The 111402-nt window shown below is 37.0% G+C and overlaps 4 protein-coding genes and 1 long non-coding RNA gene across 6 annotated transcripts; 3 read left to right on the plus strand and 2 right to left on the minus strand.

Moving 5' to 3' along the window:
* Positions 1-410: 410 nt before the first annotated feature.
* On the plus strand, positions 411-26750 carry LOC129260702 (guanylate cyclase soluble subunit beta-1-like). Its single transcript, XM_054898655.2, has 8 exons — positions 411-419; positions 5164-5237; positions 15796-15896; positions 19551-20526; positions 20986-21211; positions 21968-22108; positions 22828-22982; positions 23981-26750. The coding sequence occupies exons 1-8, from the start codon at positions 411-413 to the stop codon at positions 24117-24119; spliced, it is 1821 nt and encodes a 606-aa protein (XP_054754630.1). The 3' UTR covers positions 24120-26750.
* A 10870-nt stretch (positions 26751-37620) lies between these two features.
* On the minus strand, positions 37621-59248 carry LOC129260944 (L-aminoadipate-semialdehyde dehydrogenase-phosphopantetheinyl transferase-like). Of its 2 annotated transcripts, none has more exons than XM_064114122.1 (7): positions 58975-59248; positions 51609-51756; positions 44623-44772; positions 42997-43231; positions 40985-41103; positions 39448-39654; positions 37621-37877 (listed from the first exon to the last, which is right to left on the minus strand). In XM_064114122.1, the coding sequence occupies exons 2-7, from the start codon at positions 51702-51704 to the stop codon at positions 37704-37706; spliced, it is 981 nt and encodes a 326-aa protein (XP_063970192.1). In that variant the 5' UTR covers positions 51705-51756; positions 58975-59248; the 3' UTR covers positions 37621-37703. The 2 variants fall into 2 exon arrangements, with proteins under 2 accessions (XP_063970192.1, XP_063970193.1); XM_064114123.1 differs by having other exon boundaries at positions 59082-59102.
* Positions 59249-60594: 1346 nt separating this feature from the next.
* On the plus strand, positions 60595-74629 carry LOC129260701 (protein slit-like). The gene is made up of 3 exons (XM_064114124.1): positions 60595-61102; positions 61339-61491; positions 69985-74629. Exon 3 carries the CDS (start codon positions 70067-70069, stop codon positions 71216-71218), a length of 1152 nt encoding a protein of 383 aa, XP_063970194.1. The 5' UTR covers positions 60595-61102; positions 61339-61491; positions 69985-70066; the 3' UTR covers positions 71219-74629.
* A 2327-nt stretch (positions 74630-76956) lies between these two features.
* Positions 76957-85703, minus strand: LOC135157683 (uncharacterized). Its single transcript, XR_010296640.1, has 3 exons — positions 85553-85703; positions 80875-80994; positions 76957-80516 (listed from the first exon to the last, which is right to left on the minus strand). It is a non-coding gene; the product is annotated as an uncharacterized LOC135157683 (long non-coding RNA).
* Positions 85704-91773: 6070 nt separating this feature from the next.
* On the plus strand, positions 91774-97577 carry LOC129259991 (slit homolog 3 protein-like). The gene is made up of 2 exons (XM_054898095.2): positions 91774-91905; positions 93386-97577. The coding sequence occupies exon 2, from the start codon at positions 93477-93479 to the stop codon at positions 95028-95030; it is 1554 nt and encodes a 517-aa protein (XP_054754070.2). The 5' UTR covers positions 91774-91905; positions 93386-93476; the 3' UTR covers positions 95031-97577.
* Positions 97578-111402: the final 13825 nt, after the last annotated feature.

Below are 111402 nucleotides of genomic sequence, written 5' to 3' on the forward strand. Positions count from 1 at the left end.
AAACAAAGAGAAATTATGCATCTAGGTCGACTTGCAAAGCTACCCTGAGGAATATCTGTGATGTTTTTGGACGTAATGTTTTGGTCTGATAGACAGCTTTTATCGCCATAAGGAAGCTTAAGGGATCGCGTAAAGGTTTTGGTTTATCATTGCAGATTTTGCCATATCTATCATGTCTATAATATACACAAATTCTTTCGCGATTTGAAGGTATAGAGAAATATATATATACCGAGGCCTAGCTTTCGTACTTTGTTAGTTGATGATTTACATATGTGGTTAAAGAAAAATCCGTAGCTAAAAGCATTTTTTTTTGCCGTATCCAACTTGAAAAGCAAACAAGTGACTGCTCACACACATAATGGAAATTATAAACTGGTAATATGAAAATTCATTCTAACCATACGATCATGTCTTGGGTGAGGTAAAGTAAATATTGCCCCGATTACGTGCGTTATACCATCATGGACCTTTAGGTCCATGGTTCGGCGGTGAAGGATAGCAACAATGTACACGTGGAAATATTAGGGTAAGTGATACAGCCTGTCGAACCTTAATCACCCTATGGAATTCTTGTTATATTTTCTTTACGTGCGTACCTGTATTAGATGCGATGCAAATAATTCAGCCATTAGAGACAAGATTTTTTTTCCAACTAGATAAAATACCTCGAAGGTTATACGTACATCCGGTGATCCTCCGACATTTTTTGACTTTGTAACAGCGGTATGTCTGACTTCATGTCTTAATCGCGCGGGCTGGTTCAGCGTTGCGATTTGCGAATTTCCATACCCAAATTTTGAATATTTTGGGATTCTTAGAAATCTTTGGGGATGAAAAAAATATTTGGAGATTTATATAAAATTTCGTTTTTTTTTCTATTTTAGGGGATTTATTATGGTTTCGGTAGAAAGCAGCAATATTCACCCTTTTTAGTAACCTCTATTAATGTGATCTACTAAAGATAGCATCAGCGTATGACCGACGCAGTTTTTCATTTCAATCCAAGTCAATTCAATAATGGTTTAAGTACAAACATGAAATTATTTAAATTGAATACAATTACTAATACTTATTATCATAATACAAGGAAATAGATTGTCGAAAAAAAAATCATACATTGTATTGAACATTATAAATATTAAATACATGTATTTTAGCAGACCAAGAAATGATGTGTGTGCGTTGGCGCCCATGATGACGACTTTCTGTCATGCTTGAATATCTAATAGAAACCCAACCCTGAACTTATTTTAATAAGTGAATCTTATACCGGATAAAATTTGATCAGTGAAGGTAATTACGATATCGATTCGCAAATCCTCCAATTTCTATGGACACCGCTTTAAAGTGTGATGTAGGGATGTCCATGACAATGGAATTATCTCTCCTCTTTCGCAAGCCGATTTTCTACCGAGGATTCCATAATTTTTATTTTGCCGTAAGGGTTCGATTGGAAGGAAAAAAATGAGAGCGAGAAGGAAATGATGGAAACACCTCGCTCTAAACGTGTGTTTTCATGTCCTAATTTAGAGATTTCCTAGTTCATGCATCACGCAGATTTTATATCAACCCCTCTCTTAGTCAGCATGTTCACACTGACAGTCGTTTCATCGTCGCTATCGAGTGCAAGGGATTTCTGTCGCCTGACACCCCGCGATGTTAACAGATCGCCTTTCCACTTAAACTCCTACTTCTCAATACTGCTACACGCTCTCTGCACAGGAATCTAAGTATACAAGTGGGAATGGTCCCCCCTGTGTCCTTGCACTATGTAAAGAACAGTGTAAAGATGGAGTGATATTAAACTGCCTCCGGGCGCCATTTTACCGGTCCGCGCTTTCGTAAATACGCCACGAAGTAATGATACCAGAGTCTTGGGGTTATTTGGAGTGATAAGATGGGTAGCTCGCGATATGCACTCTCACTGTATCGACAAAACGGTCCGCGCTGTGGAGCTGGTTGGCCGAACAAACGCCATGACAAACAAAGCCCAGAGTTGTATTTCCATTTTGCTTTCTACATTCAGATTGTTATCGTTCTCTCCTGGGCATACCATCCGCTTCTGCATTATAATCATGATTTGTGTATAGGCATCCGCTGGCGAGAATTTTGAAAAAAAAACAGATTAAATAAACTTGAGGGTAACGTGGTTGTGGTAATGGCTTTGAAGAAGAATGGTTCACAGCAAAAACGTTATTTTAAAAATTTGATACAACGCTGTTTACTGTGTGAACTATAAGGTTGTTGTTTAAAACAGTTTTTAAAAACATGCTTAATTTGTTGAAGATTAAATATAAAAAATTAAAAATTGATGAGTCAAAAAGTTTGAGGGGCACGATATGGCGTAACGGTACACTTTTCTACGACCGTCGGAGCAAATAAAAAAATCTAATTTTGTGATACGTTTGACATATTCTAACACATCCAGATAATCATTTATTATTCTATCTCTTTCATTTGATGCATTTTCTTTGTCTCTTCTTTTGCTCTTAATTTTCATCTGATCATGGAATTTTTCGGGGCGGCAGTACCTCAAAGCTTCCGCCCTCATCTGAACGCAAATGTCCTGAATATCATCTGTTTAAAGTGTTCGTTAAGGCCTTCATTTCTTCACATTATAATATACATTTCATATAAAATGTAATAATATCAGTATGAAGTCAAAATTATGTCTCCTCCACGCACCCATACATTTATTAGTAATCATGTTAAACGGAGGTGAATATCAACTTAAATACCGGTACATTACATGAAGTATGATCATTTCCTGATTGCCAAGAGACTATGATGATGATGATGATGCACAGCATTTGTATAGCGCCATATATCTGTCAAAGACATTCAAAGGCGCATTTTTGGAGGAGCCAGCCAACCTGGGTCGCCGAGAAGGGTGCGCACACAGAACTGTGACCCGAACTGTGACCCGCACTGAGGTCTCTCCTCCCGATATAATTGATTGGACAACTACAACTGGGTTTCCCCCTACTCTTATGCGAATAATGCAGTGGGTTCTTGACGTGCGAGGGTGTGGACTCTCTTCGACACGGGTCTCAATTTAACGTCCTATCCGAGGGACGAATGTTTTTCATTGTAACATAGCCTGCATCTATGAAACAGGGGAGAGACGTTTACACACAACGCACTGGCTTCAGTTATCCGCCTGGGGTGGACTCGAACCCACGATCTTTGGTTCGACAGGCAGACACTTTACCGACTGAGCCAACTTCGCTCTCACTATGACCCTTAAACTAATTTACACAAAAAAGTTCTTTGTTTATTCGGATGGTGATGTATATGGGAGAGCAGCTTTAGATAGTTGGGTGCCTTTTCCGGGTAAATATGATGTTATCACAATTAGAATTATTATGATTATAAGTATAGAGTCATAAATACCTGCTTTATTATAAATGATTAATAGTAAAAAAAAAAAAAAAGTATGCGTAATCGATATCAGTACCTTATAGTATCCGTTATTTTTTTTCGTTTTGGTTTGATTGTCATCTATTAAAAAGAATTACTTTTACAAAATGGTATCCATGCTTTCAATTTTGAAACCCTTGTTTTATTTGTTCAAGCGCTTCAAAAAATAATTAAAATATTACCATCCACCCAACGGCACTTAGCAGCAATTTCCAGCTTTCAAATGCGATTTAAGCCAGTAATCAAAGCCTTCGATAGTTGAGATTTCCATCAAATGGCTCAATCAAATCTTCATCCTCTTTGAATTAGAAAATAAATAGCTGCTTCGATTTGTGAGCTGCACGATGTATATGACTTACTGTACTATTTCGTTGTTGAGACACACATGTTCTATGGCAATAATTTTTTTATTGTGTGGATGTTTTTTTTTTGGGGGGGGTCGCTGCATTCCCTCGCATCAATATAGTCTTATATACTTAAAATATATATGTTTAAATGCATGTTTGGAATGATGTCACTTACAAACTTCGAATCTTAAATATACAGTACTATCAATTATGAATAATGTACTCATATTTAAATCTATTCTCTTATGTAATGTTGAATTTTGTATGATTTCGATATCTATATAATAAATAAATTTATAAGTATGAAAACGTAGAAACCTATAATAATGAAAATACATACTTATTAATTTTTCCTTGTTTTCCTGTCAATTTCCAATCCTGGTTCCTTTCTCAAGAACTCAAATCATTTTTCTCTCTTCGTATTACAGTGTAACAATGTTGACTTTTAATGTGTTGTATAATATGTGTTCTTTTGATTGTTTTATGTATATATGTATTGTGCAGGGCCATGGTTGACAACAGTGTCTAAACCACTGATCAGGCTACCCTGGGTAAAGAAGACAAATAAAATAAATAAAAATAAAAAAATATCTAGGTCTTGTAGAAGTTTTTGTGAAATATTATTGAATACACGGATATTCATTCAATCCAAAGCATCGACAAATGATTTTTTTTAGTTTAAGCGAAGAAATTAATTTAAAAGACGAGCAGTATTTATTTAGTATTTTGGGGTGTCAGCTAATTGGCAAATTAAAAAAGAAAATGTACATGAAGTTGAATAAAAAACATTATTGAATAATAATTATAGTCAAAGAAGAGTCGTCTCCACAAAGAATGTTCCAACCGTGCACGTTGATTGAACACATTTTCATCCAAAATATGCCATCTGGTATGTCAGAATGACTTCAGGCAAAGCTATTAGCGAACAATCATCACTCGGGCAGTTCACATATTGCACATATTATTTCTCTTTTTACGAAATCTACCTGACTTTTAATCTCTCATCCAGCCATGTTCATATCGATTTGTACTTCCTCGGTCACCGTGCTGAGGCATTGCATATTATTTTCAGAAAATGCGATGACGTCATTATCGCCCGGGAATGTGTGAATGTTCGGTGATAATAATGCATTCTGCGTAGAGAAGAAGAATAGGGAATGTCGTCCCGCCGTAAACTTTCTCGAATGCACTTTTTGAGATGGAGAGGCAGGCGCAGATGCGCTTTGGTGAAGATCGTCTCCGATCGTAGAGGAATGTTGATTGTACCAGGTGATTATTTGATGGGAATGCCCGAGCCAGTACATTAACTGTATTCTCTCTTTTTAAAAGAATCATTGTCCAGTTTGTTTTCCAGTCCTTATCATCCTTTGTATTTTCTGTTTTTATTTTGCAGTATGGGTTCGTCAACCACGCTTTGGAGCTACTGGTTCTTCGAGAACATGGCCAAGATAAATGGGAAGAAATCAAGTAAGTTTATGCTTTTTAGATTCTCCTTCGCCCTCACTTTTGGTCAACACACTTCTCCTTCTTACATTCCCGCTGTATTCAATTCAATTCAATTCAAATTCAATTCAAATAAAACATTTATTTTCTTCCATTTCATCACATATTTTTCTTGTAAACATAAGTTCATACATAAATCAATTTGTTATGAAAAATATAAATATGTACATGTATGTATCTGGAGATGTCTCCCAATGTCACACCTTTATATTAAAAAAAATCATGTGTAAGCGCACTGTCATACATAAGGAGACGTAGAGGACTTTTCATTGCCCCTCCCCCTAAAAAGAAGGTTCCACGACCGAGTAAAAAAAAGAGGAGAAACATGAAGTATATAAAGGGAAATAAAAGCAAATTTAAATTTTTAACATGGAAATGTAACTTATTTGGTTATGCCATGCTGTACCCCCCACCAAATAAATGTAATATTAATAATAATTAATCATTGCACATAATAAAATGACGAGCCATTCAGTTCATATTTCAATTTATTCTTTTCAGTCTGTGAAAGTAGTAAAAAATAGTACGTCTTCTATGTTGAAGTTAGAAAATCTATTTAAAGGATTCGCCAGGGGCGGCAGCTGGTAACTTGATAGCATATTTTGGATGGTTTTATCCACTTTTTTAACCACGTGATTAAATATCATACAGTACGTGTTAGACAAAGATCAAACCTGTGATGCAAGTGACGATCATACGCGAAAATTATAAATGGCTATTTTCCATGTTATGATGTCCAGCCCATTAGAGGAACATTAAAGATAAATACCAGATGTGCCAACGATCTCAAAATGAGTTCGAACAGAATCCAATGAAATTACCTCCAAATTTGTGTATGTATAAATGAAAAAATATGTGCCATATAGCTCTGTGGAAGAAAATGCGTAATTACTGAGAAATGAGCAAATTATGCGCGGAATTTCATTAAATGTCGGGTATTTTTCGAAGCAATATTTGATTTGATTTGATTTATTTATTTCCACATTCCAATAACAAAATTATATACAAGTTTAATCATTTTTTTCTTAGCATAACATAACAATAAGCAAATGACGTAATGAATAACATATGCATATATACATTCTAATAATCTAATTGAAATATATTTATACCTGATAAATTTCTTTTTTTTAATTATTAAAACAAATAGCAGAAAAAATATGATATATATACATATATCGACATAATACATTTTGATATGTGGGAGACCTTCATTAATACACTGTCCCGCATATGCTGTTCTGTGTTAGTGATCATCAGAATTATCGATTTTACAAAGATAAGTTTACATTAATTAACTAGATGTAAGATAGTATTTTGACTATCAACCTTGATTAAGACTTTCTCATGAAATCTTTTTTGATGCAACTACTGTCTTTTACCTTTAAGACTTTAAACAGAATTGGAAGGAATCTTCTTCTTCCATTATTGATCCATCCTGTTAATAAACATGATTAAAAAACAGTATATTTTATAATTGTACTGTCACTTTTTGGCAGTTTGGGGAAGGAGGATTATTCAGCAATATTTCCTCGTTGAAAAGGCGGAAAACGACATAAGTCAAGTGTATCGACCTTTTTGTGGCATTTACAAGTGAATCAAATAAATTAAATGCAATTATTGACTCTTGTTGCCGAAAAAGCCTCCAGGCATTCACAGATCAATTTTTCATAAATTCCATGACCTTGACCAAAGTCGAGCAGGATTCAACTTCCCTTTATCTAATTATTTCATTTTTTCACTCTTATTTGAGATTCGGGGATTATTAAAATAAAATATTGGTGTGCACGGGCGTTTATATGCACACACACACACACACACACAAGTGCGCGCTCCACAAAACGCACACTCAGTCGTTTTGGGGTTACCTATGAACAAATACATTTTTAAATTCTGAGGGCCGTTAATACGGGAATTTTTAAACAGGGGGTGAGGCGAGGGAGTGAAGAATCCAGACAAATAGAAGGACATGACAGATGGTAGTCCCTTTTAACCGTAAGACAATTTTGTTTAATATTCGTGCATGAAATGTGTTGGTGGCTTTTTGCACACTAAAGCGCAAATTTGGTTAGAAATACCAGAATAGCAACGTGGATAGAGGTCTGTGATAGCTAAAAATTGTGTGGGAGAGTGTCGCGATGTAGCAACAACATAAAATATTTATATATATTTTTCTAGTGAAATTATGAATTTTGAACCAAAATGAACTAGAGTTAAAATATAGGGCACTGCGATTGAAAGGCCGTTCGTATGTTTTTACCAGTGAAGCACAAAATAATTAAGTATATTACCTTCTTCTTTTCATCTTTTCTGTTTTCTTAATAATCACCAGTATGTTGTTGCTCTTTCTATTTCTGCTCGCCAATTGACGAGAGCATAGAGGATGCCGGGGTTATTTACCCTATACCTTTATAATTACTCAATGTAATTGTAATAATAATAATAATAATAATAATAATGATAGTAATAATAATAATAATAGTAATAATAATGATGATGATGATGATGAAAATAATAATAAATGTGATTTGTAATGCGCCAAATCCACTCTGCAGAGTGCTCAAGGCGCAGTGAAAGAAAGAAAATAGAGAGAAGGGTACACATACAATGATATATTAATGATAATAATAATAGTAATGATAATATTTTAATATGAAGGATAGAGTAAAACAAAGAGGGAATAATATCCACAATAAAAAAATTCAATCATTGCACTTATATAGATCAACATCTTGAGTAAAAGCAAAATACATATCGCATTTTAAAAGCAAAACTTATACTGTATATGTAATCTACTGCTGATGACGTTACTCGCACGCCAAGCTGAGTGCAAAAAAAATCCACTATGGAGCTACAGTCCTCACAGAACTATACATGTATGTGATAGTGATATTATCTGATTATTGCTTGTCCCATGGTATATCCCCAGGGATATAGTTCTGTTTGCCGATGATAAGAAGAATTATCATTCGAGTCACTTCAACCGTAAAACAGCGAGCTTTATATATTACCGGGGAATATCATGTCGTTCCACCACCTCTAAAAAATGAGAGATTCTCAACATTTTAGCCACTTTCAGCATGTGAAAATCCTTCTGCGTTGTGTCTTTCGTTAGGTATGACTATGCAAAGCGATTCCATTTTTATCATGCTAATTTCCCATGAGTAGGTTTACAAAAAAGAACTGAACAAATATGCAATTTTTGTAAGGAGAGGTGATACAGTTCTTATGCTCCAATCAGGTTAAACTACGATGGTAACATTAAAGGGAAAGTCAGCCCAGACGTAAGTTGTTGATAAAAGAAAATGAGAGAATCATATCAACATGATCAATAACAGTTTGTCGAAAATCTAGCAAAGAATTGTGACATTTTAGAGCTAGAATTGTGTGACCTAACAGGTGAGCATCTCCCTCAACATGTCGTGTGATGCAAACTAAATGAAGTGTAATTTTCTGTATAAAAAATAACTTCGCCGTAATAAGAAATATTCGCATTTATTTGATTTTAACATTATTAAATTATAAACCATTAAAGTGGGAATGTATACAACATGAAATAATGAGGAGCTATTTGTGTTCGGTGTTATAAAAATGTTAATATATCAAAACTGTGTCATCGTATGGATAGACATCCAATTTTACGCAGTTGATGTCTTGAAATTAAAAACATAATTCTCGATTATTATTATTATTTTTTGCATTCAATTCATGAAACATTGCCTCTTCTTCAACACTGCCGGCAACAGTGATATGCAAGGATATCACCTCAAGCTCTTTACGATGAAAGCAATACACTAGTATTATTTTACAACAATACTACAGATTAGGAAGAGAAATTAATTTAGCGTGAAAAGCATTCTATTGCTTTCATTGTCAATTCCATATTTCGCTGCTCCATTTCCCGTATATCACACACTCTCTCTCTCTCTCTCTCTTTCTCTCTCTATTCCTTCCTTATAAACCCTCACCTAACTCTCTCCCTCTCTCTGCATGCCCCCCCTCTCTCTCTCCCCCTCTCTGTCTCTCTCTCATTAACACTTTTCCTATCTTTTTTTCTCTCCGTATGATATGTATCCTATATTTTCCGTGTATACTTTATTAATATTTAGTCATTGGCAATATCATCACCAATTTTGTACATAACACAGGGCCCTGGGAACGATTTTTACAGGGTTGCTGATTTAAATTTGACAAGCAAAAAAAGGGGGGCTCCCTACAAAAGAAGGTGATTTGATTCCAGAAAAAAATGACAGGCAAGCAAAATAAGGGGGCATGCAGAAAAAGATTGTTTTTTCGCTCTTATTAACTTGGCCACTTGCAATGTGATGATTGAAAATCAATAATTAAAACCAATGATAACGCAAAGGATGAACATATTCAACAGAGGATAGAAATATTCGTATGTGTTTCAATGGTACATACTGTGTGGCAAATTAAATGTTTCGGACGCGATGGCGCACTTTCACAGTCACCATCCGTCACCAGTCGTTCGGTGTAGAACCAACCACAGCAGATCTAGTCACCTCTATTCCCAACTCAGGTTTAATTTCAAAACTCCGGTCTTGGGAATAACTTTTGATAGCAAATTGTGACGCTAATCTCTAACAGGGCAGGTTCAAGTCTGTTAGCACATTAAACACGTATGTCATTCATAACCATTCGGGAATGATAACTAAAATAACTTTCTCCAACTATTGTATAGTATGAGGGAGATATGACACTCAAGAATCATTCAGTATAAAAACGGTTTTGGTTTTTTCGGCTTCCTATAATTTCTATAGCAAAATAAGAACATGACCTACGTTAAACTTTACTACAGAATGCGAGCGAGTTTATGTATACTGAAACTTTCAGAGATCATAATTATTTCGCTCATCCGTTTCACAATATCGAGCCAGTGGCATGGGCTTATTATGCTCCTCGATTGGTTTATTTTGGTCCAAGTTGAAGTGTAGGTGGTGGAAATTTGATCTAGTTTGTTTATTTTGACAAGCGAAATTTCTAGGACTTAAAAAAAGGACGAATAAAATAAAATCATTCCCCCCCCCCCCCGAAAAACAAAGGTTTTCTCGAAAATTAAATATGACAAGCTAAAAAAACAAAAGGAGTGTTGTGATAGTATTTTCTCATCTAAAGTCATCACCTTTGCGGATGGCCACGGGGGCGCCCCTCCCCCATCCTCCTCTGCCCCAAAAAACCCCAATTCTGATCAGTCATCCCCTTTTAAGGATATACTCTACATTCTTAACCATTTTGATGAATGATATTTTTCATTTCATTTCATTTATTGGTTTCTGCAACACTTTTTCATAAACACATTAATAAAGAAAATACAATAATAATATACACATAACTGACAAGCAAAACATTGAACAAAATTGCATTTTCTATTAAAACATTTTTAGAAGGTTGAAGGGGTTGCCACTATAAGCTAAGCTTGACTGCGTGGCAACCCCAGAAAACAATGATAATTATTATTCATCCTACATATCTTAACGTAAGGGTGCAGGAGCATAACGGCGGGGGATGCTTGGTCCTCATAATGTATGTTTTATTTTTATTCTTGGTTGTTGTTTTTTCTGTTTTTGAAATGTGTTTCATAAGATATAGAGAAGAACAATTTTCCATTTAACTTTGTGAATATTTAATAATAATAATATAGGGTATTTATATTGCGCACATATCCACCTTGTTAGGTGCTCAAGGCGCTCCTATATTACCCGGCTAAGCTAGGCGTTCATAGTGCACACAGCTTTTTAAGGAATTACTTCCTACCGGTACCCATTTACCTCACCTGGGTTGAGTGCAGCACATTATTTATTCAATAATAATGATTTAATACCCTTTTTAAAAGGAGAAATGAATCTTAACTGTTTCAGTGAATTTGGCAATGTATTCCATGTGACAGGCCCATAATGTCTAAGTGTTTTATGTGCTAATAGTGTTCTAGGATTGTCTAAGTGAATATTCTGACAAGTCTGTGTTGGATATGAATGTAAGTTGTTATTATATGAAAAGAAATCGGTAAATACAGGAGGAAGCAGTTTGTAATGATATTTATACATAACAATAGCTATTTGTATAGTATTTATATCATATATCTTATACGTTTTTAGACGGTAAAAAAGAGGATCAGGGTGTGAAAGATATGTTGATTTTGTGCAGATCCTAACAGCTTTCTTTTGTAATAAAAGTAAATATTCAAGTTTAGTTTTACTACAGTTTCCCCAAATAAGGTTACAATAATTAATATACGGTAGTACCAATGCATTGTATATTATTAGAAGGGAATGCTCTGGCCAAAAATACTTTAATTTGTATAATATTCCTTTAGCCATTGATGAGGATATATTGCTTACGTGTTGGTTCCATGATAAATGTTAGTCTATTGTAATACCAAGAAATCTCACATATTCTTTTTTATCTATTGGCTCATTGTCAATTACAATGTCTTGGGGAAAATCGTCATTCCTATGAGTAGTTTTAAAATGAACGAAATGAGTTTTACTTATGTTTAAGGATAACTTGTTACATTTAAACCACGACGAAACATTTTGTAATTCCAAATTCATTGTATTAATCAATTCATCTAAATTTCTGTGAGATAATAAAATGTTGGTGTCGTCAGCATATAAAATAAACGAAAGAATTTGGGAAGAATTTACTATATCATTGATATATATTAAAAACAGAAGTGGTCCCAAAATCGAAGCTTGTGGCACTCCACAATTAAGAAAGTACAACGGAGATTCAATATCATTAACAGAGACGAATTGTTGTCGATTTGAAAGATAACTTTTAATCCGTGACCAGGCAACTCCACGTATTCCGTAATTATATAATTCATGTAATAAAATGTTATGGTCAATGGTGTCAAAGGCTTTACTTAGGTCCATAAATAAAGTGATTATATGACTTCTTTTTGAATGAGAGTTAAAAACATTATCAAGTAATTTAGTTATTGCAAAATCGGTTGAGAATTTTTTTCTAATGCCGAATTGGGCTGGAGTAAGAATTTTTTTTAATGACAAAAAATTGTTCCAATATTTTTGACAACATGGTAAAAGTGATATAGGACGATAATTCGTAACTTTAGTCGTGTCATCTTTTTTGTTAACTGGGACTACTTTCGCTATTTTTAATAAATTGGGACAACAGCCAGTAGAGAGAGAGAGATTAAAGATATGTTCTAATGGAAAGACAATGCTATATATTACATGATTTAAAAGTATTGTGCTGATTCCGTCATATCCTTTAGATTTGTTAAATGCTAAGGTTTCAACTATCTTAAGTATTTCATGTTGATCTGTTGGAATAAAACACATTGTATTTGAGATGGGCTCGGAGAGACACTCAGTAAAATTCTTACCCTCACTTTGTATTTTTGAAGCCAGGTCAGGACCAATGCCCGTGAAAAAAGATTAAACGCTTGAGCAATTTCAAAAGGTTCAGTAAAGAATTAATTTTCAACTTCAAGTTTTTAAATGTTATCATGGGGTTTACTTTTGTTTATTAATTTGTTTATGACATTCCAAGTTGCATTCAAATTCCCTTCTGCGTTTTTTATTTCTTTTGTATAATATTTTTTTTTCGAAGATCAAATTACGCTGGTGAGTGTATTGCGATACTTTTTATACTTGATAAAATTATGTTCAGATCTATTAGAAATGAATGATTTATAAAGTTTATTACGTTTTTTGATAGACTGTAAAATTCCTCGAGTAATCCATGGATTTCAGATTTCATTTTTACGCTTCTTGCTTTGAACAAGTGGTTTATTTTTATCATAGTAATGAGTGAATTTATCTATAAACAATTTATAAGCAACATTTGCATCATTTTCTTTCAAAACGTCATTCCAATTCTCATTGGTTAAATCTTCAATCAAAGCTAAAATAGTATATTTTCTTTCCTGTATGTTTTCCTAATCTTTTCTTTATTTACACTAACTTCATATTCTGAAGAAATCAAAAATATTGGCAAATGATCCGTAATATCATAAGTAAAAACTCCACTATCGTTATCATTACTAAAAGAATTTGTAAATATATTATCAATCAATGTTGCTGACGTGGACGTCATTCTAGTAGGTATGTTGATGCAAGGATGAAAAGCATATGAGGAAAGTATATTGAGAAATATGTTTGCATTATTATTGCTATTATGATTCCTTACTTTATTAAAGTATTGTATTTTATTAGAGTATTGTATTTTATTAGAGTATTGTACTCTATTAGAGTATTGTACGCGGATCCGAAGCAGACGATGTTTGACCACAACATCATGTATGAACGAGGTCACGTGATGGAAGATGGACGTCGAGAAACTGACAGACCCTCGGTCGTACAGGTCGTAAAGAAATTGTTTTTTTCCCAAGCAGAAAGTCGAAACTTCCGCCGCCTTCCTGTACCGTTCTCCTCCGAGCGTGCTGCCAGCAAGTATAAACCAATTAAGTATATCCAAGTGGAAGAGTTGTAGGCAGATAATAAGAGGCATTTTGCTAGTCGGACAAGGGAGAACGAAATGGGGCTCAAAATCAAGAAAAAATAATGCAATACCGCCATGACAAAATGGAATGTAAGCGGGAAATTGAGAAGTGGTACACAGAAAGTCTTTTTTGTGTGTGTCTGTTTTATATGGGTTTGTGTGCAGGGGGGTAGGTATGTTTGTGTGTGTAAGTGTGTGATGCGAATGTATACGAGGACGTGTCAGAAAATGTATTTGTATATCTATCTCTATCATTCTCTATTTATTTTTATCTTGATAGACTTACATTTAAAAATAATTTCCTGGGCAGAAAAAAAATCAACCGTATCGTTTGGCTATCATCACATTTGAATATGCGATATATATCCGAGTCAGGGTATGGTCGTCTATGTACATACTTTGTTCACTAATGGAAATTTCATGAAAATCAGCCCTAGGCCTACATACCATCTGTAAAGTAGCTTAAGACATGAAGCAATAACTTTTAAAGGTTAACCTGTCGATATATTACCATGGAAACGTTCGAAGTATTGCAAACGCTCCCTAGCCTCGTTTAAAAGATTCATTAAAAAAAAAATATAGAGAAATAACAAGTTGTACATCATATAATGGCAAACTTTGTGTGCGTGTGTGTGTAAGGCTGTGTGTGGGTGGATGTGTTTGGGTGGGGGTGGGGTGTGCGTGTATGTGCGTGTTAGGTGCGGTTTGATTATTACCAGGTAAATTATCACTGAAGGTGTCCATATGAAACGATGGCATGGTCGACATGGCAATAATGACATTTCTGAATGAAGTATATCAGTGGGGAGTAGTTCGTGAATAGCATGCCGCTACACCAACCTTGAGTCAGAAAAAAAATAAACTAAAAAATGAATGAAGCTTAACTTTTTTAATGATAGGGCTTTATCCTATATTAAAGGTGATACAGTTTGACAGTCGTGTATTCATGCCTTGAGATCGCATTGGCGAAGAGCTGAAATAAGTGGCACATGTAGGAGCTAAGAGCGACCACGCTTATTTCTTAAGATGTTTGGATACATGCCTGCCATGTGGCAGAACGTCAAATTGAAAATGTAAAGGTATAGGACTGGACGAGGACGTACACACATACACACTGTGATGATCTCACCAGCACGCACTTCCCACACGCGCATATACACACACACACATTCGCATCCGCACAGACACGCACACCAGTGGAAACACACCCGCACACACCCTCACACTCCTCACCCAGCCAACACACACACACTCATACGGGGGAGAGAGGTGATAAGGAGAAACACATAAGCCCCCTTGGCATGGTTTTATCGTTTTGAAGAGGGATGAAAAGAGGGCCAGATACCAATTAGAGTATACCAAGATAGAAGAATCGCGACGTCTTATGGCAAGCACGTACGAGACAAGCAAACACACCGATGACAAGGGTACACTTTGCTATACGACCTGTCAGTAACTTGATATTCAATAACCTAATTCCTACCTTATTTCAATTTACCCTACTATTTATAATTCCTTCAAGAAAATCGTCACAGCAAAATAAGCAATGGATTCCATCTCATAAACTGATCTTCTCAGAATTGATTTAATTTTCGTTATCAATTGTTTTTTTCTTTAATCTATGGGGGTTATACATATGTTGTATTACTAAAACCTTAATGGATTACATACATAATGAATGCGATATTGTGAAATATAATGTTTTCTTTCTTTTGTCATGCTCTTTATTCCTCTCCGGAAACATGATTGCTTTGCTTGCTATTAGTGCTTGCTTGACACAATCGCAGCATTAACGCGTAATGATGATTTTCATTTGCTCCTTATATTAATCTTATCAATACAAATCTAAATTCTATTTTAGCGGGAGTGAACAGCTGTGAGAATATGATAATGTCATGCCACGCTACGTATACCTCTACGGAAATATAATTTGCTAAATACGTATTACAAGTGACTGCGATGAATTGACACAATCAGAGAATTATTTGTATATCCTTCATGAACTAATCAATACCAAACTTCTTTCTTTTACCAGACGTGAAGCTGCTGTCGAAATCGACGGGAGTTTCTTGGTCCGTATCGTGTATGATGACGTCCTGTCCTACGATCTTGTGGGAGCTGCCGTGAAAGTACTTGGTAAGAAACTCATTACGGAGTTCAGTCGCACCGCGACGCAGAACGCATTCAATACCACAATAAAACTATTGAAAATGACGGTCAATTGACAAAGGACAGCTGGGAGGTCTTTGTTAAAAACAAGGCGAACCGAAATAGAAGTTTTGGAGCTGACGAAAAATTGCAAATATGTCGTTTGTCCAGATTCCGGGATAAAATTGATAATTTCATTTACCAATTTTCGACAAAGACTACTTGGTTGTTCTTTGTCACGGAGGGAAATTGACAGTATATATTTTCTATGTTTTTGAAATCGTTCTGTGTCGCGCCGCAAAAACTTCCTATTCATGTAGATTAGAAACTGTCATTAGCTTTTGCTGAAAACAAAACAAGAGGGCCTGCGTGAAGGAAAATGTTTCCAGGAAATAAGCACATGCAGTGCACACTATGCGATCCGATGCGACGTGATTTTTTAAAGAAATCACATTTTGCATTAAGTGTGAAAGTTTCAAAAAGTAAAATTATTTCATTTGAATGATTTCATTTGAAGTTCGGTATAATTTTAGGAATAACAAAATCATAATTTTGCTTTGCGGCAAGCCCTGCGGTCGGAGTAAAGTCCAAATCGGCTATAAGTCGCGGCCGATGATGCCGTCATTACGATTTGGATTTGAATTTGCTTTGCTCAAACTACACTGAATTTCGATTTCCGTAGTCCTACCACTATTCTGGTGTCTGATCGCCAATATCAATTAGTTGGAATGTTCATATCAAATGCTATTACAATTTCTTTGAAATTCGGATCGCAACAAGTCGCATAGTGTGCGCCGGGCATTATGGAGGCTTTTCAAAGGCTCTTCCAGTGCTGATGTCAGCTATCGTTCTCCACGAGACTTAATTTTGATTCAAACATTACTATACTAAAGATAGATATGGTCATGGAAATATGTAAACTTTTAGAGAATAAATATGTTATTTAAAATATCACTATAACAGCATGGTACCGTTAGATATTTCTGTTTAGAAAACTGCAGATTTTCGGAAAGGGTTTACCCTTGAGTTATAATAACACAGCAGCAAGTCAAATTAAAGAAATTAAAACAGCACGGCGAAAACAGAAGTACATTTCTAATTCATTGATTTATCATGCATAATGTTTAAGTAAGGAAACTTGGTAAAACAGTAATATAATAATGTGCATGTATAGCGCACATATCCATCTTGTTCATGATGTTAGGTACTCAAGGCGCTCCTATATATTACCTCCCCTAATTAGTCTGTCGCTTCCGGTGCTCACAGCTCAGTATCATTATGACAATGACAATATTTCTATTGTTGTGAAGTATTAAAGTTGGGTGAAAAGAGGAGAGAAAGACTGAAAAGAAGAAATAATGAAAGGGAATTTAAAATTAAAAAGTCTGGGTCATTTAGCTCTATAGTATAGAAATTACCTCACGTCTAGCTTTGTCCTACCCCCCCCCCCTCCCCAACAAAATGTGACGCCGTCCCTTTACCTACCAATAGGAATATTAAAAAGTGTTCCCGTATCTGGCGCAATTTGTTTAATTTTTAAAACAGTGTTTCATTTAGAAGCCGACATTTAGTTATGATATCTCGGACAAGATTCTTGGTCATCATATCATTATACACTTAATAGGAACAGGAAAACCAGTTTCTTCAGTCTGATTGCTGTACCTTTGTACATAACTTACTTATGCAGAGGGGATCCTTGAAATATGAACGCCGGCCAGCTCTTCCAGATAATTCCCAGGGACTCTAATACAAAACAGAAACATTGATCGTATATAGATTTAGTGATTAATTTCACAGATGCTATCCATGCAATAAAATGGTGAGAAATTAGCCTTACCATCGATCGTTGATATTAGTATGCTTGTGCACTGATCACCAAGCGGTGTGATATTATTGCAGAGGTCAAGAGACGCTGCTTAAAGAGAGATGCTTTCTAATAATCCGATAAAGAGCTTTCCAATTAAATATCTTCGTGAGTGCCATGCTGTGCTCAATCAAGTATAGTCTTCCCTTCAGAAGACCGTTTGCACCAAACAAGGGTGGGCAGATGGGCAGGCCCGCTAAAACATGACACGTTGAGAGCTTTCCTGAACTACATCAAAACATTTTGATAATGATAACTTTATAAAAACAAATAGAATCAGGAGAAATATCGTTTTCTCTCCCATAATTCGAAATTCCCCTAAACGGAGATTCGGTTCTCCTTATCGTCACCCGTCCCATTGTTAATGATTAAGCATTGGCAATAATGTCGAATGTAGATTCAAATTTTGTTAATTGAATATAGATCAAGCTAATTCTGAAGCTTTTTATATATGTTTATATATCCAATCTTGATTCGATACGTTTGAATTTTTCATAACGTATTTTCTAAACAGTAATTATTTTATGTTTTAGATCGATATTTTATCTTAATATTTTAATCTTAAGTTTGTAATCATTGCTGTCCTAATACATTAAATTACCCAGGAAAAAGTACTATAAAAAAACAAAACAAGTTAATTTTCACTACCTCTACGTCCACGATCACTCTCAATTTGGAATGAATTTGGAGTGAACATAATGACAATAATCAACGTTAACACAAATTTCACTATTCTAAAAATGTTGAAATTCACTCAAGAACAGGTAAAAGTCACTCTTAATCTAGTGAATTTTATTCACTCCTTAAAAAGGGTGAAATTCACTCAAATACATGCGAAAGTCATTCTTAATGTAGTGAAATTACTTCACTTCCGCCGATGAGTGGAATGGTCGCTCAATTTTGTTTTGAAGAGAGTAAGCAAGAAAAAATAAGATTCCGAGGTTAGACTAGGCTTCCTGGCAGGAGACATCGGCCTGACCAATGCATCCATCCATGATAATGAACTCTAGGTGATGCGGCTCCTTACACCAGTCAAGGACCATCACTTGTCTTATACCCCACGTCTCAATGATGATGGTTGGCATATGAACACCGCAAATCAATATGGCTTCCAGACAATTTACCTTTATAGAGCTAGTCAAAATTATACAGGTAGTGCATGGAAATGCCGTATGGAAAAGACAAGTGTCTTTTAATATAGTAGAACGAAAGAGGCCAACGGCGTATAGATTTGACCATTGTTGATTTTCGTTGGTTCATGATTCATTGATATATTATATAATGCCATAATCATAGTAAAGGGATATTTTGATAATGAAGGTCATGGGTGCCACCGACGTAAAGAAAATTGAGATAAAAATATAGTAGAAGTATTTCAAATACTAATGATATCTAGACAATATATATGTTTGATAGTTAAGTCTATTTTAAGTTGATTTAACGACCTTGGTATCTTGTTTATTGCATTGACTTGTTATACGATTGTATTTACTTCATATGTATTTTGTTAAAAATGAAATAAAGGAGATGAAATGAAAATTACCCCCCCTCTCTCTCTCTCTCTCCCCCTCTCTCCCCCCCCCTTTCTCTCCCTCTCTCCCTAGCTGCCCTTCCCCTCTTATTCTGTCTCTGTCTTTCTGTCTTTCTCTTTTTCTTCTTTTTGTATGAAGATTTCCTATTTCTTTTATTCTCTTTCAATCGCTATATTTCTTTTTCCCCTTCCTATTGTCTCATTAGCGTCATTTATGTTTTTTTTATTTTTTCTTTCTTGTCTCTAGGAATAAGTGCAAATGATCTTCTGGAGGCATTTGGTCGCATGTTCTTTGAATTCTGCGTCGAGTCTGGCTACGACAACATCTTGAACGTCCTTGGGTCAACCACACGCCACTTCCTGCAGAACCTTGATGCTCTTCATGACCATCTAGCCTCTATCTATCCGGGAATGCGAGCTCCTTCGTTCCGCTGCAGTACACGAGACAGTGATGGCGCCCTTGTTCTTCACTACTACTCTGAACGACCAGGGCTGGAGCACATCGTCATCGGGTTGGTCCGCAGTGTCGCAAAGACCCTTCACGGCTCCGAGGTCCACGTCGAGATCATCAAGAACAAAGGCGAAGACTGCGACCATGTCCAGTTTGCCATCATCGAGAAGAAGCAGACAGCAAAGATCGAGGAGCAGGCGCAACAGAACCTCCTGGGTCTCACCAAAGAACCCCAGATAAGTCCGTCAACCCTCTGCAGGATCCTACCCTTCCACATCATGTTCAATGATGATTTGCGAGTCCAGCAGGCAGGAAACTCCATCCAGAGGATCGTGCCTACTATCAACAATCCCAACTGCAGGATGACGGACTTGTTCCATATAGTGCGCCCTCACATGGACTTCACTTTCAAGTCGATCCTCAGCCATGCCAACACCATCTACGTCCTGCAGACCAACCCCGGTGTGGTCAACTCCACCAACCCCCGCAACGGCTCCATCCCGGCTCTCAAGCTCAAAGGACAGATGCTTCACGTACCCGAATCCGGTGTCCTGCTATATCTTTGTTCGCCACACGTGATCAACCTCGACGAGCTGAGACAACGTGAACTGTACCTGAGTGATATCCCACTCCACGATGCTACGAGGGATCTGGTACTGATTTCAGAAAGATTTGAAGAGGAGTACAAACTCACCCAGAAGCTGGAGATCCTGACAGACAAGCTACAACAGACTTACCGTGAGATTGAGAATGAAAAGAAGAAAACGGACAGGTATACGCCCACATTTTGAATTATAATGTCTTGCCACATCATTATCTTTTAATATCGGAACCAATTTATACATTAGTTTATTTGATTTTCATTCAGACACCCCCCCCCCCCCCCCTTATGGGTGGGAGCGGGACGGGGCGGGTGGTGTCCTAAGAACTTCATTACCCAACAAAAACGGGTCATGGGGTTCTATGTAGAACCTGGAGTAACGTCCTATGTAAGAATTTAAAAAATAACACAATTTAATACATATGACACTGTATATTGTGTCCATGTCTTTTTCGATAACAGAATAATTTGATCAGTTGCCAGAAATTTCAATTAGCCATTGTTTTACCAAAAGTACATAGTCACATGTGTTACCGTAATCAGCCGAGTGCTGCATTTTATCATCAATCCATGCAGTCGCATCCTCTTCAATATTTTCTCTTTAATTCTTCTGTCACTTGTCCTTTCCAGACTCCTCTATTCCATTCTCCCTCCATCTGTCGCTAACGAGTTGCGTCATCACCGTCCTGTTCCAGCCAAGAAGTTCGAGTGTGTGACGCTCATGTTCAGCGGTATCAATGGGTTTGGGGATTTCTGCCGTCGGTACTCACACGATGCCATGAAGATCGTGAATCTCCTCAACAGTGTCTATACCAAGTTTGATGTCTTGACAGAGAGGAACCCGGATGTATACAAGGTATGTTGATACCATTTCACCACAATATTGTAAAGTTCATTGATGCTTTGTTTTTTAAACATTATGTACACATGATCTTTAGTCTACAGATTTTCCGCCACGTTTATTTCCAATTCGTTCCGTTTGATTTAACAGAGTAAAATTAACTCACATGACACACAAACTACACCTTTTTTCCTTTCAGAGGTAGTAGTAGTAGTGGTATTGGTAGTAGTAGTAGTAGTAGTAGTAGTAGTAGTAGTAGTAGTAGTAGTAGTAGTAGTAGTAGTAGTAGTGGTAGTAGTAGTAGTAGTAGTAGTAGTAGTAGTAGTAGTAGTAGTGGTAGTGGTAGTGGTAGTGGTAGTGGTAGTAGTAGTAGTAGTGGTAGTAGTAGTAGTAGTAGTAGTAGTAGTAGTAGTAGTAGTAGTAGTGGTAGTGGTGGTAGTAGTAGTAGTAGTAGTAGTAGTAGTAGTAGTAGTGATAGTAGTAGTGGTGGTGGCGGTGGTGGTAGTATATATATATATAGTAGTAAGAGTAGGAGTAATAGTACTTGTTTTATTGGTAGAATTATCCCACAGTCAGACAGATCAACGCAGTATTATAGTATCTTGACAGACATTGAATATTTCCCTTTGACCTACTGGCCGTGTAACGTTACAGTCGGTAACAAACGCAATCATTGTATATTATATTATATCACACAGACCCGTCCAAGTACAGATAGTTTGTGATTAACCAAACCATTGTATATTACATTTTATCCACTGACTTCTTCAGGTAGAGACAGTCGGCGATAAATACATGGCAGTGAGTGGCCTACCGGTACCTTGTGAAGATCACGCTCGGTGTATCGCTAGGATGGCCCTCGATATGAAAGAACTCTCTGCAGATGTCATGATGGAGGATAAACCCATTGTGGTAAGTATCCTCAACCAGGGACGGCGCCCACGGCAGGGGGGCAGGGCCACGCGACACCGTCCCCAAGGTTTTCAAGAAGTTGAAATGAGGGACAATGAGAAGAAGAAGAAGTAGCGTGGGAAAGGATGCTTGGGTCATGTGACTCTAATTAATTACATCATTCCATTGAGGAAAAAACTGACGTCACCCTTTCTGTCGTCTTGCACTCTTGTAAAAGTACCTTGGTGCAGTCCTTGTCATCAATATACTGCTTCTGGGGAGGAAGAAACATCGTCTGCCCTCCTGCAATTTCCACAACCTCTTTTTCGAGGCAAATGTTATCAAACATCCATTCTCCAAAGTATGCTAGCTTTCCGCCTTCCAAAATACTTTAAATGAAAATCGCTTTGAATCCTTTAATCGTTCTTGAACTTTAAAGTTCTTGAGATTAAAAAAAAACCATGATTTGCAAGGGCAGTGAAATGATGAAGTATGAAACGCAGAAGAATATATTCATATAGCTGCTAAACTACAAATAAATTAACATGTTATTATTAGTTTTATTTTAATTATTATTATTATCATTATCAATGTATTTATTATAATCATTATGAATATTATCATTATTATTATTAACATTGTTATCATTATTGTTATAATAATTATTATTATCACGTCATTATTGTTGTTATTATTATCATTATTATTTATCTATTCATTTTTTTTTTTTGTATGGCCAGATTACTATAGGTATTTATAGTGGCGAGGTTGTGACAGGAGTGGTGGGACATCGTATGCCACGGTACTGTCTCTTCGGCAATACAGTCAACCTCACCTCCAGGACGGAGACAACTGGTATCACAGGGAAAATCAACGTCGCTGATACCGCTTACACGTGGGTCCTATTTCATTTAGTTTAATTTCATTTTGTTCATTTTCATTGCCAACATTTAAAATTTGTTTCGTACATGTTGATATACAAAAATGAGCTATAAAGCATATCGCAAATTTCTATGTACAAAAATTAGAGTCAAGATTAGCAAACAAACAGCTTTGGAATGGTGGAGGCTGCTAAAAAAGGCGAAGCGTGTAGGGTACAGCATACTATTGAAAATATTCCTGTAAATTTTATAGACCCACCCCCCCCCCCAAAAAAAAAAAAAGTTAAGCTTAAACCGGTTAAGAGTAAAATGAGGAAAAAAGTTGACAAAAAAGAAAGAGAAAATAAAAAGATATATACAGACAGTGCTGAGATCCACAAGATATCGTTAAAATGTTAACTTAGCTTGCAATTCCTATCTCTCATGCATTACATTTCAATACAGTAACTAATTAAATTCGCCCAAGAAAACGAAACTGACCGCAATTGATCATTAACTTAACATAACACCCTTAACTTTAGAAGTTACAAAGGACTCGCCTCTCTAAACTTTTTTTTTTATATAATGGATGCCTAATTGTCCTACCCTATCTTTACGTGGGCGGTGCCCATTCAAGAATGAATAGTTTTCCATCTTTTTGGTGTCATTTGAAAATTGGGTCTATTGGCTCTCCATATACTTCATAAATAACCCCCCCCCCCCGCACCCGTATTTATATAGTTTTTAGTTTGCAGCCATTTCAAAAGTGTTTATTATATGTGCACTATTGTACCCCCCCCCCCCACACACACACACATGCACAATCTTGAGCCACACAGCCAGTCTCAGGATTTTCAAAAATATTAGTTGCCTACCTATTTGTTCGTATAATGGGAACTTCAATGTTGAATATTTTGATCACAGTGAAATTTCTCCCTTCTATGTTTCTCATTTTCATACAATGTTATATTATTGATAATGTTTTTTTTCTGGTGATATTGACCAACTCATCTTAAATACTGTTGTCTTTCAGATGTCTGATGGAGCCACAGAATGAAGACCCAACCTTCCAGTTTGATTTCAGAGGTCTCGTCAACATGAAGGGCAAGCCCAAACCTTGCCCGTGTTATCTGCTCTCAAGGAAACCCGCTGCTGCTAAGCCCGAACCATAGAGGTCTACATAAACTCGGTCTACAAGAAGTTGGTCTACTATAGTGCAATACTACATGGGCTAAAACCATTTGGTCTATTATCAATTAGTCTAATTGCTTTCAGTTCTACGCTACACTTGGTGTAATTCACATAGTCTAATACCATATGGGCTAAACCCTTTTGATCTATTATCAATTGGCCTGATTGCTCTTTGGTCTACTGCACACTTAACTCTTCGTCAGTCTAATAATCATTTTCATTTAATTCAATGCCCAATTGATCAAATTTCCACGTTGTCAACAGTATTATTTTTATCTGACAAATTAAATTTTTGTTCATAAACAGTTCATCTAACCATGCTAGTCTAAATGATGTATAAGACCTACCCAAGTGGATATTAGGCAAAATAGCGAATGAGCTAAGTGGCATTTAGACCAACTTTAGACGAACTAATATCAGACTGGAATGAGACCGAACGGATAGTAGACGAAGTGGACGTAGACCAAGTGGCAATTTACCAAACATAAGCGCACTGTTTTGATAAGGTCAAGCCAATTACCACGCTTTTGTCAAAAAGAGCAGACTCGATCAAAATGCTAGGTTTGTTTCCGGAACCGATCGCCTCAATCAAACCGGATCGGGCATGGTCGACAGCTCGGCAAGGAGTCAGAGCCCGGAATCAGAGTCAAGCGGCCTTTGTCGGTCTACCTTGATCGGCGTTCCTTTTGTCACCTATTGTCAACTACCTGGCCAGGCAATCCAGGGGCCCGTTCCACTAAAACTTACAAGTATTTACCAATTGGGTACCTAATATAGAAACTTTAATTCTTACTGGCTACTGAGCCCAGGCCTGTGTCACCAAGTAGTTTTCATACAATAGCAAAGTTTACATAATCATCGGCCTGACATGAACCAGGGCCTAGGTTTCAAAATTATTTGATCGAAAATGATTCAGTTATCAACATAAATATGCAGTGGAAACCTTCAATTTTGTCTGCAACTTGATACGTGTAACATGGGTAATGTTAGATCTGAGCCATGCAATATTTACAGCATATCTTATAGGAGCTAGGTACATTCTTACCCCAGAGGGAATTGAGCTTAAAATCCCAAAACGGCATTTTCGATCTAGAAAGAATAACGCGAGTGGGATGATATTTCAAATGATTATTTTAACGCAAACTTGAATGAGAAAATAATCGAAACAAAGCCATCAGATTTGTGGACGCGCTTTGTTGAATCACTGCACACTTGTTACATAACGATCATTAAAAAAAATGTTCTATAATCATTCGTTTGGGCAGTGTACTTATCAACTTGATTGCCATAGCCTTGTGGATTTGATTATTTCTGGTGAAGAGGTTGGCTAATGACGTGAAAGCCGGAGAGCAAACGATTGAAGAGACGCAACAAAACCAGACGAGTTACTTCATAGATGCTTCGGATACCATTACCATGGTAATTCAGAGGAGACACTTTCCCAAGATGCATTAAGAGATTTAATAAACTGAATAACATTGAGATTAGATTTTTTAAATATGGGCTGTAAGGTATCAGCAATATTGTTATACGTATCAGTGATAATTATCATGTTGTAAAAATAACGCCCTGAAAAGATATGCACTAGAAATTTAATATTTAGTGCATGCTTAAAAAGCGGAAAGGTACAATTTTCAGGAAGCACTATAATAAAAATAGTAATAATAATAATAGTAATGATAATAATGATAATAGTAATGATAATAATAACAATAATAAAACACAAGTGATAAGCTATAGAAATAATATGTAATAGTAGATTATTATTTGTGTCTTTTTATCCATATAAGTTCAGTTTTCTTTTACAAGACCTCGGTAATGTGAAGCAGCAATTTGATTAGGTGTGAGTAGCTCTGGATCTGCACAGTAAAAGTAAAAGGTAGATGGGGTATAGATAAATACACAAGGAAACATTCATAATTGTTCTTCCAATAGAGTACCGAAGTGTGACGTCACTGTCATGACAACGAACCAGCTGGTTCTAAACAGAGTCGCAGCTGACGATCGTCTATACACATTTGTAGGCCTATTTGCAAAAATTACCATCATCCTGAGGTTGCAAGCGATGAAATTCCGTTAGCAGCAATTTTCTCCTATGAGAAACACGCTCCGGGTCCATTTGTTTAGAACCAGGCCGCCATGACACCATGGCAACTAACGTCATCGCGTCGGTACTCTGTAGAGCCTGCATTGGGTAGATTGCAAGAGGTCAAGTTAAACAGTGTTTGATGTGACCCTGTCAGGGCTCGAACCGACGACCTCCCACCGGGCTGGCGCTCTACCACTGAGCCACCATGTCCAGTTCAGTTTAAGTAGGCTATTACTTCTGGCTATCAGGGCACGGGGAACGATTTTTTTTTACTGGGGGTGCTGATGTAAATTTGAAAAGCTTAAAAAAAAATTACACTAAAAAAATTGTCATTTTGGTTACATTTTTCAATTTTTACACAATTCCAGAATACCTAGGAGTGCTGACTATGAAAAATAATACACGCAGCACCCCCCCCCCCCCAAGGAAATTATTTGGGGTGCTTTAGCTCCCTGCATCACAAGGGCGGAAATCTCTACCCAAAGGTAGGGGGAGGGACCAGGGGCTAGAAAATTTGACAAGCAAAAAAAAAGGTAATTACCCAAAAAGTAACGTTATCTCGTCCAAAATACATGTTTTATTTCGATTATGAATGATGTAGTTCTTTTCACCAACAATAGTAGGGGGACATTTGATATTGTGATCCGCTACTATTTTGGGTGGGGGGGGGGACATTTCCACCCATGCTGCATCCCTTCCTGCTTCCCTTTCCCGGTTCACCAATTATTTTCCACAATGACCTCTAATCTGTCTAATGTGATTTGACGGACATTTTCAATAGATTCTGAGCGTTCAAGAAAGCGTCTGCCTAGTGGCTGCGGAAACTAGCAATTGACTTAATGAAGACGAAGAGGCTGAATTTAATGATCGAGTATTTTGTATCTCCCAAAGAGTTTTGAAAACTGCGTGTCATATATTTGTACAATATTGTAAATAGAGATGAAAATAATTATTATGATATTAGCAAGAATCGACCAACGTGTATTCATATTCCTGATGGGTGTTTCATATAGCCGTTCGCAAGAATGAAGGCACGACTGGAAAATGCGCTACTCATAGGATATCATCTCGCGCAAGAAAGTGTCACCGGTCATTCGTAACTTATAGGAACATCTTTACGAAACACCCACAGGTTTACTGTTAGAGCTGGGGCCAGTCTTACAAAGAGTTTGCGATTGATCCGATCAATCGCAACTATGGAAAGCCAGCAAAGTCAACATATAAAATGCATGTTTGTTCAAAAGATTTTCTAGATAGGAATGTATATCCATGAATTCATCGATTTCTTGACAATTTGCTGTGTTCTCCTTTGTTTACAAAGGACATTTTGCAAATTTCCTGTAGAAAAAATTATGGCACTGATGGATTTCCATAGAGTTACGATTGATTGGATCAACCGTAACTCTTTATAAGACGGGGCCCTGATGTTTTTTTTAGTTTCATGATGTTACGACCTGGGTCCTTTGACCCCTGTTCACCCGTTAACAAAAAAAATGGTATTTGTAGGAGCGATTTTTACGTTTGATTGCCTTGCTCGCTTTGTAAAAATAATCAAAACTTGGGATCGATCGTAAGGCTTTTTAATACGAGGTCCATATGTTTTCGATGCAGGAAATATATAAGTATTTGAGTGTTTTAAGCAATACCAGAAAGAAATCGAAAATATATATATAGCCTAATATTATTCGAAAACCAAATGCACAGATATTGTTAAACTTGATAGTATACGAAATATATGTTATTTATTGAAGTATTATACTGTAAATAACGTGTTTTTTATGACAAATTATATTCAAACGTAGCGTTAAATTGCAAATATCGTATATACATGGAGGTGAGTTTCTTTGTATTGTTTGGTTAAATGATTATTTGGTGAGGATTTTTAGTCGATTTTGGATCCATATTCGGAAAGGACATAACATGCAGTATATAAGTTGTGGAATCATGTGAATCAACAGATGTTTCTTCAAGTGGACAGGAACGCATAAAGTAGTTTTGGAGTTGGTAACAGATGTAATTAAACCAGCTTATGATGAAATCTTCAGAAAACACCGGACTGTATCCATGAATAAATTTCACAAAGACCAGGGTGGAAATAATATATTTAGACGAAAAAATTATCATAGAAAAATATACTGTAATCGTTGCTTTCAACATGTAAATATTAGGCAAAGATTGGGTCTAAATCGTCTAAAAAAACGTTCGGTTAAGCTATTATTTTTTTCTCTTTTTTTCAAATTCAAAATTCATTTATTTCACATCTCTAAAAAAACATACAAGATACAATACATCGAGATCAATCAAAATGATTCCATAGTAATGGAGTAATGAATATTGTAAAATGACAAATTAACAAAAATAACAAAATACATAGGGTAATAAATGCGATGTGGGGAATAGCAAAAGCCAAATAGACCTATCTAGGCTACTTCCTGATTAACATTCATTACCGAAATCGGGTGACCTAATTAATGCAAATGGTGTACACATTTCCCCCCTCATAAGTAAAGTGTTTGTTATACCAATGATGTTTGTTGAATAAAAGATTTGCATAAAATTGTGAATAATAAATCATAATTTTAAGATAAATCAAGTTTTATCTTTCTGTCATTATTTTGTCCCTCCTCCACTTCATTAATCCATCTCTTCTTCTTCTTCTTCTTCTTTTTCCTTCTTTATATAACTTTAGCTTGTTTTTCTTTTTTATTCTAGCTTCTCTTTCCCTTTCTGAATATGTGTACGTGGGGTGAGTGAGAGGGTGTGTGTGGATGGGAGCATGTGTGTATGTGTGGGGGTATCATTACCACTGGCAAACGCCATTTGTTACTTTTGTGGTAATTATTTAGGCCATTGACGAGCTCGCATGTTGCCAAGAGCAACTTTGAAATGTAGAACGCATAAAATCCAATGCATTGATAAGCTATTCTATTCCATGAATGGGTAAAACGATTCAGCCCTAAATCAATGAATACTCCCGAATGTTTTAGCCAGATGGACTTTTTGGTAATTCTAACCTGCATTCCTGTAACTGAAACATAATCTCGTGCAGTTGATGTACCAAGATCCGGAATGGTTCGGTGCATGGCACTGAGTGACAAAACAATGGTGTGTGATATATTTGATGAGTTTAGGTAGATATCCAGTTAAGAAAGGCACATGTTAGGCAAGCAACTGATCATGATTGGAAATATAGTGCTCACAACAGGCAGAGAGCTGTCATCCCGCCCTGGATTTTGGCATTTCGACGAGGAAATTAAAGCCTTGATCTCAGTGCGGTCTTCATTTTTCTCGCCGAGCTGTAAGTTCCAATTATCTTTGTTATTTCGTTTATTCAGTTTTACCTTCCTTACTATCAATATCATGAGGGCCCCGTTACATAAAGCTTAGCGATTGATTGTGGGGCTATTGTTTATGATTGATCGAATACAATAATCAATATAAATCAATCGTGGAAATCACCCCCAAGATGATTCGCTAAGCATCATGTTTATACAGAGCTAAAAACTCAGAATTTTCGCGTCATGTTTTGTTCATTTTAGCTGTATTTAAATATAATGAGAAAAATAAGCCCGTGGACCCTCGTCCTCGAGGGAAAATCCCATCTTTGTCACTGATACCGATATCCTATCAATTTTTTTTTTCGTTTTTTTTTTACAGTTTCCAAGATTGCGTATAGCATATTCATTTATTTGAATGTAGGTTAAAAGAGCAATAGTGTTGATCAAATGCCTTGCAGACGGGCATTAAGTGCCGTGGCGAGACATCGAACCACGGACGTTGAATTGTTTTACCCTAACGGTGATTATTCAAGATTTAACCAGTGCTCTTAACATACACGTTCCCCTGGGTGGGGAGGGGCTTCTAGGCTATGCCTCCCTACCCCCCCCCCCCCTCCGGGAGAGAATATGAATAAAAATAGGAAGGAAATAGAAAAGGGGGAGGAGAGAGACAAGAGAGCGAGAGAGAAGAAGAAGAAGGAAAAGAAAAAAGAAGGGGAAGGGAGAAAAGGGAGAAAAAGAGAGCCGGGGAGCATGGGGCGCCAAATTGGTCTTCTTCTGGGGGGAAGGATTAATCTCTTTCATGGAGATGCCATGTGGATATTAAATCTTATATCAAACTTATTGTTAAACAAATTGATCAGAAGGTATGGGCGTCAAATTGGCTTAAAATAAGGGGGCACCGAATTGTTCTTGAGGGGACACTAATTCGATCTTAAATTTGGAGGAGGGGCACCAAAATGGTCTTAAAATCAAGGGGCACCAAGTTGATTTTCAACTTTGGGACGCCATATTGATCTTAAGCTTGAGGGGCAACAAACTGATGCGAAAGTAAGGGGCGTCTTATTGTTTTGAGAATAAGGGGCGTCAAATTGACCTTACGTGGGCGTGTCGATTAAATTCTTTGATGAGATTACGGAAGCGCTAAAATGGTCTTAAAATTAGGGGTGACAAATTAATCATTGAATTATTAACCTTGAACTTAAGGGGCGCTAAATTGGCCAGAAAGGAAGGGTGCCAATTAAATCTTAAACTGGGGGGCAAAATAAGCATAAATTTGATGCTGAATGGGTCAATATTTTAACTTTTTTGATCTTCTGAAGTGTAATCCCCCCCCCCAAAAAAAAAAAAAAAAACCGTCGACTTACAGATGTCAGGTCAAATATTACAGCATTTTTAAAGAAATTGGCAAGCAATATTACAAAGTTATGAACAAGCGAAGCAAGCTAGCAAAAAGTTTTTACCTTTTTAAATAAAAAATCTTATTGTATGTATCACATTTCACCCCTTTCCTTTTCTTTTTTTTCTCCTTTTTCCCTTGACCCTAAAGGACCCCATTCCCCATTATTAAACTATAAAATGTCATAACTTTTCTATTTACATCAGATTTTGATGAGATTTTCAATGTTAAGCTTGTTTTATTTCTATGTCTACACTCAAATCAGTTCACTGGGGCGGACTTGCCCTTTATACAAAACTTGTAGGGGAGATTGATAGGCCTATAATTACTATGAGCCACCAATTCTTGAAAGAAATAGTTTACTGCAAAGCAGGGGCGGCAATCCGGGGGGTCAGGGGCAGAGTGCCCACCCACACTTTTTGAAGCACTGAAAAAGTGCCCTTTTTACGCAAGAAAAATGCCCCCTCACGAACGTGTACTGTGCCCCTTTCATTGGAAGAGGACCAGTTTTAGGTGTTTCCAAGTGCCCTTTCTCGTAATAAGTGCCAATTTTTTTTCTCCAAAAAATGCCCCCCTCACGAACGTATTCTGTGCCCTTTTCACTTGAGATGGATCCGTTTAATGTGTTCATATGTGCCATATCTCGAATCAGCGCTCCTTTTTACCCAAGAAAAGTGCCCCCTTACGAACATGTCCTATACCCCTTTCGCCTGAGAAGGATCCGTTTAATGCCGTTAGCAAGTGCCCCTTTGCCTTCTTATAGGTGCCCTTTTTTGTATCAGTGCCCCCCCCCCACAAACGTGTTCTGTCACTGTGCCCATTCAACTAAGAAGGACATTATTTATGTGTTAACAAATGCTCCTTTGCCTTCTCAGAGTTACCTGTTCTTCACATCAGTTAAACTTTTCATTCCCGGTTTCTTTATTTAGCGCCGTTCTGCTTCCTTCTGCAACCGTATAATGAATAGAAAAAAATGGTAAAAATAATCATACGTGCCTTAAGTTTCATGAGTCATGTGAGTGGGGTAAAAATATCATTTTTCCCCCTTTCTTTTAAGATCATGGCCGTACGCAGCGGGGGGGGGGGATGCCCCTCCCCCGCCCCGCTGCGTACGGCCATGATTTTGAAAAGTCACATTTTTTACTGCACTGATTTTCACGAAATTCACCAAAAATATGGACAAAATCCAACAATATCACTTAACAAGATGGAAAAGCGCCTCAAAGATCGGTCTCTTCCCTCCCTCACTTTCATTTTTTTTCCAAAAAGTTTATGTGTGCTTCCCCCCCCCCAGAATTTTTTTTTGCATACGGCAATGTTTAAATAGTGCCCTTTTCAAAAGAAAAGGTGCCCTTTTTTTCCCTGTGCCCCCCCCCCCCACTTTCAACTCCACTCCGCCACCCCTGCTGCAAAGGAATGCTTTTCAAATGCCCTGACACCCAAAAATTATAACAAAATAACCGCTGAAACTGTTGGACCCCCTATATTTGGTTGTATAGTACCATGCATGCTTATCAGTGCAAGTGGCGATTAAGTCAAATTGTCATTTCAGAGAGTTGATTGCTTTTCAGCAAACACCAGTTCTTAGTGGTATTATAAACAGACTTTAATATTCACTCTTTTGAAGAAGTTTCTTCTATTATACAAATTCACAACATGCAAGCACTAACTTTTATCGTGAAGCACTAATACCCTTTTTACACACGCTAAAATTTCCTTAACCCCGTACTATAGGTGGGGCTAAATTGCCATTTAGCCCCACCTATAGTACGGGGTTAAGCTTAGCCCACTTTCTTTTTACACAGCATTTTTGCAAAGTGGGCTAACCCCACCTTTAGTACGGGATTATTTGGCCCTGCAAAAAAGCAGGGTTATCCCAGCAATTGCGGTGCTAAGAGCGATAGTACGGGGTTAAGATCGCTAGTGTAAAACGAAAGTGGGCTAAGCTTAACCCCGTACTATAGGTGGGGCTAAATGGCAATTTGGCCCCACCTATAGTACGGGGTTAAGGAAATTGTAGCGTGTGTAAAATGGTACGAGTGAAGTACTTGTACTACGAATGATCGACAAAAACCACTAGTCCGGGGTTAGCGAGTTTCGTGTGTGAAAAGCAAGCATTCCTTATCCGGGGTTAGCAATAACAATTTGGCATGTGTAAAAAGGAAAAAAAATAGTACGGGGTTAAGGATAGTACGGGGTTAGCGATAGTCCGGGGTTAAGAAAATCCTGTGTAAAAAGGGTATAAAACAGATGAATATTATTATTGCCATGTGTCATGCAACATTAAATAAGTTCAAGATGCTAAGTTCGAGATCTGGAATAGAAATCTCATCTCCATAGAAAATGGTTGGAAGCAATCATAAAGTGTTTATCATATGCGAGAATGCTTATTTAGAACAACAAAAAGTTAATCAAAATAATGCAGGCTTGCTTGAAAATATAATTTCAAGTGTTTTTTTCTGGTGTAGCTCACACAGGAAACAACATGTGGGACAACACAATATAAAACGGGCATTTTTCAGTAATATTTCTGCTCCTCATTTTTTCATCACCCTGCAATTACGTATTTTTTCTGAATATAGTTTGGCAGATAACATCTAGTCTTTATAATTCTGTGTAAGTTTTCTTCCTGGTGATTCTAATAAAAAGCCTGAGAGAAAAATCCAACAAGTGAAGCATAACACTGAAAATGTCACTGAAATCGGATGTATAATAAGAAAGTTATGACATTTTAAAGTTTCGGTGAATTTCACGAAACAGTTCTATTCACATCCTGGTCGGTATGCAAATGAGGAGAATTATGACATCATCCACTATTTCTTTTGTACTTTATTATGTGAAATTTTAATTTTCTCCTCATTGTCAAGTGAAACAACGATTAATTTCTCCCTGAACGTGTGTAGTTAGCATTGTTTAATACTATATGGTTCAGTCAAGTTGGTCCTTATTGTCATTTGTCAAATCTGTAAAAAATGAAAAATTGTACAATACAAACAATAGAAAGCAAAAGAAATAGTGAGTGAAGGACATCATCGACTGTCTCATTTGCATGTCACTGAACTGTGCGTATCCCTGTTTTGTGAAAAATAAGCGAAACTTTAAAAATGTCATAACTTTCTTAATATACATCTGGGCAATTCCACAGGTTGGTGGACATGAGCTTAAAAATTCAAATTCAATATTTTCTTGAAATTTTTAATACTCTAAGTCCTTCATGTACGATAGTTTCAGGAACAAGAAATAAAAAGTTTATTTTCATATGTATACTTTGGAAAAAAATGGTCAAAAGTTGTGTCTTCCATTCTGTACCAAAATACAAGAAAAATAGGCCCCCCTTGAGATCTCGGCCATTGGCTGCAAGATCACGCCGAAAATTTGCACGCAGGTTGTCTTGGACATAATCTACAATACTATACAGTAATTTATTTCATGCAAATTGGTATTAAGCAATTATGCTAATTTATGCATAATTAGTAAGCAAAATCATACTTTTCCCTCTTACTCCCTAATAAAGCTCCAATTGTTCCAATTTTTTGTATAAAATCTCTTTTTGATGTTCCTAGCAATGAATTTACACACATTATTGAATTTTTAATGACATTTGTGTTGTTAACCATACATGGACAAAATGTAACGTGAGTAACCTTAATGTGAGTAACCATATTATCTGCACCCCAAGTAAAAACCATGTGTTCTTTATTTTTTTAATTATGTACAAAGTTTGCCTCCCTAATATACTTCTTTGAAATGGATATAATCAACTTTCATAAAAGCCTTGTATGAGGAGACTTTTCACTTTGTCGACTTTTAATTTTATGCATGTCCAAATCATGTAACATGAGTAACCGACACATTCCAAAGATTTGCCAGGAGCATTATAAAATTTCCCAAGTTTTGTTTTTATACAAAGGATAGTCAGACTGTGTGCTTTGTTGTGATAAGGAGATGTTTAGTTCCTATCGATAATAATGGAGTTACAGCTCCAAGTATGAGTCAAGGTGTCTCAAAATGTAACGTGAGTAACCGTGGAATAGCCCATCTGATTTTGATGAAATTTTCAGCATTATGCTTGTTTGATTTTTCTCTATTTATTCAAATCAACATTTTTCTGGGGTGGACTTGACCTTTAAGGGAAATTATTAATCTTACCAACATTCCCATTTATAAGGGATCTCATGTACTAATTGATGTCTTTTTATACAGACACCTGTTACTTAACAACAAATATTTATATTAAATCTCTGAGCCGAGTTTTGACAAAATACTATGGAAACAAGCATATTTCAGTTTACCTTGTATAGCAATTTATTTACAATTTATAAAAAGGCAATTCGATGTATATTGCACTTGAGATAATATTGTGATACATCAATGTATATATGTATATTTAAATCAAATCTAAAGGTTGCTCTCTGAAAATGGTGAATCAAACAACATGAAAATTTGTGTTTCAACTGAAAGCAAGTTTACTACCTGATTTGTCAATTTTCAATTTGACATTATTATATGAAAAACTGTATAGAGAATATTTGTCATTGATCAGAACCAACAAAGAAAAAAAAAGTAACGTAAATAATTTTGGGGAGAACATCCTTAAAGGGATGGTCCAGGCTGGAGATATTTATACCTCAATAGATAGAGTAAAATTCACAAAGAAAAATGCTGAAAATTTCATCAAAATCCGGTAAGAAATAACGAAGTTATTGAATTTCAAAGATTCTCATTATTCTGGTGAAACAGTTCTAGGCATGTCTTTATGAATATTCATTAGGTGGGCTGATGATGTCATATCCCCACTTGTTCTTATGTATTTCATTATATGAAATTAGGTTTATTCAAAAAATGTCTGCCCAACACTATAAAAATTGGATTGACAACTGATTAAGTGCATTAGTTATTTATTGCCGCAACTTATTTCATCATAATGGAGACACATCATTTACACAAGTATGAAAAAATGAAACATTTATGATTTCATGTAATAATATTAGATAAGAAAAAGGAAAAAGGGGATGTGACATCATCAGCCCACCTAATGAATATTCATGATGTGCATTTAAATGTTTTCACAAAATATTGATAAACTTTAAAATTCAATAACTTTGTTAGTTGTTATCCGACTTTGATGAAATGTTCAGCATTTTGCTCTGTGAATTTTACTCTATTTATTTAGATAAAAATATTTTCAGCCCAGACCATCCCTTAAAAAAGGAAAAAATGAAACTCCTTTCTAAAAGAAAATACCAGAAATCTTTAATGAGGGAGTGTCACTGCACGTATTGATAGCTACATGTAAGACCTAGCTCATACCTCTGCGTTTTGGGGCTTGCAATTAAGCTTTGTATTGCTTGAATACAGACAGATACAGATCTTAGTAGTCAAAGGCAACACAACGCAACAAAACAAGCTAATGCAAGGCCAATATGCAGACTAACGCAGAGGAGTTGCAATCTACATGTATCTTGGAAGTTGAATTTTTCAAACATGCGCAACCGTACGCATCCAAAAATCTGTATGAGCAAAGATAAGTGGCGACGAGCAATTGCGAGTAAGAAAAAGCAACATCGAGTATAAACAGTGAGTGGCTTTTGCAGGCTAATACAGGGTCCCTGCTCAATTAACTTTGACTTACCTCGCTTTACGAGCTTGTACGCATGAGTGCAATTGCAACCAAATATTTTGCTACGCAGTATGCTGCATATTTGATGCTTTCAGCTTACATGGCAATACACACAGCATATAACACAAAGGTGTGAGTCAGGCTTAAGCTTTGTGCGAAAAGGATATCAGTCAGGTTAAACCTGTAGCTAATACAGAGAAAAGAAACTGCTTTCAAGTACCTCAAAATAAGTGTACATGTATGTCTATTTTGCTCTGATACATGCTAGATTTGATTTCACACTGGCTTTCCAATCCCATAAATAATTTTTGTTCAGCCCAATGACTGTGTAAAGTGAAAAAAATGTTGGGTAGGATTCCTGCAAGAATATCGATGCAGAGGCGGCAACTACTGTATTTTCTGTTATGCTAAACATAAGCGAGAATCCAAATGGTGGTAGCGGAGAAGCCAACGCCTAAACCATCTTGTCTTGTCTTTGTTTTATTATCAACAAATATCTGACTGGAGGCATTTGTATAAAATTCCAGCACCAAATCATGTGATAAAAAGCAACAATGGCCTTAAAAAAATGATGGGATATAGGCTTTGAACCCACTGTTTATATTCTTGGTGCATCAGAAGCATCATTTACATTCATCATAACAGCATATAGATAGCTGAAGACTCTGCCTTAATCATAGGTTAGATTTCAGCTAAAAGCCACAGCAAAGTCGCTAGAAGCCTTAAGACCACCGCACACCTTACGACCCGACTGGTCTGCTACTGAGTGATGGGAGATGAATCGCAAGGAAGTCATAAGCCTTGACACCGCACACCTTGCGATCTGACTACCATGCTGTCTGCGACTCACGCATGCACCTTTTGCTTTTTGCCATAGCAACTGAGAAAATGACGCTTACTACTGTGTATGCGCGTTGCACATCATGTACGCATCGGTATTCTGCTGTCTGGTTGGCTGGAAGATGGATTGAGCTAGCGATCCATTTGTAAGGATTCAACATGTCAAATCCTTTCGATTTTCCTTGCGAGTTGTCTCTGACCGGTCTGCGACTCTCAAGAGCTGTGACGTCACATCGCCCCTCACTCAGTCGCAAGCCAGTTGTAGACCAGTCGGGTCGTAAGGTGTGCGGTGGCCTTTAGATGTTTGGAAGGTACTTTACAGGGATGAATAACATGAAGCTAGTCCTTATCTAATGGTTTTCTTCGAGGAAGGTTAGGAGCTTCTTGCTTAGAAGCAAACGATGTCCAGTAATCCATATCTTCTGGGTGCATGGGTTGTGCAGTGGAGAGTAGCTGCTCTGGCGAGAGGGTGGTGAATGACGGGCAGCAAGGCATGCTCCTATCAGGTCCAAGCTGGAAAAAAAATACAGAGCAAAACATTTAAGAGAAATAGTGTCGATACATCAGGGCCCCGTCTTACAAACAGTTGCGATTGATCCGATCAACCATAACTATGGAAAGCCAGCAACATCAACACCTAAGATGCATGTTTGTTTGAAATATTTCCTAGATATGCTGTAAATTTATATATTCGTTGATTTAAAAAAAAAAATTCAGTGTGCTTCTCTTTGTTTACAAAGGACATTGTGCAAATGTTTGGAGAAAAAATTATGACATCAATGGATTTCTAAACAGTTGAGATTGATGGGATCAATCGTATCTCTTTGTAAGAAGGTATGGTACAGTTATATCGAAGCTATAGCATTGAATGACAAAGCATCTGTTGGTTTGTATTCAGTATTGAACGAATGAATTAGACTTAGATGTACGTTGATAAGGTCACAGTTCACCATGATTTTAAAAGCTTTCTCATTAAGTCATTGTTTGTTGCAACTACAAGCACTCAGCTTGTACTAGCCACACAAAAAAGTAATCAATCCTGCAATATCTTTATTTAGTATATTAAAAAAAAAAAAAAAAATTAGAATATATAGGCCCGAATGCAAAAAGGTGATTTTTAAAATCATAGGTTAAACCCATGGTTTATGCAGATTCATGTATAAATTACACCTATTTACCACATATATTGAAAAATGGCCAATGCTGATGCGCGCTTTTGTCACAGTGTGCAAAATTGACGCCTGTTGCCGTGGTTATCCACGCTATTTTATTTATGAGTCCACTGTTTTGAATTAATGAGTCCACTTTTCAAACAGAGGACTCATGAATAAAATAGCTTACTTAACCATGGCAACAGGCATCAATTTCGCGCACTGTGACAAAAGCGCGCATCAGCATTGGACATTTTTTAATATACACGGTAATAAATAAAAAAATAAATGAGCGTAAATTGTACAGAAAATCTGCATAAACCAACAGATGGTTTTAAAACCACCTTTGTGAATTCAGGCCTATGTCTCTAACAACAATGCATAAAATATTGGTGATTGGACTTGCCATTATCATCACCATCAGCGTTAAAGTCTGTTTTCCCACTTTGTGGGGTTGGACAGTTAATTTCCTTGATGCCTCTCTTCCATACTGTCCTGTCATTTGTGTCAATGTGGGTAATGTTTGACCCTTTTCTGTCTTCTTTGATAGTCTCCCCCCCCCCCTTCCCCAGTTTACGAGGTGTCCCACATGAACTCCTCCCCACAACTGTGCAATTCAGTATTCTCCGGAGCCAGTCGGTCCCTTCTCTCCTAGCAACATGACCATACCATCTAAACCTACTCTTTTCATCGCCTGTCCTATCCTTACCAGGCCCATGGACTACAGGAAGTCTTTGTTTTTCTTTCTCCCACAAAATGACACCCTGCACATCCATCTGACCACCTTCATCTCAGCCTTTTGCATTCGTGCAATGCTAGATGATTTTATTGCTCATGTCTCGCTACCAGAGGTTATGCATTTCGGCACACAGGCATCACAGACCTTCCCTTTTACTTTAAGTAAGAATGACCAACCCCAAGAATCCACCTACCTGTACTGCTACAGCCACATAATGATCCTCATCCAGAAGCATCTCCTGGAAGACCCAGTTCTTGTCCAGCCTGTCACGAAGGTAAAGCTCTGTATCCATGGCAATGGATGAGGTAGATAGCTCCAGGGTGTGCAGTCTGAACTCTGCTCGCTGGAGGTCAAAGCCGAGGCCGATGCCAAGAGCTTTGATGTAGCTTTCCTTCAGACACTACAAGAATGAACATGGAGTAGACATGATAATAGGTGACACCACATTTGCCCCTGCGACAATTCGGTGGAATCACAATATCTTGCACCATCTATCGGTTGCAGTGAACAGGCAAAAATGTCTAACTTCAGGGTCCACATTGCACACAGGCGCAGGCAGCGCACAGTGCTAGTGTACTGTAATGTGACTGTGATGCTTCAAAAATGAAAACCATATGGCAAGAATTCAACGGACTAAATTTCGCAAAGTACTATGTGGGCAAATTTCTCTCTCACCTCCTGGACACTAGTAAACAGCATATCCGATCGAGCCGTGTCGACCAGCGCCGATTGCATGCATGCGTGCACTTTAGTACTAGCGTGCAACAGATGTCAACTTTTGTCAATCCACCGAATTGCTCCGGGCTTTATTTTGTCTAAGATGCAGAGTTAGGGTTGCAATAGAGTTTTATGCTAAGTTTAGGGTAGGGTTTAAGTGTAAATCCAGGGTTGAAGTTATTTGATTAGGAATCTATAGTCAATTAATTGTCACAGAGCATATGTTGTGTCACCACTCAGTCACACGTTGCCAAATTAACAGGCAGATCATGGTAGTTCAGTAATGTGCATGTTTCATAATACATGCACACAAGTTGTGCTCTTACTCTGACGTCACTCATATGCAATATAACCCTGAGAAATTGGTCAACGACAGCGTACACAACACCATGCAATAATCACAGTGTTTCTCTTTCAACGTGTTTATAAACCTCATGTAAAATGTTTGAATATTCCTGGGATTCCACATACAGTTCTACTGATGATTCCTATTCATCCTTGCGCTTGTGATGCTTCATTCAGTTACATATTTCTTGATTTTTCACATCACAATAAATTCAGCATCTTTAAGTTAAGATGAGTCCAAGTAATTAATTAAAAGCTTGATACATATATTTACCCTTTCAGATCTTGAAGTGATTTGGACTTTGCATTCTGTATGATATGAAATTTTACGCCAAGTTCTCCTCAATTTTGTTGTCATTTTTTAGACTTCTCTCGTGAAGTTGAGATAATTGGCAGAGGCATGATTGCTATCATTCTACCGAACCGAGCCTGGGTTTTGCTTCATACAGATTAGTTATAACAAAAAATGCACAATATCTGTAACAAATTTTCCATCAGCCAATCAGATTGGAGGACCTCCGTAGCTTTAAACTATTGTATTTTTTATTGTCCATTACAAGTTTTATGTTAAGGGTCCCAGGTGTTGGTTGGAGCTCAGTTCAGCAGCCTTTTCACCCTCCTAACACCATCAGCACCAGTACTGAACTTAGATTCACCTACTGACTCACCCAGTATCTGTAGAACCTATGAAGTTGTTGATACTGCGTCTCGGCAGACATGATGGTCTTCCATTCATGAGGGGTGAACTGCTTCTTCATGGTACGAAAGAAGTCCTCAATTTTCTGATCTGACAAGAATAAAAAAATATGTAAGATCCCACCAAACTTGCACAACCTTTTTTCAAATTCAACAAAAGCAAAGAGTAACTGCTGATGTTATGCCTAATTCAACAACAAAAACAAATCTTACATTACACCTGTGAGAACAAAAAAAATTGCAATTTTATTTCTCTCGCTTCTGAAGGCATCCAGTCACACATGGAACATGGTTTAAAAGAGAAGAACGCAATGAAAAATTCGCCATCATTTCTAGAGCAATACATTGCCCCATTCCAGAATAAATATTTTCTCGTTACAATGTCTATTTCGTCATTGCAGTTAATAAAATTACAAATTAGGTCAAATTGGCAATCTCTCTATAAAATTTTGCTAGAACTATTAGTGGCAAAATGTCATGATGAATCAGGATTAAATGATCAATATAACATAATGAATTATCATTATTCATCATGATTTTGATAATCAGTATTTATGATGAATCAGGTAATCTTGATATGAATTATTGACAGGAAATTCATCAAGACCAAAAGAAAAATTAATTAAATTCAACCACATTATATAAAATGTTACATGATGTGTTGCGCTGCTGACATTCACTTCACAATCTTGTCTTTTTACTAATAGACCAGTTTGGTATTACCTCATGGGCAATTTTGGTCAAATGACCTTTCAATTTTTACATTATGATAGGCAGATTTAAAAGCAAGATATTATGCAAGCATGCCTTACATAGCAGAGTGCAGAAATTGTATAGACCAGGTGACTAGAGGTCACTAAAATAGCACACCAATGAACACTCTATGAAAGTATTTGTTGCACTTTTACTTTGAATGCAGTAACAAGTTGCTATAACAATGTACTTGGCCAACTGTGAAATACCATTCACTAGTGGACGCATTGTTGTTTTTTTTTTTATCTAATGAAAAAAACAATTCAAAAGAATATATGAATAATCAAGACATCAAAGTTGGTGCTTATCTCATTAGATATTAAGCCACCATGTTACTTTCAGTGTCAATGACCTTCTTCTGATCATGCGCAGAAAGGAACTTTGAACTGGATTATCACAGCTCTGGTACTATTCTCATCAGCATGTGGCTTTCAGATGTCAGAATTCATGGCTTTTTTTTTACTTTTTAAATAACGTTATGGATATAAATAATACCTTGTAATAAACGTCTACCTCATAGAACCATATTTTTATTTGCTATGTATAATTTCCTTTATCTTATTTTATAATCTTCCGGATATAGTTTTTTGGGGGTCTGCTATAGCAAAACATACAATACAGCAATGATTTGATAACTTCTGTGATAATAATTTTACTCTTATACTGGTTTTCGTTAATATGGTTAATAATAGTTTTCTTGTTGAATGATTTATATTTTCTTTGTTCAATGTGTAGTAGTCTGTTTTGATTGTAACTATTAATTTTCATCTACGATTATGTTCAGGGGCGGATCCAGGATTTTCCAAATGAGGTGGCAAATTTTCCCGGGGAAAAATTTGACAAGCCCCCCCCCCCCAAAAAAAAAGGTCTACACTTTCAAAAGGGGGGGGGGCACACTTGTCTTTTGAAAACATTTTTACATAAGAAATTTTAATTGTGCCTCTCAAAAGGGGGGAGGGGCACAGGCCGGCTGTGCCCCCCCTGGATCTGCCAGTGATTATGTTGTAATTACTGAAAACATGTTCAGTTTGATCCTTAGACCTTTGTATCATGTATCTATGTTTTAAAGGGAATAAATAAACAAATAAATAAATAATTTTTGCCAAATTTTAATTTTTTTTATTATCCTTTGTCAGTGACAGTCTCTTCATACAAATCAAGATTCAATCAAGTTATTTTACCACTCCATGGGCACATAAATATTAAACTCAATTAATCTTTATAAACTTACTGGGCCGGACAACCTTCATGACATCCACTCCACAAGTGAGGGCGGGCTCCGTTGCCAAGACGGCAAAGTCACCATGATGAGAGGTATTGAAGTTAAAGTTCGGGTAGATTGTCTTGTCGATATCATCCATGTTCTTAAGGTACGGCTTTCCTCTGTCTGTTCTGACGAGGTCAATATCGGCCCAGGATATCTTCAAACATTCATGAATTGCTTTCCGGGCCAGCAGTCTCCCTGCCTATTTGTGAAAAGACAGAAATCAACATTATCAAAGCAAAACTCACGTTTGTAAGGAAACAAGTGGAACGCCTCTGGCAGTCTCGCCTGCATTACGCGATTCGATATAGCAGCAGTGCTGTCTTTGAAAACAGCTATTAAATAACTATTCACAAAAGAAAACACTCATATGATAATAAAATACTATGTTGACTGACCCAACATGACCTTTGACCATGATCATGTGACCTAAGACAGGTGCAAAACAATCATTCATATTTGATTACCCTTATGTCTATGTTTCATGAACTAGATCCATAAACTTTCAAAGTTATGTTGCCAATTCAACAAATACCCCCAACATGGCCAAAGTTCATTGACCCTAAATGACCTTTGATTTTGGTAATGTGACCTAAAACAAGCACAAGATATTCAGGGATTTATGGTTACTCTTATGTCCCACGTTTCATGAACTAGATCTATAAACTTGAAAGTTATGACGATTCCACAAATACCCCCAACATCAAAGTTCATTGACCCTAAATGACCTTAACTTTGGTCATGTGACCTGAAACTTGCACAGGATGTTCAGGGATACTTAATTGTCTTATGTCTAAGTTTCATGAACTAGATCCATCAAATGTCAAAGTTATGATGACAATTTCACAAATACCCCCAACATGGTCAAAGCTCATTGACCCTAAGTGACCTTTGACCTTGGTCATGTGACCTGAAACTCGCACAGGATGTTCAAAGATACTTAATTGCTCTTATGTCTAAGTTTCATGAACTAGATCCATAAGATGTCTAAGTTATGATGACAATTTCACAAATACCCCTAACATGGTCATGTGACCTGAAACTCAGGCAGGATCTTCAGTGATACACTATCACCCTTATGTCTAAGTTTCATGAACTAGGTCCATATACTTTCTAAGTTATGACGACATTTCAAAAACTTAACCTTGGTTAAGATTTCGATATTGATTCCCCCAACATGGTCTAAGTTCATTGACCCTAAATGACCTTTGACCTTGGTCATGTGACCTGAAACACAGGCAGGATGTTCAGTAATACTTGATCACCCTTATGTCCAAGCTTCATGAAGTAGGTTTATATACTTTCAATGTTGACGACGCCGCCGTCAAAAGCGGCGCCTATAGTCTCGCTCTGCTATGCATGCGAGACAAAAATGAGAAAAAAAAATCTGAATCATTATATTGAATGGTTCAAAATGGGACATCAGAAATATTATCTCGGATGGTTCAGAATGACATATCAGCGATATTACATGAGCTCTAGAAACATTGCATGAATTACAGATGAGTTGTAAGGAGTCAAATATTTCTAGTAACTTGTCAAAGGACGCTATGAAGTGATGGGCTAGGGGAGGAAGAAAATCATGCTACTTACCATGGAAGATTTGGCATCTTTTGTGAAGACGAACTGACCAATTCTGTGTTTTTCCTCGGGTTGGATGCTAGATGAGGCAAGCAACCACTGGGACTGATCAGGCTGCCAAGAACTGCACTTAAATGCCCACCTCAGACTTGCCATGATGCTCTGAAATATTTGACATGTCAAAACGAAATGAATGGGATACCAGGTATGCATGTCCTTGCATTTCTTTTACACTTAAAGGAATTTAATTCATTCAAATAAGCATTCATTTTTTTCCAGTTTCACAAAATATTAGTAGTAGTTTTTAATAGTAAGTGGTATTAAGTGGTGATAGTAGTCGTAGTAGTAGTAGTAGTAGTAGAAGTAGTTAGTAAAAGTAAGTGGTATTAAGTGGTGGTGGTAGTAGTCATAGTTTATACTAGTAGTAGTAGTAGGTTCCGGGACAGCCCGACCACCGGACAGCCCGACCCTGGACAGCCCGACCCGCTGCCCTGGACAACTCGTCCCGGTCGAGTTGTCCAGGGTTGGCTCTGAATCGGACAACTCGACCACTTGAAGTCTTCTTCAAAATTTCATGATATAAAATTTCAAACTTTACTTCAAAAGTATTTTCCCACATAATCCATGTTTCTACAATACATTCTCGACAGAAAATTTGACATTTCAGTGTATTTTGAGCTATTTTGAAAGAAAATAAAGCGGGTTCCCTTGCAACGAGAATATCTTGACAATCCGATACCGCCGCCGGCGAGCTGTGTTCATGGTCTGCAAATTTGAGTTGATTTTTCCGTCACTTGACATATTTTAATGGTGAGGGTGTGCTATTTTGTATTTTCATATTCCATTTTCACATTTCCTGTACTTATTTAAAGTTATTGCATTTCACAAAGTTGATACTTAATGCAAACTTTTGGAGATAGTTCACCTGGAAAGGGCACCGATGCGGTACCGCCTCGCCGGCCAGCTGGGCGGCCGGCTGTGATGTGATTGTGACTGAGTGTGGCACTCGGCTCAACTAGCTATGCGAGGTCGAACTTACTTATTTTAGTTAATTTCCGTCTCTTGACATATTCCAATGGCGAGAGTGTGCTATTTTTGTATTTTCACACTTCTTCCACTTATTAAAAAGTTTTTTTTAATGTCACTAAGCTGATTATAGGACAGTGACTGCGTGGTTGGAATGCGCTTCCCAAAACCATCCTTGGCGTCCCTTTTTGGAGGCCTTCAGGCCAGGGGGGCGCTTCCAACCAACATCTAAACCAATTGAGGAAATAGATTTGAAAATGTCTCAGTATGTAAGTTATGAAGTTTACAATATGGAATAGTTTATTGAAAAAGAAATGCATTCTACCGAAATTGAAAAACTTAACTTTTTTTATCAAATCAAAATCTAAAACTTGCTTTTCGTTATCGAAAAATATGTCTCTCATTTTTTACCTGTCGGTTTTACTGTCACAGCTTTTTTTAATGCAACTTCCATTGGAAACAACAGGTCTTCTGGAGGATACCAGCACTTGGGCTGGTACCAACCTAAACCCGGGATGAGGAGAAGAGGTTTCATAGGCCTACTCGACAAGCGATGGCCTTTCCATTTCTTTCACGAGCAGAAATAATACCGAGTTCCAATGACTTGGGCATCAGAGCGGCAGTCCCTTGATCGATGAGGTAAATACAGCTTCTTAGATACAAATATAAATTTTTGTGAACTTCATGCAGGCATATCAAAGTTCAATTTTTATTTTTTGGTAGTTCCAACTTCTTTAAAAGAAAGAAAGGACAATTGAATTGAACAATAAATTTTTTTCTTTTTTCTTTTATACATTGTTTAAATTGAACAAAAATTATACTTATTTGTTCTTATATACATTGTATAAAAAAAAATTCAAAATTGTTTCTTCTTAAAAATGTGAGTAACCACTACAATTTTAGGTAAAGTAGAAGTTGTAACATTCTAAATTAATTTTGGGTATGTAGAGGTCATCATGTGTAACATTTATACATCTTCTAGATGATACCACGTATCGTTCAAGTGGGTTTGAAGGGGAAGTTCACCCTGACAAAAAGTTTATAGTAAAAACAGCAGAAAAAATAATTTAAAAATATTTGAAATTACTATAACATCGTCAATACTTTATTTTATTTCTATCTTTCCAGCTCTTTGAGATCGCCTGAATTGCAAACTCTGTATGGCCAGTTTTTGTATGACAAAAATAGATGAGGGAGAGTTGAAAATTCCTCCAGCTAAGTTAGGGATCATGTAATTGCCATGGAAACCAAATATAATAATGTATAACAGGTTGTATATTCAAGTGCAATTGTTGGATGAACATTAATTTATATTGGCACTAATGTAATTTTAAGATTGTCCTTATTGTTAGCTTTACGTAGACACCAAAAGCAGAGGATATTGTTCCCAACTGGAATTGTGATGATAAATATGACTATGCTATAGTCATATTTATCATAATAATATATTTGGTAATGTCATGCTATTTGAAATTTTGAACCAGTATTTAATTTATGTGGGATATAATATCTTTTATATACACTGAAGTTCAATATGTGTTACTATGTAATTTTACATCTGATCAAGTTTACCTTAATGTTACTTAATAAAAACCGCTTAACTCCAAATAAGTATTTTTAATATTTGTTCTTTCACTATTGTGTATCCTTTTTCTCGCTGAATATTTACCTTTTAATGAGAGCTGTGGTGACGGGTTCCATGACATTTGCTCTGGCAACAATTGCTCCGCTGTAAATTCCACACCGTAATCTTATGAACAGCTTCAACCACTAAGGCCTAAACCTAACCTAAAACGCTTTCACAATTGCTCGTGGGATCGTTTGCGATCACTTGGTCACAATATATGTTGCACAGAATCGCAACGGTAAACGGTCGTAAGCAGTCGCACCACCAATTGTGAAAGGGGCTTTAGACAAAATTAAGCCCGGGGCAATTGTCGCAGGAGCAAATGTTGTGTCACATGGTAATCAGATGGAGATAATTGGAGAGATGAAGATGGGGGGTGGAGATGATGAAAGGTGGGATGGCAATGATGAGGAGTGATGGAGTTGAGAGGGGTGTGGATGATGAGTGGATGGAGATGATGAGTGGAGGGATGGGGATGATGCAAGGATGGATGGAGATGATGCGGGGAGGGATGGAGATGATGCGGGGGGGGGGTGGAGATGATAAGGTTGAGAGATGAGGATAGAGATAATGAGGTGAATGGAGATGATGTGGAAGGGTTGACATAAGTAGGGGGTGGAGATGAGATGAGGGATTGAGATGAAACAGGGATGGAGATGCGAAAATGGTTGGAGATGACGGGAATGGAAATAATGGGGGTGATGGCAGGAGGCGTGGAGAAAATGGGCTAATATAGATGAAAGGGGAGGGGGGTGATCATCATCACAAACATCATTCCTCCACCAACTTCATCATCATCAATATCATTACCATCATCGTCATTATCATGATATCATCACTACAAACTTCATCATTATCATTGGCGTAATGAGCGAAAGATTTTGAGGGGTAAGATATGGCACAGCATCATGCCAAAGTTATTTTTTTTTAATTATGAACAAGCAAAAATTTTGACATTTTTATTACACAAATTCTAGTTTTTGATAGATTCTGACATTATACTAGAACTCTTCTCTCTTTCTTTTCTCTTATATTTTTTTTGTATTTTATCTCTCTCTTTTTTTTTTTTGGGGGGGGGCCTCTTGCCCCCAAGACCTTGATCCCCCACCACTGTATGCCACTGTTCATTATCACCACCATCTACTTAATCATTACTATCGTCATAATCATCAACACCATTAGCTTCATTGTCATCATCAACACCATCATCGTTTTATCAACACCACCAGCTTCATCATTACCATCATCGTCATCACCACCACCATCATCGACATCATTACCATCACTATCATCACCACCTCATCACAATCACCAGTTCATAATTATCATCACAACATCATCATTATCCTCATCACCACAACATCATCTTGATCATCATCTTCATGATTATTTCATCTGTGATTTCATACACAGATACTAGTACTGTGACATTATTCGTCTCTTACCGTGCCTAAGATGGACTTAATTCTCACCCAAAGAGGACAATGTAATAATTGTTAGTAAAAATCAATGAAGAGGATTTATATCTCCCTTATCAAATCAGCGCGTGTTGAAAAGCTTTGAAAATGGAACCAGACAATAATGTATTTCAGAACTATTTGTGAGAATTAATGAAAAGTTAAATATCAAAATTCAAACCCGCAGCTAAAGAAGTCATATTTGCGTTTGAAAAAAAGGAATATTTCAAGCTAGGACTCTTTGTTGGAATTTTTGTAGAGAATTGGTATGATTATCATTAATCAAAAAGTGGCACGAATATTCATCCTTGGATAAAGACATGCAAGATTCATTTTCTAAATGTGTTGGAAACTGCATTACCATGGAAATAACAAAAGACGGGGTATTAATCACCTTTAGTGGTATCCCTTTTCGGCACTTTTATTCCTTTGCATTATCTTCTCTTTTTTTTTCCATTTCTTTATTTGTGACCCCTTTCCTTTTTGCGCCCCCTATATAGATATGACCCTGACTGACATATGGGTACAATACTAGTTTTATCTACTTGATGGTAGCTCCCCAAAAAACTATTAACTTTTGACATGGCTGCCAAATCAAAAATATCACTTTTGGGGGAAAACCTACATATATGGAAGCCAATAAAATCAATTTTCGGAATTCAATGATAAGTTTGGAAAATTGGGGCATCAACTTTTACCTATCAATCATTTTGTAAAAAAATTATCAATAAATCAACTCAATGTGCAATATGATTGATCAAACATTCACTTTTTTTCAATAAATTATTTAATTAATCATCATAGGCCTAATCAGTCAATTTCTTGGTAATCATTTAGCACCGCCTAGTTCGAACATCAATTCCCCCCCCCCCCTAGTTCAAACATCAATTTTGCACTCCGACATGGATAGAACATGGCAGGGGATAGGGTTTTAATGTCATTGGAACTTGGTATTATTTCTGCTCGTGAAAGAAATGGAAAGGCCATCGATCGCTTGTTGAGTATGAAACCTCTTCTCCTCATCCCTGGTGTAGGTTGGTACCAGCCCAAGTGCTTGTATCCTCCAGAAGACCCGTTCTTTTCAATAGATTGCATTAAAAATGCTGCGACAGTAATCGACAGGTAAAAAATGAGAGACATGTTTTTCGATAACGAAAAGCAAGTTTTTAGATTTTGATAAAAAAGTTAAGTTTTTCAATTTCGGCAGAATACATTTCTTTTTTCAATAAACTATTCCATGTTGATATGAAAACTAATTTTTCCAATTTTGATAAAATTACCCAATCTATGTCAGTTGTGCACCCTCACCCTGATCTTCTAAACTTAGAAAACAATAAAAATTTGTAATAGTTATTTAAGAACAAAAATAAACAATAAAGACACTTTTCTACAAAAATTGTAAATTTCATAACTTACATACTGAGACATTTTAAAATCTCTTTCTTTAATTGGTTCAGATGTTGGTTGGAAGCGCCCCTGGCCTGAAGGCCTCCAATTCCAAAACCAATGAAGCCTTGACTTCAACTTGAAGAGGCATGATCAAGTCTTTTTCAAGGATGGTTTTAGGGAGCGAGTTACCGCGTAGCCAGGATTTCATTTTGGAGGGGGCGGTAACACTTACAGAGCGCGCGAAGCGCGCTCCCTAGGGGGTGGGTGCAGGGAGGGGGAGTTTCCCCCTCCCTTGCGAAACGCGAAGCTTTCGGTGTTTCTTAAATTAAAAGAGAAAGGGATAGGGAAACAATGGAGAACTGCAATATTGTCATTTAACCGCGCGCAGTGCGGAAGCAAAATTCATATATATAAATTTAGAGCAAGAGTGAAGGAGTTTCTCTTTTGAGAAAAAAATAAAGAATCAAAAGAAAAACCCACAAAGCTACCTTTCTTCCCTTCGCTTTTCCTTTTCTCCTCTCTTTTTTCTCTTCTTTTTTTGGGGGGCGACCGCCCCCACCCCCCCCCCTGGCTACGCGCCTGACTCACTGTCCTATTATCAGCTTAGACTAGTGACATAAAAAAAACTTTTTGATAAGTGGAAGAAGTGTGAAAATACAAAAATAGCACACTCTCGCCATTGGAATATGTCAAGAGATGGAAAAATTAACTAAAATAAGTAAGTTCAACCTCGTATAGCTAGTTGAGCCGAGTGCCACACTCAGTCACAATCACATCACAGCCGGCCGCCCAGCTGGCCGGCGAGGCGAAGCACCGCATCGGTGCCCTTTCCAGGTGAACTATCTCCAAAAGTTTGCATTAAGTATCAGCTTTGTGAAATGCAATAACTTTAAATAAGTACAGGGAATGTGAAAATGGAATATGAAAATACAAAATAGCACACCCTCACCATTAAAATATGTCAAGTGACGGAAAAATCAACTCAAATTTGCAGACCATGAACACAGCTCGCCGGCGGCGGTGTCGGATTGTTCTGTCGAGAATGTATTGTAGAAACATGGATTATGTGGGAAAATACTTTTGAAGTAAAGTTTGAACTTTTATATCATGAAATTCTGAAGAAGACTTCAAGTGGTCGAGTTGTCCGATTCAGAGCCAACCCTGGACAACTCGACCGGGACGAGTTGTCCAGGGCAGCGGGTCGGGCTGTCCAGGGTCGGGCTGTCCAGGGTCGGGCTGTCCGGTGGTCGGGCTGTCCGGACCCCGTAGTAGTAGTAGTGGTAGTGGAAGTAGGAGTAGAAGGAGTAGTAGTAGTGGTAGTGGTAGTAGGAGTAGTAGTAGTACTACTAGTAGTAGTAGCAGTAGCAGAGCAGTAGCAGTAGTAGTAGTAGTAGTAGTAGTCGCTACTACTTCTTATGATAATAATTCAATTTTTCTTCTACTCCTAAAATGGTTCTACCACTACTTCTCCTGAGAACATTAAAAGAACGGTTTCCTACCTTACTTCTGACACTCCTTATCCTTCCATTCAGATCCTTCAAGTGTAGAGGAATGCTGACTGGTCTCCATACATGCTGTACTACCAGCACATTCATCCGATGTGGCCAATTTGAAGATCAGGGCAGGATGTCAACAATATAATCATCTCTGCAATAAAATAAACAGGAAATCATTAGCATTGGCAATTCCCATTATGATATCATGTTAATGACAAAACTAAAAGTGAAAATGAAATATCTGAATTATTCTCTTAAAGAAAATGCAGTAAATGAATGCAGCCCAATGATATTCCCAAAAGGAATTTTCTCCTCATCTTTATATATACATATTTGTCCAGGAAATGCTACCTTTACTTTGAACAGCATGAAACTACCTGCATAAATGTTGTGTGCAGGTATCTCCCCAATCCACACAATGTAACTCTAATGAGTGATATGATGGCTGATCCTCGATATTACAACATCATTTTAGAGAACTGCCTTATGACAAATAAAAAAAATACCGTTAATAATATAATATATCATGATACTTACGGCATAATATACAAATATACCAGGCTTTGAGTAAGTATAGCGAGAATTATTGATCCGAGGTTGGACTGGCATTACTATTTTCTCCGGAAGGGCGAACTAAGCCCCAAGGGAAAAATAGTGATTTTGCCAGTACAACCGAGGATGAATAATTCCCTCTATACTTTCGAAATAAAGGCCTGGTATATTTGTTTTATAGCCTATTTTAATAAGTTAGAGCAATAGATCTTGATATAGTTCTTGTACTCGTAGTTCATCCTTTATTAATCTGAACCAAACCTGCTGCGCTGACTGACCTACTTTTCCTGAAGCGCTTAGCCACGCGCTCAGCGCGCAGAACACGTATTAGTGCTTGCGCCATCATGATCTGTGACGTCAATGATGGAATAGTCTACTATTCCATCATTGATGTCACAGAATAGCACATTTTCTTCAGTGGGCGTTTCATTTACGACATCATCGCAAAATAGTGAGAATATGTTTGGTCACATGATGCTATTAAAACCAATCAGCATACATGTTTTAATTTATGTAGGATATAATATATTATATAAAAGATATTAATATGACGAAAAAACAAATCATACAGACATACACACAAATAAATGTCACGCTCTTTTATACTCATGCCGTCAAATAAAGACAATAATGTACCGGGTATGTAAGGGATAAATCCCTGCTGTGGTAGTAATTACAAAATGGGTTCAAACATAATCTACCAAAAAGTCATTACTATAGGTGGTTTCAGACCGCCTCGAAGTTCATCAGTTCCAGGTATTCTCTGATCGGGAAATTTACCCCGATCAGAAAATACTAGGTATTTTGGTAATGTGAAAGCAAACTACGCGTAATTTCCCCGAAAGAAAATACCCGCTAAATAGTAGGTACTTGGCGAAATTACGAGAACTTTCGCGGGGATTTTTCCAAGATTGCAGGTATTTTGGCAATGTGAAAGCAACTTACGGGAACTTTTAGCCCAAGGTGTCGTTGGGCACGGGCGCCGTGGGTGGCTGCTGGGCTAGTGATTTTGAATCTCGCGCCTTGCCTTCTTATACAGACCATACTGCGCATGCTCGTAACTTCAGGAACTTATCCCGAAGGGTATGTTTCGGGGCGGTGTGAATGCAGGAATAATTAATGGGAATTTTTTAGCCTAAAAAAGTTCTCGTAATTTAAGGGGGATTCTTATGATTGAGGCGGTTTGAAACCACCTTATGATTCTGGTAGGCAAAGAGTCATCACTCAGTGTCTACTAAAGTTAAAGTTAGCTAATTCGGTCCGTAGGTAAGCCTTTCCCAATCTTTATTGAGTAATTTCCAAAAGGCAAATTCACGGCTAAATTGAATTATATGGCAAGTTTGATCCTAAGGAGTCTTAAATTGAGATCCGTGTCCCCTTGTCGTTGTTGTCAGAGCTCTGACCGAAGACAGCTCACCACACAGGTAGTCTTGAACAACAAGGTTATATTGATTGATACTTTGATATTACAGCTCACTCTTTTTGGCCTCCCTTCATTATGTGAATGCAGAAAGGATCTCATCTTGAGTTTTGGACTTGGTCTTTTCAAGTCTCACCGCCATCGAGACATGTTACCCCCCACTCGTCAATCTGTTTCGCGACACAGTTCGGCCCTGCGTAATGCGCATCTTCTGGACTTACCGCGCTGCAGAACTCAGAGATACAAAAACTCAATGATCCCTCATTTCAAAGCATTACTGAATGCTGCTCTGTGATATGTCGAAATTGGATATTGTTATGTATGTGCCTCTGTACTTTTTTTCTGGACAATTTTCATGGATGCTGTCCACTCTTCAAATCAATGAGTGACCCCTTTAACCAGGATTTAATAAAATTTAATCCTATTGAGCTGAGTCTTAGATCCAATATTATTAACTACTAGAAGACTAGGCCTACATCTCAAACTTTAGTCCTTTTTGGCTTACCTTCAGAATCCAATGTCATCGATTACGAAAATCTTTGGCTTTGAAAAAGAGAAAATACAACAAATGGATATACAGTCAGTACAGTACGTGGATATGCGAGAATATAGTGGCTACGTCCCTGTGGCTACGAGGCTAAACAGCTACATAGCCGTGTAGCCAAGTAGCCTCGTGAAAATGAAATCATTACAGTGTGTGATTCGTCATTCTGTAGCCGCATAGCCACGTAGCCGCATATCCATGTAGCCACATAGCTATCTATCGAAGTTTCCATATATCCATAAGTATCCTAGTCAGACCGCAGGTCCCTATGCTAATGAGCAAAAAGGCCAGATTCATCCAAATCATCTCGTGGCTGAATCCTGCTCCTTGCAAAATCTCGTGATTCGTGAGATTTTCTTTCTCTAAGAATTTACCTGTTTTAACCTCAAGTTAAATGAAATATTATTGCACCATCAGATAGAGTAAATGTTACTCTTTCATATTGGTCATTTATTTTGTATACAATATTTTGTTAAATAAGTAAATTTCTGGCCTGAAAATGTGCCTCAAAACTGAATTTTCTTCCTCTGTGTTCTTTTGCAAATTGTGCAAAACTTTTTATCTATATCACCATAAAGCTGAACTTCTGTACTTTCTCACAATGCCACTCTTGATATGCGGCACCTTTTAATCAGGTCAAGATCACACTTTTCCCACCAAGGTACAAGACAAGATTTCTGAAATTTTGAACTTGCATGAAATCCAGAGTTCTGATTGGCTGGATAAGGTTCACAGAACAACAGGCGCGGGGTGTTTGAGGAGATTACCACATGGGAAGTGTGACCTTCCCATGAACCCAGGCACTTGAACCGTTGGAATTTGCCAGTGTGTGGTCTCTTTGACCAATCAGAGTGCAGTATTCTTGTTTTCAAGCTGCTTTATGTACTTGGCAAATGAAAAGTGTGATCTTGACCCGATTAAACCAATTCTTATTTTGAAACCTATATAATTTTAAAGCATACATATTCAGCTTTATCATGATCTAAAAATAATTTGGGCTCAAACAAAAATAAAGTGTGAAAATAGCAGCTTTTGTCAGGTGAAAATAATTATTTTGTAGCATATTTTAGATCAAAATTTTAACCTATATTACAAAATCTTTGAATCAATTCAAACACATGACCTGAAAGAATGATTCTTCTTCTTTACAATGATACCAAATTCATGAAATTCGATGCACAATTAGAGCAGCAATGACCGAATGAAAAGAGGTGTTTTGGTCCGCATCAAGCTCATTAAATATGCAAAACATCTCAAGTCATGAATATCACTTGGATGAAAAAAGCCACTTTCTTGGGACCTGCCGTCTGACTGATCCAAATATACACTCATCTATGCAGCCCTGTAGCTTCGTATCCAAAGCTCATTTGGCATGTATAGCCATATAGGTCCAAATAGCATTTCCATTTTTACCACAACCTCTCTTATCACCTGCCACTAATGTACTCTCCATCCTTAAACCCTCACAATTCCATATCATATTCCACAAGTATGTCCTCAATATGTACCCCTCCCCCACCTCCCCTCAATCCCTCTCTCTGTCTCCGATATTGAACCTCTTCATATGGGCGTGCGGCGACGCCAACACTTCCTATATCCGTATACTGTGTAGTAACGTCGAGGGAGACAAACATAACTTTGTATTCCAATCCCTTGTTTCTTCTTCCTCTTTCTCTTCCTTCTTCTTATTCTACATCCTGTTTTTTCCTTCTTCTCATTCGTCACATTTTTCTTCCTCCTAGATGGATATCTCTTCTTCAAGTTCATTCTTTTTATCCCCCTCTATGCTCTCTACATTTCAGTTGTATTATTAAGGATGTGTGCATGATTTATAGTCATGTATTGTATTACCGGACACTATCATGATTCCGGACGCGCATATTACTGCGTACGAAAACAATTTCGCACCGTTCGACTTCTGCAATTCAATTTCACAGAGCGATACATAGAACAAGATTGCAAAAACAAGGCGAAAAATCCAACTTTTACCTTATTTATCTCTAAAATGACAGAAAATGTTAGAATATAATATAACATAGTTCTGCATTAACAATTGATATATTTTCTGACGGAAATATGGGCCTGATTTTCCGAATTTCAATCTCGTCCGCTCCTTCGATCGAATGATGAGGTGTGGTGTATTGTGGGTGATCGTCGAAGGCTAGTTCTCAAGGTACCCATGCGCAAAGTTAAATGTGATTAGAGCCGTCGTCCGTCGATCGACAGCGCATCGATAGAACTTGATAAGCGTCACGATACGAACGAGCATATTGGAAAGTGCCATGGAACATGCAGCTAACAAGTAAAATAAAATTAGTTATCAAACACGAATTTATTACCAACATCTGCTCAGATTCATATGAACAAAGCAAACAAAAACTTAGAATTTATGCATGATATGATATATGAAGAAAAAAATCACACAAATTCTTTCTTACATCATTATAATGAAGAATATCTTTGACATCGAGGCACAGACTGGAACCTCAAAAAAACAAATATAGCCTCAGTCACGATCTGCAATTTTGTTTTGAATTTTGAAAGGAGAGGTATCGCCACAGAACTTTTCGGTTTTTTGAGGTTCCAGTTTGTGCCTCGATGTCAGGATTTGTGTGTCACGATAGACCTTCATCCATATAATCGTGGTAAGTGCGTAATTTCTGTTTCCACATTTTATCAAGATTACTATTGAGACCCCAATCTACCCAGTGTCTCCCTTGTTTTGCGCGGTCGACCAAAAGCTTTGCAGTCTCTGAATTTTGGTTGTTACGCTGAACTACGTTGGCTCCACTCACCTATACATAGACTGAAGAGTTGTTGGCCCGTACCTATGGCTATAGACAATGTACACTGAACTAACGTTTTATAGGTCACGATTTAATACTGTTTTTAAGCGAAATTTACAGTTTCATGGTTTCCATTATCAGGGAAATATAAATAACTTAAGTAATTGCGTACCTTGGACCGGAGTTATTGAAAAAAATCCTCTGGATGATTGAGAAATCTTTCATCTAAGACATTTTCACCTAAGCTGACAGTTTTTCTTGCAAGTCGCGATCGCCATCTTGAATGATGTCATTATCCTTATTGACTTTTTAATGTCTTGATATATCGAATGTCGTCTGCTACCTGTGATCATAGCGGTTTAGCTTGCAGGTGGAGCAGATCGTATAATATCGAAAGCAATATCCATAATCCATATCACATTTGTAAATTATTGACGCCCTCTTTTTTTTTTTTTCTCCTCGTACACAGACGGCTCGCTATCGTGCAGCCACCATTAGGGGACTTGCAATGCAAAATCCCCCTGTCGGGGCTCTTCAATTTTTGTCTTTAATGAATAAAATTTTTGAAAATTAACGCGACCAAAATGCAAATTAATATTCCCTCTTGGCATTAATTGCCAAAAAACAGAGAAAAATCAAGTTAAAAGGAACAAAAACAGTGACTTACCTCGGCTGTCGCGCGAATTCACTTCCCCGTTTTATCCGCTCTTAAGTACATAAACATATGGCCATTGAGTCCCCTGTACAGATCGCGCTAGAACTTCGGTCTCTGTATTTGGTGAGTGAAGCCAACGGAGTTCAGCTGAACAACCAACATAACAGAGACTGAAGCTTTTGGTCTAATTTTGGCTGCCTTTTTTTTTTTCTTATGTCTTGATTATTCACATTCTCAAGACATTATTTAGGTAGTTTCTAAATCCTTAAGACTGTAAATTCGATTTTTAAAAAAATATTGAAGTCTGGTCTCTGGATAGTACTCATCGCCCGAATTGGTGACCGTGCCATGATAACACATGCGAGCTCACAATAACGTACTACTAGTAATTTAGTATCCCGGGGGGGCCACTTCCATTGACGAGTGGATACCATGCGCGACCACGGGGTCTTGAAAAGCACACTAAACACGTATTTTCCATATTCTGAAAATGCACCCCTTAACAAGTATTGGCGTGTGAAACCCTACCCTTAACAAGTATTGGAAACAAATACTATTGGCAAGTATTCCCAGAACTGAGCCCCTAAACAAGTACAGCGATGTATTTTCCATATTCTGAAAATGCACCCCTTAACAAGTATTGGAAACAAAACGATACTATTAGCAAGTATTCCCTGAAATCATGGACCTATTCGTAATAGGTCCATGCTGAAATGAACCCCTAAACAAGTACAGAGATATTTTATTGTTATGTCACGCGTCCGTCGGTCGTCGGTTTTACCTTTAGACACCATAATTTTGGTTTAGTACGGCCCCACCTTCCACACCTCGTGCAAATCGGACTCTAAACACGTAGTGTTGGGGCAAAAAGGACATCCTTCATAAAACATTTTGATTTTGTTTTATCATCCCCGCATATTTGACCCTAAACACGTATATTTTTCCGAGCGAAATAGATACCCTTTTTTCAATATTTTTGTGTTTTTGACACCCTTATCACGTTACGTACGTAACGTGCCCTATCTTGAAAAAGACACCCTTTTTACGTGTTTTTTTGGTCGCGCATGGTATCCACTCGTCAATGTAAGTGGCCCCCCCCCCCCCCCCCCGGGTTTAGTATACCATCAGTGAATGGGGAATATAGTGAAATGTCAGAAATTGTTAAGGAAATCCCCAGAAACGACGGTTATTCCTGTCTAGGTCTACTCCTGCCCGGGCTCCAGCCCACAAAGCGGGCCGGAGCTCCCTGGCCTGGGCTTGCTGGGTTAGCTTGCCTTTGGCTTTAGTTTGACTTTGTCTTTGAGTTTGAGTTTGACTACTAGTACCGTACTACTAGTTTGACTTTCCGAGGCTAGGCCTGCGCCTATAGGACTAGGTACTTTTACTAACTTACGCCGTTTGTTTAATCTTACCACTCGTGCGTCCTACTAGCTCGTCCTGTCTGGCTCTAAACAGCTATTCTAGCTTTACTTAGTTTAAGTCAACATCACAGAAGAACATGTACTGTAGACTAGACTACCTCGGGCGAAGTTCGTGCAGGCTCCACTCACTCCACTTCATTGCTACAGCTACACTACGCTCCACCTAGTACCCGGGTACAGGTGGAGCGTAGTGTAGTATTTACCGATCTAGTAATTTACAAGCACGAGCGCTGGGCGCGGAATCCGGAATTATCCAGCGGACTGCGACCGGCTTAGCCTGTGCGACTCTAGCTCTCTCGCTGCCCTGCCGCGCCCCTCGCTGAGTCGGGGAAAACCCCTACCGTATCATCAAAAGCACACCTAACGAAAGAAAAAAATCAAAGACTATAAATGAATGAATAATCAATTAAATAATGACAGAAAAGTTTCTGGACTGCATGCGCGGGCTATTCGAACTCGACCGTCGAAGTTTATTTTCATTTCCACGAAACGTCACATAACATTATCCATACCATCAATGAATTAGCAATTATAAGCACAACTTGTAAGACAAAATATCATATAGGTCACAATTGAAACAATGATCTTCCTTAATATCGTTATTATCTCTCCGGTAAACTCTTCGAATCTCAGTAATCAGACCAACAAAAATGCAAGCGTTTTTTGTTGTTGTTTTGTATATCAATATTGTGTGTTTGTTTATTTCCTTCTAGAAACATGGGTCAGGTCAATATCGATTTAATTACCCCACTGAACTCTTTTAAGTTAGAGATGTCGACGAAAAAAAAAGTTTATGTCTTTTCTACCTCTATCCCCCCCCCCACCCCTCTCCATTAGTCTGTTAATACTATTTTTAAAAAATGATAAAAGATTTCTATGAAAATGAGGACGTTTTGGTCCAAAGAAATTTGACAAGCCAAAAAAAATGAACAAAAAGGCTTTTGACACTCACCTACCAGAATTCCAGTGGCCGTGCTGCCTATATGGATACCATGCGCGACCATGGGGTCTCGAAAAGCACCCTAAACACGTATTTTCCATATTCTGAAAATGCACCCCTTAACAAGTTGGCGTCTGAAACCCTACCCTTAACAAGTATTGGAAACCAAACGGGATATATATTGTATATCCTGCTTGTATTTTAAGGAAATCAGTTTATAATCGGAATAACAAGTAGATTCTCTATCAAACCGTTGAGCTTAATATGGACGACTGTCATTGAGGTGGGCAGGGGTGAACTAGCCCCCCCCCCCCCCACGGATGGTCACCCTTTTTTTTTAAGTGTCATAATTTTTTGGCGGAAAAGAAATGGCGGTGAACACTTGACCATGTTGACCATTTGCTTTTAAATTGCCTCTCGGCGATCCTGACCGACTAGGTACAACATATCCTGGCTACTATAATTATGTTCACTCATTAAGTGAAATTTGCATGGGCGTTGATAATGACGTCATACTATTCAAGTTAGGGATGAAACAATAGTCCCCCCCCCCCCCTGAACAGTAGGTTCAACTTAAGACAGAGGAAATTTGTATTTGTAAAGGAAAATTTGTTGATATAGTCCTACTGGTTTCAATTAGTGGCCTCATGAAAAAGATTGTACCCCTCTCCACCAAATTGGGGCCCTGAAACAATTATTATAGCGGATGGGAACCTCTATACCGAACAAGAGGAGCAATATTGTGCAATCAGCTTAAATAAAGGGATAAACGTATATGAAATACTTGAAAAATAAACATGATAAATGGGATCTAAAAGCTGTGGAGACTGTGTATTGTTTAAGGAATTACTTTTGTTCATATTGAAGCAACATTATTCTCTCTGAAACTGCTGAAAGTCTATAAAGATGTACATGTAGTATATTCATACATCTCTGTGTAAAACTCTTTCTTCCGGATCCGCGATCGATCACTGGCATGACTGGCGAGCGCGCCAAGCGAGCACCACCGGAGCACGTACCATAATCATCAATAGGCCTGATTGGGGAATTCCAACAGAGTGTGTCATTGGATTGACCCTTGTCTCGTGACTTAGCTTTCAACAGAATCACATAAGTATATTTGATGAAAAGATATTCTGTCTGGTTACAGCACTGATTTGATCTTCGTTTTGCGAGTTGGTGAGTTTTAAGTTGGATTAATTTGCATGCGCATTGAGTCATTAATTGTCATTATAGCACAATCGTGTTTTTATCATCATTATTCATAGTTCATGATAATCACCTTGATTGTATATTTTTTGTATATAAAACGCCATTCTTCATCTAAAATTCACAACCTATATTTTAGAAATCACCTTCACTATCTTATAAATTATGACAAACTCATAACAAACAAAATTGGTATCATTGATTAGGCCTGGCTAGAGGTGTCCATCAACTGCGAGCTAGAGCTATATATATACCAAACAGGTCAAGCTAAAGATTTCAATCAGATGTCCTGAATCAACTCCCAAAACACAGGGACAGTACTACAACGCGAGTGGGTGAGGGTCATCCCAACGATTTGGGTATGTATATTGATATAAATTATTTAAAAAAAGCGATCTGGAATCACTTGACTCAGCTACTTTGCCTATAAAAAAATGTAAATGGCTGCCAATAACAAAGATGGATATGTTTTCGGGTGGGCCGGGGCAGTGCAAAGACAGCACAAGACAGCTGCATTTTACCCCATATTAGGCTATTTCAACGCAACATTGCGTACAATTTACAAAATATATTTTTACCCAACAAACATGCGTGTTCCCATTTTACCCGATTGGGTAAACCTTTTTTTAGAGTGTATGAATTACCCTCATATTTGTGTCTTTTTTAGTTGTGAGATGAAATTTGCTCCGGCGACAATTGCTCCGCTATAAATTCCACACACTAATCAAATGACCAACTTCAGCCCTGTACCCTGTACCCTAAACTTAACCCTTAACCTAGCATAAAACCCTGTTACAACACTAACCCTTCAACTTAGAAGAATTGAAGCCCGGAGCAGGAGCAAATGTCATGTCCCCAAATGGTTCTGTCGATTGTTATTCTTTATTGATAGTGATGATGACAACAATGGTATATAATGCTTAATAATGATGATAGTAATATATAATAATGACAATTACAGTAATAACAATAATGATTGTGATTACAAAAATGTTTCTGATTATTGATAGCAACAAAAATGACAATCCTAACATAATAAAATGTGAGTAAAAGTAATAATTTCGGACACCGTTCTTTTAGAATTCTGCCCCATCTCCTCTGGGTCTGAATATGACAACCACCTACAAAAACTACTACTCAGGTACCGAAGTTTAGCGGTTCTGACACTTGAGGGTCGAAGGTTCGAATCCCGCCCGGCGCTAATGTCCTTTGGCAAGGCACTTATCCACGTTTTATCACTCTCCACCCAGATGTTAAATGGGTACCCGGTAGGATGTGATTTAAGTCAATGATTAGATTGGCATGGGTGTAGCGGTAAACGGTTGCTCGACCAGGATACTCCTCAGGGAATGGAGATGGTGCACTTTATGTTTGGAACAGTAGTAAATCACAATGACCGGGGTAATAATAATTTCAATGTAAAACGCTTAGAAACCAAAGTATGAAGCGCTTTATAAATAATGTAACTATTATTATCATTATTATTATTATTATTATCATTATTATTTATTTATTTCAATACTACTACTACTACAACTACTACTACCTTCTTCTTCTTTTCTTCTTCTTCTTCTCCTTCTCCTCCTTCTCCTCCTTCTTCTTCTTCTTCTTCATCATCTACTACTACTACTACTACTACTACGACTAATATACTTCTACTACTCATACTATTACTATGTGGAGGAGCCGTGGTGTAGTAGTTCTGACTCTCGCCTTGTAAACAGAGGGTCGTGTGTTCGAATCCCACCGCGGTCTGGCGTCCTTTGGCAAGGCATTAATCCACACTTTGCCACTCTCGACCCAGTTGCTAAATGGGTACCCGGTAGGATGTTAAAGTCATTGTAGCCTGTACAGTACGGTGTGCGCCTCACCGACGACTGACTAGAGTACTCCCCAGGGAGTGGAGGATGGGCATACATTGTGTGCGGGAATGACTGATTGAATCCGATGGCCGGGGTAAAATTATATCTGTAAAGCGCTTAGACACGTCGTTCCGATGTATTAAGCGCTATATAAAAGCAGAATATTATTATCATTGCTATACTACTCATAGGCGGATCCAGGGGGGGGGGCGAGGGGCCCGCCCCACCCCCCCCCCCCCTATTGGCGGAGCAAAAAAAAGAGGAGGAAGACGAGTGAATAAAATAAGATGAGGGAAAGACTTGGAAAATAAAAAGAATCTTTCATTTCACTGTTAAAAAAAATTTCGCTCGCATTGCCTGTTTGGTGATTTTCATATCTTTTTCAATATGGAGTTTAAAAGTTTGGAAGTCAATATACATTTCACCTCGGAAATCGAGCTTTCATTATTATGTGTGATTTACAAATTGATTTTAAAAAGTGTTCTGTAAAAATGCCAGTTTTATGGTCTGAATATTAACATTTTCTACTCACAAATATTGATTTATCAGGTACCTATTATTTTCGTGTATTCCATAAAGTTGTCAAAAGATCCCTTTTCAGGTCTGATTGTCAATACGTATCAGCTAGCGCTGCGCTCGCATTTTGATTGGAGAGTTATGTATGTCTCAATATTTATTATACAACAAACTACTTAAAATCCCCATTTAATGACAGGTTATCAAAAAATTTGGCTCGCGCTTTGTGCTCGCATTATCAAGATAGTACTCATCCTTTTCATGATTTACAAAACATGAATAGAGTGTCTCGTTCAGTAGGTCTAAATCTCGAAATTTTCCGCTCGCGCTTCGCGCTCGCATCAATTGTTTAGTTATTTACATATGCTGTTTAAGTTACAAAAGTGCTTAGAATTTCCATTCTGTATAGGTAAAAATGTCAAAAAATTTCAGCTCGCACTTCGCGCTCGCATTATTTGATTTTTAAAATATGTAACGTCTTTATGACTTACTGCAAGCAGTCTTTAACAGATACTTTTTCCATCAGTTCATTTCTGCTCGCGCTTTGCGTACGTAGTAATTATTTAATTGCATACACATCTTTTACAGGATAAAAAACATTGCCCAAAATGTTCAAATTTTAGGAAAAATACATAAAATTTCCAAAAAAATGCTCGCACTCGCATTATATAAATAAGGATTATGATATTATATATTTATGTTGATTCATAAGAATAAAACTAAGACGTGAATATTAGGACTATCCCTTCAAAGAAACCAAAAATCATCTTCGAGCGGCCGATTGGGGAAAAAATCCGACCCCCCCCCCCCCCCCCTTGTGGCGAAGGCTGATCCACCCCTGCTATAGTGCTACTTCTACTACTACGGTGACTATTACTATACTTCTTTTATTACTGACACATCTACTGCTGCTACTATACTACTATTATATATGAATATTACTATACTACTTTTTATTACTGATACTGCTAATAATGGTGACCCGACAATTGCTCCGCCGACAATTATTGCTACGCAAAATACGACAACTGCTCCGCCGACAATTGCTCCGGACAGTTGCTCCGCCGACAGTTGCTCCGTCGACACTTGCTCCGCCGATATTTGCTCGGTCGACACTTGCTCCGCCGATATTTGCTCCGTCGACATCTGCTTCACGGAAATACCAACTTGTGAAAGGCTACATGTCGTGTCACCTTCTCGACACACCCCTCCACTCTGGTTTCCATATCCTCTCGTATACACAGTGCTCTGGTCTCCACATCCACATCATGTCATATACACCGTAGGTTTTTTGATAAATATGATAATATAGTGAGTTGCTTTTGTGTTTTATGTTGATCATGAATCTATTCTTCACTGATAGAAAAAGGATAATCAAATTTTTAAAAATCCAAAAATAAAATCCATATGGTCCGCCAATAGTCGAATTGTATTCATTATGATGTTATAATGTAAGTAACAATTTGTTGTTGATGGGGGATATAATTTTACACGTAGTTTCAAAAATGAAACAAATCAATCAAACAAGATTGTCTTCTATAAATGATACACCTTCATCTGTATATGGCCGCCTATGTATTTTCCAAGAATGAACTTTATGAGAAGAAAACGTGTGTTCATGTACTTATTATCATTATCATTGTATCATCATGGGGTGTTACCTAAGGAGGAAATCTACCAAGTTTCATATAATATATCATCTTTTCTGGGAAATTAGAAAAAAAAGTTCATGTTTTTGGTAACTGACGTTACATACCATATTACATACTTCATCAATATTTTTTTATCAAATAAATGAATAACTCGCGTTTCTTTCTATGTGATTTTATAAAGTGTTATTGTAGCAAGCTAAATCACAGGGGAAAGCATCATGATCAAACCTGTTCTTTAAAATTCTGTCAAAACAAAATATGTATCAATATACGACTTCCAACACTAATTTGTATCCATACTTTGGTGGCCATTTTGAAATAGAAAATGGCTGCCAGAGTCAGAAAAAAAATTGTCCCAGAAACTTCAGGTCTTGTATTATTAAAAAACATAAAGCATTTGACATGAATATCAATTTGAAAAAAAAAATAAAAAAATCATTGTATCATCATTATCATCATCAGCATCATTATCATCATCTTCATCAACATCACCATCATTATCATTGTCGTCGTCGTTTTGCTTATGCGGAAATAAAACAAAAATGTGAAAAGGGTTATGGAGGGAAAGGGAGAGAGAGAGAGAGAAAGAGAGAGGCGGGGGGAAGGGGAGTGAGGGAGAGCTTGAAAAAAAAGGAGGTGTTTGACTTATTTCTGAATATCGCGATTTCTGTTTATTCATGAGATTGGTTAAAAACTGAGGGAGTTGTTAGAACTGCAAAATTTTTACAAAATTTTTGCCATAATATACTGTTACCATGGCAACACAGTTTCCGAAAAAGGAAAAAATGTGTCCTGCACATCTTTACCTCGACTTATGTCTGTGCCAAATATCATGAGAAATGGTTTAAAAATTATAAAGTAGTTAAAACCACAAGGTTTTTCACCTAATTTTCGTTATTTAATATGTTGTTACCATGGCCACGCGATTTTTTTATATAGGAATAAAATATCTTTTGCACATCTTCACATTAAGACTAATGTCTGTGCCAAATTTCAAGAGAATAGGTTAAAAACTGAGAAAGTAGTTGGAATAGCAATATTTATACATAATTTTTTCCATAATATACCGTTACCATGGCAACACAATTTCCGACACATGCAAAAATGTGTCTTGCACATCTTTACCTCAAAGCCAATGTGTGAGCCAACTTTCTTTAGAATTGGTAGAAAACTGATGGAGTATTTTAAACGGCAAAATTTTGGCCATAATAATATTCTGTTACCATGGCAACACAATTTTTGAAAAAAGGGAAAAAAATATTGCACCTCCTTACCTTGAGACCAATGTGTGTTCCAAATTTCATGAGAATAGGTTAAAAACTGAGGAAGTAGCTCGAATGTGCATGATATAGGCATAATTTGTTGGATTTAAACCAGGCTTAAACTACCCCCTGCGCGAGTTTAACTTTTTGAGGATTTATTACCACACTTAGACCAGGGTTAAGTTAAACCTTGCTATCGGAATACGAAACTTAAACCTTGGTTTAAATATGGCAGTTTATTACCACATTTAGACTAGGGTTAGGTTAAACCACGCTATCAGAATACGGGCCAACAAGTTCTTGTCATTATCATTTTTTTTTTATTGTCCTGACTGTTTGTAGGCTTCTTTTTTTTTTTACGTAAAGAAACCCTTCATGTCCGAACTTGACCCCCCCCCCGATGTTTTCGATTATTTCCATGGTGTATGTACACTTTACCAACGCCTTGTTTTCACGTAAGACGTACACTGTAAAAAATGAAGTGCTAATTTAGCACTTAAAGTGCTTTTATAGTGACTGCACTACGAGTGCTGATTTTCTAATTTAAATTTGAACTAGAAACTCAGCACTCGTATGTGCAGTCACTATACAAGCACTGTAAGTGCTAAATTAGCACTTCATTTTTTACAGTGTACACGCTGTGTAATGAAAATGACCCCCCCCCCCCGGCAACGCGGTCTAACACGCAATATCCCATCATACGTTCCTTGAGAAAAAAAAATCGCAGTGGGGCGCCCCAAGTTCCAGGGAATATCATGGGCGTCCACTGGCGTATAGATGGGGGAGGCTTGGGGGCCATGTGTCCCCAAATGTTTCACGACCAAGAACAAAAGAGAACAAGAAAGAAAATGAAATGGAAAGGGTGAAATGGTATATTATTTTCTGAATATGTCAAACTCTTTTTTCAAAAAATCGATTTCTGTATTAAAAATCCTTTTTAGAACTATTGTTCCATCAGCCATTTTTGGCTCATTATGCCACTGTGAGCGTCAGACCAGTAGGCCTATAAATGATCCCAGCTCGCATATTGCGCTATTTACTAAGATACGGAACATCATTGTGTGGTTTTTTTTTAATATTCTGTTTTCATTACCTATGAAAAAAGTTTAAGCTTAGCTCCCCTATAATTTAATTGGCGAGATACGTATCCTTTTGATTAATTTCTGGAACGGATATCAAAATATTTTTTTAAAAATGAAAGGAAGGAGAATGAAATGTAATACAAATACTACTACTAATAATAATAATTGAAATAATGATAATAATAATGATGAAAATAGTATTAATAATATAATAATAATAATGATAATAATGATAATAATAATAATAATAATAATGATAATTACATCTGGTTATCTATAATGCGCTTAATACATTGTATGTATCTAAGCGCTTACATATTTATCACCCCGGTCATCATTTTAATCACCTATTCCCGCACACAACGTATGCACATCCTCCACTCCCTGGGGAGTATTCCAGCCTGTCACCGATGAGGCGCACACAATGCAGGACAAGCTACAATGACTTTCACATCTTACAATTTAGCACCTGGGTTGAGAATGGCAAAGTGTGGATTAACGACTTGCCAAAGGATGCTACACTGCGGTGGGATTCGAAAACACGATCCCTTTAAGTAGAAGCCAAGAGTCAGAACCGCTACACCACACCACGACGCTTCCACTTTAAACTTTAGTCTTTAGTTAGGACTAACCCTAACCCCCCCCCCCCCCCAGGTATGCTTCATGTTTACAATTGTAAAAAATGCGTATAAATGTCCCCTCTCCAGGTTAATAACAGCTCGCGCGTTCGCATTATAAATTCAGTGAGGTGCGTATTGGGTTTCATAAATATGTAACTATATTATTACTGGTATATATATTATTGTTTTTTAAAAACAATATTATTTGTTTAGACGTTATGAGAGAGATACATACATATATTAATTTATTAAAATATATTTATATTGTCGCTATTGCACAGAATAGAAAAAAATACAACCGAAGTCTAGTTTTATAGTAACTCACCAGTAGCGTACAACCGAAGTCTAGTTTTATAGTAACTCACCAGTAGCGTAATGAGCCAACCAAAAAATGGAGGGGGCCAGACAAGGATGACAATTATTTTCCTTTCCTTTATTCTTTTTTTTTTCATTGGTAGGGAGAATGGGGGATCCGTGAGCGCTAGCACGCCCCTCTCCCATCTGTACGCCAGTGATGATCATACTTTCGTTTGAAACAAATTGAAAGAAAAAAGGTGCAAAGGTAGATAAGGCCCAAGACGTAATATAAAATATTGATGAAAATATTAATAAGTATAATTATAATGCTGATAAATATACAATAAATCAAGCGGTCACCAATGAAAATAAATAACATGAAAGAACAAAACGAGAAAGAGGGAGAGAGAGAGGGGGGAGCCCGCGCGAATGTATGGTGTATAAGTTGCTAGAAAGCAGAAGAGATATTGTGTCCAGCACCCCACCCCCCCCCCCCCAAAAAAAAAAAAAAAAAAAAAAAAATTCTCTCCCCGCTCAAGACCGGAGTGAAACCAATGATAATAATATATGAACAAAAATCCAGATTCACAATTTCAATGGGGAATGTGTCATACCCCTTCTCCGTTACAATTTGTCAAGTGGCAGCGGCAGGGAGAACAATTTGTTTTTTTAAGCAGAAAGCTGTGATGATAGGGGGAGAATGAAATAAATAAATAAAACATTAACGAATAACAAGAACAAAACAACAACAAAACAATTTGTAAGGTGTTCATGCAATTGTATTATCGGAGCAGATGTCGGCTGAGCAATTTTCGGCGGAGCAGATGTCGGCGGAGCAATTGTCGTATAATTGGAGCAATTTTCGGCGGAGCAATTATCGGCGGAGCAAATATCGGCGGAGCAATTGTCGTATAATCGGAGCAGATGTCGGTGGAGCAATTATCGGCGGAGCAATTGTCGGCGGAGCAAATATCGGAGGAGCAGATGTCGACGGAGCAACTGTCCGGAGCAATTGTCGTATTTTGCGTAGCAATTGTCGGCGGAGCAATTGTCATGGAACCCTAATAATACTGCGGCTTTTTATTACTATGCTACTTTTTATTACTGATACTGCTAATAATACTGCGGCTTTTTAATACTGATACTGCTAATAATACTACGGCTGATATTACAACCGATGGTGTAATGAGCTACAAATTTTGAGGGTGCTTCATACGGCGTATCGCGTAAAGTCAATATAAAAAGTTGCCAGGGAACTAAGCGAGCGAGCGAGCAAAAATTTTGACATTTTTATTTTAGTCCAAGTTTGTGATAGATTTTGACATAATATTCAGAAAATAGTATCATAATTTTCACCCTTACCCCTTTCCTTTACTCTCTTTTTTCTTGGTCGTGAAAAAATGGGGGGGGGGGGCGAGAGCCCCCCAAGCCCCCCCCCCCCCCATCTGTACGCCAGTGACCACTACTTTAATAATACTAGGCTACAACTGCTGCTTCATTTTTCTATAGTGACACTTCTTCCTCTATATAGCCGTGGTAATGTTCTCTTTTCTCTTTACAGCTTTGCCTAATCACTGAGCAAGATCCATTGGGGTTTTTTTCGCACGGGTCCTCCAGCTCCATATGTAGATCGGCAGCAGAATATGGCCATAGGAATCAACAACTTTCTACAATGCTTTGCTTATGCCATTATTGTAGTCATGTTTTTGTGTTCTCCTGGTCACTCCGATCAGTCACCAGGATGTCGCAAAGATTGTAACTGCACGTCCACTCCATTCGAAGTTGGAAATTCTGAATTGGTCGGAAACTGCATTTGTCCAGAGTATGGGATCTTTCTCGACAGTATGCTCCAGGATATTGTGAAACTCGATATTGTCTTCTCGCAACCGGTCGTGATAAGAGCGGGGAATATCCAGAGGTTCCACCGGATATGGTTCCTGACCATATCTGGCATGCAGTTCGTGGAGCCCGGTGGCTTTCAAGGGTTGGAGACCTTAGACAGATTAGTCCTCTATGACAATTACATGCGAGTCTTAGGAACTAACATGTTTACTGGTCTTCAGCGTTTGACGAAGCTTGTAGCCGAAGGCACGACTAGGAATACAATCCACGCTCTGGAAAATGGTACCTTTTGTAATTTGACTAGTTTGAAACATCTTGACCTAAAAGCCAATGCAATTACAGCACTTAATCCAGAACATTTTCGAGACCTGGACAATCTGGATATCTTCGATATTTCTGGTAACAGATTGACTAAAATCAAAGCCAATACTTTCGTAAATTCACCATTATTGACTGAAATAAAACTGTCTAAAAATCAGATTACAGAAATACATCGAAATGCATTCGTCGGTTTGATGCGATTGAACAATCTTGATTTAGATGGGAACCTAATCAAGGGGATGCCACAGCCAAGGTTTCTGCTAGGTTCACTTCAGTTGCCAACAGATTCCCATTTCAAGCGTGTTGCTATTTCTCTAGATGACAACCCGTTACGCTGTGACTGTCATCTTAACTGGATATCGTCGTGGCTAGACAATTCTCAGATATGCAATGGATTTTGCGATTCGCCAAGCCGGCTCGAACACAAGTCTCTCCATGACGTTTACAAGGATAACCTCTCGCAGTGTCTACCAAACAACACTGGTCGGTCGGTGGAGTCAGGGAAGCAGCTGGAACTTACCTGTTCCTTTGCCGGCGCTTCATGGGTGATCCCTGATGGGCGACACTTCGAGGAACATGGCGCATGCGACGATCCCTTTTATTTGACGAACAGAGACTCGATGGTTATCTAGAAGACCTCCCCTGAGCATTCTGGTAATTACTTTTGTTTTTCTTCAGATGGTGCCCAGGCGTTCTTATACCAGGTAAATGTGACGGAATCTGGGACTTCTTTTACAACTGCAGAATGGGCAGGCATATTTGGAGCACCAGGCGCGTTTGTATTAGGCATTTTACTCATGTCCATAATTCTCCTTTTGAAAAATAAGTGTCAGCAACACAGTCATGGAAACGGACACCTTCCCCTTAATGACTCCAAAGGTGATAGTGATAATCTTCTCGGACCTCAAGGAGGGAATCTAGATCCAGTGGAAGTAAATCCCTCGGGTATTCCACAAGGTAGTGAAGATTTTAGAAACATTATTCGTAAGAAATATTCCCTGAATCCCAAAGTCAAGAATATTAGCATAAGCATCTGAGTAATATTCTACAGTGGTTAGAATCGCCTTATTGGTTCCAGGCATGTTTGGAAACATCGTGACTTGTGAGATCTGTCGTATGGTACCAAGGAAGGTTAAGTGAGCTGTACATTGTCTTATATTGATACCTGTGTACATCCCATGGTCATACACAGTGGGGACGGGTATGTCATCAAGGTAATTCCACCACCCACGAAATTCCAAAGCCTACCTGGTGTTTAAGATGTTCACTCAAATCAGCCTGCGCGTATTTTCGGATTTTACTATGTTTGTCTGACATTGATAATGACTTGTTGATAATATATTGAAATTAAATTCTTGTAAAACAGAGTTCTTTTTTGCTGCATCTCCTGCACACCTTAATCGGTTCCTTGAGCTTTCTTTTTCGTTTAATGACATAGATATTCCAATATCTTCAACCATTAAGGATTTTGGAGTTGTTTTTTATAGTGAAATGAAAATGACTGAACATGTAACATACTTGTGTCGTACTCTCAACTGGCAAATATATAATCTCAATCGCATGTCATAATGTTGTTAGGGCACTTGTGCTCTCCAGGCTCGACTGTGGTGGTTTCTTGCTTGGGGGTATTAGTAAACAAGATCTTGGAAGACGTCAACGCCTTCAGAACAAATGTGCACGATTAATCTGTCAAAAACCAACATGGTGTCATGCTACCCCTCTTCTAAATGAACTACATTGGCTACCTGTTTCTGATAGAATACATACTTGTTCAAACCTATATATCTCTGTCAACCACACTACCTTCTTACATTTCTTCATTATTTCAGCAACAAAGATCTACATACTCTCTTCGTTCTGCAGCTGCTCCTTCCTATGTCATTCCAAAATCCAGAAAACAGGCCGGTTTCAACTCCTTTCAATCTCTTGCCCCCCCCCCCCCCCGTCTTTGGAACAAACTCCCTCCATCTATTCGAAACCTCGATCTCTCCTCTTGACCTCTTCAAAAAACATCTCAAAACACACTTATATAACCATAAACCTTAACTTATGCCATCAACATCGCTTTGTATCCTCTGGAAAAAGCGCTATATAAATCCAGTTATTATTTATTATATTTAAATGGACTAGCTATCGCTGGCCTTCCAATGATTCTTCAATGATCTCACATCAGTCTGTCAGTGATCTCCGCAGAATTGAGAGACTGAGTGGACAGACAAGTAAGACCTGAAAATTCCGGAGATCCCACTGACACCCTGCTGAGAGAATTTTTTCATGAAGACCTCTGGAAGATCATTTTTCAATGGTTTTTAACCGTTTTGGGGACCACAAAATCGTGAAGACAAACCAAGGTCCCGTTTTACAAAGAGTTAGGATTAATCCGATAAATCTCAACTATATGGTAATCCATCAATGTCATATTTTTTTCTTCAGGAAATTTGCACAATGTCCTTTGTAAACATAAAGAAGCACACTAAAGTTTAAAAAAAACAAATGTATAAAAAATACATCACATCTAGAAAATATATATTTTTAAACAAACATGAATTGTAGCTTTTGACGTTGCTGGCTTTCCATAGTTGTGTTTGATCGGATCCATCGCTACTCTTTGTAAGACGGGCCCCAGATATCGACAAAGACTTGGGAGATGATCAAATGGCCGAAAGTTAATTGAAAAAAAAAACGCGGCGGTCACGCAACTCTCGAAGTAGAGCCAGTATTTCAATGGTTGAATTAGTTTTCGGGCATCATAGAAGTAGAGAATTCAGATCATTCGATTTGTTGCTTACACAAGCGACTCACACAACCAAATAAGTTTTGATTAAAATGAATTTGTTCGGATTTACTCTATGTTTGAACAAGGTATTTTTGTTAATGATATTTAAAAAGGAAGGAAATAATTTATGTATATTTTTATGTTTTGATGTATAGAATGTACTAAATTGTATATATACTTTGTATTTAATGTTCCCTTTTCACAATTTTAGATGTTTAAAGTGAATCGAAACTAGAAAAGGAAGAAAAGCCGGACATGCATAGTGTATGACAATGAGTCAACCACCTTTATATTTTTTTTTTACTCGGTGGCCAAAAAGGAAGACCTCGAAAATGAAATATGAAAAAAAACAGATTGTTTGAATAAAACAAAAAGATAAATATATTGCTCATTGTTCAAAGTATATAGATCTTGGCATTTGTATAAACAAAACTGTAATCTGATTCATTTTTCCATATAGTTTGATTTGCAGGCCTTATCTTATTCTTAATTTTATGTTTTCAATGAATGTTATGAAAAAATATTATTTTGCATAATTAGGCATCGTAGGATACCAAATAAAAAGATTCTTTTTTCTAAACCTTCGATCACAAACTAATTTGTAAAAAGCCAAACGATAACGCAATGGGTGTGTGGGTGAGTAAGTGCATGGGATTTGCGCGAAAGTGTGTGAGGGATTATAATATTATACAAATTATGCACGTAAGCTCGTGCATGCAGGGCCAAATAATGAACGATGTGCAAGAAGAGCCAATGGATATACTGCACCGAGGTCCGCAGGACCGAGAGCGGTATATCCATGCATTTGGCGAGTCGGGAGTCGAGCACAGAGTTCATTATTTAGGTCCTCTATGCACAATAATGCGTGTATTGCTTGTTTTATACACCCCCTCCCCCCTTACCCATGTTACTGAGTTGCTCCGAATGCTATATTTGATCTAAATTCTAGATAATTCCAGATAGTGCATTTGGTATGACGTCAGAGTGCAGGATAATGCATTTGGTATGACGTCAGAGTGCAGGATAGTGCATTTTAGATGCAATAGTGCAATTCGGTGAATATCATGACTTTTTGTGATCCGATTTGGACCATCAGATTACAGAACATTCTTGGGAGTTGCATAAACTCTTTTAACCGATGTTAAGTAGCTTTTTAGAGTTGTAATTGATTGTATCGCTTCTTGCAGCGGGTCCCTATCCCAGTTAAATTTCCAGCAACCATAATTATATGGAAATAAATTCTAATTGATGGTAACTCTACCCTTACAAAAAATTCCTGTAGTACTCTGTGATATGTACTGCAGGAAGTATCGCAGGAAAGTACTGCAGGAATTACGTGCACGTAATTTGGGACGGTACTACAGAAATGTACAACAGGAGTACAACAGGTCCGTGTCCTGTGATACTTCCTGTGGTAATAACCGCATAAGTATGGCAGGAAGTATGACAGGACACGATCACCACAACCGCTACAACCACTACCACACTACTATTAGTACAGAGCTGCCAACATTGGGATGATAGAATCCAGTAGATTTCGCGGAGGTATGATTTTGTGAGGGAGCGGCGGAACGTTGTCCCACGGATGGGAGTTTTGGGTAGCAAAACACATTAGGAAACAACATTTGATAGTAACCGACAGCTGTCTAAACCATCAAAAAAAATTATGATAGATTAAATGCACATTAGAGAGAATTCATGAATTGTCATTGACTAAATATACACTTCAGGCAATACAGTAGATTTTTTTAATAATTCATAAAAGAATGAATTCAACATGAAAATACCTTTATAATTGGCCAGAGGGGGAAGGGGCTGCAGAAGTGGTAAACATGGTAAATGAGCTTTATATGTGGACTGTTTAAAGTCTCTGAGGGATTCCTGTAAAAATTGTCACACAGTCCCATTCTGCTTGAAAACTATCTTTATACTTCGACAAGTATTTTGTCGTCTTGGATGACTCCATCTCCATGATCTCCATGGTCACTGGCGATGCGATTGTAGTGTGGATGAATCGGGACGGGGCGTGCTTCGCACAGCTCAGCCAGCCAGCGCCAGGCTAGCTCACTCACGAAACTCGAAAGAGAAAATGTTCGAATCCGATCAACCCAAGTGAAAGTAGGCGAAAAAATCTCCACTTTGCTTCTAATTCTTCAAGATTGTCAATAAAATTATTCCTGAAATTGAAAGTCGAGGTGTAAAAAAGTAATCCACTTGTTAATCCCATCGTTGATCCACAGTTTCAGCTCGAATAAGGCGCACGCAAGCTTACGAAAAATGCCTCGCAGTGCTCGTGAAGTTTAATTCTCGGAGCTTCCTGGCGCAGCGCGGCGGGCTGGAGCCGCGCCGGGGCGCATCGGGGGCCATGTGCATGGAGTACCGCTGAAGAGTTTTCATCACACACACATGCAGAACCCGGAAATAAAATGGCTTGTTAGACTACTTCACCAGTCGTTCAGTAAAATTATCTTTATTTACATGCGAAATCAATGTACGATTATACAAAAACTGGTAGAAGTTACTGGGTAAAATGAAAATGTGATAAGGAGGTTCCACGTGGGTGTTAGGGAGTTGAACATGCTAGACTCGTTAAACAGTCGTTTGTACGAATTTTACAATTTAACAGCTAAAAATCCTGATTATCCGGGAGATTTTGGCATGGGGTCGGGAGAACGGGAGATTGGATCGTAATCCAGTATTCTCCCGCAGGATCCGGGAGACTTGGAAGCTCTGTTAGTACTACAGGACAGTATCACAGGATAGTATCACAGGATAGTATCACATGATAGTATGACAGGACAGTATGACAGGATAGTATGACAGGACAGTATGACAGGACAGTACTACAGGAATACCGCAGACCAGTATCACAGGGAAGTACTACAGAACAGTATCGCAGGACAGTACTACAGGAGTACCGCAGGCTTCTGGTACTGTGTCCTGTAGTACTGTCCTGTGATACTGGTCTGGTATTCCTGTAGTACTGTCCTGTGATACTGGTCTGGTATTCCTGTAGTACTGTCCTGTGATACTGGTCTGGTATTCCTGTAGTACTGTCCTGTGATACTGGTCTGGTATTCCTGTAGTACTGTCCTGTGATACTGGTCTGGTATTCCTGTAGTACTGTCCTGTGATACTATCCTGTGGTGATAAATAGTATCACAGGACAGTATGACAGGACAGTACTTTAGGAATTCCGCAGACCAGTATCACAGGAAAGTACTACAGAACAGTACTACAGGACAGTACTGCAGGAATACCAAGAGACCTTACCGCAGGACAATTCCTGCAGTACTGTCCTGTGGTATTCCTGTGATACTGATCTTTGATATCTTCTGTGGCATTATTGGTCTCATCCTGCAGCCTTCTTGTGATACTTTACTGTGGTAATCCTGCAGGGGTATTCTTGTTGATTTCCTGTGACAATCCTATGGTATTGTCCTGTAGTAGTCTGTGCGATTTTCTCACGACACCGTCCTGCACTGGTTTGTTAGGCGTAGTAGTTTGTAAGAATTTCCTGTGATCCAGCACAACAACTTTGACATCTTGACTAATGAAAAGAGGCGTGAAAAAACCCACAAATTTGCAAAGACGTTAAAAGCATATTCACATACCTTTATTATGTATGAGCTGTACTATGCACAGTATAGAACATCTTTGATATCATAAATGACTGCTAGAATAATGCAGTAACATTTCATCTTTAGGATAAGACATGTACAAAGATTTATATCCATGAACATTGAGATGCCACATGAACTACTTTCACTATTCATACATTGCTGCCATTTTGAGATCACATAAAGAAAGCTAGATTCGACCCAGAATCCTTCCCTCTAACACAACAATAAGCGATTATTATTAATACCTTGGTCACATTCCTTGACCGGTTGCCTTACGGCGAGACAAAATCAGCAGTTTTAGGTATTCCTGTACAAACCACCCACGTGTAGCTGGTAGTAGCTGGTACAAGGATGATTAAGACTGTTAATTTTGACTCGACGTAAGGCCACGAGCCGGCGAATGTAACCAAGGCTTAACCAGTATTATGGTTGCAAAAAAACTGTAATAGCTGAGCAATTGCATTTTCCCCTTCTTGTCAACACCCGATTGGCTTAATACTAAAAGCAGAACATCCTTTACTCAACCATGTTATGAAACAATGGATAACCACTTCTGCATGTACAGATAATGCATGGTGCACATACAGTAAGGGATGAAATTATGATGTGTTGATCACCAGTATAAACTTAAAGTACATGAACGTAATCATAATCACTTCATTTTGCTCAGAATTCACTTAAGTCCATAAATACTGAAAGATATTTTTGAATGAATTTCACATGATTTAGAACGTTCACCATAGGTTAGAAAAAATATGAACATAAGATTACTTTGCCAAAACGTAGATCAAATCTATTGAGACATTAACCTTTTTGACATTGAATAGGCATATCATTTTACACAGTCTTCTTGTCTAAGAATTGCTCCAACTACGTATTGAAGGGTTATATATGAATGTAAGCATGAGCCCATCATAAACACGAAATTGCGGCATGTAATTTGATTTGCTACATGTCATAATTGATAACTAAATGACGTTCAATACTTGATGTTGCTACATAAAATAATTAAGGTCATGTGGCAATGTGAATTCATACCTACTCGAGTCATTTAGTAATTTCAATTAGTATATGACCTAATTAATTATGACATATAGCTCAAAATTGACTTGAATAATTATGACCAATTTGATTGACCTCAATTATTTGAAGTAGCAACATCAATTATTTAACATAAGCACTCTCAATCGAGGTGGAGTAACTCTTCTTTAGGTCATGTTACTATTCGAATTGGAACATGTCATTGTTTAGGTCATGCAGCAATTCAAATTACTTGCTCAAGTAAACAATTACAATTGTAATATCACGCAAAATGAATTAGCTGTACATGACATAATTCTGTTCTTTGATGGGCTTATGCTTCCATATATTAAGTAAATGGCTTTAATTCTTAATGATTATCCAAAAATTCATATACATAAAATAAACCAATATGAAGAGCATCATATCCAAAGTGATCACCAGTTCACCCAATGTTACAGTACAAAAATAATGTACTTTCACACATGTTATACATGTGCACTGTATGTCACTTGACCCTGGCAGACAATAGAATTGACAAGCAGTGAGTCCTACATGTACATGTAGCTGCCTGGTTTGCATACTTTAATGTTATATGAATTTCAATCATGGCCATGTGCTGTTTATACACTAAATGGAGGGATCTTGTCATAATGTTATGTCAATTAAAAACTGAATAAAATCCCAATTATCCTGAATAGCTAGACTAGCCCCCTTGCAATGGACATTGTAATCTTGTTTTCTTTTACCTTTCATTATTTTTGAAAATTTTCATACAACTAGGGCTGGGACTAAAACCCGGGTACCCGAGTAGAAAAATCAATACCCGATACCCGAAAATTGCTCACCAGTATAATGTACATGTATTTGATTTGTATTGCGTAGTGTAAGACATGATTGTAACTCATTACAAAAGTACACAAGCCTCATTTTGAATTTCACCAATTACCCTCTAAATATCCATAAATATACAAGTTTTCAAGTGATGATGATGTGACCGAGATCGTTCAATCATCGCCATGTTTCTTTTGCAGCGCAGTGACGTCATCCAGCCACTGCGACGCAAACCAATTTATGAATGAAAATATAGTAAGCATGCGCATTGCAAGCCTCAGCCCCACGCAGTATTACGTCAAAACAAGTCTGCAATACTCTGTCACCTCATACCAAAATCGACCTACGAAGCACCAGCCAATCACGTTCTTGTTACCATTTTTAGTTCATCATAAACCGAAAATGGGAACACGATCGTGATTGGCTGGCGCATTTGACGCTCCGAAACCCGGAAATCAATTGACTTTGTTCACGTAGCGATACAAACTCACGAACACGATGTAATATCGATGCTACTTCGTAAGATTTTGACGGAAAAGCAAGAATAAAAATTTGCTTACCTGTGCAGTATCGGTGAGAAAACCTTTTATAATTCATATGATATATAGGAAAGTGGAATTCTAGGTCGATTTTGGTACGAGGTGACAGAGTATTGAAACTTGTTTCGATGGAATACTGCGTGGGGCACGGGAGGCTTGCAATGCGCATGCTTACTATATTTTCATTCATAAATTGGCTTGCATCGCATTGGCTTGATGACGTCACCTATGGGGTTTTTCCACTAGTCATATTTCAAGTGACATGATTTTCAGGTACCCACCCGAAAATTACCACGGGTACCCGAAGAGAAAAAACCCGAAAGTCCCAGGCCTACATACAACTCTTTGTTTTTTTTTATACTTTATCAAAGCTTTTATGATTATAAATGTAATTAAATAATTTGACTTGATAAATGTATATTACTGGTATACTAATTGTGAATGTTTAGCAAGAAACAGTATTTGTGTTGGATTAATACATAAAAATGTTGCGAAATTTCGGAACAGCGTACCCAGGCATCACAAATTTGGTCTCAAAAGATGTGCAAGACTTGAAAGTAAAAAGGCAGCTAACAGCCTCCCAGTTATTAACCCTTAGTTAAATTGGACCAATTTGACCCCCCCCCCCTTCCAAAAATTTTGCGACCATGCTGTCGCACAATTTTTTTAAAACATGCCTCTTTCTAGTCTTGTGCATCTTTTGAGACCAATCTTGTGTCACCCGGTACGTGGTTCTGTAATAACGTGACATTATGTAAGTACATGTCATACCAAAAATTGCTCAAAAACGTGATTTTGTGTACAAAGTCAATGCAATAGAGGAAAAAGTATGATTTTGTATTCTAATTACGCATAAATTAGTATTATCACTTACTAACAATTTGCGTGAAATAATTTACAATTTAATTTTGTAAATTATGCCCTAGACAACCCATGTGCCAATGTTAGACGCGATTGTGCGGTCAAGATCTCAAGGAAGGGGGGGGGGGGGCCTGGAAACCCCCCCTTCCCCCTTCCCCGGCCATATCAACTCCCAAAATACCCTGGCTTTAGTTGACTTTCTGGCTCCTCTTGAGTAGTCACCATTCATTGGACAGCTTGTTTTTATCCAAGTCTGTATAGCACGAGGCAGCTTAATCTGTAGAAAAAAAAACACATACCATTACGATAACATGAACAACATAAAAATACAAGAAAAAAGGTGTTTTGCCCCCATCTAGATCTCTTTTCACAAGTACATATCTATCGGATAATGAGGTCCTTGCGGCTATCTCTCTTAGCATATTCTTGCTTATAAAAGCAAACTAAGCCGAAGAGTGACAAACAATTTATAATGCAAACAAATTGTCATAAGCACATATTGAAACTCTTTAATAAAACAATGAAGAATAAATCTACATCTTCTAACAAGGATTACACTGTATGCCACTGCATGAATACAATCTGCTTAATTTTGTAATTATAATATCTACTGAAGTGAATGCCTATATAATCACCTTTTATGAACTCCAACCGTGTCTTGTACAAGAACATGGCCTTTTCTGTGTACACCTGTAGTATCTTTCCCACATAATGCTGGACTTGCTGCTCGATCATCCAGAGATCCCTCTTTGAATCTTTAATGAAATGAAATGAATTTGAGTGACATAGTAAAATTTTATTTGCAGGTTAATACAAATACATGATGTAATAAAAATACATGATAAAACTTCTTCATTTCCATATTTCAGTGTTACAATTCAGGTGCAAAGAGTCATATTCTTTAATAATATTCAACATAAAATCAATGAAAACTAGTGCTGTTGTCGATAGGCCTCATATCGACATTGATGTCGACATACGAAGGATTTTCAAAATTCCGACATGTCGACATGCACGCACCCACATCGACATGTAAACATAAAATAAAAAGGGGTCTAGCCTACAATCACGAGTGTAAAGATTAGCTGAAAAGTTAGAAGCATTTATCCACAGTAATTGGCGCGATTAAAAGGTTTATTCAGCTTAGCAGCGCATTAAATGAAAAAAGAATATCTGCGAGCTGTGCGGCAGTAGAAATACGTCAGTGCAGGGCCGGCCTGCCCGATCGAGCCGCCCTCGATATCCCGTTATAGCGAGAGTAGCATTCACCGTACCCATCCACGGAAATATGTACCCATCGCGCGCTATTCACCGTGCTTGATAATACGTTGCTCCTCAATGCATTACTTTTCACATAAACGTGAGCAGCAGCGAACACGTGTTTTTGTCAAAGTTGTGACTGCCGCAATTGAGCGCTTACTTCATATCACGAAGTCACAGAAAACTTCCCTTCATTCGTTTGGAGATCGTTGCACGGATCGCCGCGGAAGTGATACTGAAATTATCGGTCGATTTTCATTACTTTTCATTGTGAAATTGAGGAGCTTGCGTTTGCAGCAATGATCACTGTTGTAATTGGTGATTCTCAAATTGGCTACGAGTGTTATTGAGCAATGCTTTCGAAACCGGATCCTGGTACAAAAACTTGATTCTCCAGAAAAAAAATGTGGATTAAATCGGTGATTTTGGAAGCTCAATTCCCGAACTGAGCCTGTATTATATAGATCTAGTGTGGGGATATCACTCGTGTCAAGGTGAATATATTTGATTGAGAGTGTTGTTCCACGATCGAATGCTTTTTTTTTATGTTAGGGAGCCCAGGCTAAATTACGGTCCCTTTTTCATGTCGACATTGTCGATGTCGGGATTAATTTTTAAGCGACATGTCGACATGGATTTTTGTTCCCGACAACAGCACTAATGAAAACATTAAAAGTAGAGGAGCATTTTAACTAAGCCTGAGTCATATCGATTATTTTGAAAACCGGTGTTCGACAGCTTTAATTCGATCGAACATCGATGCATCGAATATTGAAGGCGGGAAAAAATTTGCTCCGGCCATCGCGTCGATGCGATATGCATGCACTACGCACTGCACTGACGGTATGCGCTGGCGTTAGCCGAGTGAGCGTTGCACAAGCACATGACGACATATAAGTTTAAAATGAAACAATAATAAAGACATGAATCACGCAGAGTCGATCCGAATGATTTTCGGTCAGCTAGCATTCGCAGTCCAGACTTGCATTCACCAGCCCCGTGCACTCACTCTCCCGAAACGACAGGCGTGCTTGTCAGCGCCAACAAACAATTGCAACCAACGGAGAGCGCTATAACTTGCCTGAGATTGTGTAGTTGGATCCAAAATGAGCTCCAAATAAATTTATGGGAATAATTACGTAATTTTCTCTGGATTGTCATTTGAATTGCTATTCAATGCTGATATAACGATTGTGAGGAAAGATTGTGGAATATGAGTTATGACGATGTTCGAGAATTAATCCTGATAATGACAATCTATTTTTTTTTACACAATTGAGCATGCGATCAAAATAAATACGAATGTTTCGAATCGAGCCCTAAATTCATATAAATTATTACGATTTAACAAGATTTTACGGTCATACTAAGAATATTGACGATGTCAGCAAAGTATGTTATGTTCATATGGAAGAATTAATACTGGCATTATTTCTTTTGTTATTCCATCTCTGGACGTCTCCTCCGAGCTCCGAGAAAAGAAGCACAATGCGCATGCGTGTTCGATGACGTATGACATATTTTCCATTCATGAAATCAGAGCCCAAAGTTGGGCACAAACTAGCTTCAAATTGATGGGAAAAAAATATCAAACGCAATTTTCTCTGTTTTGTCATGTAAAATGTTATTATATGGTGATATTACGATCTTGAAAAGAGTTTTTGCATGTAGACAATGTTCGAGAATCAATCCTGACGACGTGATAATTATTTTTTTTAAGACAAGTGCACTCACTCGACTCAAGTCGATCGTCATGAGATGTCCGCCATTGAAAATTGAAACGAAATACAAACGTTTCACATCAAGCTCTAAATTCATATTGATGATTATCATATGCAAATTATTGTTAAATATTACGATAAAATAATGTACTGTGGTCATGATATTAATATTGTTCATGAAAGCAAGATTTATTTTACGTTGATCGCATCAATTTCCGGCCATTTTCTGGTTTGATTAAAGAACAGTACTGCGCATGCACGATCGATGGCCATGACTTCCATTCATGAATTCATCGTGCATAAATTATCTCAGCACGAGCAGACGAGTAAGACTCGAACTATGATCGAAATAAACTTCAAATTAATGGTGAATAGGCATCATAATTACACAATCGGTTTCATTTTGGGGGCAATAGAAATCAAGTAAGTAGTAGTCAAGTTGGACATTACTGATATTTTGATGATTGATTGTGTGAACCAAACGAATCAGCCGGCCGACGTATTTTTTTTTTTTTTTTTTCGATGCACCGATTTTGGAAAATCTGCACCGGTGTTCGATGACATCGATCGAACACCGATTTTAAAATCGATTCGACTCAGGCTTAATTTTAACCTTACTCACAGTCTGTTATTGTCGCTAAAGTCTTTACAATAAGAAGATTGGGCACTTTGCCGACATCGCGTAATGCTTTGCATCGATTTACATGTATAATAGTCTTTGTGCCTAGTCTTTTCTATGTAGTGTCTTTGATATGTAGATAAAACATGCGTCCTTTAGCTAGTTAGACGAACAATTTTGGAAATTAAAGACGGATCCATATTTTATCAACCGGAAGAGAAATTAGTGCTTAAATGAAGCTATTTGAGGGATATTGATGATATTTAGGGTGAATTGACTTCACATCTTTTCGTAAGTTTGTCATGTTCATAGAAGGCCGGACTTGATTTTATAGAAACCTCTTAAATTTGTGGGATTGCCTACCTCGAGTGAAGTTTGTGCAGGCTCCACTCCACTTCACTATTGCTACACTACGCTCCACCTACCCAAACTTTGAGACCGTGAACTGGATCTGTCCGATCTGATATTCCGAGTGACAAAAAGTGGGATCTTATGGGGGGGGGGATAGCAAATTCATGCAACATCACGCTCTTTAAAAAAATTAAAACTAATATTCTTCCTGCACACAAAGTTTCAGTTCTTCTCCATGCCTCTATCCGTCTCAAAATTGATGATTTAGAGCCAACATGAAGTTTCTCACACGTATCAATATTCAATACATCGCATGCGTGTGAGGTCGGTCGGGTCAGACCAGGCCCGGTATCTCGCGAATATTGCATCCGCATGCAATGTTTTGAAATCGGCAGCGAATTATAAATATGTGTGAGGAACTTCATGTTGGCTCTAAATCACCAATTTTGAGACTGATAAAAGCATGGAACTAAATGAAACTTAGTGTAAAGTAAGAATATTAGTTTTAATTCTTTTTAAAAATCAAGATGTTGCATGAATTTTATATTCCCCACCCCCATAAAATCCCACCTCTGTCACTCAGAATATCAGATCGAGTTCATGGTCTCGAAGTTCGCGTCTGTAACGTTGGCGAAGAACAATAGAAAACAAGATGGCGGCGTAAACATCGGGCAAGTCTCTTCCGTCTAATCATGATATTTTTCGCATTTTTTGGAATGAATTTCTTCTTCAAAAATAACGACGAGAGCGTAGAAATGTTGGAAATTAAGTTTTATCCCATGTACATGATTTAGGTCTAACGTTAGGCTAGATCTTTTAGAAGGAAAGTAGAAATCTCGGGGCCGGGGGTGAAAGTTTCAAGTTTTGGCTTCCTCTGTGTGGGTATATGAGAAAGGATCCCTGGCTTCATATGAGAGTGACCTTACGAAGTTACGTTAGTAAATGATTTTCACTCTCTAGAAGCCGCCTGGCTAGGCCTACAGCCATTCCCGATCACGATATTTTGAAAAGTGGTGGATATATTGACTTCAAATGTGACTGAGAGACTTGTCATGACATTTGGGAACAAATATTGGTGATGAGGTATGCTGGTATTAATCGGCCGGTGCGAAACTGCATTAGCGCCCACCCCTGACCTGGCTACAATCATGACAATACAAACATCCTCACCGCCGCCATCAATATATATACTACTAACTTAGCCAGCCGTTGGCCGTCCCCGGCCGCGCACACCGCAGATCAGCCCCCACCCGATAAGCGATCGGGAACAACGGCAGTGCAGTGGCCGTACGGTAATGATTAAAAAGTCGAAGAAATTTAAGTGCATGCCGCGCCAAACTACGAAAAATGGATCTAACTTACTGTTTAGCCTGTTGTGTGAATGTCTTAAGAAGTCGTTGTCCGAATCTGATCCATATTCTGTTAGTTTTTGTTGAAATATTGACGGCCTTCTTCATCAAGCTTCGGGTTCAGCTGAGCAGTTACGAACGTTTTTTTTCAAATGGCGGAACCGGAAACACGTATACGGTACAGTCCGTGCGTTTGTACGGGGAGCTCGGAGGGGGGGGGGGGGGTCTTACTTTTTACTTGGCAACCAGACAATTTGACTATTTTCGCCATCATTTATATATCATATTATTAACGTAAAGGAATTGAATAAAGTAAAATTCAAATATTTATTTCTTCTTCCTTTCTTTTTCTTTTCTATGTCTTTTAATTTTTTTCTTTCTCTTTATTCTTTTTTTTAATATAAGGATAGGATTTAAAAACATGTCTCACAATTTTACTGAAAATATGTTATATAGGCCTACTAGTATGCAAGTAGGATGACAAAGAAAGCAATGAGGAAAATCACAGCTCCAATCCTATGTATTTTTAATTTTATTTCTTTTCAAAAACACACATTTTATCCTTTCTTGCGATCGAAGGAAAGATCCCTTTATAAGGTTCAAGTAGTAAAAGAAAATAATCTTAGATCAAGTGCCGGCAGGGTATTTTGATAAGGGGTGGAGGAGCAAGACAAGCAAATATAAAGATACCATTTTGAAGCGAAACATAAGAAAAGATAATAACTTTGCCAACGAGGTAAAAAATAATATGATATCGGTTGTGACACTTTAAGGATGGAAAATAGTTTGAAAATATATAGATACAAACTTCATACAAATTAGAAAAAAAGAAGCAAAATAAACTGCCATCATATGTGAACAGAGATACAAGATTGTTCTTGCAATTAAAAAACATATTTACAAACTATATATAGCTTCGCATCATAAAAATAGATTGAAAATATCAAAATTTATTTGATTTAAAAAGAAATAGATATAAACCAGCCTGGCTAACATATTGCAAGGTGGCAAAGATATAAACCGGGGATATAAAGCAAAAAATAGGCCTTAAAATGGAAATTAAATATCCTATTTTTAGTTTATCCTATTCCACCTGTAAAAAATATTGTGAATAGGAGAACAAATATTGAAGTAATTTTATTTATAATAATATATTTGTAAGAAAATAGGTCCTTTTTACTAAAAAAAATAAATAAAAAAATAGATGGGAAACTTGGAAAAATGTATTTTCTCGCAATAAAAACTTTAAGGGGCCAGAATCGCATTAAAACTTGGTTATGAAACGTGTAAAACAAAATCTTAGATATCATTTTAACTAAGATTTATTTTTTAATCAACATTCAACGCTGAACTTTCTTATGTTAATTGTTTATCAATATTTTGTGAAAACAGATAGTGTGCACATCTTCATGAATATTCATTTGGTGGGCTGATGATGTGACATTCCCATTTTTCTTTTTTAATGTTAGATATGAAATTATGATTATCTATTTTTTCAATACATGTGTAAATAATGTGTCCCCATTGTAAAGTTGCTGCATTAAATAACTAATGCGGTTAATTAGTCGTCATTCCAATTGTTTAAGTTCTTGGTAGAAATATGTTGAATAAATCTAATTTCATATATTGTACAAAAGAACATGGGATATGACATCATCAGCCCACCTAATGAATATTCATGAGACATGCCTAAATAAAACTGTTTCATGGGAATATTGCAAATCCTTAAAATTCAACTTAACTTCGTTATTTGTCATCCGATTTTGAATAAATTTTAAGCATTTTGTTTTGTGAATTTTACTCTATTTATTGATTATCTCTAGCGTTGACCTCCCCTTCAATTATTTTCTTGTATTGTTAGAAAGAGATGGATGAAGTAGAATAATACATTCATGCTTATATTTTTATTCATTACAATATCTCTTTGAAATTCAACCCGGCTTCCTCACAACCATTAAGCTCTAAGAGTGTTAGGTGTGTCCTGTATATTTCAACACGTACCCTTTTAAATATAGTCATTTTTTTATTATTCATCCTGTTTTTTATGAAAAATAAGTGGCAAACAAACAAAACAAAAATGATAATTGAAATTTAAAAGAGCGCATGAAAAAGAAATAACCCTGAAAACGAACAATAGTCCTCAAAATATAAGTTGCCCATTTTGGGGTCAATAATTTTTCGCATTTTTCAGTTCGCGCTTTGCTCCTAGTTTTGATCTAGTACGTATAGTACCCTTTCTCGTAGAAATAGAAGCTATCAAACTTAAAACCTCTGAGTCTCAGTAGGCATAACCCCCCCCCCCTCGCTGATATAGACCTACACAATGGGACAGGGTGAAATATAATTTTGAAATAGGGCCTATATGTCACAATCTAGCTATCACAAAATTAAATTTTCATATAAAAAATTGTACTTTTTAAAATGAATGGTGCCCTTTTAAGCCATATGGCCTTCTAAAAATATAAGACTCAATACGCTACTGACCTCTCCCGAAACTGAAAAAAAAGATAAATCCCTCACTGGAAATAAAAAAATTAGTCTGTGGTACAAACAGGGCTTCCATACAAGTACTGAAGGAAACTAATTTTTTCATGTACTGTACCACAGAAAATACACCAGTAGCGTCTGTGATACAGTTTCAGTCATATTTCTGGGGTGGCTGCATGAGAAGTACCGCAGGAAATTTTGAAAGTATAGCACTGGGGTTGCCATAGAATTTTAGAAGTGCCTATATTGAGTCCTGCAGGAAATTTCAAAATTTTCATTTACCACAGAAGTATCACAGGGTTTTCATAGAAGTGTCTTTAATAGGATCGAGTACTGCAGGAAATTTCAAAATGTTCATGTACCACAGAAGTATCACAGGGTTTCCATAGAAGTGCTTAGTAATAGGAGTACTGCAGGAAATTTAAAAAATGTTCATATACAACAGAAGTATCGCAGGGTTGTCATAGAAGTACTGCAGGATATTTTATAATTTTCATGTACAACAGAAGTACGACATAACTATCACAGAGTGATATTGTATACAGTTATGTACAACAGAAGTATTACACAGGTACGACAGAGTACCATTAAGGTATTGCATGAAATTTTCATATTTTTATGTACCACAGAAGTATGACAGAACTATCACAGAGTGATACCACAGAAGTCCTGTTGTAATTCTATATACAGTTTTGTACAACAGCAGTATCACACAGGTACGACAGAGAGGCTGTTCTCACTACGTTCCTAAAACTAGTTTACTGGGAACCGGTTCAGAAAGCCAGTTTGGAAGATCGCTTTGCTAGCGTTCTCACTTGATCACACGAAAGTGGTTTTCAAAATCACTTCACGTAAAGCGCTCTTGTTGCTATGGAAACGCTCTCAGTGGGGTGACACGTTTCGCGCGAAATTCGAAACCGCAGCATAGGCATTCTACACCTGTCGTGTGGAGTAGCGCGCTCAAAATGTGCGAAGATCGCTTCCCGAAGAACGGTTGTGTCCTCACTTACGCTAAAACCACTTTTCCGATGCGAAGCGATCTTGAAAACTACATCGCGAGGTGGTCTTCCAAACTGGTTTGGAAGAGCGCTTCCAAGAGCGCTTCGACCGTTCTCACTTAGCGTTAAACTAGTTTCCACTAAACTAGTTTCCACTAAACTAGTTTAAGGAACTGAGTGAGAACAGCCTCAGAGTACCATTAAGGTATTGCATGAAATTTTCATATTTCCCTGTACCACAGAAGTATGACAGAACTATCACAGAGTGATACCACAGAAGTCCTGTTGTAATTCTATATACAGTTTTGTACAACAGAAGTATCACACAGGTACGACAGAGTACCATTAAGGTATTGCAGGAAATTTTCATATTTTCCTGTACCACAGAAGTATGACAGAACTATCACAGAGTGATACCACAGAAGTCCTGTGGTAATTCTGAGGTACCGCCGTGTATGACAGAAGTATCACACAGGTACAACAGAGTACCACTAAAGTACTGCAGGAATTTTTTGTAAGGGTACTTTTTTATTTAAAAATAGAATTACCATCCGTCTGTAATACATTGGACTAAAAAAATCAGTCAGGAAGTTTTAAAGGATGCGTTGCACTAAACATCCCGTGGTGATATTCTCGGTTTTATATGCGGTATTTGGAAGGGAAAAACCAGCAAGAATAACATAGCATAGGCCCTGTATACCCTCACTTTCCATTGTCCCATTCACACAGTACGTTATACATTGCACAACTTATGACGTCATGTGTAGAGAATCAAGAGAAGCGAGTTTTTATTGACATTACGGTACATTTCATTAACATTTCAAGATTTTTTTTTCATGCCGAAATAGCGGCCACATTTGTATGATTCTGAACTAAAGGCAGCAACTACATATAGGGCCTACATGTACAAAGAAAGTTCATTTACCAGGCAAATGGGGGTACATTGTCTCACTTTATTAAAAAGAAAACATTCGCTGATATTTTTTAAACATTTATATAATGTCTTTTTCTAATAGATTTCAAAGATTTCTTCGGGAAATGTCTATGGACTCCAACGGTCATCCTATTCGTAATGGTGCCATGAGCCTACTTACAACAGGAGGGCTAAAGATATTCGAATTTTTTTCAATTTGATATTGCTGACTGACAAAAGTGTATGAATATAATTGAAAATCTAACACTGATTCTAGAAATGGTAACTACTGAACTTCCTTTGCCCCAATTGGGAAGATATAAAATGACTTTGGAACTTTGTTTTGACTGGCGGAAGAATTAGGTCTATTTTACTGTTTCAGTTTATAAATTTGATCCCATCATAGTTATCTTCATAAATGGCGATTTATTTTAAAATGAGCTGGCTACGATACCCTTCTCTGGTCAGATATGGAATGTCAGATATATATCCTATCCAATGGTAGTAAACATTCGACCCTCTAAATTCACGTTTATTTTTTTATGAATGTTTCAAAAGTGCAATTTTAACACACAAGGCTAAGGGGAATGTTTTACGCGCGTGACACCTATAGCACATAATTTATTTTCGGTAGAACAAACTTGAAGGTGGTGTTAAATAAAAAGTCGAAAATGAGAAACTCGCACCTTGACTGTTAACAAAGAGTTATTTATTAACTCTTTGTATATCAAAAAAGAAAAAAAAATATTGTAACCATGGTAACTTTACATTTTTAATGATTTGAAAGTGTTATTTGTTTGAAATTCATGGTGCCACCAGCAAAGGCAACATTCACAATCCCTTCCTAACTCCGTGAAATTGGCAAGATTTCAGAACAAACAGAATGATTGTTCAAACGGAGTTTGCATCTAAATACTAAGCAAATGTAAAATAATGCGCTGCTATAAAGTTTTGGACTGGCACTAGTCTATATATCAGACCACCTTAAACACATAAATTCTGACATATTGGCCCATTTTCCACTGTTCCTGCAGTCAGAATTTTTTTTAGCATACCCTATTTTCAATCCTTATACATACGTCTGGGGAAAAACATGCTTTTGCCCACTGTGTCCACAAAACTTCACTAACAGACCAGACTAATATAAATGATGTGGATCATCATCATAACGCATCCTCGCTCAGTGGCGTAATGAGCCAAAAGTTTTGAGGGGGCCAGATATGGCGTATCGGGCTCTATTTTTTTCTTAATTGCGAGCGAGCAAAAATTCGAAATATTTTATTACAAATTTCAATTTTGCGATGGATTTTATCAAAATAGTATTTTTTTTTTTTTTGGGGGGGGGGTCGTTAACAATTTATTGGTCCATGGCCCAACCCCCCCTCCCTCTGTACGACAGTGTCCTCTTTTTCTCCCCTTCCTTCTTTATAATATTCTTTGAACTGTACCCCCTATCACTGGCGGATCCACGGGGGGAAGGGGGCACAGCCAGCTCGCCCCCCCCCCCGCCCCTTCGAGAGGCACAATTAAAATTTGTAATGTCAAAATGTCGTTAAAACACAAGTGTGCCCCCCCCCCTCCCTAGCTTTTGAAAGTGAGGACTTTTTTTTTTGCTTGTCAAATTTTCCCTCGGGGAAAATGTGCCCCCTTTGGAACATCCTGGATCCGCCCCTGCCCCCACTCTCTTTCCCCTCTTCCTCTCTGTCTATAACCCCTCGATCTCTTTCTATCTTCCTCCCTCCCTCTCCCTCTTTTCTCTTCTCCAAGTTTTTTCCCTTTTCTTATATCTCTCAGCAACTGAAACTAAACTTTAAGATTCGATCATCAATTTAGTGCACAATCGTCATATTACATCAGGATGTAGAACTCATTGTGTTTTTGCGTATGTTAGATCAAACATACCACTCGTCTTCAGAAAGCAGTGACAGCGTTGCAGGATTCTTATAATCCTATTTGTCGCTTAAATTGGTAAGTTTTTTTACTATGACAATATCGATCTTTGAATCAGTAAGATTGTTTTACTGATTTAATCATGGATTTATACCCATGTTTTTAATGAAACTTTAGTGCAGGAACAAGTTGTGAATGATATCGCGTTAACGATTTGGAACTATTCGTATCCGATCTTGTCGGTATATTATATTTGGCTCATTGCCATATGCATATTCACTTGAACAACTAAATATCGGTACTTGTATAACGTTTTTCACTCTCTAATTTCTTTAGAATGCAATTCGAGTCCAATCTTAAATGAGATTGAAAATAGTGATAATAATATACAAAATTTAAAAAGCGCTTTATACGGACGTTTCAAAGCGCGAAGAAAGAAAAAAAAGAAGACTACGGCCCGTATTCTGAAGTCGGGTTTAACTTAAACTCAGGTTTAAAGTTGTGGTTTAAGTATGGGAAGCCAAACGTATCAAAATTTTTATTAAGTTGTATGTTTCTTATGTTTACTGTGCTCTTTCCTGATTCATCGATGGTGAAGACAATCATCTATTTATACTTCCTACACAATTATGACTGATTTGACAGCCGAATGGGCTGAAGTATGATATCTCTACTGTTAGTGATTATGTAACAATTGGCTGTCCATACTTAAACCACAACTTTAAACCTGAGTTTAAGTTAAACCCGACTTCAGAATACGGGCCATTACGTACAAGATATCTCAGTAAAAGAACAACAAAGAAACTGAAAGTGAAAACGTCATTATGAAAATTAATTATACATACGAATATAGAGATAATCGGCGAATATACAACTATACGGGTCGATAATCATGTGAGTAAATTCAAATAATCCTTATGACTAAGTAGATAATCCGACTTTAAAAAAAAATCCCAATCTGATAGACTTAAAAGTCTTTTTTTTTCAATCTATATTTTAAAAGGTCCGCAACCACAATGCTTGTTATTGCTTTTCGAACAATAATAAAACATAAATGTAACATCATTGTTCATTACTAAATCCTTATATAACATAATAGAAATGTTTTTGTTAGTGTGAAGGTAGGTGGATTTATTCATTGGGTTACCTATCAGTTCACACCCTCATTGTCAGACCTCGAAACACATCCGTTTCTTGCTATGCATTGTTGTTCAGTTTCTAAATTATGACTATTCTTTCTATAACAAATATACGAAATACAAATTCAATTTTTATTGTTTCAGTTGAATCCGTTTACCACGGTATATTAGTATACCTTTGCATCAAAACAAATCCTTCCGTAAGTTCCGTTGATTCTGGTTCCACAGCATATACACAGTATATACAGTAGTATCACGAGTATGTAAATGTGTTAAGTTTAATCTAGAATTGCTTTTTTTCAGAGCTCCATAACTTAATAGAACCCTGGCGTGAATTCATTTATTTTCACTATAATCAAGAATATAATTATTTTATTTAAGGTATTTTATTGTCATTATTGTTTTTTCTGTTATTTCAGCCCAACATTACCGGATAACCCAGCACCATCAGTCGTGAAGATAATCTCGTTGTATTAATCAGTTTCCTCCGAAACATCAATTCTGGCAAAAATGGCAAGGTGCGTCAAAACACATTGCTTAAAATTTTTAAAGTGCCTCGTGATCATTCTACCCTTGTACGTCTGTAATGCTAATGCATGTCAACAAAATTGCACTTGTTCACCAACAGTATACATTGACTCAGAATACAGGAGCAGTTGTGTCTGTTCTGAAAATGGGATCATTCCTGAAAACATACTCCAGAATAGTAGGATACTAGAACTTCGTTACTCTCAGCCAATCGTTCTCAGGGCTGGAAACGTTCAAAAATTTAACCAGCTGATTCGTTTGAATATATCGGGCATGCAGTTTGTCAAACCTGGTGGATTTCAAGGGCTAGAAACGCTAAAAAGGTTGGTGTTGTATGATAATTCCATGCGTGTTCTAGAAATGAACGTGTTCTGTAATCTACAGAACTTGACAAACCTTGAGCTTGAAGGTAGGCCTACAAATAAGAATAAACTCCATGCTCTCGAGAATGGGACGTTCCTCGGTTTAAGAAATTTAAAGCATCTTTACCTGAAGAGCAATGCCTTAGCGGACATTAGCGAAGAATATTTTCGCGATCTTGAAAGCTTGGATTATCTTGATTGTTCAGATAACCTACTGGTTCAAGTTAAAGCGTGTACCTTTATCCATGCACCACTGTTAACGAAATTAAATCTGTCCAAGAATATCATAAGAGAAGTTCATCAACACGCATTTGCGGGTTTGACGAAATTGGACACACTGATTTTAGATGGGAACATGATCAAAGGAATGCCTCAGCCCTTGTTTTCCATTGGATCCCTTGAGGAATTTCAAGCTCATCGGGACTTTCTGATGATTAAACTTGACGATAACCCACTGAGATGCGACTGCCATCTGAATTGGTTATCATCGTGGCTAGAAAGTTCTTCCTGCGTAGGAAGTTGTAAAACACCTGATAATCTACATGGCCAACTTCTTGAACCGGTTTACAGAGACGGTCTTCCTCAGTGTCAACCTAACAACACGGTCCAGACAGTGGAGCCGGGAAAGCAATTGGAACTGACATGTTCCTTCACTGGTGCCTCCTGGAAGACCCCTGATCGACGTCACTTCCGGGAGCATGGTGATTGCGGTGATCCGTTCTGCTTGACCAACAGAGATTCTTTGGTCATCTGGAGGACAACCCCTGAGCTATCTGGTAAATACACCTGCCTTTCTTCGGATGGTACCCAGGCGTTATACTACCAGGTTCATGTGAGCGACACAAACTCATTTACTATCGCGGTGGTTGCTGGTATTGCAGCAAGTGCATTTTTGCTCATAGTCCTGATCACTGTTGCTGGGTTTAAACTAAGTTCGCGTGGAAATGTCAGCACAAGAGTTGCAGGAAACTCGCCTCCAGGAACCCCAACTCCAAGTAGTAACCGACCTGACAGCATCAGAGGCAATGATGATCGTGTCTTTCTTCTCAATGTAGAAAGGGATCGAGACTCCTCTCTATTATTGAATGAGACGGCAAACTACCGTGCGATTTTTAAGAAAGACTCGTCGTTCGACAAGAAAAATATTAACATCTATAACAGCACATCGACTTGAAAATTAAATCGGCTGCATTATGCCCATTTTGTTGGCAACTTTTGATTGAGCTAGTGGACAGTCCATTCGGTGGATTCTCATTCCCGTGTGACGTTAAATTTATGATGAAATGAACCGTTCATGGTAACTTTACCAGAGCAACCTTGATTTAATTAAAAGGTGACGACGGTTGCTTTTATCGTAGTTATAATGATAGCAGAGTTTATAGAAGTCATGTAGTTTACTTACATCAGTTTGATGAAAAAAAAATGGATTAGGATTTCTGTTAAAATTAGATGTCAGAATAATTTGAGGTCTATCATTACTCACCAACATCATTTCCATAGTGTTATATTGAAAGGAATTAAATCTACATACACCGGAGGGGCCGAGAAAAGGGGTGAACATTCATAAGATCTAAAGTTGATTGTCATTTTGAACGTTTATGTACGTTATTAATGAAAAAAGTGGGAGCTGAAGCACCCATACTCCTCGTTCTAAAGCCCCTGCACTACACTGTAACAAAATATTTGAAATTACTCAGTAAAATTGAGGCAAAAAATGCCTTGATTTTTCAAGAATTTATAAGTTTGGCAGTTTTAAGTAAAATTTACTCATTTTCTTTGCATCCATTTTACTCGAGTATCACTGAATTTTTTTTTAAATGGGGGAGTGGACTTTCGTGATTCAAAAGTCCGCTCCCCATCGTCATAATTTCAGTGGCTTCATTTTCATCTTAGACATATTTTATCCAAATTCAGTTCAATTCAATTCAATCATGGTTTATTTCATGTTACACAGCTAAAAGGCTGAAATTAGCATGTATACAATAAAATGTTTACAATTCATTCCTGGGTAATAGCAACAATTTCACAGGTACATGTAAGGATGTGTGATGTACATAGATGATAAATAATGTAAAATAGCAAGTGTAAATAAGAATTCATTAAATAAACTGAGATGGAATGAAAAAAAAAACTATATAAATAAATACAACATCAAAATGTGATATTAGACAATTAAAAATTAAAATAGTAATTTGATTGAAGTGGAGACTAAAACAATGACAAAAATTTGAGTTGTTTTTAAGACTATGAAAGTGAAATTTATTCAGAATTTAGTAAATCTATGAAATATGGTATTGCAATTTTTCTAAAACGATCTGTTTTGCATTTCATCTGAGCAAAGTTTGGAACACTTCTTAATGAGATTGAGACATTTTTCTTTTTCGGTAGCCAGTTATTACAGTGGGTTTTTTTTAAAGAGATTTAGCAAGGTCAATACACAGATTTTCTTGTCTCCTTTCTAGACATTCTAATCCACATTTTGTTAGTGCATTTTCATAGTCTATAATCTGAACCAAGAATTATTTTGCAAACTCTTTTCTGTATTTTCCAAGTCCGTAACATGTTTAGAAGTTTGTGCTACGTTGAATACCGGTACACAATACTCCAATATTGGACGAATACATGTATATCCAATGTAAATTTGAACAAAGTCTCAGTGACATAGGGAGTTTGAATGGTCTGACAAGTCTGAACATAATTATACAATGTTTTGTTGCACCTTTTATAATATCTGAAATTCGTGTATCCCATTTTAAGTTTGACTGAATATAAACACCAAGTATTTTAACAGTATATGTATATTGCAGAGAAGTGTCAGGTAATGGTGGATTTTTAGAAAAAGTAACTCTGATTATTATTGCATTTATTCGGATTTGAATTCATATGATTATCAGATGACCAGGTAACAAGTGCACTTAGATGACAGTGTAATACAGAAGGAGTTTGTATTGAACGATTTTCAACTATAAGATCGTCAACATATTTAAAGTTCAGTGAAGATTCATTCTGACATGCATCATTAAACATGATCCAAAATAATATCTGGCCTAATTTTGTGCCTTGAGGCACTCCAGCATGATGTGTGATATACGAAGACAATACGCCCTAATGATTGCGAACGATTTTCTAAAAAACTACACTGTAAAAAAATATTGGGTAAAACTTTTTACCACCACGAGGGTAATTATGACTTTGTGTCCAACCAATTTTGAGCAGTATTTTACCCTATGCGGGAAACATATTGTCCAGTAAGGTTAAAAAATAAGCAGCAATTACTTGAAAATTTGCAAAATTTTCATCAAACTGGATAAATAAAAATGCCCAATATTGGTTGGACATATAATTACCCTCATGGAGCACTTTTACCCAAATATTTTTAGAGTGTAACTATCCACTCAATAATTGTACTAGGTCTTACGTTATATTCATTTTTTTTAATCATTATATTGTGGTCAAGTCTATCGAAGGCTTTGGAAAAGTCTGTGCAAACAATAGTATAGATATTGATTTAGATTGTTCACTGTTGTTCAATACACAATGCAATAATTTTACCAAATACTAAATAATGAGTGGTTGATAGACCTTGCCTGTTTCCGAATATGAATGTCAATATTAGACATTCATCAGTATTACACTTTATGCATTGCTCCTTACCTGTACATGATAGGTACTCAGAAGCGGATCTAGAGGGGGGGTTGGGGGGGTTGCAACCCCCCCCCCCAAAAAAAAAAAAAAAAATCCGGGGACCATTTTTTTAAATCTTATCTTTTTTTTTTAACTTGTAATTTTATTTTATTCTATTTCTATGTATTTATTTCATTTATTATTATTATTACCAAAAAGAGTGGTGTTTTAGATGCAAGAAAACGCCATTTTCACACACAGATTTTCAAAAATTTTCCCTACTGTGGGAGGGGGGACACCCCCCTCCCACACCCTCCCCCTCGCTCGCTCCGCTCGCTTGGACTCGGTCGCTACGCTCCCTCGCATACCACCCCAACCCCCCTTTATAAAAAGCTGGATCCGCCCCTGCGGTACTTACATTAATAATTATACGCGACCGGTTCATCCTAACAAATAAAACAGTGAGAATGATATCGGCATTTTCCGAAAACCTAAAAAGAAATCTGCCGAGTGACTATTCAATGTTGCTCTTTCTTTGATTCAGCAAAATAATAAAATATGTTGTACACCCTAGTCAAAAACAATTTCAAACACAGATAGATATGACAGTTATTTATATAAAAAAATACATTTACTTGCTCTTAATGAATCTTCAGGTATTATTCAGATACGGCATTAATTAAAAAATATAAGTACATTCAACATGATTATATAAGTAATAATTCTCTTTGCTTAATTGGAGTTAGATTTACTTAATCGAATTCAGCTAGCAATAAGTGAATTTTCGTAAATGTATATTGAACCCAAATAAATCAAGTAAATTAAAAGGCAAGTTAAATTGTCTGGTTTTTGGTAACTCCCGTGTAGGAACTCGGCAGGACAGCGTTTGCTGGTAAACGCCAAGCTGGTATATAACCTATTACCTAGGAAACATTTACGTCTAGGTTGATCAGTCATAGTGGCTGACCTTATAGACGACTATACTCTCGGGCCTTTTTTATCCAAGTGGAGACAATGGCAGAGTGGGGATTCGAAGTCACAACCTTACGATTATGAGTCAAATGCTCTAACCACTGGACCACACGAAAATCGAGAAATAATTACAAATGATAAATTCTATCTATATATATTAAGTGTTAACTACTAATTCAGATATTTTTGCAGTGTACAATGACTACTAAAGCCCATATATGCAATTATAAAGCACGTACAAAAAGGCACATGATAAATTTGAAGGTATACAGTCATGTACGCGAAATTAGAAACTAAAATGGACGCCATCAACATCAGGGTATCCCAAATGGACTTTGGAAGTACGGGAAGTAAATTTATTTCCTGAAACCTATCTAGTTTCAAGAAGACGGGGTGATTGGGGGCGCTTGTCCCCCCCCCCAAAAAAAAAATGCATGACCAAGAAAAAAAAGAGAGAAAAGGAAAGAGAGAAAGGTGAAATGTGATAATATTTTCTGAATATAATGTCAAAATCTATCACAGATTTGATTTCTGTAATGAGATACACCATATCGGGGCCCCTAAAAATGTTTGGTTTATTACACCACTGAAGGCGGTGATGGCCGTTGATTTCTCGATTGCGATGGTTTAAAGGGATAGTCCAGGCTGGGGGTATTATATCTCAATAAATAGAGTAAAATTCACAAAGCAAAATGCTGAACAAATAACGAAGTTATTTAATTTTAAAGCTTTGCATTATTTTGGTGAAACAGTACTAGGCATGTCTTTATAAATTTTCATTAGATGGGCTGATGATGTCATATTCCTACTTGTTCTTTTGTATTTTATTATATGAAATTAGGTTTATTCAACATTTTTCTACAAGGAACTAAACAATTAGATCGACAACTGATTAAGTGCATTAGTTATTTTCTTCCGCAACTTATTTCATAATTATGGAGACACATCATTTACACATGTATGAAAATATGAAACATTTATGATTTCATTTAATAACATAAGAAAAAGGAAAGTGGGGATGTGACATCATCAACCCATCAAATGAATATCCATGACGATGTGAACATAACTGTTTTCACAAAATATTGATAAAATTTAAAATAAAAAAACTTCGTTATTTTTTATACGATTTAGATGAATTTTTCAGCATTTTGCTCTGTGAATTTTACTCTATTAATTTTATTAGGATTAAACATTTTCAGCCCGGACCATCCCTTTAAAGCTCCTTCATTCACCATATAAAACTATGTTTTTTATAGACAGCTTTTAGATAATCTTTTGTAAATGATAATCAGCTGATGTTGTATGCATGATTTTTGTTTGCGACTCAATAAAATGGATGTAGGCCTATATCTGCAACCTGAAAATAAAATTTGGCCAAAGGACGCTAAACCACCGTATTTTTATCCTGAATTCTATATCAATCAAAAGAAGAAATTCAGTTTGTATGGTTGTAGACATCAGATTTCATATTTTGTCATAAAACTTGTACCTCAGTTTCCTCGATATACTTGCTCGTTTAAAAACCTTCTATTATTGTTTTTGTTATTTTTTGTTTTTTAACCAACTTGTGTTAATATGATTTGCAATCACTTTTAAATATTTTAATTGACTTTAATTTGTTACAATAAAAACAGAATTAAAATAATAATAATTCAGTTGAGGAGATAACCAAATGGGGATGGTTTCAAATAATATAAGCCACATTGTGATTTAGAGTTAAAAACTAAAAACATTTTCTCTATTTGCTCCAATATACAAAATTCCTGAATTGTCATTTTTTTAAAGTTTCACTCTGAATGATTATTTAAATGAGGACATAATGGCCCGTATTCTGAAGTCGGGTTTAAATGAAACTCAGGTTAAAAAAGTTGTGGTTTAAGTATGGGAAGCCAAAAGTATCAATTTTTTTTTATGTTTCTTATGTTTACTGTGCTCTTTCCTGATTCATCGATGGTGAAGACAATAATCTTTTTATACTTCCTAGACAATAATTATGAATGATTTGAGAGCCAAATGAGCTGAAGTATGATATCTCTACTGTTAGTGATTTATGTAACAATTGGCTCTCCATACTTAAGCCACAACTATAATTCTGTGTTTAAGTTAAACCCGACTTCAGAATACGGGCCAATATGTCAATCAGCAGTACACAAAATTCATTATGATGAGTCATGAAAACATCGAGAGTGGTCCTTACCCCTACTCATAACGGTTACACTTCGTAATTCCGAAGATTCGTTATTCCGAAGATTCGTAATTCCGAAACGTATGTGTGTGTGTGCGTGGGGGTGTGCAGTTTTATTCAACAATTATAATTATGTATTATGTATTTATTTCATTTATTATTATTATTACCAAAAAGAGTGGTGTTTTAGATGCAAGAAAACGCCATTTTCACACACAGATTTTCAAAAATTTTCCCTACTGTGGGAGGGGGGACACCCCCCTCCCACACCCTCCCCCTCGCTCGCTCCGCTCGCTTGGACTCGGTCGCTACGCTCCCTCGCATACCACCCCAACCCCCCTTTATAAAAAGCTGGATCCGCCCCTGCGGTACTTACATTAATAATTATACGCGACCGGTTCATCCTAACAAATAAAACAGTGAGAATGATATCGGCATTTTCCGAAAACCTAAAAAGAAATCTGCCGAGTGACTATTCAATGTTGCTCTTTCTTTGATTCAGCAAAATAATAAAATATGTTGTACACCCTAGTCAAAAACAATTTCAAACACAGATAGATATGACAGTTATTTATATAAAAAAATACATTTACTTGCTCTTAATGAATCTTCAGGTATTATTCAGATACGGCATTAATTAAAAAATATAAGTACATTCAACATGATTATATAAGTAATAATTCTCTTTGCTTAATTGGAGTTAGATTTACTTAATCGAATTCAGCTAGCAATAAGTGAATTTTCGTAAATGTATATTGAACCCAAATAAATCAAGTAAATTAAAAGGCAAGTTAAATTGTCTGGTTTTTGGTAACTCCCGTGTAGGAACTCGGCAGGACAGCGTTTGCTGGTAAACGCCAAGCTGGTATATAACCTATTACCTAGGAAACATTTACGTCTAGGTTGATCAGTCATAGTGGCTGACCTTATAGACGACTATACTCTCGGGCCTTTTTTATCCAAGTGGAGACAATGGCAGAGTGGGGATTCGAAGTCACAACCTTACGATTATGAGTCAAATGCTCTAACCACTGGACCACACGAAAATCGAGAAATAATTACAAATGATAAATTCTATCTATATATATTAAGTGTTAACTACTAATTCAGATATTTTTGCAGTGTACAATGACTACTAAAGCCCATATATGCAATTATAAAGCACGTACAAAAAGGCACATGATAAATTTGAAGGTATACAGTCATGTACGCGAAATTAGAAACTAAAATGGACGCCATCAACATCAGGGTATCCCAAATGGACTTTGGAAGTACGGGAAGTAAATTTATTTCCTGAAACCTATCTAGTTTCAAGAAGACGGGGTGATTGGGGGCGCTTGTCCCCCCCCCCCCAAAAAAAAAAAAATGCATGACCAAGAAAAAAAAGAGAGAAAAGGAAAGAGAGAAAGGTGAAATGTGATAATATTTTCTGAATATAATGTCAAAATCTATCACAGATTTGATTTCTGTAATGAGATACACCATATCGGGGCCCCTAAAAATGTTTGGTTTATTACACCACTGAAGGCGGTGATGGCCGTTGATTTCTCGATTGCGATGGTTTAAAGGGATAGTCCAGGCTGGGGGTATTATATCTCAATAAATAGAGTAAAATTCACAAAGCAAAATGCTGAACAAATAACGAAGTTATTTAATTTTAAAGCTTTGCATTATTTTGGTGAAACAGTACTAGGCATGTCTTTATAAATTTTCATTAGATGGGCTGATGATGTCATATTCCTACTTGTTCTTTTGTATTTTATTATATGAAATTAGGTTTATTCAACATTTTTCTACAAGGAACTAAACAATTAGATCGACAACTGATTAAGTGCATTAGTTATTTTCTTCCGCAACTTATTTCATAATTATGGAGACACATCATTTACACATGTATGAAAATATGAAACATTTATGATTTCATTTAATAACATAAGAAAAAGGAAAGTGGGGATGTGACATCATCAACCCATCAAATGAATATCCATGACGATGTGAACATAACTGTTTTCACAAAATATTGATAAAATTTAAAATAAAAAAACTTCGTTATTTTTTATACGATTTAGATGAATTTTTCAGCATTTTGCTCTGTGAATTTTACTCTATTAATTTTATTAGGATTAAACATTTTCAGCCCGGACCATCCCTTTAAAGCTCCTTCATTCACCATATAAAACTATGTTTTTTATAGACAGCTTTTAGATAATCTTTTGTAAATGATAATCAGCTGATGTTGTATGCATGATTTTTGTTTGCGACTCAATAAAATGGATGTAGGCCTATATCTGCAACCTGAAAATAAAATTTGGCCAAAGGACGCTAAACCACCGTATTTTTATCCTGAATTCTATATCAATCAAAAGAAGAAATTCAGTTTGTATGGTTGTAGACATCAGATTTCATATTTTGTCATAAAACTTGTACCTCAGTTTCCTCGATATACTTGCTCGTTTAAAAACCTTCTATTATTGTTTTTGTTATTTTTTGTTTTTTAACCAACTTGTGTTAATATGATTTGCAATCACTTTTAAATATTTTAATTGACTTTAATTTGTTACAATAAAAACAGAATTAAAATAATAATAATTCAGTTGAGGAGATAACCAAATGGGGATGGTTTCAAATAATATAAGCCACATTGTGATTTAGAGTTAAAAACTAAAAACATTTTCTCTATTTGCTCCAATATACAAAATTCCTGAATTGTCATTTTTTTAAAGTTTCAATCTGAATGATTATTTAAATGAGGACATAATGGCCCGTATTCTGAAGTCGGGTTTAAATGAAACTCAGGTTAAAAAAGTTGTGGTTTAAGTATGGGAAGCCAAAAGTATCAATTTTTTTTTATGTTTCTTATGTTTACTGTGCTCTTTCCTGATTCATCGATGGTGAAGACAATAATCTTTTTATACTTCCTAGACAATAATTATGAATGATTTGAGAGCCAAATGAGCTGAAGTATGATATCTCTACTGTTAGTGATTTATGTAACAATTGGCTCTCCATACTTAAGCCACAACTATAATTCTGTGTTTAAGTTAAACCCGACTTCAGAATACGGGCCAATATGTCAATCAGCAGTACACAAAATTCATTATGATGAGTCATGAAAACATCGAGAGTGGTCCTTACCCCTACTCATAACGGTTACACTTCGTAATTCCGAAGATTCGTTATTCCGAAGATTCGTAATTCCGAAACGTATGTGTGTGTGTGCGTGGGGGTGTGCAGTTTTATTCAACAATTATAATGAAATCTATTTATACGGAACCGGGTACGGAACTCTTTTCATCAAATGAATACCACTTGCCCCTCCTTAGAACGCTTCTAGCACAAAATACTTACTTATATACAGGTCCAAGATTCTGGAATTCCCTGATGAGATTAAAGACGCCCGTTCTTTACTGTCCTTTAAAAACAGACTAAAATTTATGCTCCTAAAATCTTAATGAATTATATTCATTATTCTAAACTAAAATTTTGTATCTTTTATTGCTAGTCTATTATCTATGTTTATACAGAACATGAAGCCTTATTTTTTTCCAGTTAGACATAAGATTTAAAATACAAAAGTTAAAGCTTGTCTATACATTATATTCTACTTTTTATATTGTATATGTGTATGCGTGTATGTCCGTATGTATGTGTGTGTAAGGGTGCGTGTGTATGTGAGGGTGTGTATATATGTATGTATATATATATATATATATACAAAGAAATGAATGAAGAGAACAATTTTCATTTTCATTTTTTCATTTCGTTTCCATTTTCAACAATTACAGTTTATTTTGTACATTTTAACATATAAATAACAAAACATATTTCAAGTATTCCTGTACAAAAATTATATTCAAGATTATTACATATCAGGTTGGAAATGGAGGAGGCTGCTAAAAAGCGGAGCTTGTAGAGTGCAGCCTCCTAATAAATATTCTTGTAGTTGCATAACATATAAAAATCAAAATAACAACTAGAGCATGAACCAGTTAAATTAAAAGGAAATAGGGGAAATTAAAATAGAAAAGGAAATAAGAAAAAGAGAGATTAAAGGTCTCCAGAATCCAGCCCCAGCACTCACAGACGGACCTCGTTGGTCAACAGGAAAACGAAAGAGATGGAAAAGCGTACGTGACATGATAATCATGTTTGATTTTAAAAATAAATACAAGAGTTTGAGTGATGAAGAGTTAAATTCAATGGTTATCTTGGAGAAATTTTTTGAACTTATATTTGAAAGAATTAAGGCTTGGTGATTCTTTGATGTTTTTATTAATAGTTCCCCAGAGTCTAGGGCCTTCAAAAGTAAAAATAGATTTTGCAAGGATGGTCCGGGGTAGTGGTAAATGGAATTCATCTGATTGACGTGTGGGATATTTGTGAATAGTTTTGTTTTTGTTAAATGAAGAATTAAATATGAATGGTAACATATTATTGTTTAACTGATACATGAATTGACCTAAGTTATATTGGTACAGTGTTTTTATTTTTATAATGTTATTGTTAAAAAACAACTCATCTGTGTGAGATCTCCAGGACAAGTTGAAAATAACACGCAATGCCTTCTTTTGTAAAAGTAATATTCTATCAAGGTAGGTTGAGTGTGTATTTCCCCAAACAATTGCTCCATAATTTAAATATGGTAAAATTAATGTTGAATAAAGCATAAAACAATGATAGGCGTAGCTTAAATCAAGGTTCCCCAGAGCTATCTACCCTTTGGAAAATTGGTGATGCCGAAAAAATGTATCTGCCGGGAATCGAACCCGGGCCCCCAGCTTTGAACGCCGGTGACTTAACCACTAGACCACAGAGACGGGTTAGTGGCTAGGGCGACCCCGATCCGATTGACCGTCAGATAGACATACACATCATGTACAAACACACACATATATATATACTGTATATATATATATATATATATATATATATATATACTTCGGGAATTCTATCCTTGTATAGAGTGCTCGATGCCCTTCACAGGAAAAGCTTTGAATAATAAACACAAGTTCACAAGGTTGACTTTCAGTCAACCTTGTGAACTTGTGTTTATTATATATATATATATATATATATATATAAATGTGTGAAGTTATACATGTACTACAGCTTTGGCAACTCTTTTATTTAAATATTGTGTGAAAGAAATGGATGAAGAGAACAATGGCAGGCGTAGCTTAAATCAAGGTTCCCCATTGTCATTGTTCAACACCCACCTTCACCCGACAAAGGAAATTATAATTGGTATGGTGTCGAAAATCTGTCTCTCTGACGGTCAATCGGATCGGGGTCGCCCTAGCCACTAACCCGTCTCTGTTGTCTAGTGGTTAAGGCACCGGCGTTCAAAGCTGGGGGCCCGGGTTCGATTCCCGGCAGAGACATTTTTTCGGCATCACCAATTTCTCCAAAAGGGTAGATAGCTCTGGGGAACCTTGATTTAAGCTACGCCTACCATTGTTCTCTTCATCCATTTCTTTCACACAATATATATATAAGGGGATGTGTGTGTGTGTACATGATGTGTATGTATGTGTAGACATAATATATATGCAGCAGATTAGCTTTGCATCCCTCTCCCTATCTCTATTTTTCTTTCTATGTTCTAGGCAGTTGTCATATACTATTGTCCACCCTCATGTACCTGTGTTGTGTTGTGTCGTGTTATTGTCTTTTGTCTCTGAATTTCACAATCCTTATATAAGAATTTTTTTGCTCTTTTCGTTATCTCCATGTATTCCTTTACGTATTTTTCAATATTCTTTCTAATCTAACTTTTTGAGGGGTCCACATTTTACAAGCTTTTCTTTTCAGTGGGCCCCTCCATTCTTCTCATGATATATAATTATATTGATTTAATTATATTTGATTATATTGATTTAAATTTGACATGCATGTTAATTTATATTTGAATCACCCATTGAATATGTATATCATTTATTCAATGTTGAATTTTGTTCATGCTTTTATTTAAATTGAAATAATTAATCTTGTACTTATTTGTATTATGTTGAAGAATGAAAAAATAAATTGAATTGAATTGAAAAAAAAAATCATTCATAATGCAGGAGCCGCGAAACCAGGGGGTGGGGGACTTCAGCCCAAATCTGACGATGCAAAACTTATATATGATCATCTGATTCTGACTTATTAAATGGTTACCCCCCCCCCCCCCCGATTTTCAAATTTTGTACAGAAGCATAATGGGGGAGGTTCGTTTTGCCCCGCAGAACAGGATTAAGGTAGCCCTACACTCATATTTTATAATCCTCTTTGGCTATATACTTGGGCTAGGTCATGCCACATATAGTCAGCATCCCGGGGGACGGGGGAATAAACGTATCCTGCTACTACTATAGGGGGGGCGGATCCAGGATTTTCCAAGGGGGGGCACATTTTCCCGAGAAAAAAAATTGACATGCAAAAAAAAGTTTTCAACCAAAAGACATTTCGTCCACACACAAAAATTTGACAAGCAAAAAAAAAGGGTCCTCACTTTCGTTATTATATTTTTACACGGAGCACTGATTTTATTTATTTATTTATTTTATTTTTTTTATTTTTTTTTTATACTGCAGGGTAGGCCTGTTCAGTTCTTAAAACTGCTTTACAAAGGCGCCCTGCAGGCTAAAATACATGTCAAGATAACTATGAACAACAACAACAACAACAAACAACATCAAAAATACAAAATACAAAATATCTTACATCAGAAACAATTAACACCAAAATATAGAGTGGGAAGTGACAATTTAAACATACATAGCATTGTAAATCAATGGAATATCATTTCGCTCTTTATCAATTCGTATGAAAGACTTTGCATAAGTTTTTAAAAACTAACAAGGAGGTACAAACTTGTAAATTTGAAGGAAGTGCATTTAATAATTTAAACTGATGTAAAGACAAGGGGAAAAAAATGTTTAACTAAAATTGCAGGTATTTTTGGTCCTGATAAATTTGAAGGCAAAAAAAAATGGGGGGTCAAAAAATTTAGGTCATTTTGGTTACATTTTTGCTACACCTTCAATAGTTCCAGGGGGTGCTGCCTATGGAGAATAGCACACGCAGCACCAGGAAAATTTTTGGGGTGCTTCAGCAACCCCGCTTCCCAGAACCATGGCCCTGGGATTTATACGTTACTTATGCAGTCCGTTTACTTTGAGAAGTCTTGGAAATTGAACAAAAATACAATATGTGGATACTATGTTCGCATATATGTTTTGGCTTTGGTTTCATCTATCATATGACAGTATAATTTTTGACAGAATTTTATGCTTTGGTGAACACTGTCCATTTTTACAAACTAAGCTCGCAAAAATCTGTTCGCGCCAAGAGAAAAAAAACTAAATAACGAACTGATCGTACAGAAACTCTCTGATAATAACAAATCATTTTTTCCGACTTTCTCCATCTGGTTCGGCATGAGGACAAAAAATGAAACAAATAAATATAAACAAAAGTTCATTTCAGACATCTCTAGCGTTTTTGTTTTCTTTATTAAGTTATTTAAAGGGGGTTAAAATTTCGTACTTGATATCATAATTCGTTTCTCAACACTTTCCCCGGCATGATGATATAAGGATTAACGAAAGAAAAAAAAAAGCCTAAGTCAAGCATAGGCGGATCGGGGGGCGAGGGGCCCGCACCCCCCCCCCCCCCCCCCCCATTGGCAGAGCAAAAAAAAAAGAAAAGGAGGGAAAGAAGAAAAATGGAAAAGAGAGGATAAAAAAGGGGAAAAAGAGAAGAAATACGAGTTGATAAAATAAGGTGAGGGGAAGACTTGGGAAAAAGTTTCTTTCACATCACAATATAAATTTTCTGCTCGCGCTCGCGGCATGTTCGATGTCTGAGATACGTATTTTGCTCAATAGGCTGATATAGTGACATCGAGCTTTCATTATCTTGTTTGATTTACAGATTGATTTTTTAAAAAGTGCAGCTGTACATTGTCCGTTTTAAGGTCTGAGTATCAACATTTTCATCGCATTTTGATTGGTGAGTTAGGTATACCTCTATATTAATTCTTAAACAAACTATTTAAAATCCCCTTTTTATGACAGTTCATACAAAAAATTTCGGTTCGTGATTTGCGCTAGCATTACTTGTTAAAAAATATTAACACATGCATCCTATTTATAATCACAAAAGTGCTTGAAATATCCAGTTTTCAAGCCTTGATATCAACATATTTCGCGCTCTCATTGGGCTTATTAGATTAATGAATAAGATAATAATATTTTAATGAATTTATCATAATTCAATTGTCTCTTTTTCAGAATGGAATATCGACAAGTTTCATTTCGCGCTTAGGAAGAGAATAGGAAGATGACCATTTTCATATGATGAAAAAATGACTTTGGAATGTCCCGGTCCCCGGCTAGGTTAAAATGATTTTAAAGATATCAGCTCGAGCTTCGCGCTCGCATCATCTATTACGTGCGATCCATATCCATTTTACAATTTTCATTTTCAGTGCTTGAAATAGTGCTTAAATTTACCTTTTTTCAGATCAGAATATCAAAAATTTTCTGCTCGCGCTTTGCGCTCGCATTATTAATGTAGGAAGATACCAGATTACCTATCTTCGTGGTTTACAAAACATGAACAGAGTGTCCCGTTTTTAGGTCTAAATCTTTAAAAAAAATCCGCTCGTGCGATTACAAAAAAATGCATAGAATGTCAATTTTTTAGGTCGGAATGTCAAAAATTTTCAGCTCGCGCTTCACGCTCACATTATTTGATTGTTCTAATATGTATCGTCTTCATGGCATAATTGCAAACACCCCTTATCAGGTCCCTTTTCCGATCAGGCCAGAACGTATATCAAAAATTTATACGCATCTTGTTCAGGATCAAAAATATTACCCAGAATGTTCAATTTTCAGGACAGAATATTTGAAATTTCGGAAAATTTTAGCTCTCACTAGTTTAAATAGGGCTTATGAGATTATATAATTATGTTGTTTTATAAGAATAAAGCTAAGAAGTGACTGTTGGGACTACCCTAATTCAAAGAAACAAACAAAAATCAAGTTTAAGCGGTCGATCGGGGGGGAATTTTGGTTAAAATTTTTTTTGCCCCCAATAGCGAAAGATGGATCCGCCCTTATACCGTGCTACATTAGGCCTATTGCTATATACATAATTTATAAACCATATTTTTATGGTGTGTGGCCTTGGAAGGGGGGTGGTCATGCCGTTCGAGGGATTGTCCTTGGTAAGGAAAGATCTTGGATCTTCAAATCAACCTTCTCGGCTAAATTCTATGTAGGGCTACCCTTCATGATTAACGTCCACATTTATCCATATAACTGTTTCTATGTTTTCACAAATCACTTTCACGAATTATTTAAAAGAGGAAATTCATGAATCGTAAAATTACCGGAAAAAATAAACATGTTCGTGCATGTTTAAGGAAAATTCATCAAATTAGGAAGTTATCAGAATTTTAAACTTTTGTGACGTCAGGAACAACGAGCAACTGCCCCATATGTTTTGTTATATAAAATGCATAAACCTCAATTTTTAATGGTTCATGACTTTTTGTTTTCTCTTTTAGGAGCGGGTGTCAGATCAGGAACGATTTGTCTGTTGATATACTGAAGGTACAATTATTACAAAAAATAATTTCGCTTATTTAAAAAAAAATTTTTTTTACTGCGCTCTATACAGTGCGAGTCTGAAAAAATGTTACACATTTTAAATTAAGTATTTTTTAACGAAAATGTGGGATTCAGAGAAAATTTATAGCATGTATGGATAAAGTAAATAGTTCTTTGTCACCCCTTTTGTCACATGGTAAAATTTGTTTCAGTGTTGTTGTCATGGTTGAGTGCACAATAGCCATTGTTTGAAAAAGTGTCAAAACCCATTTGCGCCAGGTCGGGTAATTACCTGCTGAAATAAAGATAGAAGCATTCACACAAACAATGAGCATAAATTTAAGGCATATGTTTATTATTCAAGAAAAATAAACAAGAGAACCAGTTAATCAATAAATTATCTTCACTAAAAAGTTCCATTTCATGTCATTTTGGCAACAACTTGGACAAAGCTTCCCGCCTTCAATCTTCCACAGCACGTTGTCCATTTCTCTCGATGCACTTCTGAGCTCGATGGAGCATTGCTGCCATGGCGCCCTGCGAAGGCTGCCAGTCTTCGTCTGGGGTACCTGAATTCAACAGTGTACAGCACCCCACCTGCAGATCTGGATGACTTCAACAGCGCATCATCAGAGCAACCGGGCAGAGCAACATGTGGAAGATTGAAGGGAGGAAGCTTTGTCCAAGTTGTGGCCAAATGACAATGAAAATGAACTTTTCAGTGAAGATAATTTATTGATTTACTGGTACTCTTTTTTATTTTTCTTGATTAATAAACCACTGGCGTAAATCCGTGTTGAGGGGTGGGGGGATGACTGAAATATTTTGGCTTTTTTTTTGTTATCATGTTTTTAGATATGCAAGGAATTGTAATTGATATGTCCACAGTGGCATACCGTGGGTCACGGCATTGTGGGGGCACCAGCAAAATTTTCGAATCACTGAGTGAGCGCGCTTACGCCAGTGCATACAGTACTCAAAAACTTTTTGCTTATTGTTTGTGCGAATGCTTAATTTTGTCTCTGTTTCAGCAGGTAATCACCTGACTTGGCGCAAATGGGTTTTAACACTTTTTCATAAAAATGGCTGAACATTGTGCACTCAACCATAACAACAACACTGAAAAAAAAATTTACCAAGTGACAAAGGAATATTTAGTC

Source organism: Lytechinus pictus, unplaced genomic scaffold (assembly GCF_037042905.1).
Source record: "Lytechinus pictus isolate F3 Inbred unplaced genomic scaffold, Lp3.0 scaffold_19, whole genome shotgun sequence".
Lineage (NCBI taxonomy): Eukaryota > Metazoa > Echinodermata > Echinoidea > Temnopleuroida > Toxopneustidae > Lytechinus > Lytechinus pictus.

Excerpts from the sequence above, each read along its gene's own strand:
- LOC129260702 (XM_054898655.2), top strand. Across the intron at positions 15,897-19,550 it reads AGCTGCCGTGAAAGTACTTG|GAATAAGTGCAAATGATCTT; the intron begins GTAAGAAACTCA and ends TCTTGTCTCTAG. Across the intron at positions 21,212-21,967 it reads GGAACCCGGATGTATACAAG|GTAGAGACAGTCGGCGATAA; the intron begins GTATGTTGATAC and ends TGACTTCTTCAG.
- LOC129260944 (XM_064114122.1), bottom strand. The coding sequence starts at position 51,704 with ATGAATGTGCTGGTAGTACAGCATGTATGGAGACCAGTCAGCATTCCT. Across the intron at positions 39,655-40,984 it reads ATAGGTTCTACAGATACTGG|TGTCTGAAGGAAAGCTACAT; the intron begins GTGAGTCAGTAG and ends TCATTCTTGTAG. Across the intron at positions 37,878-39,447 it reads ATGTGGCTGTAGCAGTACAG|CTTGGACCTGATAGGAGCAT; the intron begins GTAGGTGGATTC and ends TTTTTTTTCCAG.
- LOC129260701 (XM_064114124.1), top strand. The coding sequence starts at position 70,067 with ATGGCCATAGGAATCAACAACTTTCTACAATGCTTTGCTTATGCCATT.
- LOC129259991 (XM_054898095.2), top strand. The coding sequence starts at position 93,477 with ATGGCAAGGTGCGTCAAAACACATTGCTTAAAATTTTTAAAGTGCCTC.